Here is a 144,179-nt window from a genome sequence, read left to right as displayed (position 1 = left end):
TAACTTAAAAATTAACGATCCAAAAATGCGTAACAAGATGCACTATTTCTATCTAAAACTTGAAATCTATTTTTTTCTCGTCCATACATCTTGATGTCGAGATGATTAATTTAAGAATATTTGAGAATCTAAACAACCTCTTCTAGTGAAATTTTTGAGGTAAGCTCCGATTTGATTGTTTAGAACCTAGGCTCTATATAAACTTTTCCCTTTAATAAATAACAATCTACTTTTCCGTAAATTTCCGTTCTTTTTTATTATCAATAGTAAACTCCCTCCCCCGTCTTTCTTTTTTTTTCCCCCTTACCCCAGTAACAAGGTAAAACTACTAATGCCTTTCATTATGATTCGAATTTGTCACAAAGAACTTCCTGAAAAATTGAACCACACAAAAAAAGGCTGTATCGTTTTAGTTCCATCAGAAATTTCCCAAAAGTTTGATATGTATCACTGCCAATTTTACCCAAAATTCAGCTTGCAATCATAAACACAGGCTGCGAATATTGAAACACCATGAAAGAGGAAATCAAAAATTCGTACGAGAGAGAGAGAGAGAGAGTGAAACCCTAAGATTTGAGTACTTGTCATTTTGCTGGCAACTATTGAGACCCGAGCACTTCAGATCCCTGTTCCGGCCTCTTGTGAACTTACCTATTAGTCCTCAAAACTCCTATTATAGTCCTCAAACCGATTGTTGTTGGACTAGTTAAATTAATGTGGTTGCCCAAGCTGGACAAAAGATTCAATGAACTGCGAAACCAAATCAATGTTTTTAACAAATTGCAGAAAGATAACCACATGAAATGTGACGAGAAATTCTTGTAGTAAATAAGGCATTTCCAATACCTGCTAGCCATTAGGCCTTTCCTTCAGCTGTTTTGGTGGTTGAAACCAGTGGCTTCACAATAAGACGAGGCTTTGTGTTGACAAGGGTGTGAGGGAGTACAGAAACTGCAGCCACTATCGATCCACTGGGGATTCCTGGAATGGGAAGTACCTCAACAAACACAACCATCTGTAAAAGAAAAAACAACCAAAAAAAATAACAGAACAATAAGTTAAGTACAGACCGAGCACTTGGGCCTTTTTATGTATTAAACAGTACAAAAATAAAGATAACACAAATAAGGAAAAAGTGGAGAAAAATTAGATCACTATTTTAAAGCCAAGGGCAGCCAATTATGTTGCTATTAGCAGCTAATGGTTACAGGCAATGCCCATTAAGAAGAATGTCTCTGTCTCCTTAATTGCGCCATACTGTATCTTGAGGGGAAATCCAATGGGTACAACCTAAATCAAGGACAATTTATTCGTGTCCACATGCACATTGCATAAATCATCTCACAAAGCACACACTAATAGCTATATTGTTATTTGATATCTACGAAAGAAATGACATGTAAGACACAATTCTAATAGTGAAGTTTGAACTCCGAACTCTTGATAGTACATAAAGCATACCAAAAAATATAAATGAATAGCTAGGTTATGATTATTTACCACCTTTGGAAATTTCAGATCCACAACGGAATCTGGTGCAACATCTTTAACAGCCCCAGCCACAACACGGAAGCACTGATCTCGATCCAATACAGGCAATTCACTTTTATCTTTCTCGACTTCTTTTTTACCCTTCAGCTTCTTGTCTTCAATTCCTCTTCGATTAAAGGCAACTGCAAACTGGCCTATCAAGAAAGAATTATTAGCACAGAATGGAACCTACGAAAGCAATAACAGTGTCCCCAACCCCTATCCAGCATGCTAGTTTAATTTGATAACATCATCACATCCCCAAAAGCCTCTTTCTCTCCCAGACCTGTCCAAGAAACACCTTTCATGTCAACCACTAACCCTACAAAACGTTCTTATCAAACTCACCACATCCCCAAAAGCCTCTTTCTCTCCCAGATCCGTCCAAGAAACACCTTTCATATCGGTCACTAACCCCACAAAGAGTCCTTAGGAGTTCTAATGTAAGGATCTCAACAGCAAAGTTCAATAAAACTTGTATTTCAGAACAAGATGTGTTGCTTCATTTACATGAGATATGACAACTTGCTACTGCACAGGAGTTTCTAGAAATGAAAAGCAATGTACATCCAAGGAAACAATGGCCCTGTTTGCATGCGCGTATAAGTGCCTAAAAAGCAGGCTGACACACAGGCTGTTTACTGTTGAAACTTGATGCTATAAAAGCAGTGGTCAGCAGAATTTTGTGCACACAAAGGCACAGAACTACAACGGTGCCATATTCTAGAAGTGGCATTTTGCCTTCATAGCTGATAAACCTGCCTTATTGGCCCCATCAAACAGGCCTATAACAAAGAAAGCCAATATGCATAAGAATAATAAGTACATTTATTGGGCTATGTATCCCACCTTCAGACTACAAGATGCAAAGCAGAGAAAATTTATAAAAGAACCAATAACAGTGTCCACATTTCAATATATATATACATATATATATATATATATATATATATATATATAAGAACAATATATCTGATCTAAGAAATAAAGCAAATTTGCATAAGAAACGCTAGTGATAACTAACAAATAGACAAAGGACAGAGATGAACCTTCAAAGGTCTCTCAGGCTGATCTTGTGAATTGCTTAAGAATCGTTGAACAAGCTTTGATACAACAGCATGCATGTTTTTCTCACTCAACATACATGTCTCTTGAATAGGAAGAATTCGGTGACACCAGCTGAAACAAAGAAAATATGTTGAACATTCAAAGTAGGCATCGAACATCCTTGCTCATAGAAAAAACAAGAAGGATTGGGAATCCTTGTATATAGGGAACATTACATATAATCATCAAACTGCCCCTTATCGCTGAAATAAATTTTGAATACATATAAAGAATAAAGAAAATCCAAAAGAGTAAACAGGATCTGCAAATGCAACAACAAACAATCCAAATATCAGTAGGGTCTACCCTTTTCTAACTCAAGACAGTGACTAACAACTTTTTGCTTTTGAATGTTAACAGTGACTAACAATCAAAAAGGGAGAACAAGTGATTAGAGAACTGTACAGCAGTGAACGATATGAGACAAATTACATTGACAGAAATGGTCAAATTCAATGTTATGAGATTTAATTCGGGGGAAGTCTTTGGGTATACTTAAAGACGTTCAAAAAATTAAATAACATAAGGATAAAATTAGAAGTAATTATAAATTTTAAAGCAAATTATTACTAAAGCAAAATTCCTTCTCATGAAGTTGAATTTCAAAAAAAATTAGACCTTTTTTGCCGTTGGAAATATTTTTATTTCAATTATTGTTCCCTCCTATGGCCATATGCATGGTCTTCCTTCCCCCTTTCACATGCTTGCCCCATGCTCTCCAGAGTATCTATAGTACAAAAGTATTTTCCTCTCTTAATTGGGTACCCATAGGGCCGATTACACCAAGTTATTGAATTTTCCACTCTTAAATAAGGTATCCATTTCGCCGGTTACATGACACAATAATTCCGTATGTTTCCCCATACAAGTTATATTTTAAAGAAGTCTACCAAAATTTTGAAAGTTTCATTATATTATTTGTTTTGCTTTGGTTGGGTCGTCAAATCCAAAGACTTAGGCATTTCGCTCGAAGTGAAGCAAATCTGATAACACTGATGGAAATACAACAGTAAAGATGAAACAAAGGTCGCATAGAAAAGCATACAAGGAAAATAATCTTGCCACAAGTAGAAGACATGACTCCAAATTTACAGCTCCCACTCTTTATTAGATATAAGGGGGTGAAAGGATGACACTAGAAACAAGATGTTTCAATGGAAAATGCAATAGCACCAACCATTAGATTAAGCAGCCTAGTTAGAGTAAGGCGGACAATAAACTCTAAACAGGCTGATGATAATAGAAGAAGACTAAGGAAAATCCCTGCAGCTAAAGACCTGATGAACGACTACAACACGTGGCTTCCATGTGGCTATCGGTTAGCAAGAGAATACTTAATATCTGAGCATGAGGTGACCAAAAACCTACCATCTAAGTCAAATAGTTTGCATTAGATTAAATGGAGAACCCCATTCTTTTACTAATTGTGAGAATTGTACAAGTGATCTGATCATAGTATATATATTTATACTTTTCTGAGACAAATTCATAATTCCAATGGTAAAGTATATAAAACAATGGGAAGAATGCAGTGTACAGTTGAATGAGGCATAAAAAGATACTTAGAATCATGGTGCTGGTTGTTTTGGGGCATGTGAGTCACTTGATTCCAAAATATAAAAAAGCATATAGGACAAAGTTGAGAAAAATGGGCAATATTGGTAAGGGGCCTTGATTATTGTCATGAATTTCCTTTCATAAAAAAAGATGAACTGACAAAGTTGAGAAAAATGTGCAATATTTGGAAAGGGGCCTTGATCATTGTCATGAATTTCCTTTTATAAAAATAAATAAACTTCCGACAAATATAGAAAAATAGCATAAATAGGTGTTACAGGACTAGATGCTACCTTAAACAGGACATGGTCAATGAAAACAGTATGTTGGGTGATCTAGATTCAAGCCTGGAAGTGTGATTTCAAGGAATGATGTCAAAAAGGAAAAAGTCCAAAGTTTGTTGGGACCTTCTGAGTCAAAACATGAATAAGAGATCTCAAAATAATGCACAAAACACATGCTACTAATAAGTAAACTAGAGAAATGCTTCATCCAAAACGCACTAGGGACTGTTCATAGCCCTACATGTGGTTTCAGTATGTGACCATATTTGGCTTCAGCAAGTCCATCAAGGGAGAGTGATTGGGAAGAGTGCTAATGAGGAACTCAAAGATTTTGGAGTGGAAATGCATTGGAGAAGCATTCCATAAGTAAACTGATCAAGAAAAGAAAAAAAGAATTGTATTTCACGCATATGCACACACACGTACACACACACACAAACAAACTCAAGTTATCATATTGATGGTTTAGAGTAGACATCACAAAAGAGAAAAAGTTATTCAGTTATATGAAAGAGAGAGGGAGGGCATGCATGTGCCTCCATTCACATGAACGCAAATTACCGTGGTGAACTCAGGTCCCCAGATTCTAGCGAGTTGAATATCTTTTGTAAGATGCTGTCAGGTAGAGAACTTCCATTTTTTGGGAAGGCAAAGAGAAGCAACCCACTCTTATTCAATTTCACCAGAGAGAGAATGGAGCTTCTTTTCACAATTGTTTCAGTCTTATCTGATGATGAAATGCTGCCACTCGGAAGTGTACCTATTTTCAGAAAGAAATAAGTAAAGGACGTCTATAAGTAGCTACACAAAAGGACAAGAATCTCAATATCATGCTTTACGAATAAGTTTTACCATTTTTATGAATTTGTTTTTAGAGAATAACCACGTTTATGATTTTATCAATAAGTAATAGGTAATTTATGAGCATCAAAAGGAACAAATCAAAATGCAAACAAAAAGACAAGACATTCTATTTAAAACACAAGCTCCAACCATCTGCCCTAAGTTACCTTCAGACTTTGAGCCGTCTTCACTCCCAAGATCTTCTGTAGCTAATTGTTCCGAAGTATCAGATAGCTTCCTTTTCTTAATTCCATTCATGGCCACATTTGCTACATTGGGTGCTACTCTTTCAACATCATCCTCACCAAACAATCCAGAAAACTGCACAAAAGTATGAAGTTTTGGTAAACACTAAAATGAATGATTTACTGCAAAACACTCCGCACAAATTCGGGATGATGAGAAACTTCAAAACGTTCTGCTCAACAGATTTTTATCAAGCAAAAAAGTAAAGTCAGAAAAGAAAAAATTCAAACTAGATGCGATGAATATTTTGTTTGATTATTTGCTAGGCTTGATCTCCCAATTGCCTTTTGTATATCTCCTGCCTGTAAAATATACAGGGTTGTGCTGACATATATCAATTATTAACGAACTAGATCAATTGAGAAGGCCTCCAGTTGGAGATAGATATTACTGGACAATGGACACAGGTGAAAATTAATCACAAGAACTAAACCGACAAGCATCCATGGCTGCGATATCAACAAAATAAAAAAGGTATTTAGAAGAAGAAGATATGCAAAGTATAGAAGCAAGAAAAAAGGTGAGTGCAGATACAGCAAGGAACTATATTTTCAGAGAAATTAATGTTATTGAATGTCAGAAAGACAGAATATTAGAAATGGTATGTCGAATCTCAGATAAGTAGAATTATTCAGAAAAAGGTTCCAATGAGTAGGAAATTGAAATTTGGAACTGATTATGTGCATGATTTTGCCATTTTATGCCCAAATGATTCCTCCCAGATCCAATCTTGCAAGAACTATCACTAGCAAGGACAGGTCAATACAGAAGCAGTCTATAACATAGAAGAAGACAATTAACAAATAAAAAAGAAAACAATAAGAAGAAGAATTAATGCAATAGACTCATAAGAGTAACAGAAAGAGAACCCTTGTGGAAAATGACTGGAAAGGTAACGACTTTGACATGGATAGATTCAAAAGGAACTGAAACCTATCGAACTATTGTTTTATAAGGATCTGATCTGACTCACCATAATGCAAAGCCACAAAGTACATTTAAATGCCAATGACCCATATCTACACCCACAAATCTCAAAATATATCTCAATGTAATAATAGTTGTGCAACAGAACACTAATGGAAAAAAATAAAAAATAAGAAGATGCAAGAAAAACCTTTTCAAGAATGGCAATGGCTTCTTTTGTTGCACTCTTCTCTCTTTCTGACAAAAGACAACTCAACTCCATTATTACAAAATCTCTCACAAAGATGTTTACCAAGTGGCAGTTAAGTATCAGTTAGCAAACATGCTCACAAATTCTCATACGACAGAAAGACAACAAAGGTCTCAACAAGCTCTGAACATTTTAAGTCCTTGCAACTAGGGCCAAACTCATACATTGCTTTGGATATTTTTACAGCAAAGTCTAGAGCAATTAGTTTCACATAATAGCAACAAATAAGAAGTGCAAGAGATGTCCTGGTTCATTTTTGAAGGAAACAAGAATTCCATTGATCTTCATATTTGCCTTTAAAGTGTGAGCTAAAAACATCAAGTCATGCTTATGTTTTTTCCATGCAATAAACAAAAAATAAGTTCTAAACTATCTGCCAGGCTAAGCTCCAGAACCCGCATTCCAAGCATTGAGAAAGTCCTTGCAAATTTCTGGAAATAAAACTTTGTCCACACTTTCTTAATCCTAAAAATGTCATCTGAACAAAACTCAGCCATAGTATTATGATACAGAGTCGGTTATCAAACCTTTGATGATTCAAATTGAATCAGAAAGTTACAACTAAGATGTTGAATGCAAACAAGAAATTATTCCGGTTGCAAAAATTTTACTGAAAAATAAGGAATCGTGTTTCAAACTGCACTCTAACTATTCTTAAACCATAAATGGACAAAATTTGGCGAAAATCCAATGCAACTAAATGCGAAAGCAATTGCATCAAAGGCATCAATGGAAACAATGGAGATAACCAAAACTAGACTATACTTATAGGGCAGGTGATGAGGAAACCGGAGTGAGGACTCTCCAAAAGTGCAGAAGGAGCATTGTAGTCAAAACGACGCAGATTTATCACAGAGAAGTGTTGATCCCAAGGGGTAAGCTCTTGCTTTTCTTCTTCTTTCTCGTCTATTACCGCTTTATCCTGATTTCCCTCCAAAATTTCCTCCATTTCAGAACTATGCACCTGAAACCAGAGGAAATGGCCAGATTCCTGGGGAAGTTTATGAAACCCTAAACAATTTTATGAGATCATGAAACCACTTTCTGGACATGCGACCATGAAATTACAGAATATCGCGTAACCCTATAATTTCAATTAGCTTAGAGATCATTACAGAGGACCGAGAAACCCAAGTTCATTTCAGTGGAATCAACAAACCTTGCAAATTCATGAATTGCGCAGAGGTCAGTTCGTTCCGCTTGCGCTCTACTCCAGAGTAGTAACTATGGACTATGAAGCGGGTTGAACAGCGCCACATTAATCGGTCACTATTATCAGCTCTTTTGAACGTCGATGTTACACGAGGACGGTGGAGGAGTGTATTTTGATGGAATTTGAGCTGGAGGATGGGCCAGCAACCGAAAGTTGACTAGGAATGGCTAATGAAGCTGTTTATATAGGTTCGTACGTCAACCGGTATTATACAGGACTTTCTATACTTCCTCTAGAGTATAAAATTTTTGTATTTTCCATTATCCTATAAAATTTTTGTATTTTCCATTATCCAATCGTTCATTCTGAATGGTCACGACTCTACATTATTTTATTTTGAATTTTGTTTCTACAAAGCATTTTGGCACCAAATTTTGGACCTCCACTCCTCTCCCATCCAAAAAATAAAAACAATATTCCCAATAAAATAAAATTACCAAAATATCTCTGAAAGTTTCAAAGGTATTATAGTCATTGTATTTTATCGAAAATATCAATCAAAATTCCTTGAGAAATTGGCAATCTTTCTATTTTTAATTCTTTTTAAAGATCAAGAATTTTGTTTTGGAAATCTCTTGTTGATCTGGATGAACTAATTTTAGAGGCATGAATGTAGAGGCGCACTATTCGTAGGTTAAATGGGAGTATAGTCCCTATGTTCCTTGTATTCAAGAGTGGGCTACATAGTCATCTTTGGTGGAATTTGATAATCTCCTTGATTGCTTGTCAATAGCTGAATTTTTTATTTCAGAAAGTGATGGAGATGATCGCATTGCACTCGAGAGCTATGCATGAAATCCTTTCTAGAAAATTACTTTAATAAGGAGTGTTAAAATTATTAAAGTGTATTTTCTAGAAATCATATTAATTTTTATTTTATTTTATTTTGAGTGATGTAAGGAGGTTGTGTTTATAATTTTGTATAATAGATAATTGTGGAACTAATAGGTGGTTAGTAGTTTTTTTTTTAAGTGGATAGTTATTGCAGTAAATATAGTTGTAAAAACCTCTATTTAAATAAAGGTGTCTGATGGAAAAATTAAGTTACATGTATCAAGTTTGTAATGTTTTTGTTTACCCAATTTTTCAACTTTGAATGAAATTTTTTTTCTTTCACGGCATCTGGATTGTTTCTTTTCTATTTTTTTTTGTGGTGAGGCTTAGGCTAGTGGTACATTGTTGCACTAATTGAAAAACGAATTATTCCATGGCATCCGTCTTTCACTACACTCGTCCCATTTCTCATATTGGTACCGCGATGGTTTCCACTCATTTCGGCTACTTGCATATTACAAATGCTTATCTTGTTCCCTCAAATCACAAAGAACTTATTATCTGTTTATCAGTTAACTAAGAATGAAAGACAATTTATGCATTTGATTATGATCTGTTTTCAGGCCTTGTTTATGGCTAATTCCTTGAATGTTGAATTGAATCGTGTACCCAAGTTAATTTGGCGCTGTAGCGCTCGGGACATTTGACGTTTTGTGCCTAATATCGAAAACTGCTTTTACGAAGTAATTGCTTCATTTTGTTAAGAATAAGTTGTCTCACTTTGTGTATTGGATGTCAATTAGGAAAGCATTATTCCATTTTGAATAATGAATAAGAGTTATTTTCTTTCACAATTGGGGCATTTTGATGTTTAGAGTCTTGCGTATGTGTCTTCTTTACTAGGAGGCCCTCATGTTAGTTTTATGGACAATGTTTTTATGAGTCGGCGAGACTCAACTTTTTAAATGAGTCAGCTATCTGAAATTTATTTTATACATGGATTTTTATGGACAAGGTTTTTATGAGTCTGCCGACTCAACTACTTAAATGAGTCCTCCATCTGAAATTTATTTTAGACATGGATTTTAGATTCAAAATTTTAAAAAATGAAAATCTCAACCATGATGAGTAGGACCCTGAAAAAAATGAATTTTAAAAACAAAAATGAAACATTTTTTACATAATTTGTACACTGTTGATTTTAAAATTTTTTGGGGTTACTATTTTCTAACTTCCCTCTCCAAGATGGATATGATATGTTCAGTGGATGCTATGGTAGAAGTGCGTCCCCTGAGGCATGCACTACTTTTCCTGGTTTTATCGATGACTGTAGTCGTTTTACATGGACATTGTTTTGAAGCAAAAAGCTATGTTTAAACCATTTTCATGCTTCAGAGGAAAATTTCTTGATAAATCTATCTAGGTTTTACAAAGTAATGGTGGTCGTAAATACATCCCCAAAACTTTTGCAGCATGTCTTCAAGAATAGAACAAGACACAAAAAATCAATTTTCTCATCCATATATTCCTCAACAGACTAGGGCCTCAACAGATTAGGGCGGTTGAGCCAATGCACAAAGATATTACGGAGTTATCTTTCTGTGCATACATCTGATAGTATGGTAATGATAGATCTGGCATGTCGATTGGATCATGACGTGGTAAGTGGTAATACTTCAATCTTTTGGAAAGCTATCTTTCTGTGCAAACCTCCGGTGAACCGAAATGTGAGATGAAATATTGGAATGCAGACTTCCTTTTGGAACCACATATGGGTAGGGAATTATCCACTACAATATGATTTCCTTGATTTATTTGTTAAGGTGGATAATCCCAATGCCCTTTTATCATATATTTTTGAGAGAAGTGAGCAGGAGATAATTTGGAACATCATTCTCCCATACAATAGGATATCTGATGATCTCTTTGCCCAATTTAACTCTCTTTTAGAGGTGTTTGAATGAAGTCTATATTTCACCTTCAGCTGTAGATGAAGTAGTTTGGGATATTGAGATTGATGGGCAGTTCTCTGTCAAATCCATGTATAGACTACTCTTTCATAATAGGTGGCGATGGTCACTACCTCAAGTTGCTCAAGTTTAAAAATGATCAATCCCTCACAAAGTTCAGGTCTTTGTGTGGCTTGCAGCGCAAAATAAGATTTTAACTGTTGATTTTATGAAGAGAGGTAAAGTAATACCAAACATCTGTTTGATGTGCAAGAATGATGGTGAATCAGGTGCCTATTTATTTATACATTGCTCTTTTGTCTATCGTATTTGGTCTTGGTTTCTTTCACAGATGGATGTTTTTTTGGCTCTACCCCAATTTGCCTTGGGAGTTATTATCAATTTGGCATATCCAGTGTTACTTCAAACTGGGAAAGTTATTTGGCAAATTATTAGAAAAATGATTTTATAGGAGGTATGGAAAGAGATAAACATGAGAGCTTTTGTAGGGGTAAGTCAACCGTTTGAAATGGTTTTTAATAAGATTGTTCATTCTATATGGTTTTGGTTATCTGGTACCAAGGAGGGAGTGGGTATTGCCAAGTTGGATTTGAGGATAAACCTGCGTAACTTGTTTAAGATGGGCTTTACCAAATCCTGCCCAAAATGCAGAGGGACGTGACCTTTAGTGGGGGTTTTTAAATTGAACTTTGACGGCAGTTCACTAGGGAATCCAAGGTCAGCTGGCTTGGGCTTTATCAAACCCCTCCCAAAATCCAGATGGACGCCACTTTTAGTGGGGTTTTTTAAATTAAACTTTGACTGCAATTCGCTAGCGAATCCAAAGCCAGCTAGCTTTGGGGGGTAGTGAGAAATTCAGAAGGGGTGATTATGTTCTCTTACGGACCTCTCGAAGATGCTATAGTTAATTTTGCTGAGTTTTGTGCCTTTCTTTTTGGCATGAAGATCTTCCTATCTAAAAGTCTGGGAGATTGTATTGTGATGGAAGGAGATTATTTGGATGCCATTAGGTGGTGCAGTAGAGAGCAAAAGGTTCCATGGGCGTTGATGCAAGTATTCTTACAAGTAATGGATTTGTCTTTCACGATCAACTCTTCTTTTGTACATATCTATATGGAAGCAAATGGGGTAGCAGATTCTCTTGCTCGGGGTGGCTCTTCCTTGATGTAATCTCGTTTAATTAGTATTGAAATAAAATCTAGATAACTTCTCGTTAAAAAAAAAATTGTGAGAGTTAGCTCAAGTAATGAATGTTTACTGTAAGGTATCTCAAACTTTGTGGACAAAAGAGTGGATGAAACCTTTTTATGTATCAGCACCACAATTTACTTAACTATTGGTTTTAAGCCACATCTGGACAAAACAATATTATCTTTAAAATAATATTTGTTAAGTTTCATTTCTACCATAGGTATCTCTCCCCGCTGAATTCCCCGCCCCAGGCATGAGACATCATTGGTTATGATGTAATTCAAAAGACGGAGGTTAATTACGCTGGGGTTATGTGGATGTCACAACAAAACGTGAGCCACACCGGTTTTGGCTATTTTTGAGGTCATTTTGGGAATGTATATTGGAGGTTTGTTTCAAAGTCACCTTCATTTCGCATTCAGTATACACACATCATAAATAAATAAATATATAAATAAATAAAGAGAAAGAAAGAAAAAAGAAAAGAAAAGAAAAGAAGAGGAGACCGCCTTTGTGTGTGATTTTTTTTTTCGGAAAAAACGACTCTGTAAAGTGCCATTTTTCTTTTATGGAACTAAAAAGGATACTGACATAAACACGTATGACAACAAAACATGCAGTAACTTTCAATGGAAGGAAATAGTTTCAATTCACAATGTAAGTAATCAACAAATAAATTCACAATGTAAGTAATCAACAAATAAATTGATATTAACTCCTTATTGCTACTCAAAGGGAAATAACTTTCATTGCAAATTAACAAAATTAACAAAGGGGAATACTTTTAAGGAAATTCTTTCAGAATTTTTTAAGTTATTTGAAAAAGGATGTAATATATAACATTCCATTTTTTTCAAGAATAAAGTTTTTGTAATATATTGAAATCATGCCTTTTGATTTTTTTTTTATATTTTGATTATTTTTAACGGAAAACATTTTGATAGGGCTGTATCCCTGTCTAAATAAATAGAGCCTCACCTAAAAACTCACTGAAAATTGTAGTTTGGCATCGAAAAACCTTTAAATCAATTATCTTGGCCCTTACCATTATGGTTGGGAACAAAAAAAAAGACTTCAAGCCTTAAAAATAGTGTATATTATAATAAATTATCTAAATTATCCATTTCACCCTAAAGATAAGTGTTCATCGGTATGCAGGATCTATATATATTTTTTAGCTTCAAATTTTATTATCAGTATTGAAAATTGATTTCAAAGCCATTGTGGAGATTTTTTATGCCCAAAGTGCTTTTAAAAATATTATATTATTTATATACAAAAATATATTTTGCATAAATATTTTTAAAATATATATTATATAGTATTTTTTGGTATACATTATTTTATAGATATAAAATAATATAACGAATAATTTTTCTGGATATGATCGAATCTGGATTTAGATATGGACCCCATGTATACTTTTTGATTTGGATGCAGATGAGAATAGCTTGGATCCGATCGGGTCCAGATCCAAATTTGGATCTCAAGTATACTTTTTGGATCCCATGTATACTTTTTGGATCCAAATCCGGATACCGAGGGATCCAGGCCCATTCTGACCCATTCTTAGCCCTAAACTCGTGGATATTAAAAAATTATAAAAAAAATCTCAAAAACTAAGAAAACTATTTGTAATTTTTTTTATGTGTTCTATCATTTTGACAAACATTGGAAAGTATGAAAATTAAAAAATACCCCGATCAAAATGTATTTTTTCTCTACTTTTTTGCCACATTTAGATGCGTTTTGTTTAATACTTTAGATATGTTTTCTTATTTTTTATATATTATATATTTTTTTATTTTTATGTTTTAACAATTTTTTGTCGCTACAGTTGTCAGCCTACTCGGGCCGAGTTCTCAACCCGAATAGTGGTTTAATACACTGCCTTTCTCTCCCCAAGTGTTTATCACTTAATCTACCAAAATTCCGTAACCGTTCATAGATTTGCTTCTTACGATCCTGTTTGGTACACAACCATGCTTCAATTCCTCCCATGAGGAATAAAAATGTTGTTGGTCATCTTTGGATGTACAAGGTTAAAGTCGAATCTGATGACACTACAGTTCCTTTAGGGCCTGTTTGATAACACGCCCTTAATGAGCTATAGTGCCCTTAATGAGCTATAGTGTAATCAGATATGGCCAACTTAGTTACTAAAGCATATGCCCAAGTCTTTGGCTTTGATTATGATGAGACATTCGGTCATCTTATTAAGATGTCCACTATTTAATTTATTAATGTTAAAACTTTTTTCCATGAATGGCCTTTATAACAAATGAATCACTCACGCCTTTCTCCATGGAACTTCAAAGAAGTATATATGATACAGCTAGAGGGTTTCAATATTCTAATTTCCCGCATTATCAAGGCTCCCCATGGGTTTCAATATTCTAATTTCCCGCATTATCAAGGCTCCCCATGGGTTTCAATATTCTAATTTCCCGCATTATCAAGGCTCCCATATGTTTAAGTTGCTCTCCAAAATTCCGAAACAGGGTTACGAAATTTCACAAAATTTCCAATCTCAATTTTTTTTTTTTTTTTGGGTAACTCAGTGATTCCGAAACAGGGTTACAAAATTTCCAATCTCTTTTTTTTTTTTTTTTTTGGGTAATTCAGTGGGGAAGAGAGGCCCTTACTCATTTTTTTTCAAATAGTTTAGGAATTATTTTTTTTAAAAGTATTTTGTGGGTGGTGTCACTAGGAATGAAAACCATGACACGGTGACTAAGGTATGAGGGTGCTACCACCACAACGCCAACCCCTTTCCCAATCTCATTCTTTTTTCAAATTTCCTAAATTAGGTATTGTTGGATAATCCCAATTTCAATTGGATTCACTGTGAATTTTTATTTTTATTTTTATTTTTCAAACAGATGCACAGTAAGCTTCAGTAGGAGCATGTAATCTTTTGTACTACCTTCTTCATAATTGAACCTGTTGCAGACTTATGGTCAAGTTAGGCAAGTCCATTATTTATTAGTCCAACTCTAAAGACCATGACCACCCCCATGTGAGGAGGGGCCTTCGACACCGACCAATAAGGAATCGAGGTCTTCTACAAAATAACATTCTTCTACACAGTCAATCAATTGCACTTTGAAGTTTAAACCTCAACAATATGGAAAAACTAAGTTTCCTTCAAGTATTTGAAGTTCTAAACATAGTTAATGCATAATATGATTAGGCAAAAATGTATAATTTTGAAGACACTTAACTTGCGGATCCTCCAAACAATAAATATTTTTAAATGCTAATAATTATGCAATCACAAGTGAACAACTACTTTTCCCTTAACATGAAAACAAGCATGATCTCAAGTCCCCAAACCAAGACTTTGACCACATGCACCGGTTATGTTGGTTATTTAATGGGAGGAAAACGTTTATATAAGGGTGAGGCCTTAAACAATCAAATTAAAGCGCACCTCAAATATTCACTAGAAGAGATTGTTTCGATGCCCAAAATTCCTCAAATCTAGCATCTCGACCTCAAGATATATCGACATGAGAAAAAATAGATTTAAAGTCTTGAAAATAGTACATCTTATAATGTATTATCTGGACCATTAATTTTCAAGATTTCCAAATGTTCATAGATTTGTTCAATCTGCACTATTTTTGAGGCATTGAGTTTTATAATTAGAGATGAAAATTAATTTTGTGTCCATCACAAAGATTTCCAGTACTGAAACGACATCTTTCGACACTATTTGAATGTGCGCTTTACTTTGATTGTTTAGGGCCTCGGCCATCGACAAACATTCAAAAGGCCAAAAAACTTGGGTTTTAGATCTTGTGGCATGCTCTTGTGGGAACATATATTGCATCTACTTCCTTGGGCAAAAGGAGTATATTTGAATCTATTTTAGAATCAACACACGTGTATTTTCGAAAGAGAATTTAGATTTTGAAATTTTGGAACCCTTAGGTCTCTCTGTCCAAAATTTAGATAATCTTTATCTAATCTTAGTGTGTTATTTTGCATGTACAACGCGTATGAATTTTTTTTTTATATAAACTTTGTTTGACATTGGTTGCTAGGTCCAGAAGGTTACATCCAAAAAAATAGAGGTCCTAAAAATACCCCAAAGTCAAATTTTGCTTGATGGATAGCAACTTAATCTAAAATATATCAAAGGAGATCGCCAATAGCAAAGATCATACATTAAAGCTCACATGGGTTGTCTCTATTCTCTAACACCGAAAATGATTATAGAAAAAATTCTACAAAATAGAAACAAGGGTAGAGGAAGAAAATGAGGCAAAAATTATTGCAACAAACAATTATTGGTAAGAGTTTATGAAATAGTTTCATTCAACCGATAATTTTATATTAAAAAAATAATAATATTTTATTATTTTTCTCTCTCAATTGGAAGCCAAGTCATGTGATTGGAGGCATGCTCCCCCACCAACTCTTTGGGATCATATCGCACTTTAGCAGGTGATATCTTTCGTCATATGAAATTAGGTTAATATATGCATTTTAAATAATATAAAAATGAAGGGCGTACAAAACTAACTGAATTTTATATGACATTACAATGTGTTAAATAACCTAACCAAACATAACCACTCATGAACTTTCTAAGTGAATTGTCGATTTTTTAACCCAGGTAAGCGCCTTTTCTAATAAATTGTTTTAGAAAAATATCAATAAAGGAAAAAGTTTATATAGAGTCGAGGCTCTAAACAATCAAATTAGAGAGCCCACCTCAAAAATTCACCAAAAGAGGTTGTTTTGATGCTCAAATATTTTCAAATTGACCATCTCGATATCAAGATGCATGAACATGAGAAAAAAAAGAATTCAAATTTTAAAAATAGTGCATCTTGTAACGTATTTTTTTACCATCAATTTTCAAGTTTTTATAAATATGCTCAATTTACCCTATTTTTAAACTTTAAATTTTATAATTAAAGATAACAACTATATTTTAAGGCTATCACAAATATTTCCAGTATTAAAACTATATTTCTCTACGCTATTTTAAGATGGGCTCTAATTTGATTGTTTAGCCCCGGCTCTGTATAAACCACACCCATCAATAAAATAGTCAACTACCTCAGATGCAATTTCTACGAGGCTTAAACCTTATAAAAACTAAGTAAAGCTTTACCTTGAATCCTTGTGTTTTTTTTTTTGGATATGTGCTTTGAATCCTTATTTACAAAGCACTTTGAGCATCGAGAATCTCCATGATGGATCTAAGATCAATTTCGAACATTGACTATAAAATCTGAAGCTCAAAAAGGTCCTCATCTTGTGGACATGTGAACACTTATTTTAAAAGCAAAATGGCTTGTGTAGATGATATATAATATAAACTATTTTTAAGATTTAAAACTCCTAAATTTTTTTTACAACTATGGTGGTCAAGGTTGAGAAAATCTATTTGAAGGTCCTTTGACACCATGAAGACAATTTTTTGGGAGTTTTGAGGTGATGTTGTACGTATTTTGATAGGGCTACATCCTTTTAAAAAAAATTTCCAAAAATGAATGATGCGGTAAATCCCCTGAATTCTACATCATAATTGCTCAAACCAAATGATATAATTCTCTCGATTCATAAAATATGTTAGCCAATTAACCAAAATGCTCTTACTTTTTCTAGGTTTCGGACTTTTTCAATTAAAAACTTATTTTATATTTTGAACTCTGGATAGGAAGCTTGGGGGATTTAGATCAGCTAGCTCAATTGACTTGACCGGGTTAAATTAATAGAGACACATTGCTTGTTCATGGTCGCAAACTCAAAAGAAACATCATACAAAAGGTTTTAATAAAAAAATTGTAGGTGTTCTTAAATGAAAAATCTCTCAAAAGTAACGACTTTATTATTAAAATTATGATTTAATTAACCACCTCCTTTTATTTTAATTTTACTGATTAACCACCGCGAAGCCAAGATTCATTCTCTCTCTCCATTTGAGTGCGATATTCTCTCTCTCTAGATTCACTCCCTCCTTTGGAGTGCGATACTCTCTCCCACCTGGCCCCGCATGGGAGGGACCACGTTAACAAGTTGGTGTTGAGTGCTCACGTAAAATACTTTTTGCATTGGAATGGAAGAAGGCAAAGCAGAATGCATTTGGTGGAGAAGAGAGATGATTGGACAGCACCACCTCTATTTTTTCAAAAGTTTTCGAGGGCGATGTGACGCGTGGCTTCTTGAAGCCTCTCTTTAGAGCGACACGAAGTTCACCAATCTCTTTGCTCTCTCTCTCTACAAGAGGGAATGAAATGTTAAGTCAAGCTCTCCTCTCTCTCCTCTCTCTCTCTCTCTCACACAAATAAATTAGATTACAAAAAGTAGCAGGGCAATGACCCATAGGGCATATAACAATCGAAAAATTATGGATACCTTCTAATATTTTTCATATCACACTCAATTACTCGATTACTGTTTTTCTTACTTTTATCCCTAGTATAAAAAAATCAATTCATTGAAAACTAAATTACCTTCCTCGCCCACTATCAATTTCTCTCTCTCCGCCCAATATCAATCTTTCTTCGCTTCATCTCTCTCCCCCCGTCCGATATCAATTTCCCTCTCTCTCTCTCTCTAAATATAAAAGTACGGACCGGCACAAAATGTGCCTAAGAGTATGTTAAAAAAATGTGCCTCATTTATACTTTTGTGCTAAACGGTATTTTTCATTATTTTTACCATGGTCAGGCAATAAATGAACGGGATAAAAAAAATTGGTAAAAAAATGCAGTCGGACAAAAATTGTTTCAAACTAGAAAGAAAGAGGGGGACATTTAAAAATATCAGTAGGAGAGAGTGAGAGAATTAAAAAGTAATTTATTCGTTAACGTATTAACTTTTCAACTGGGGTAAAAATAAAAAAAAACAATAATTAAGTTAAAAATGTGATATAAAAAGTATTAAAAGGCTGACCGTCTATAAAGTACATTCCAACTACATCGTGGTATCAATTTCTAACACTTTCAATTAACGCTTTCAAAATGTAACTCTTCAATTTATTGAAAAAAAGGTAGGAGCTTATCTTTTTCATTGAATTACCAAAAATAAAATAAAAAATAAAATTCCAAAAGGTATAATAAATTTTCCTATAATAATCACTGACAAGTTAATTTTTTTTTTATTTTAAAAAAATGGTATGATAAGGCTATAGAACTATCAAAATAAATAAAGCCTCATCTCATAATTCATTGGAAATTGCAATCCAACCATTGAAAAACCTCTAGATCGATCATTTTAGCTTGAAAAAGGTTTTGTTATTTTTTGTCAAAATTTCTAACCAGACATTTAAAAACCCATAATTGTGTTTTGAATAGCCTGCCCATTGCATCGAATTAGATCGGCTGAATCATAAAAATTTACATAAAAATATCAAGAGATAATATGAGGGTGATCTAGGGGAGAACCAAATAGCACATCCACCAAATCCAATCCATCAGTAATTTTTCAATCCGGATTACAGGGTTTTAAAACTCTGCTTCGTAAGAGTAGATGTTATCTTCTTATGGAAGGGGCGAAGCGAACATATAATCAGTTGTAACCGAACAGGTTAGCGTAGGTGTGCTGCTCTGTTAGAGCTGCAACTCAAATGTTGCACCAACGATGAAGGGATTGTCTACAAAGGCACCATTTACTTTTGGGTGTGGTTTCTATAAGGTTGCAACTTTAAATAAGCTAATTAAGTCGTACCTCCAAATTGTATCGTAACATATAATTTTGTTAAAAAAATTTATTAGGATTATCTCAAAACCTATTGTCATATCTAATTAGAAAATTTTAAATTCCAAACATGATTAAAATCAAATAGATCTATAAACATATGAAAATCTTGAAAATTGACGGTCTAAATAATGTGTTGCAAGATGTACTATTTATGAGACAAAAACATTTTTTTTTTCATATCCATATATATCGGTATCGAGATGATCAATTAGAGGTTTTTCCAATATTAAAACAACATTTTCGATAGATTTTTGAGGTGCATATGTAACTCAAAATCTGTTTTTTTTTTTTCATATCCGTACATCTCGATGATCAATTAGAGGTTTTTTCAACATTAAAACAACATTATTCGATAGATTTTTGTTGTGCATCTGAATTAAAATGTACAATTACAGATGCATCTCAAAATTCTAGTGAAAAATGTTGTTTTAATGTTGGAAAAACTTCTAATTGATCATCTCGACATCGAGATCTATGGATATGAAAAAAAGACACTTTTGTCACATAAATAGTGCATCTTGCAACACATTATTGAGATTGTCAATTTTCAAGATTTTTATATGTTTATAGATCTACTTGATTTTAACATTTTTTGGAGTTTAAAATTTTATAATTATATATGAAAATAGATTTTGAGATAATCCTAATAATTTTTTTCACCAAAATTATATGTTATGATACAATTTGGAGGTGTGCCTTAATTGGATTGTTTAAGGTTGCAACCTTATAGAAATCACATCCATATATATATAAAAGATGGGTTTTGTGAGGCTCCTCGACTTGGTGGTTTGGTGTATACCTTAAAATTCTTAATATTTTTGGACACTTAGATTCACTTATCATATAGTGTAGTAACTTTTTGTCTAGAGGTAATTTGTCAAAGAGTAAACTAAAAATTCTTAATAAAAACAAAGTCATTTATTAACAATGGTGAACAATGACATCACCGACATGATGTATAACATCACTCACAATATACATTAATTATCTTTTAACTATTAATATAATATCACTATTTGCTTATAGAAATATTCATTGTATCATTCTAAATAACAAAAAATACCTTTATTTGAAAAATTTTGTATTAGGTATACACCAGCAAGATTATTAACTTTTTAGTAAAAAGAAGTTACAATTCTTATTCAAATAAAACAATTCTAACCTATGAATTTAAAATCTAAGGGCCGGCATTAATTTCACCTCCTTGTATGGACTTCTTGAATTCTTTTCCTTTTTGAAATTGGAAATTTTAATGTCATGAACATAAATGAACCTTTCAATCTGAATGAGCATTTCTGCAGGATACGTACATGTACTTTACTAGTGTAATCCCGAGGCCTCACGTTAAGTACACTTTCCAATTTCCACGTAAAGCTCTCCTCCGTTTCACACTTGAAAGTTTCATGATCACTCCTTAACTTCCTACTCAGTCCACTAATTAGTGCCCAGACCGGCCCACTCCACTTTGATTAATTAAGACCGTTGCCGACCATGTACCAGTCTTCCCACACATGTACAACCAGTCCTGCACGTGTCAGTTCCGAGAGAAAAGAGACACGCGTCCGGTGATGAGGCAACCAGAGACTCCACATGACACCTGGCACGCGACCTGGGAATGCGGTCTTCCCGCCAAGTCATCGGGAAACAAGCCGGGCCACCACCACGCCGAACTTTGGACCATCAGGATATCGCCACGTGGCAGACTCTCCAAATTCCCACCACATCCTCACACTATCGGCCCGAATCTAAGATAAGCTTATTTCGCACTGGATTGGTTGACCTTTCCACTTGGCATTCTCCTATTGGTCCTCTGTATTCATGCACCTTCCCGCCCTGCAGTGGCGCGAAGGGAGAAGAGGGAGGTTTCTAGAGAGAGAGAGCAGACTGGGAGATGGTGTGAGTTTGGAGAGAGAAAGTAGAGTGAGAGACGCAAAGCTGGAAACTGGAGAGAGAGATAATGGGAGCGATGCAGAGAGAGGGAGGGGTGGTAGAGAGAGAGAGAGAGAGAAAGAGTTGCTGGCATGGAGTGAGAAAATGGTAGTGAGAGGGAGTGAGACGGGGTAGAGATACGAGAAGAGAGAGAAATAGTGGAGTGAGAGAGAGAGAGAGAGTGGAATACAGTCACTGTTGTACATGTGTGCCTGCTTTTAAGTATGAAGAGACATTGAAAGAGACAGAGAGAGGTTAGGGGAAGCAGGAGACAAGCATGTGGTCTGGGCTTCCTTTAAGAAGGTACAGAGGGAGTTGTAGAGAGAGAAAGAGAGGGAATTAATGGCAGAAACAGGGATGACAAGGAAACAAGCTGTCTCTGTGGATTGTGGTGTGGGCTTTCTCTAAAGTGCTGGGAAAGCTCCAAGAGTCTTTTCAGGGGAGGCCATTGCTATTCCTTTTTGGGGGTCACGATTCAGAAGAGGTTGACATGCAAGGGGGCAGTACTTTAATGGCGGTTTCTGCTTAGTGGTCGAGATTCAAAACAGGTTGCTTTTTTCTGTTACTTTTGGTATATGCCGTATATACTCCGAAGTTGAGCGGGTGGAGCAGAGAACCTCTGCTGTGTGCTGGAATAAACCTTACATTTCTCCTGTAGATTCATTGGCTAGAAAACCCCCATTTCCAGCTCATTTACTCCATTGCTTGTTGTAGAGAGAGAAAGGTATATTACAGGGAATTTCAAGTGGGTTTTGGGGCTTGGAATTCATATTCGAATACCAGAAGAGAGAGAGAGAGAGAGAGAGAGAGAGAGAGAGAGAGAGAGAGAGAGAGAGAGAGAGAGAGAGTCTCCATGTGGGTTCTTAGCGATTGAAGCTTTTGTGACCGGGAAACTTCAATTACAATGGGTTTTCATCGCCATTTGAACCAGGAAACCCACCTAACCTGATTCATTCATGCTTTTGAATTTAGAGAAGAAGAGATTTCTGGAGAATTAGGCTTCTTCACACTTCATAATGTCAATTACTTTACTGTGGGTTGTCTCACCCACTGAACATCCCAATAATCTAGGGTTTTCTAATTCAATTCAAGAGACAGGGCAAGTTTCATGGACTACAAAGACACTGTTAAAAAACGCAAGTCTTGGTTTCGATAAAAGGCTTCGACAAAAAAAGAATGGGTTCTCTGTTTATGCAAGCATGGTTGCTAGTCCACCTAAAGAAGCCGCCTTGTCATCAGAGAGAAAGGTCTATGATGTGGTGCTCAAGCAGGCTGCTCTAGTGAGAGAGCAGGTGAGATCAAAATCAGTGCTCGTTGTAAGGCCAGAAATGGTGGCTCATGGTAGTTTACAAGTGCTCAATGAAGCTTATGATAGATGTGGAGAAGTGTGTGCAGAATATGCAAAGACCTTTTACCTGGGTTAGCCTTCTTATCTTTTTTGTTTTGTTTTGTTTTTGTTTTTTTTTTGGTAATAACTTTTCGGAGTTTTCTTAATTATTGAATTGTTTTTCTTTTTTTTTTAAAAAAAAATATAGAAATTTGTTGATGGGAGGTAAAATTGTCGTAATAATTTTGTAAAATTAGTGTTATGGGTGGTGAATTTGGGGTCATATCTTGCTTGTTAAATTTGGGGTCATATCTTGCATTTCAGCTTGAGCCACATAATCCGAGTTCTACATTACTACTTGTTGGATCTTATGATTTAAGGATCAAATAAAGAAAAGGAGCTTTTGATTTCCCTACTTAGTGGTTTTCTGGTTATGTATATGTGAGTTTAAATTTTGGATTTTTCTCTTCTATCCATTTTCCATGTCTCGTTCGTTTATATTTGTTCTAGAAATGGGGATTATAAAGTGACTGAATTGCTGAAGCTTGAGTTGGTACTTCAGATTTGCATCTCAACGGATGGCACCTTGAAATTACGGTAATTTTGACTCAGTTGTTTATCTTTGCAGGCACTTTACTCATGACCCCTGAGAGGCGAAGAGCTATCTGGGCTATCTATGGTAATTACTTGAATCAGTTTATCTCAAAATCTAATTTGTAAGGCATCCTTTGGATTTTGCTTTCATCTAAAATGTGGGAAGAGAGTTAAAGAATGTGACAGACCAAAATGCCTCCTTTAAAATATTTTGCTCTGTTCAACACCAGGTTTCGGGAATCAATTTTGCAATTTTTGCTTAGGAGGATAAACTCTTTGTGGGCTTTGCCTTTATGTTCCTCTTTGCCTCAGGTGTAACATCACTACCTCATATTGTAGGATCCAAAACAAACGCACTAAGAGATCCCTTAGACTTTTGAATATAATTATTATTTTCCTTGAGCATTTCAGGTATTTTGGTGGAGAACTGAAAGAATTTCCTCAAGGAAATTTTGATCGAGAAGTAAAAGAATTTACCTAAGGAATCAGTGTCCTGTGATATATTTCTTGCTTATTCAACCCACTGTCAGATCCTTGTGGCTGTTGGTCTGAGCTCACAGTAGACCTTGGAACCTGTGGCAATGTAAATTGTTGCCTTACTAAAAGATCCGGGGGACCAGTTTCTTATTTATTTTTTCCCCTCCTTTTCTTCTGCCAAATAAAGCCTGAATGGCCAAATCCAGTAATTCAGGGAACATCTTTTGTATAGCTTGGAGTTCATCCGATTTTCCAAAAAATTATTCCAGAAAATAAATGAATGGATTAATCCTCATCTTTTAACATTACCTTGTTACTAGCCAATTGGCAGATTCTTGTATGTAACTTATTTAAATGGTGTCCTGTTTTCATCTTCTTTCATATAAGAGAGTCAACTTGTTGCTTTAAGAAGATTCTGTTTGTTTATTCTATCATGCAACTGATCTCCAATGTTGACCGAAGTATTATAGCCATGTCTCTCCCGTGATGTTGGATTTGTTGTTATCTGCTTTGAATGAAAAATAAAAGGATGTCATCCGCTATGAAAAATAGTGTGCCTTCTATAGCATTAATACATATATTTATTCATTGTTGACCTTGATGTTTACGCTGCCATAGCAGGAACTACGGTCTCTGCCATTGGAATCTAGCTTTAGTTTTGATGATGAACACTATTTTAGATACCCATATATCATAAGATGATGGACACTATTTTAGATACCCACATATCATACGGTCATCCGTCATTTTTGGCCTCTTTTTACAGGTAGTTATGAAAGTTTATTTTGTCATTTACTTCTTTAATATAGCATTGAAGTGTCATTGAAGTCATTGTGATGTCTTTTCCATGTTTCTATATACTTGGCTTCATCTGAATTATGATTTTCCTTACATTGTATTGAATAGTTCTATCCTCGAAACATTCATGTGTTAGTAATGCTTATCATAGGCTTTTGCAGAATGTGCACTAACTTTGGCTATGAACCCCTGGAGATTTGCTAGTGCTAAAATAATCTCATATTAGGATGTCCAAATTAATAGCATGTTTATAATTTCATATTGGCAAATATGCACACAGACATGAATATGTTCAAAATTATAATCTCTTACAAAGAAGAATGCTCCTTACGTGACCAAAATATCATTCTGCTGAAAACTAAATTAACCAAAATAAGTGCAAACTACAATAATTTGAGTGAGAAATTCTTCATGGCACTTTAAATTGATTGCTATAAAATTTCCAGAAATATGTTAGCTTTTTTAGATTAACTCTACTGGACTTAGCCTTTTCCGAAATCAGGACTTTTTTTATTCTCGACAATGCTGATTATGACAACCATCCTAAACGAAATTTGTAGAGACTATGTGAATAGGAGTGCAATTAAGTTGACTAAGATTATTTCTCTCTTGTGTTGAAGGCTAAGTCAGGAATATATTGTAATAAAAGCAACACGTATAGAAAATATCTCGTATCTTTATCATTCTTTAAGGATCAAAAGGACTTTTCATTGTTAATGGTATAGATACTGATATTTATTTTCTTCTTTTTCAAATTTGTTGTCCCCTTGGTGTCCAACAGTGGTTTCTTGATTTATTCTTATCTATTTGCACTTCTAATTATGGCAGGTTTTTGATTGATCATTTAAGCCTTTCCCTACTTTATCAAGCTTCTAATTATGGATTAGTATTTTTCTAGAAAACATTCTTGCTGTTTCCTGTCTTCCCGTGCTAGTGATAGTTGATAAAATCTACAAAAAAAAGCTCATGCCAACTCGGACTAGTATGATATATAAACCTTGTTGCATCTGGGCCAGTATATATGCACAAAAAAATGAAATTACCTCTTTTATTGTTGGATCCGTTCACTAGCACTTTTTTCTATACTAAGGTCTCTGTATCAAGGATTGACCTGATTTTCTTATTGTAAGATCTTTATTACTATCTTCTATCAGACCCTGAATGTCAGTGATTGAGTTTTTGCTTCTTGTTTTTTTGAGCTCTGATTTGACTAGTAGTTTGTTTTGGAGAGAGAGAGAGAGAGAGAGAGAGAGAGAGAGAGAGAGAGAGAGAGAGAGAGAGAGAGAGATTCTGATCTGAAACACTAACCTAGTTTATTAGGCTTTTCTCCAGATTTGGTTCTAATCATTTATTAATTATAGAGGGGACTGTGCTTAGTTTATGAACCTCTAGGTAGGAAGTCATGTGGGCATGTGGGATACGTGTATAGACCATTTCTCCATGCTGCCCAACCACCTCAACCATGTGGTATCCCTTACCCAATTGGATCTCGACACTTGGGAAAAACCCCCTACCCCCAGATATGTATTCCTCCCAGTTTATGTGATCCCCTAATAGGTAGGAAATATTCTCTGAAAAAAATTGGTATGTATACTCAATTAGTTTATGGAAAGTATGGTCCACTGGGGCCATAACTATGTAATGAAATGATGGATGGTGATGCAGAGAATATGGGATCCACTAGAACAGGTCATGATCCGATGATGATCTGACTCTTTACCACTGTCCACTCTCCGTTTTATTGGTCAGTGAGGACCACAGTGGTCTATGTTTTTCCATCGCCTGTTGGAATTGATTCTCGGAATATATAAAAAAGTCATCTGCTTGATGTGTCTGGGTAATAAAAAGAAGGTTCCTTCTTTAAATACCTGAAGTCCTGAAGTAAATCTTGATTTTGTTTAAGATCCAGTATTTCCTGTGTAAATTCGCATCTGAAGCTGATTTTAATGTTTTCCAGGACTATGCTTCCCTGTTAATGTTTGAGGGAGTGGATTTTGGGTTATAATGAGTTTATAAGTCAAGTTTTGAGCTGTAATTCCTCTGATAGGATGGGTCAAACTAATTCCAAGTGGAGTATTCTTTCCTGAAAATCTTCTGTATTTGAAGTTCATATGATGATCAATTGAATGCTTAATGTGAAACCCACATGGTTTCTATGAAGAATTTGCCCTTTCTGAGGGAAGCTTATAACATTGTAACAAATGCTGCACTGGGATTCTAAAAGACCTTTTACACCGGTCCTCTCTCTCTCTCTCTCTCTAATTTAGATTTTTACAGTCACAGATATGTTACTACCCCTATTTCAATTGGGCTGCATGACCAAATGAAAGAAACTTGCGTTTGGAATCTTGATGGTGACTTTCACCCAAAAAAGAATCTTGATGATGACTGTAAATATAATCTTGGCCGGAACTAGGTTCATTGCTCACTATATCAGAGAAGCAAAGAGCTCTCTAGGCGATCATAGGTGGGCCACCAAGATCATGAATTGATAAATATCCATGCTATGATTTATTCAATCATGATATCTTGCATGATTCATGCATTATTCACAACTCATGGTTCTAACACCTCTCTCTCTCTCTCTCTCCCCCTCTGGTGGCGAGCTGGGTTACACAGGATTTTTTCCGATGTTTAATTTTGGATTTTATGAGTTTTAATTATGCTTTTCTTCTGAAATTTCTAATCTTCTGATATTCAACCTTGTCTACAGTTTGGTGTAGAAGAACCGATGAGCTTGTAGATGGCCCAAATGCTTCCCATATAACACCTTCAGCTTTAGATAGATGGGAGATGAGGTTGCATGATCTCTTTCATGGCCGCCCTTATGATATGTTAGATGCAGCAGTATCTGATACTGTATCCAAGTTCCCTGTAGATATACAGGTGCATATCGTTTCTTTGTCTTTTAATACAGAAGGACAGGGATTAAGAGGTTTTTGAAATTTTGTTGAGATATCATATTTTTTAATAAAATTTCCTGTAATATTAAGAACCCAAAATGAATATATAATCTTAACAGGCTACTTTTGCAATTGTTTTTAATTTTTTTCTACACCATCCATTTATATCTCAATTTCCTAGAAAACTCACAGAAATAGCTTAAGGTTCTCCCTTAATTTTCCTAAAAAGCATTTTCCTTGAAATTTAAAAAAAAAATATAATGAAAAGCAATGCAACCATGCATGCCATGTAGGATGTACATACAATACTTATCTACATAAGCATATTTTCAACATTTACACAAAAGAAAAAGATATATTCCACATGTACTAGATAAAAGCTATTGTTCCGTTTTTTTCCAGCCATTTAAAGACATGATAGAAGGAATGAGGATGGACCTCAGGAAGTCAAGATATGCGAACTTTGATGAGCTCTATCTCTACTGTTACTATGTGGCTGGAACTGTTGGTTTGATGAGTGTGCCTGTTATGGGCATTGCATCCGACTCCTGTACAAAAACAGAGAACGTGTATAATGCAGCCTTGGCCTTGGGGATCGCGAATCAGCTCACTAACATCCTTAGGGACATCGGAGAAGAGTGAGTTAGAACAATTTCATTCAAACTATCTTGTTTGTTATTTTGTTGGGTTATTCATAAGAATTGAGGAGAGATTATACTGTGACCAATATGATGTTCGTAATTATACATCATATGACTGGTCGTTGGTAAGTCAAACAGTGATGGAGGGAGAGTGGGGTCCCACCCAAACATGTCATTAGTTCAGTTGTATGTCAATCGCGGTCCGAACATTGATTGCATGTTGATGACCCCTCTGACAATCTTGTTACCATGATCTAATATTGACTGGTTTGTCTAAAGGGGAAGCATATCGAATGAAGTATGTTATATGGTACTCCAAAAGGAATCCACTGTCCATTTTTTATTACCGATTTCGGAGACGAATTTTAGTGGGGCCCACAAGGACCTTCACCAATCTCCACTGTTCATCACTGGGAGTGCATAATGGATGCCCCTTGGTGTACTGTACTGCTATTCCATAATCCATTGGATCATGGTATGAACCATATGGTCCCGCAAAGAGGTATCCGTAGTCTGTTCTTAGTACCTAGGTGGAATGAGTGAGAGGGCTCCTTTAGAAAGAGTCTCTGCTTTAGTGCTTTCTGATATCATGAATTTGAGAATTGATTCCTTGTACACCATACACCATGGGACTATGGTACGCTTTCTCTTGGTAAAATTCCCCTGTGCTTTAAAGAATGTTATTTGTAGGAGTATGGTACATCGCCGTCTGACGATCGGTGGTAATAGGGTAAGTGGGACCCAACAAAACAATCGATGGCCAAAATGGGTGTCTCACTCACCCTCTCTCCATCACCATCCATCATTCGACATGCATGCGGTAATAACCCAAATGGGTATACTTTTTATCCTCAGGACCATAATACACGTTCCCTTTCTCAGGATCATAATACAGCATCCCTCTTCTTATATCGTAGAGAGAGAGAGAGAACGAGTATATCATAAACTAAAATTTGGGGAAATTTTTGAGTTTCAGTGCCAGGCGGGGGAGAATTTACCTACCACAGGACGAGCTTAAGCAGGCCGGGCTTTCGGAGGAGGACGTGTTTGCGGGGAAGGTGACAGAGAGGTGGAGGGAATTTATGAGATGGCAGATCAAGAGGGCAAGAATGTACTTTGATGAAGCCGAGAAGGGCGTGCCCGAGCTCAACCCAGAGAGCAGATGGCCGGTATCAAATTTTGGCTCTCATTTCTTTTCAATTTTTATGTTGAGAGAGATTCTTTTTTCAACGGTAAAGCATGCCATAATCCTCATAACTATGGAAAATCAATACTCACGAGGTTCATCATCCTCCAAAGCAATAGCAATAGCAATGATTGGGTGGCAATGGAAAGAGTTGGTGGAATGTACTCTTTACTGCATCACTGATGGAGATGACCCTTGGGAGTATGGATTTAGCATTTGGTCAAGAGGGACTCACGAAAGATACCCGAGAGTACTTAAGTCGGAAAAAAGATATGAACTCTGCGGTGTTAATTGTCAAACCAATAAGGTAAAAGGTTAGCTTTTTATTTAAGTCCAAAAAAACCTTCAAATTAATTGTCTCGATCTCAACAATTATCTCGATTTCAACAATTATGGATTTAAAATAAATAAATTTTAACCCTTAAAAATAGTGTATCTAATAAAATATTATTTAGACTTTCATTTTCAAATATTTGTTAATACACTCGATTTCCATCGTTATTAGAGCTTGAAATTTTATAATAAGGGTGGAACAGAAGAAATACTTTTTTAGCTGTCAAAAAGGTTTCTAACAATATCACGGCATTTTTCAGGGCGGTTTTTAGGTGTGGCTTTACTTTTCTTTTAGCATAAAACCACTATATTAGGACACCCAGGATTGTTGTTCCAAAGTAATTAAATAAGGAAAATGTGAAAATAAGGCCTAGGCCTTATGAATGCATTTCAAATCTAACCGAAAATTGTAGTTTTGGAGTCGAAAACTTTCAAATCGATCATCTCTTGACCAATATGAATATGAAAAAATTAGGTTTTTCAAGCCTTAAGATATATATATATATATATAAAATAAAGCATTGATCTAATGCAGCGGTTGTATTATAGTATAAGGCAACGACACTTCTAGAAAACCATGTTTCTGGTATTTGTATGACTTTAAATTTTGCACACTCTCTCTTCACTTCAATAATCAATTCCAAAAAAAAAAAAAAATTCAATTTGAACCTTAGATATGGTCAAAACAAGTCCCTTCCAAAAATGAATCTAGATCATTCATTTTGTGAATTTCAAGATCTTAGCTTTTATAAATTCAAAATAATTTTTTTCTTTTTTAACATTGTTCATTTAATGACAATAAAGCCATTCAAAAAAATTAGAAATGAAAAAATCCTTTTAAGGTCTAGATTTAAGCATCTCACCAAAATGAACGGCTTATATTAATTGGGTTAAAAAAAATACTTTCTAGGTTGTGTTTTCAATTTTTTTTTTTTTTTGATTGTTCATCAGAATGAAAAGAGTGAATATTCAAAAATTGGATCAAACAAATTACCATAAGATGGTTTTTTAAGGTTGTTGCATCATATTATTATACAACGGTTGCATGAAATCATTGTTCAATAGAATATATATATATATATATATATATAGAGTAATGATGTTATAGGACCCTCTCCCACCAATGTGTGTAGGACCTCAAAGGATCACCATTAAATTTAACACGAATCTCTAAAAAAGTTATCACATGAGTGTGTGATTGGATTTTTTTAGAAATTTGTTCCAAATTTAATGATAATCTTTTAGGGTCCTACCTACACACATGGGTGTGGGAGGGTCATTACTCCCCCCTCTCTCTCTCTCTCTCTCTCTCTGTATATATATAAATTGAATAGTGTTTTGAGGTGAGCTTTTAATTTTTTCATAATACTTGGCCTTGTTTTGAGGTGAGCTTTTAATTTTTTCATAATACTTGGCCTTATAGAGATCACATACCTTTAAAAAAAGTAATTATCGCAAATATACCTATCGTTTAGCTTAATTGAAAAAAAACCTCAACTTTCAAAACCTCATCTACACCCTCTTTTTTCATTTTTGGGTTTTTTTTTTATAAAAATATCCTTTACGGTAGTCGTTTTACCGTAATTCATATTAAGTTTTACGGTAATTAAAATACCGTAATATCTTGAAGTAGTGTTACAGTAATTAAAATACCGTAATAACTTGAAGTAGTTAAGTATGGTAATCGATAATATTTTCTTTACGATATTTTTTTTACCATAATGTTTTCATTTTATACAGTACTTTAACTACCGTAATGTTTAATTCATTTTATACGGCACTTTTAATCTCACTTACTCTTTTTCCTTTAACTTGCCCCCTACATCTCTCTCAATCCTCCCAACAAGCCATCTCTATCCTTTTCAACTCTTATGCCCGTCTTTATCTCTATTTCATCTCTATCTGCCTTAAACTTTCTCTTTTTCTCTTTGCCCTACTTTTTTATTAAATCTCTCTCTCACACGTAAAACCCCTATCTCTCTCTCACACGTAAAACCCCTATCTCTCTCAAGTTTTATCTCTCTCCTCCCCCTCACACGTAAAACCCCTATCTCTCTCAAGTTTTATCTCTCTCTCATCCCCCTCGTTGGTCCAGAAGGAAGCCATATACGGTAGAAAGAATGCCAAAGCCATACATGGTGCCTAATTACGGTATAAAGAATGCCGTAAAGAAAGAGAGAGAGATGAGACTTGGAAGAGAGGGGTTTTACGTGTGTGAGATATTTGTGAGAGAAAAGTGGCGTGGAGAGAAAGAAAGAAAGAAGGTTTAGGGTGGATGTAGATGAAATAGAGATAAGGACGGGAGGGAGAGTTGAAAGGCGTAGAGATGGTTTGTTGGGGGGATTGAGAGAGATAGAGGGGAAAGTTGAAAGAAAGAGGGGTACATGGGATTAAAAGTGCCGAATAAAATGAGTTAAACATTACGGTAGTTAAAGTATCGTATAAAATGGAAACATTATGGTAGAAAGAATGCCGTAAAGAAAATGTTATATATTACGGTTCTTAAAGTACTTTAATAGTGCTTCAAGTTATTTCAGTATTTTAATTACCATATTACTACTTCAAGTTATTACGGAATTTTAATTATTTTAAAATTTAATATAAATTACGATAAAACGACTTATGTGAAGGTCATTTTCGTTTAATATAAATTACGGTAAAATGACTTTCGTGAAGTTCATTTTCGTCTAAGAAAACTCGAAAATGAAAAAAAAGGGTGTAGGTGTGGTTTTTGAAAGATGGGTTTTTTTTTTTTCAATTAAGTTAAAATATAGGTATATTTGCGATAATTATCCATTAAAAAAAGTACTTATCAAAGAAAGCTTGTATAAGGTGTGACCTCAAAAAATTAAAGTAAGGTGCACTTTTAAATCTTGCGAAACGACACATTTTTTTGTGTAGAAAACCCTTATATTGACTTGAATATATTTCTACCCTTAATTATGAATTTTAAAGCTCTAAAGATGATGTAGATCAAGCAGATTTTTAAATGCTTATTATTATTTTTAAAAGAGACCGTTAAGACAATGTGTCACAATATGTGTTATTTTTAGGGAAAAATTTATATAGAGCGGAGGCTCTAAACAATCAAATTTGAGTCTCTCTCAAAAATTTCAGAGGTTGTCTTGATGCCCAAATATCTTTAAATTGATCATCTCGACATCAAGATGCATGGACATGAGAAAAAAATGGATTTCAAGTTTGAAAATAATATATGTTATTATTCATTTTTATAAATCTGTCGATGAGGCTCTAGTTTGATGGTTTAGAGCCTTACAAACTGGACCCTTAGTTTTAGGACAAGAAATCATTTATATCCACCAACATATTTGAAGGTGAGATGATGAATTGGAAAGAGAGAGAATGGAGATGATTAATGAGAGAGAGAGTGTCCAGATGATCAATTGGAAGAGAGAGAAAGAGAGGAAGGAGTTAGTGCTAACTGTATTGTGTGTTTTGGGATTATAGGTTTGGGCAGCATTGTTGATATACCGTCAGATTCTGGATGAGATTCAGGCCAACGACTACGATGTGTTTTCAAAGAGAGCCTATGTCAACAAGGCCAAGAAGCTGCTCTCTTTGCCCGTTTCTTACACTAGATCCATTCTTAAAACCTCCGCCTTGGCCCCTATAAAATACAAACAAATCCGATTGTAAATCTTTCACCGGGCTCTTCATGAAAAAAAAAAGATACATTATTTTATGTTTATCAACGATTAGGTTATTCAATGCCTAAGCGTTCTCCTTGTAATGTTCTTGTAGCTTGTAAAATTAATATGTTAATGGAAATGCAATTGATTAAGGGTGTGGTTTTAATAAGGTTGCAACCTTAAACCATAAGGCACCCTCAAATTTTATCATGACATATAATTTTGATGTAAAATATTCTTAAGATTATCTCAAAATCTATTTTCAAATCTAATTATAAAATTTTAAACTCCAAAAATGATAAAAATCAAGTAGATTTATAAATGTGTCAAAATCTTGAAAATGGACGGTTTAGATAATGTGCTATAAGATGCATTATTTTCAGGATTCGAAATCTTTTTTTTTTTTCATAGTCATATATCTATCATCTTGTGTCAAGATGATTCGAGGGTTTTTTAAAATTAAAAGAACTTTTACGAGGGCTTTTCAAAATGAAAAGAACCTTTACCGATGGATTTTTTAAGTCCATATGTAGTTCTACATTTAAAAAGTTCTCCCATTAATTAATATGAAGGTTCCTGTGTATATTGTAAGTTGAATAGATTAATGGAATGTGCAATTAATTAATTAATATGAAGACTTACGCAGCACTAGGAATGGGCTGACACAGCACTAGGAATGGTAAAGGTGATAGCAACACATTAGAAATGGGGTTAGGTCAAGGTGATAGCACCTAAGGTGACTCAACTATCGACTTCAGTTTCAGCTTCCATTCTTACTGAGATAGAAAGTAGGCATTTACTCGCCCAAAAAAAAGGCTCACACCACTCTCCCATGTTCCTCCTTTTCACTCTCTTTTTCCATCCACTTAATATTATTTCTAGGCAGTCAAATGTTATGAATGATTGTTTTTCACGAAAGATAAAATTTAATACTTCTAAAAAGTGATTGAAAAAATGTTGATTTGGATAGGAATCGTCCTTTTGGGTGCTTTGGAAAAGTTTCTCTGTCACGGTATTCAAAAATTGGAAAAGTAACTGATACAGCAGCCGGTTCAACTAGCTTAACTGGCCAGATCTTGGCAAGTCAAAACAATTAAGTGAAAAATTGAATTAAAATTTAGTGAAAAAATGAATTTTAAGAAATCGATTTGTGTTTAAAAGTATTTTTGAAATTTTATAAAAGAATGAGAAAAATGTAAAAATAAGTAGGGCCAAAACGCTTTCCAAACTGCCAAATATGAATTATAAATTATCCTTGTATCTGTTTTTCTGTAAATGTTTGATTGTCTTCGATTGCTGATAACTTTGAAAAGAATCATGACGAGTCCCTTGCAAAGAAAGCCCAGGTTTTTATTTTTTGAAGCCCCTTTAAAGCTTCTGAATTCTTTTTCACTGCATTTAACAATCCAACACTCCTTCAAAATATTGGGCAAAGGCAACCACAATGAATCAATCTTTGCAGTGCTCGCTCTCTCTCTCTCTCTGAAAGCCTCAAAACTTCTGCATCTCTCTCTAAAAGCCTCAAAAGTTATGCTTCTTTCTCTCTATAAAAGCCTCAAAAGATTTGCATCTTTCTCCCTTTTAAAGCTTCAAAAGTTCGGCATCTCAGTCGAGCATACCCACTAGTCCTGAAAAAATTGAAGGCACCTGCTTCTTCCTTTTGGTCCAGGCTTCGGGCGAGCTCGATCCGCATTTGGAGAGATCGGGACCTTCTTTCTCTATGGGAAGGGATTCATCTCCCATTTCAGCCATCATTCTGGTGCCGAAGCTAAAATCTTCACCTCACATAATTATCGCCACTACGTGGTATGGCTGCAAGATGAAAGCGTCAAGGGATAATAGCTAGTGAAACCACATATAACATAGAGAGATGTAAAATGATAAAACAAGTCATAATGGGTAAAGTAAATTCTGAAAATCTACTCATCAAAGCAATGCAGATTATAGAGGGAGAAAGAAGTCCTGTAAAACCATCAAGCAAATTTTAATTGGGGCAACTGCATACTAAAAACTCAAAGAGAGCGAGAGAGAGAGAGGCCACACCTTTCGTCTCCCTGTTGGGTGGTGATCAGGCACCAACATCTTCATCTCCTTTGCGCCATGGTCACTTCCTCTTCCCGGCAAAATCCGGCCCTCCAAACATATGCAACCCGACGCCTTCAGAAACAGGAGAATGTAGGAAGCTCGCTGCTATGCTTCTCTTCCTTGAAACCAGTGCGTCTGCTGGCGACGGTGGAGGTGGCAGCGGTGCCGGTGTCTTGGCTGAGAGGTGAGAGAGAGCCGCATGAAGAAAAGGCAGGGGTGAGGGAGAGAGCGTATTACAGAAAGGGCCAGGTGGGAGAGAGAGCATTATATGCCTGGAACAATGTCCATCAAATTTTTAGGGATTATAGTTTTTGTTATTATTGTTCTATCGAATTTTTTTTTGTTATTATCACGGTGTTCATGTCAAAACTGAAATTTTAAAAAGTATTTTCGGTTGATGAATAATAAAAAATTTTAAATTTTTAAAGAACTAAAACATGTTTTCTCTCTCTTTGTGACGTATTTTCTCTACATTCTCTAAACTCTCTTTGTGACGTATTTTCTCTACATTCTCTGAAGTCATAGTTATCCGATAAAATCAAATGGAAACAACTAGTTTGAGCTCCTAAATTTAGGAAAAATCTTAAGGATTACTAGAATAAAAGATTAGGAAAAATATTGTTGCGTATTCTCTCTACGTCGTTTACGTCATGCTTATCCGATAAAATAAGGGTAACAACTAGTTTGAGCCCCTAAATTTTTAAAAAATCTTAGTGATTATGAACTTACCCAAAAAACGATGAGAGTTTAAAAAAAAAAAAAAAAACCATTTTACCTATGTAATGTTAAAAGAGAAGTAAAGAGAAAAAAAATTTCGGTTATTGACGAATGGTCATTATTCAAAAACCGAAATTGGCCCGCTTTGACATAAAAAAACGAACACAATGATAACATCAGAAACTATTCGGTAGAACCGTAATAACATGTAATTTTTTCAAAATAGTAATATCCACTAGAATTTTTAGGGATTTAGATATATCTTACTAGGATGTGAGTGAAATTTTAGGGATTTGGATATGTCTTAGTAGGATGTGAGCTTCCCAAACATGTCTATGAACTTTTAAAATTAAAATCATATTAGATTTTATAATATCCTGGAATATTTGATTGCTATCAAACATATCCTTATTCTTAGAGATTTTATATAGTATTTTTAAATACCCTGCCAACCACCGAGATCAATCAAAACCGAATCGACCATAGTTCCGATTTGACCAGCCGGTTCCGAGTTGGACCACAGAGTTTGCAAACCACCGAAATTAGTCGAAATTGAATCGGCCACGGTTCCGATTTGACCAGCCGGTTCCGAGTTGCACCACTGAGTTTGCAAACACTACTCTCTCTCTCTCAAACCAACGAAAATTCCTCTCTCTATGATCACAACTCGCTCAAAGGCATGCATGGCATAAATAGGTAACGCCCCCAAAGATAGAGGCCCCTCAGAAATCTTAGAAAGACACAAATATCACGAATAGTTCTACTAGTTGGGTTACCATTGCATCTCACAAATATAAATAGAGTAGTTGAGTGAATGGAGCTGCCTACGGTTAGAGAGACAAGTTCACACGAGAGAACGAGGTTGTTGAACATGATTTTCTTGTTTGGTAGTCGCTTTCAATTGCCTCCGGATGATTTTTTGTTTTCTCGTGTTTAGAGCGGCGGGAAAACTCGAATTAGAACGGTTAATCGGGCATGAAGTTCGAAGCGATTCAATTGGCCTAACCAGTAAATCGGTCAGTTTGACAAGTAAGTCTTATGCAATAAAAAAAATTGTTAAAAAAAAATTACAAAAATATAAAAAAATCCAATAAAATAGTTTTATTTATTTTAAAAAATCTATTGGTATTTTTACAGATATGAGAGGGTGAGAAACATCGACTCACCATATTTAAGCTCAATCCATTTACTAAAAAGAAGATAAAACCAAAGCACAATATTCGTTATGAAAAAGTGGGACCTAAGTGTAAAATATAAAATATATGATAGTATTTTTAAAATTTGAAAATAAAAAAGATTTTTTGTTAATTAGAACATTATATTATACACATAGGTAAAATTGAATAGCTTATAAATTAGAGGGAAAATATCTTATTAAGGGCAAGTTTGATATGTATGAAAATATTTTTGTGAAAGTATTTTGACATGAAAGAACTCTAATAATTTATTAGATGTGGAAATTTTTTTATATTAATTAACTGTCATTTGATATGAAAAAATGAAATACTCTCATAAAAATATTTTCACGTATACCAATTCCTTAAGTAGATGATTACATTGGTTAGCCTCCCCCATTTTAGGGGCCTTAACTGTTTCACGGCAAACCTCGTAGGTCTATCTTCTGGGCTCTGGTGAAGGAGCACATAGAATTTTTTTTTTAAAAAAAGAGAAATATAGAGAGAACACTTTTTTTTTAACATGATTAGTTCGGGTTGTATATCTCATGAGTCCCTAAATCTAATTTTCACAAACTGGAAACAAATTTTTTTTTAAATTGCGAGGCAATCTACAAATTTTGGATCATGCAAATCCTCAAGGCTTAGGCGTAACTCTATTTTTTTCTCTTATTAAAAAAATTATTTTCTTGGGATATTTTTTTAAATTGGTGTTCACAATCTTTCTTTAATTTTCTAAGACGATTGTGTATCCTAAATTTAGAAAAATTTTAAGAGACCATTTATCTTTTATAAAAAAAAATCACAATCATTTCTACTCATTAGACGTCAAAGTGGATGGTTTGGAGTAAGCTAGGAAGGCCGAAATTGTTTTTTTTTTTACCTTTATATCTACTTAAAATCACCCATTTTAAATTTTAAAAACAAAAATGATTATAACTTCAATGTACCGAAGATAAATGATCTCTTTGAAATCAATCCCTTCTTATGTTGTGCCACACACATTATATTTGTCCATTATCAACTCACAATCACATTCACTCTTTCAGGAACTAAGAACCAAAATAGGCGCAAAAACAAGCAACAAAAGCCAAATTAAGTTAACCAAGCCGAAAAGATTAACTTTATAAACCTGAAACGTTACCCCCACCAAACCTCCAAATGACAAAAAGAACTAAAAAATAAAAATACGCCTCACTTTCTTGATAGAGTTTTTTTTTTTTAATGTTTTTTAATCAAAGTACACATTGGAGATCCTCTATTTAATATTTTATCTATATCTTCTGATTTAATTTCAAATACCCAACAAATACAGATGATTTAGATATACTTAAAAAATCGTGATCCCCACCTTCTAGAAGGACCGAAATTGTCTTCACAAAAATGCAAGGGTGATGCCGTCATTTTAATTTTATTTATTTATTTATTTTTTCATTCCAAAAAATGGGTCCCTATCTTCGTATCCAAATATTTTCGGAGGCGTTACTGCCGCCTATTTATCCGTGACGTGATCGCGCCGTCTATAAAACCCTAGCCGGGTGGGCCCAAACCTTTCTTCCTCCTATGAAGAGAGCACTTTCCCGGTCAAATTACCGGGCTCATTCTCACTTCACGATGAAAAATCCGGGCGAAATAGTGCCGGACTCGCACACTTTCCGTCGATACGTGGCCCATCTACTCTTCATCTTAGCCATTGTTTTCCCCTGCGTCATACTCTTTCGTATTGTTCATCCGTTAGATGCCCTGCCTCGGCTCGCTGGAAACTCTTCTGAAAATTTCGAGGGCTCACTGGAGAATCAACGGATTGCGGTGATTCAGGAGAGCGATGATTCGACTGCTTTATGGGTATTTTTCTATTTTCTTTTTTTTTTGAGGTTTTTTATTTACTGATAGGTGCTTTAGGGTTTTGGTTTGTGAAATCTTTTGGATTTATAATGTGCTGCATTGTCAGGGTTTTCGATTTATTCATTGGAATTATGTGTTTTTGATGGTGTTTTTTTTTTTTTTGGTGAACTTGGGGAATTTCTTATTTTATTTGCCGAGAAAAGTTATGGTAATGATGTGACGTTTTGACTGGGAGAATATTTTGAGGGAATTTAATATTTGGTTTTACAGCTTTTTCTGTAATGTGATTTTATGTTGGTATGGATATTTACTGGTTTGTATTTTGTTTTTTGTCTCAAACATAATTTTTCGTGAGCTGTTCCTCAATTATTATTGCTGAATTTATAAAAGAATTTTACCATTTCTTGGAATTTTTTTAATAAATTATTGATTTCTTGAATTCACTTCTCTAGTGGGTTGAGTTCGAATTCAGAGAAAGAGAAAGAGCTAATAATAAATTATCACTTTCTTCAATTCACTTGTTTAGTGAATTGAGTTTGAATTTGAGAGAGCTAACAATTTATTAGCTTTGCATGCAAAAACAAACTGATTGTGTTGTCTATACTCTATAATATATTGAATGTATACACCCAAAAAATATAGGGTGCGTTTTGTATAGAGCCTAGGCTCTAAACGATCAAATTAGAGCCTACCTTCAAATAGTGTAAGAAGTGTTGTTTCAACACTGGAAATCTTTGTGATAGCCTTAAAATATACTTTCATCGTTACTTATAAAGTTTAAATCTTCAAAAATTGTGTAGATCGACATATCTATGAAAATCTTGAAAATTGACGGTTCAAAAATGCATTACAAAATACACTATTTCCAAAGCTTGAAATCCATTTTTTTCTCATGTCCATGCATCTTGATGTTGAGATGATCAATTTGAGAATATTTGGGCATCAAAACAATCTCTTCTAGTGAAAGTTTCGAGGTAGGCTCTAATGTGAATGTTTAGAGCCTCGTCTCTATATAAACTTTTTCCAAAAATATATAGTTTACTAGACTGATGAAACAGTTCCCCTTGCTGAAGGAGCAAAATTGTAGTTGAATACGCAACAATTTGTGCAAAATCTTAGTTTGAATATGCTATATTTTGCCCACTAAAGTTCTTGTTAACTCAAGGTTAGTTTTATTGAGTTAATTTTATATCCAAAAAAACTTATGACAATTTTTTATGGTTTAGTTTATATTTTGATGAAATTTCTTATAATTTGCATTTTGGAAGTGTTTGGTTTGATTATTTTGTGGGTGGTGACTTGTATGCCCCTTATGCAGGAAACTGAGGATAATAAGTTGGATGCTGTTTTGAAGAAAGCTGCAATGGTGAATAAAACAGTTATATTAACCACTTTGAATGAAGCATGGGCAGCCCCAAATTCAGTTATCGACCTGTTTCTTGAAAGCTTTCGATGGGGTGAACGAATAAGACAACTTTTAGACCATTTAGTGATTGTTTGTTTGGACCAAAAGGCATTTGCTAGATGCTCATCTATACATAACCACTGTTATGCTCTGAGCACTGAAGGTGTTGATTTTTCCGGCGAAAAGTACTTCATGACTCCTGACTATCTGAAAATGATGTGGAGGAGAATAGATTTTCTAAGAACTGTGCTCGAAATGGGTTATAACTTCATTTTTACGGTAATATTCGTTGATAGTTCTTCATTTTTATGCATTTGATTATGAAATAATTAAATAAGTTCTAATAGTTTGTTTGATATTCTTTGCAGGATGCTGATATCATGTGGTTTCGAAATCCTTTTCCTTATTTTTACCAGGACACAGATTTTCAGATAGCATGTGATCACTTTTTGGGCAATCCTAGTGATTTAGCCAACAGACCCAATGGGGGGTTTAATTATGTTGTTTCCAATAATCGAACCATAGAATTTTACAAGTTTTGGTACTCATCAAGACAGAGGTATCCAGGATTCCATGACCAAGATGTGCTTAATGTTATTAAATATGATCCAGCAATCGAAGTAATCGGTCTAAAAATTAGATTCCTAAGTACTGCTTACTTTGGTGGGTTTTGTGAACCAAGCAAGGATTTAAATGTCGTTTGTACGATGCATGCAAATTGTTGCTATGGTCTAGGTAACAAACTTCATGATTTAAGAATTATTCTTGAAGACTGGAGAAAATTTATGGCGTTGCCCATAGAGGAGAAAAGATTACGGCAGTTATCTTGGAGGGCTCCACAAAATTGCAGGTATATAAGGAGTTTGGTAATTTTTCTCTCTCTTTTATAAAATATTATTGAAAGCATTTAGTCTTTTAAAATTTTATTTATTCATATTTAGCCATTGAAACACATCACTAATGATTGGTGAATGTTGCATTGTTTTTCTGATGCATTGAACTTCAGTTATATCCTTGATATGGTTTGAGCATCCAATTGATTCTATGCTTAAGTATTTGAATAAGCACCTTACCTATTTATTGAGGCACATTCATAAAGAAATGAACCGAGGTTGCATGCCATTATAATTTTAATAAGGAAAAGTATTTTGTAAAGTCACATCTTTATCCAGCTGCCCCTCAAATCTTGTAAAATGCAGTCTTGACACCAAAAAAATTGCAAGGCTATCATCCCCACCTCAACATTCATGGGGAAGGATTTCAAGCCCTAAAAATGATCTACCACCCTTTTTGAACTATCTATTTCAAGTGTTCACAGTTTCACTAGATCTGCACCATAGTTCGTTCTTCAAATGCTACAATCAAGAGTGGAAATTGATTTGTAGCTATCACAAGTTTCTCTGCCGAGTCTAGTTTTCCCTGCGGGGCTTTTATCTTTGGCCTTCCCAAATTTTGTAAAGCCACGGCCTTAGCAAAACTTCATCCTATTAGTAATTCGCTTAAAAAATAAAGAAGTCTGAACTGTAACATCATTAGTGGTTAGGTCATACTTTGTCAATGGATGACTCATCTTACGTGTTTTCTTTTTTTTTTGAGAATGGTGGCTGATCTTGCATGTTGAAGTTTCTAATATCCTCTGTTACTATAAATATTCACGGGTAGTCCATTTTTGAATCCTTTTTTCTTTTTTCGTCCCCTTCAAATTGAGGCTTGTAAACATTGGTTTTCTGTGTTACTTTGTAACTGTTAAGGATTTGGGAGCATCATAGGCTATATTCTAGCATAAATGATGGGACAATATATTTATGAGTAGAAATATTATGATGGATTATAATTTAAGTTTTGTTGATGTGGTACATTCCACACGTGTTAGTGATTTCATTGAGAAGCTGCCTTAATATATGAAGCTAGGATGTGGTTTTCACGTTGGACTATCACACATTTTTTATTTTAGAAATGCATGTAATTAGACTTAACTTTCGGTGCAAGCAGGCATAATTTAGATGTAAAATTGGGTGGCTGAGGATATGTCATCAATTGGGCGCAAGTCCAAAGTAAAATTTGTCGAATGCTGTGACAGTTACATATGTTGGATTTCACATCCAATGGCTAGGAGTCATTGGGACCTCCTTGCACCAACAGTGAATGATCTTATAGTATACAATCCCTTATTATTTTAGGTTATTCCTTGTTGTTTGCATGGTTGTGACCTACTTTAATGATGTCTTATTAGCCTCCCTACTTAAAAGGTGAAAGCTACACATCCAGTTGCAGTTCTGTTAGAGGCAGATAAAATAATGTGAAAATCTGAACATCATCTATATCTTTCATATTTGTGCTCATAAAATCTATGCCTTTGTTCTTTTGCTTTTCATCTTAGCTCTCTTGACTCTCTGGCAAACCTATGAAGATTGAGTTATATCACTGGCCATAGTGTAGATTCACTGATACATTTAGCTAATACTATTTCATTTCACTTGTTGCAGTATTTCATCTGCTCGTCATTAAGGTTTTCTCCTGTACGAGCTGTCTAGGAGAGCATAAGTTGTGGGCATTTAACTTGTACAGATGTGCTTTTCATAAGCCAAAAGTTCGTAATTTTAAGGGCTCAAGGAGGTAAAGATTTTGTTTTTCCCCAAAGGATGTTTCAGAATAGCTCATTTAAAATTTCAGAATAGCTCATTCAAAATGCACAGATCTAATGATTGTTTGTCTAAATAGAAATGGCCATAGTTTGAAATAGGCTATTGTTGTACTTGCTCAAGTTCTTACGGCTTCCTGTGTTACTGTATTCACTGAAATATGATCTTCTATAGGTACGGATATCGGAATCCTTTATTAGACCTTGATAAGTTGTCTTAGTGTGCTCTCTATCTATTTGGTCAGAAGGTTGGTCAGCATCCAACTTATCAGGCATGACCCCCTTTTCAATTAGTTATTTGACAAACTTCATGCCTTGAATATGTGAAAAATCACAAAAGCTCACTTGTTTTGGTGATGTTTGGCTCCTTTGTGTGACATCTTTTATTGCGTAGAAATGCCAAATGGGCATTTGGAGTGCGAAACGGACATTAATAGTCCCATAAAAAATTGGATCTTAAGGTGTTAATGTGTTGGTTTTTTTAATTTTATATGTTCGGCCTTAGGTTTCAGGTTCAGGCCTCATCGGTTTTACTTATGGGTATTTAATAACTTAATATATTTATATATCTATTTCTTATTTTATTATTAGAAATTTTTTGATTCTCTAAATAACAGCTATACAGATCTCATTTCTGATTTTAAGGGTTTTGTATCAGATGTCTTAGAAGCATGTCTGCAACAGACACCTCTTTCAATGCCTAGGTGACATATGTGACAACTCTTACTCCCTGTGTCTAGGGACTTGGCTGAGTCAACTAGGACTTGGCAACTTGCTGAGCCGAGTAGTAGTGTACAAATTTGGTAAAGAAAGAAATAAAATAAATCCACCACCACCACCATCACCATCACCATCACCATCACCACCACGATCACCACCACCACCACCATCATCATCATCATTCGAGCCTTATCCCAACTATTTGGGGTCAGCTACATGAATTTTGTTCTGCCATTCCGCTCTATCAAAGCCATACCCTCAGTCAGATCATAAGTAACCATATCTCTTCTCACTACTTCCACCCATGTATTTTGGGCATGGGCATTCCCATTGCCCTTATAGGGCTCTCTACTTGAACCAAATTGGCCCTCCTAGCCATGGTTTTCTAGGTTGATATTGTACATGGCCAGCTCCCTAAGTCTACTTTCCTTCATTTTTGTCACCTATTGGAGCTACCCTTAAGTTCTTTTGGATGTATTCATTCTGAATCCAATCATTTCTTGTCTTGCCACTCATCTACCTTAATATCCTCATCTCAGCTACACTCATTTTGTGGATATGTTGTTTCTGCCTACATTCTGTCCCATAAAGCGTGGTTGGTCTTACAACCGTTCTATAGAATTTCTCTTTAAGTTTTATTGGTATGCGATGGTCACATAAGACTCGGGAAGTACATGTCCATTTTGTCTACCCAACTTTAATTCTATGCAAGATTTCTTCCTCAAACTCTCTGTTCTCATATAGATTATCAACCGAGGATATAGAAAATAATTTCTTTCAAGTTCTTCTTGGCTATCAATTTTAACTATTTCCTCTTTTGTACTCCTATAACCATTGAACTTGCATTCCATATATTCTATCTTTGTCGGGCTAATTTTAGAACCTTTAGATTTTAGAGCATTCCTCCAAAGTTTTAACTTTGTATTGGCACCATCTCTAGTCTCATCAATCAAAAGACTAGTTAACTTGACCATAAACGTTGCCCCCTAATGTAGGCTACTATGACTGAAAACTTCCTTGTTTCTCTAGTAGTTGTCCTCGCACTAGTTGGTGCTCTTTTGTGCATATCTATCACCATGTTAATATATCCTCTAGAGACCCCTTTCTTTTCCAACACCCACCAAATTGAAATAAATCTATAAAAATGTACCTCTTTAGCAAGTCAATGTATAAATATGTTCCTGTTTCCTATATAAATTTAATGATTTTGATGATGATGATTTATGAATTGTTTTTATCATTTGCTCTATTTTTATAGTTGGGCCGTTTGAAATTTTCTGAATTATTTCCAGCTATTAAATTTCTTGTTCATCTTTTATTTTTATTTTTAATTATTTTTGAATTTTAGTGCTCGTCTTTGAACATCTTAAGTTTAATAATTTTAATTCTTAAAACGTGACGGTTAAAGGGTGCAGTTTGCATACGGATGCATCTGTAGGTGTAGAGGTAAGGTGCACCTTCAAATTTTATCATGGTATGTAATTTTGATGTAAAATGTTCTTAGGATTATCTCAAAATCTATTTTTATATCTAATTATAAAATTTTAAATTTCAAAATGTTAACATCAAGTAGATCTATAAACATATGAAAATCTTGAAAATGGACGGTGTAGATAATATGTTGTAAAATGCACTATTTCTGAGACTTAAAATCTTTTTATTTTTCATAGTCATACATCTCTATGTCGAGATGATCAATCAAAGGGTTTTTCAACATGAAAACTACCTTTTCTAATGGATTTTGAGGGGCATCCGTAGATCTACATTATAAGGTAGCATCCTTGTATAAACTTTTTCATAGTGTTAAAAAGGCTCCCTCTTATGTCAAAATTCTCCAGCTTAATATTCTAAAGGTCCACTTAAAAAGTTCGGTTGGCAATGATCGCAACTCAACGTCCTTTACTGAACTAACTCCAACCCCACCTATCCAGAAAAACAAAAGAAAAAAGAGAGTTCTGCTAAAATTTTAATCAGTGAGATGATTGTGATACCTTGCTAAGAAGTAGCATAATTGTGATGCTTTTCTTATAGAATAGAGTTTTATTGACATTACGACCTTTTAATTTTGGTATTTCAGGGTCGCATGGGCTAAAATGTGAAGCTGTCCATCTAGATGTCAGTATGGAATCCATCAAACAACAATATTTCAGTACTGTAAAGCCTGACCAAAGAACCAGGCTTCACCAACTCATGTGCCCCACTTATGCACCACTGTAAAGAAAATATCGTGGTTTTAGGTAGACACATTTTTGTCGATGCTGGCAATTTCTTGACATATTTTGATCTTTTCTTTGTTTCGAAAGCAAAGCTGTTCAAAATTTTATTCAGTTGATATGGAATGTGCTGAAAGCTATTCCTCTTCTCCTGTAAATAGTTTGATCATTTTGACTCAGCATTTTGGGTTCTCTCTTGTGAAATGGAATGTTCTGAACGCTATTGCTCACGATCGGACTTTGCAATCCCATATTTATTTTGTTTTTTATATCAAAACTCTGGAATATGGAACTAGTTGGAGTTCAACATGAACTTAAGTTGCTGCTACAAATGCTTGAAACCCTTTCACAAAACCGCTGAACATGGCAGTTCTAAACGGACGATTCTACATGACGGACATGAAGTTGTGGGAAGCACCTGTGTCAAGAATGCTATTGTTCAGCACGTATTCCAAGATCTTTCATGATAATACGTGCAGCAGTGGAGGCAGGTGTGGTCTTTACCATTTTTTTTTTTGTCGGCACTTAAGCGAAAGAAGAAATTTGTGATCATCTTGTTGTCGGCATTGGCAATTGAATGATTTAGCATCAAATTATCATTAAGTATATCTTTCATGATCGCATTATCGAAGAGTATTTACCTTCTTTAATATAAGGAGGTCCCATCACCCCTAGTTATTAGCTTTAGAATTTGGCCGATATGCCGCAACGTTTGAAAATTTTCTTTTTAGATTTTGAACCCCTTGTGTGACATTGTATCAAAAGTAAATAGATTTATTTTATATTTTTAATTATTTAAATAGTTATTACTATCTCACACTCTCTTTTAAGTGAGTGAAAAACCAAAATGACATCTAGAGAGAGAACGAGAGAGAGAGTCGACTTATCAAGCGATTGAAGATCAAGTGATGGTTTGATTGGGCTGCAGCGTTATCAAATAACTTCGCTAGTCATTAGAAATCACAATTCAAGCATGGGAATATCTTTACATTGATCTTCTAACATTATAGCATTATAGTTGGGAAAAAAAAAGAAGGATTTCAAGCTCTAAAAAAAATGAATATGGTAACAAATTATCTAGATCAACTATTTCTCCCTACAAAATGTTCACCAATCCATCATATTTGTGCTATTTTTTGAGTTTATTGTTGGTGTGGGAAATTGATTTTAGAGCCATTATGAAAATTTCCGTTGTTAAAAATACTTTCCGGATGAAAATTTGAGGCAGCTTTTATTTTATTTTTATGAAGCCTAGGCCTTGTAAAAACTTCATCTTTAATACGAAATTGTCTTTCCCCCAACCAATTTGACTTCATCCTTACTACGAAATTGTCTTTCCCCCCAACCGATTTAGTTTGAATTGCGAATCAAGATTTCAAAACTATCAATAAAAGAATAATAAGTTTCATATATCTACGAAATTGTATTTCCCCCGACCAATTTAGTTTGAATTGTGAATCAAGATTTCAAAACTATCAATAAAAGAATAATAAGTTTCACATATCAACATGCACCTTTCAGTAGGTCTTCTTGAGACAATAAATTTAAATAATTAGAAGCTATTTTAACGGGTTATATTTTACCTAAACCTAGAAATTACATCTAGACTTTGCTATATGATTACGAAAGACTAGAGATTCACCAGAAAATGTTTAACTCTATATTTCTGGAAGCATTTTTCCATCTAATTGAAGTCTGATATATGAATCTTGGTAAATTTTAGTAAATTTTACCTTGGCTGTCTACCTAACTTTTTAGTTAGACATGGACGGGGTTAAAAGAAAAATTAAAGTGATCACCCTTCTTAAACCTCAAATATATGTAAATAATTTATTCAAATTTTGATTTATGTAATGTAATAAAGATTTGATTTACAAAAAATAGATTAATCGGAATTATCCAAGTCCACATTGTCCACTACCTGCCTTGTTTTAGCTCGAGAAATAAATAAAGGAAAGTTGTTTAGCTCGAGAAATAAATAAAGGAAAGTTGTTTCAGTCTGGCTGAACAGCATTTCTACAATATGTGGTCCCAAGGTATAAAGATGATGCAAATTGGTGGTCCATCTAAAAACAAATGAAACTAATGGTCCAAATGTTTTTTTAATAAAATTCTTATTTTTAATTTTTAATTTTTTCATACTTATGTTCTCAATGTTAGAGATTACGTATTCTTAAAAATTAAGTCTAAAAATCCATCTACAAAGTAAGCGGTGACTCATTTCTACATGGAGTCACAAAAACAGTCTCGAGAAATGTGGTTTCAATACTGGAAATCTTTGTGATAGCCTTAAAATATAAGAGGTGACTCTAAGCAATCAAGTTAGAGCATACCTTTAAATAGTGTTGAGAAATGTGGTTTCAATACTGGAAATCTTTGTGATAGCCTTAACATATATTTTCATCTTTATAAAGTTTACAGCTTCAAAATAGTTTTGTGATAGCCTTAAAATATATTTTCATCTTTATTTATAAAGTTTACAACTTCAAAAATAGTGTAGATTGATAGATCTATGAAAACTTGAAAATCTTGAAAATTGACGGTCCAAAAATGCATTGCAAAATATACTATTTTCAAAGTTGAAATTATTTTTTTCTCATGTCCATGCATCTTGATGTCCAGATGATCAATTTGAAGTCTAGTGAAATTTTTGTGATAGGCTCCAATTTGATTGTTTAGAGCCTCGGCTCTATATAAACTTTTCCCAAATAGGAAAAGTTTATATATAGCTGAGGCTCTAAAGAATCAAATTAGAGCCTACCTCAAAAATTTCACTGGAAGAGGTTGTTTTAATGCTCAAATATCCTCAAATTGATCATCTCAACAACAAGATGCATGGGCATAAGAAAAAAATGGATTTCAAGTATTTTAAATAGTGTATTTTGTAACACATTTTTGGACCGTCAATTTTCAAATTGTCATAGATATGTCGATCTACACTATTTTTGTAGCTTTAACATTTATAAATAAAGATGAAAATATATTTTAAGGCTATCACAAAGATTTCTAGTATTAAAACTACACTTCTCGACATTATTTGAAGGTAGGCTCTAATTTGATTGTTTAGAGCCTAGGCTCTGTACAAACCGCAGCCAATAAAATAAAATAAAATAAAAACTAAAGGGTGTGGTTTGTATAATGGTCTATAAGGCTGAGGCTCTAAACAATCAAAGTAAGGTGCCGCGTGTTGAAAGATACTATTTTAATATTGGAAATCTTTATTGTGGTCTGAAATTTTATTTTCATATCTAATTATAAATTTTAAAACTTCAAAAAGAGTGAAGATCGAGCATATCGGTAAACATTTGATGATCTTGGAAATTGACCATCCACAAAATGCATTACAAGATGCACCCGCCTAGGTGGTAAAAAAGGCATTCCCCTTGGCGGGTGCCCAGCCGCCCAACCTTGAGCATAGGCAGCTGCCTAAGGCCTACGTTCCACCTAGGGGTGGAAATGATCATCGTTGGGTATTTTTAGGTTGTTTTATAAAAATAAGAGGGAAAATGGTGAGGTTTAGTTTCATTTCAAACCTAAACCTTTTTAGAAACCATTTTAGAGAGACCTCTAAAAAAACTTAGAATTTTGTGATTTCTATGGGGAGAGAAACTTAACTTTATGTGTTTTTTTTATATTTATTTCATTTTCTTGATGATGAATCGATGTCTTGCTAAGTTGCTATCTTGGATTATGGACTAAAATATATATGTCAATATTTTTTATTTTTTATACAAAATTTGACTTTAAAACAACGTTTTCATTCTACTGGGTTGCTTGGACCCGCGGCCGCCTAGGCGCCACCCGACATTTTTGGGAACACCGCTTTAGGGTTTCACCTCAACGTTTTATAAAGTATTTCCAAAACTAAAATAGAGGCTTATGGGATGGGTATCTAGAGGGGACCCAAAAAACATTACATAAGCTTTAAAAATAAAAAATAAAAAAATTATATATATATATATAAAAGAGGGGTTTTAGAGGGACCTAGGCCGGAGCCTATATGACCTCAAAACCCATTTGATCCCGATTGGTTCCCATCTGGATGGAAAATCCAAATTAGATATTTCCTTGAGTTTTAAAATACAGTTTATGGGGATAGAGCCATCTATGTAAAGTGTGGATGCTTAATACCTCCCTATGTTGAAAACTTGAAAAAATTTGCTTTACTAGTAAGCATTGTACATGAAAGCAAGGCATTCCTTGGCAACCAACGCACCGCGGTCGTACAATTAGAGAACCATTGATGGTTATGATTTAAAAGAAAAAAAAAAAGTTCTAAAAATATCAATCATTCATATTCAAGAGTTTTAATTGTTTTACAAGTCCCCAGGATATATAGTACATTGAAGTTTTAAATTTAGTAATTAAGAATATAAACAAACTTCAGAGGTTTTCATAACTACATCTTCTAAGAGAATGTAGAGGTGCACTTTATTTTGACTTTTCTTTATGGGTTGGTCAACGTAGACCATTTATTTCATCGATCAAGCTCAGACCATTTATATAAGGTTGCAACCTTAAAATATACTTGCGCAACAAAAGTCCATCTGAAAAATATTGTTTTAATATTGAAAAACCCGTTTTAATATTGAAAAACCCTCTAATTGATCATTTCGATATAGAGATTAATAAATATTAATGAATATAAAAAAAAAATTTAAATTTCAAAAAGAGTACATCTTGCAATATATTATCTTGACCGCCTATTTTCAAGATTTTCATATGTTTATGAATCTACTTGATTTTAACCATTTTTGGAGTTTAAAATTTTTATAATTAGATATGAAAATAGATTTTTAGATAATCCTAAAACCAATTTTCACCAAAATTATATGTTATGATAAAATTTAGACGTACACCTTAATTGGATTGTTTAAGGTTGCAACCTTGTAGAAACCACACCCTTTAATATATAAATAAGATATTACATAATATATATTATATTATTAATAGTGAATAGTGGGTGCACATGTGAAAATAAAAGCCGAAAAATGTTTTCCCACCTTAAGAGGTGAGGTTTTGTTTTACCATGAATTAGACCACGTTAAATTATTATTTTTTGATGAAATTTGACCAGCTAAAATTTCTACCGTGGGATTTATTTGCATGTGTATTACGCATCAAACAAAAGTATAAAATACAATTTTCATGTGAAATACAATTTTCATGTGAAAATGTTTTCCAAAAAATATTTGCACTGAACCATACGTGCCTTTAAGAATTACCACAAGATAATAATTACTTTTAATTACTTTGAAAAATGAGCATAAGAAGCATTAAAATCCATTAAGTATATTACAAGAAAAATATAATTATCTGGCAAGGCAAATTACAATATCCCTGAGTCTCCTGAATATGCATATGATTATCAACAAAATAATGCACAATTCTTCAGGGGATTGAGTTTAGCACATCTAAGGACCTCCATTTCACAACGAAATTGGCAAATCAACTCCTGCATAAAAATAATTTCTAAACAAGTTTAAGGACAATTTATACAGATTGCAATAATAGGAAAAAAGAAAGAAGGATTTCTAGCTAGCCATACCTCAGACAATGCTTCTCAACGGATTGATTTTCCACTTCATATCACCAAGCAATGGATGACTCCACTCCAATATGAGGAACACAATATATCACACAGCATCATCCATGTCAAAGTCATCCATTAACTCAACACTGACACTGAAAGAGATTGGTCGGTGTATTGTATGTGACAATGTGTTTGCTTAAGCAAATTATGTTGATCTCCTTCCCCTTGGGTGTGTACATGTTCATGCCGTCTTTGTAGATGTTTCTAAAAGCTTACGGCTTACAAGGACTCCCTCATTCCAGACTTCAACCCATCTATTAAAATCAAAGGCATGTATAATTATTGTTTAATATCAAAGGGCATTTAATGCCTTAAGACTCATAGTATATAACCTAACAGGCCATGGAAGTGAGCATGATATGATAAATGGATGGAAAATATATTGCACGTGTTATGTGCGGTGTTTGGCACACGTGCCAGCCATCCCTTATTTGTTGTCATCAACAGACAGTGGTAATGAGTATATGGTCTGCTTTCTAAGTCCATTACTGTAACAGAAACTACTCTCCATCATCTGTTGATAGGAATGGATTTACATGCCTAAATACACGATGTGTGCTACATGGACCCTAGCTAGAGCCAATGCGCAGCAAGAAAAATCCAATGCCAAGGTGAAATATAATCAATAACATATGCAATCGAGAAATTCCAAACATGAGTGTTTAACTCCCAAGTATGTATGTAACGTGAAATAACCACTAACATATGAAACGAGAAATTCCACTCATGAGTGTTTTAACTCCCAAGTATGTATGTTTGAAATTCAAAACCTTGGATTTATACAAGTTCCATGAACTTGGTTTCTGCCAAGTAATCATTACCGACTGAAGTTTCCACAATAATGTTAGGAGTCATCATGGATCTGTTTTTCTCAAAGAACAGATCCAACACAAGAAGATGTAGTGTCTGAAGAACAGTCTCATTCACTAAATACCAGGTTATGGATGGGGTCATTAATATAAGATAATCAAAATAAACATCATCTATACACTCTTAGGATGTACCAAAAAGAGTTACTTTTTTTTTTAATTTGGTAACCACATTAAATACAAGTTAGAACATGAAATACTTTAATATTTCATTCTTTTTAAAAAATAACTACCATGAAATGTTCTTCTTAAAATACATCTTTCATATTATAATTTTTTGTTTCAAATAGTTCGCCATATCTCTCATTTGTTGCCAGTGCATTGCACAGGATTGAATGCTAGTACACCAATATAATATACTGACCAAGCCACCCACAACATCTACACAATGCTTATTGCTAGCAATTCCCTCAACTCATGTAAGTCACAAGAAGCACAGAATTTGCTACGTGACATAAAATAACACATCATAGCCATTGTAAATACATTCTAACCCTAGAGTTTCAAAGAGAGGGTGAAACATAATTAGTCCCTAAATGATTATCTGGATGATGGCAAGAAAATTTACCATGATATATTTCACTCACAAAAAAGACCAAAGAGCCATGAGCATTACATAACCAGAGTGGAAGCAAGTTTTAGAAAAGCACGTGTGCTGATATTGATGAAAAAGGAGAAATGATGAAAAAGGAGAAATGATGAAATTGTTGGCTGTGGATATACATAATTAAGCTAAGTCTCGATATGCCACAATAAAACTGACGTTAATATCTCATGATTAGCATGGGTTATATGACCTTGTCAGTTTTTGTCTGGATATATGTATAAGTGATGCTAGTAAATCACTAGTTTTTGAGGAAATGAAGACAAAGGACCTGTAGACCCATGACCACATAATTATCATTGGGCATGAGACTGTTTACCTTTAATATATGAAGATCACAATCACCCCTAGCCATCAGATGTGAAATATGGCGGCCAATGGTATTCAAGAAAAACTTTTTTGGACTTTGAGCCTAATCATTAGCACCACCCCAGTTGTCCAATTTCAAATCTAATGGCTAAGGGTATGTTTGACCTTTTTGTAAAAAAGGTAAATGGTATTCTTTTGTACTTTTCTTTCCTTATTAAGTATATCACACCTGGAAACAGTACTTAATAATTTCCCAAATGGCTTCATATGGATCCAAATAACTGTGTGATTCTAAAAGCCGAGAGATACACTTGTTTACAATTATCCAGATTCCAGATTTCAGTTGTGAATAAGCACCTTGTTCCATCAGCTTCAATATAAAGACACTGGCCATGCCGCCAACCATCCTGAAAATGGCCAAAAAATACATATCCATCTTTTGAATAGAATCTCCCTTCACCGTTGGCCTTGCCCTTCCAAAAGTTTGCAAACCAGCGGTCTCCAGTATGGAAGTAAAACCAACCCTGTGAAGATTGGAAATTGAGATGAACAGTAAATTGTGTTTTGCCATTCATATAGAACCGAATAGTCGACCTCAAATAGTTGGGAAAAGGCTATGATGATGATTCATAAATATTAATATGTGACAAATTTAGTTACTAATACAAAAAATAGAAGTCAATAACAAAATTCAATAATCAATACCAAACATATTTTATAGCATGGTGCAATTCCTCATGAAACTAGGAGGGCAACCATAACAGAAGAGTTAAAGATTCCTCACAATTAGAACTTTAAAAGAAAAATGTTGATTGTAGAAATTATTAATTTTGTGTCCCACAAACGTGCCATGCATGAGCTTATACCGGGTACCTCCACAGATGCACATATCTCAGGCTTACTTTCTAGCTGCCCAACACTGTACAAGCATAATATTTGATATTTCATCTAAGGTTATGCATGTTATATGTTAAGGCAGATTTATGAATTCTTGGATCTGAAAAAGGCATACCTTGCCATGAATAAGGTCCTCTCTCCAAGATCCCTGGAACATATCTCCATTACTGTAGTAAAATGTCCCCAAACCTGACCTCTTACCCTGGCGCCACATGCCATCATAGAAGCTTCCATCTGTGAGAGTTAGACGGCCCTGAACAACTAAATTTATAAGATGAAAGCAGCTACCCACAATAGTTTTCAGAAAAAAACTTTCGATGTGAAAAGTAAAGGATTCAAGAGAGAAAATAAACAAACAACTTAACTCATGCTATTCATTGTATACGTAGTTCTCGCAATAAAATCAGTATGAACTTAATGAGTACCTTTCCTTCAGGAAGCCCGCCTTGGCAGCGGCCCTTATATACTCCTCTTCGATATGGCATCTCCATTACAGGATTCCACTTTCTGGGGCTGTCTCTTTCAGCTTCCTGAAAAAGAATTGTTTACAGCTGGAACTTCAAAGTCAAACTGCATCTTGCCAATATCATGGCTTAAGACCAAGGATACTACGAAACTATCATGGGAATACTAATGAAATTTGAACCAGGGTCCAATGCATGTTCAGAAGAAATGAACTTACCAACATGGATGCTGCACGGGTAGAAAGCAGTCCTTGCTTCTTAGACCCATTGTCAGTTTTACCCACAAGAAGTGTGGATGCTGCATTGTAAATATCCTTTACAACTTCAAAACTTGCATCAGTTAATGCATCAAAAGAAGGCCCATCATGCATGACTTCTCCATTCTTATCATCCAATTTTTTTTCTTCTGCTAACTGTGGAATGCAAGAGCTCAGGTGATCATCTTTGGACACCTGAGAGTGTTTTACACCAACTGGAAGGTTATAAGAATTAAACTCATCCATCCTAGGAGTAGCTTGTATAGTTGCTGCTCGCTCTTTTGCCCACTCTTGCGCAATTAAGGAGACTGGCACCTCATTCCAGCCAGCCAATGATTCCCTATGAAAGGAATGCTCTCCTGATGAAAAGACCAGGAGCAAGATGAAGAAAATTAGTTCATCAATCATTTGACAAAAGATAAGCCTTAAGCCTGCAACAAGAGAAAAAGCATAAATTCAATCTGCCATGAAATCATAGATCTACTAAGCCAAAGGTAGTGTTGTTAATCATGAGCTCCAACTCTGTTTAGAGGGGCAATAAACAGGACATAAAAGTCCAAAACCTAGTGCGAGAGAGGAGGTTTCACAAATACCTTCTGAGAGATAATCAGAAGAATAGGCAACAGACTCAGAAAATGTCTCTGAAAAGCCAACTTCGGTCCTTCCATCTCCATGATTAAATTTGCTTTCACAAAAAGAGTCGAGGATTATTAGGGCCAGAGTTTCGAAGTTTCCTCTTTTCATTTCCCAAATAGACAGAATTAAGTGTGAATCAAGTATGCAATAACAGACCTGGAGGCACTATTTTCTTCATGATTTCTGCTAAATTGTGTTCCATCACTGTCATCTGCATGTTCTATGGGATTCTGAACATTTGATGCATGAGTGGTCCCTACATCTGATGGGCATGATTCCTTCTTTGAAGAACGTGAACTTTTGAGGGATTGCTCTGATGGAAGCTCATCAGATTTTGAATCACGATCTCTCCCCAGAAATGAGAAAACAAATGGAAAATGCCGAGCAAGCCCAGAAAAGAAACTCCTCTTCTGGGCAACTTTTTGTTTGTTATAGCTGACAATCACACACATAACCATAATCATTAGAAATAATGTGAAATAATTATATATCGCAGAAAAAACTTATAAAGTTCAATAGTGTTCTTTATATTGTATAAAGAACTCACTTTTTTTGGCATATGTTTGTATTTGTATGCATCTTATAGTGCAATTTTTTATGTTTAGTTTTTTTTTTTTTTTTTTTTGGGGGGGGGGGAGGGGGGGTGGGTGGTTGGTTGGAGTGCAACTTGGATCTATGGTATAATATGGTTTTCCCTTTAGTGTAAACTTTGAATATTCTACAGTAATCACCACCTCTTTCTTATTTCTTAATCACCACGAGACAGGGCATCAAGCTGTTTCTGTTAAGCGGACAAGCAAAAAAAACAAAAAAAGAAATGGACTACATAAGTCAATGGGGACACATGAAGCATTGCATATGATATTCATAGCAGAAGTCAGAACTTACTCAATTGCAATAATCGTTGTTAATACCAGATGTTGCTCGAGATCGGGCTCCATAATGTTGGAACAAATGACTTTTCCATTGAACTGTGTAGCTTGACGAAAAACATTAATGAAAACGTTAAGGTCGCTCTTCTCCATGAATTCAGAACTTGTAATGGTGCAGATGACCGTGCCATTTGAGTCCTGTGAATCAGAACTAGTGCAATTATAGATTAACATGCAACTAAACAAGGGCTAGACTAGCTTGATTAAAAAACAAAGAAATAGGCAAAAGAAAAAATGCTTATCATATTTGGCAAAAAAGATGTGTGATGAAATCAACCGATGACATAGTGCAACCGAAAGGTTGCATGTAATGTACTCATGCTTCATGAGCTCACTCACACAGATAAACATGGAAATGGAGTGGAGGTCTAAAAAATTCAAACACGCTTCAAGAGATTATTTGCAGTGTCAGCTCTCCTACCTAGGGCACCAATACCCCTGAAGCATGAAGATGCTTGCAGGGGAACTACGAACATATGGAGCACTCCTTTTTGATATGCACTTGCAACGGCAAGTTTACCTATATGCCACAAGAACACAAGCTGGAATGTCTTTGATGCTACCTAAAAAGACAATCAATAACTGCGAAAGTTGAATTCCACTTTGAAAGATAAAAAAATAATTGATTATTTTGGCAGTTAAGCTGATTTTTATGTAGGACAAGGTCCAAACCCTCCATCAAATAGATCAGGTGTCATGCCATAGGGCCAAAGGCAGAGACAACTTTTACTTTCAAGCACAGGAAACAATCTTAAGGCATACACTACTTATAGACAAATTTATTCTAGGACTAAAATAACCAATTTAGATAAATATATCTCAATTGGTACCTCACATAGGAAAGAACACAAAATCTGGTAAGTAATTATGAGTTCTTTTCATTAAATAGTTCATTATTTTTGAGCTGAGAGGTACTTGGTCGGACTCCTACATCTTTAAGGGAATTTATAATGCATCCAACTTGCAGGGTGCCAAGTCTACTTGGAAATCCCTTTGTGTGATAAACCATTCATGGCATAAGTTTCTAGAGAACCATAGTTTGCAGCAAATAAATAAATATAAAAAAAATAAGGAAGATATTTTACCTTCGGAATACCTCCAATGAAAAAAGGGCAATCAAATACAGCTCGTAAAGTTGAAGATTTAATGCTATAACCAGCTCCAAATCCAACTTTTCCTTCTCCATAGTCATTCAAAATCTGTACATTAAATTAAATCTTAATAAGAGAATGTTGTAGCAAAACATGTAATGTAATGATGTAAAACATTACTTCGAGAAACGATATGATTTGGTAGAAGTCAACATTCAAACAGTTTTTTCTTTTCTTTGTTTTTCTTTTTTCATATAGGCAACATTCTGACTGGTATGTTGATGAAAGTCATAAATGAGAAAGTCAAGAATAAATATCACAAAGCAATGTAACCTAGTCCTTCACGGACACAGGTCTTCAAATGGTTATTTTATCAACAGAGGGGCCATAAACATGTTTCTGCACATACATGCACAAACACATAAAATACATGCAAAAAGGGACAAAAGGGATAATCAAGGAATACAATAGATGACACATAACCATAAGAAAATGAATATGGATTAGAATATGGCTTTCTGCAAAGAGAACGGAACTTGCAAGGATCACCAAGAATCACAATTTCCTGAAGCTTAATATTTTAGCTGGATAAAATATGCCTTTCTTGGTGACACTTCCCATTACGTGACTAAGTGTTTCTACATAATGCAGCCAACTTGGCAACACTTCCCAAGATAAAATATGCCACTTAGGTTCCCATCAGAAGAGTTGACATGGGTGCTGCTAACTTGACAACTACTTACGTGACAATGTGTGAAAGAATGTGTCACCTAAAACACCATCTATTTTACCTTCAGACACATGAGCTCTAAATGCGATACAGAAAATTTTGGGGAAATAGTGAGAAACAGTTTAGCAGATGAGACTGTTTTGTTATGACCAAGATGGATATGAGGGTGTGAAATGCTCAGAAAAAATAAAACAGCGTACCTATATAAAATGGCAGACGAGCCATCTTTTAACAAAGCAGTAATGAAAATGCAACTTTATATTTGTCATTTTTCACACCATACAATGGAAATGGACATCTCATTTCACAAATTCTGAGATTTCCTTTATCTATTATTATATATTAAGCGAGAAGAGGGCCCTTCAAATTTTCGCGACTAGTGTTCTTTTTTCTTCCTCTTTTATCCTTTTATTTTTAAGTATTTCCTGCTTTGTCCTAAGTTATTTTATTTGATGACCCATTCTCTCTTATCTAATATGATAACTCCCTCTAATTTTAAGATTACTCTCTTTCTTTCTCATCTTTCTTACTTTTGGAGATATATCCTTAGCTTTCTCTTTCTCAAGATTCTTTGAGAAATTATGTAATATTAATTATTTTCTACTTGAGAATGCCAAAATCCAGAAAAATAATTTACCACAAATACTTATATGGGTAAAGGCAAAAAAAAAAACATAATTCCTTCTCTGGCTTTTGTAATACTTACATATTAGTAGTTAGTATATTTACAAATACAAATAAAATAAATAAATTTATGTTAGTAAATGGTATAAATGTAAATAAAAAAAGGGACAAACAGAATAATAATTAACCATAAATGCAAATTGCAGAAATACAATAACCTCAAAAATAGTTACTTTAATAGAAATCATCATCATCATCTAAGATTTATCCCAACTATTTGGGGTTGGCTAATTACTTTCATAGAAATGATTACCTCAAAATGCAAGCTACATTAATAAATAAAAATAATTCATCATAATCATCATCATATCCAAGCCTTATCCCACTGATTTGGGGTAGATCACATGAATCATGTTCCTCCATTCTTCTCTATCAATGGCCATAACCTCAATACAACCAAAAGTAAGCATATTTTTTCTCACTATTTCCTTAGGTTCAAGATTCATGATAAGATGTGGCAAAGTTTTACGCTAGCTGCCTATCTAACACAAACCCACATCCTTTACTCAGGCTTGAGACAGGTTAAGGGAAAGTTTAAGGTCCTCACCCCTATAAGACCATAATAAATAAAAAATAATGAAAATTAGTCAATACCAAAAACAAGAAAAACAAAAACTCAATAATATAGTTACCTCAATTTACAAGATACATTAATAAATAAAAATAATTAAAAATAGTAAATAAAAAAAAAACTTCATTTTTCTTTTTTCATTTCTATTTTTCTCTTTCTCCTTTTCATTTTCTATCTGTACTTTTTTACGATTTTCAAAATACAATTCTAAATTGGAAAAAGCAAAATTCTCAGAGAGAAGTCTTTGCTACCATGAAATGAAGAAAAATAAGTAATACAAACATTATTATCAATTTTATTTGCAATAGATACATCATTATTATGGGTTATTTGTTATATGTATCATGTGACATGGTTTTGTATTTTCACTCTCTAATTTTTATAAAAATATGTACTTATAAGTAAATAATATATTTACTAATATAACTGAAGATAATTTGAATTATATCTAAAAATAATATAACTGAAAATACAAAATATAAAAAAATATAATTAACAAAAAATGCAAGTTATTATTATATACAAAGAAAAGTTAATACTTATATTAGTAAGCACAAAAAATAAAAATTAATATACTTACTAATATAATTGAAGATAATTTGAATTATATCTAAAAGTAATATAAATGAAAATTTAAAAATATAAAAAAATATAATTCTCAAAAAATGCAAGTTATTATTATATACAAAGAAAACGTTAAAACTTATATCGGTTAGTACAAAAAATAAAAAGATATATCTCTTCGCACTACTTCCATCCGAATAATATAATCAAAATTTTTTTAGAAAAATAATTACCTCACAATGCAGTTAGAAATAGAATTACAGATATGTTTTGAAGTTTATGTAGTATGGTTTTACATTCCCATTTTTTCTAATATTTACTTATTATTTAAGTAAATATTATTTACTAATATAATTACTAATTTTAGAGTAGGTTAGAAAATAATATAATTGAAAACATAAGAAAATAATAATTATTTAATAGAAGCCCACATGTGAAGATAGATTCATCAAAAACTCTCTTCTATAGACCCTTTCCATAAAGGAATTTTATGCCTTTTTGAAAATTTTATTTTTAGATTGAAATTTTATTTTAATCATTAATATTTAATACACGTGCAATGCACATGCATATCACTAGTATGTATAATGTATAGCATGTAAATAATTGTGATATCTATTGCAGTATTAATTTTGAGCAATGTTAACTCTCTTTCTTCACATGTCTCTCATTCTATTTTAACAAAATTAGATTTTCTTTTTTAATTTGTGTTTGGTTCATTAGATTTTATTCTTATTACTTTTTCTATTAGATGAAATTTCTAAGATTCTGTGCAACACACGGCCTGTATCCTAGTCATTTTAATAGGACTCTAACCGTGTGGTTTCGAGTACCATCATGGAAGTATTGAATAAATGCACCACAGACCAACGCTCTCTACCCTTGTCATAGAAGAAATAAGGGATGGATGAAGAAAATGAATATCTCAGACAAAATTGGCCCTGCAATAAATTTCTTTTTGATCATTTTTTTTGACAAAGTTGGCACTGCAATAAATTATCCTTCTAGATATAAAATATGATACCATATTCCTGGGATATTCAGAGTATGCTCAGTCATTAAGATTCATGGTAGTTATCCGTGGTTTGATATGGAATACAGTTAAATCACACACCCCTTCAAGTGCATTCTACCACCAGTTTCATCAAACTTGTGCTCCAAGGAAGTGGTAAATTATAACAGGCGGGATTCTAATTTCGAGGAGCTTTCAGGTATGATTACAATCGGGATAGTTCATGGGTTTGCATACCCATCTCCCATTCTTTTACTGCTCCTTCAGGTCTGAATTCTTGGTTAGTGTTCTTACTTCTTATCCTTTTTGTACTTCATTTTCTAGGCCTATATGCTAGAAGATACCTCTTGTTACCATTTTAAGGAAATAAAAGAACATGTCACCTCAAACAATATGTGATAGTTGTGAATTTCTGTTACAAACTGATATTAATAACATCTTTTTTTACAATGAGGAAGATAAAAAGGAAATACTTTTACTCAAAAAAAGGGTATCAAGCATTCAATAAGCCAGTAGGAACTAGGAAGTGATAACAGAGAATAAAGAGTTCTCCAATTTAGGTTCTACAAGTGATTAAAAGATGTGAAAAAACTCACTTCCAAAGCTTCTAAAAATCCCACCTCCTTCATTTTAGCCTTTGGTGTCTCCAAAAGTTTGCTATGCACATCCTGAAATTTCCAGGCTATAAGTATGTTTGCAAATCACTTAAGGGCAAGTTTTTACAAGGAAGAGCAGCCTGCCAAAGCCCCCCCCCCCTTCCACAAAAGTGGAAGCCACCCCTTCCATCATTTAGCATGGAAGGGGCGGCTTCCACAATTAAAGTTGTTTTTGAAAGCAGTGTGGAAGGCTGCCCTTCCACACTTGAGCTTCAACTCCCGCGTAACCAATGTGGGAGTATACAGTTGGCAGAACTGGGATCTTCCACTTCCCAAAAGCTCCGCCAGTCCAACACACCCTAAATCACAAGGGTGCTGTTCTAAAGATTTCAAGAAAGTGAACTTACTGACACAAGAACAGAAACAGCATTTACAGCCAATAAGACAGCATTATTTGCACTTCTTACTGCCTCAGTCAGTGTTACAGCATCCTTTTCAAGCAAAGCATTGGTTTCCACCACTGCAGATCTAAAGAACTTGTTATTTGAAGAAGCAGAAGCGTTTTTCACAATTAAAATGATGGACAATACGGCATTTATCAATTTTATTGCATAAAATATTAATTAATTATACCAAACAAAAAATAGTGATTATGTACAATATTCATTATCACAGGAGAGGGGGGAGGGGGGGAGGGGGGGAGGGGGGGGGAAGAGGGACATTGTGAGTGTTGATATTCCATTTTAAAATTAATCACCAATATTGATTAACACAGAGAGGGGGGATGAGGGAGACGTTGACTGTTGATATTCCTTTTTTTTCCCCCTCATAAAGATATTCAATTTTTTTATAACACCAAATCGACGCTCTTACCAATACAAAAGTTGCTCTGGTTGCGAAGCTTCTTTACCAACTCCTCTATCTGTAGTGCAACACATTCAAATAAGCACCTAAACATCATTGATAGTGCCACTATACTTTCTTAGAAGTAATGCCAGTATACCATTGTCCTCTCCAAATATCAAGAAGAGAAGAATGACAAAACCACGGCTTTCACCAGTATGGAATGTAAGCATAATCAAAAGTCTGTAATTGGTGTAGCCATCAAGCAAAGATTGTATATTCCAAAATGCAGGTTTTCTTGACAGTTGCAAAATGTAGGTGTTCTTTTTCAGAAAATGTGTCTCTATACAAATAAATTAAATAGAAAAAATCCATAAGAAACAAATTAGCAGTACCTCATACTGGCGCTTTTGTCCTTCAAAGCTGAAAGGCTTCACCACAATACACACAGCTAGCCCATCAGATGACCTGACGGCACTAATAAGCTCTGTTATTATGTGATGATCTGAGCCATATCCTGCATTAGCCACCTAATGCATAGAACAAATAAGATATCTAACCGAATATTACTTTTGCAAAGAATCAAAGAAACTTTCATAACATCTATTTCCAATTATTGCGAATGAATGCAGCTTCCCCAAGAAGTAAAGAGAGACTATTATCCACGTGAAATTTTCATTTACTGTCTTTGTCTATTTTATCCAAGTTAAATAAAAAAAGATTTTCGTAAGAATAAGGCCCATAACCATCATAAACTAGATTAAAATCTGGGAAACTAAATAGTTATGTAACTAAGAAGCCAAGGAAAGGAATCTACAAACAAGGATAAGGGCCCTGTGATTGCAATGCTTCAAGCTTACATCCTCCACAAGGCTTTGCACCAAATCTGTATATAAAATAAAAAGAATGTGAGCTTTCTCCATATATTTGATTGGATGAATGAAAGTGTAGTGTTCTTCATGCCCACAGTTGCTACTGAAAAGATTTACGCAAATGAGATCTAGCAAAACAGACACCAAGATGAAATTTTTTTTCAGCATCCACATGTAGCCACTGTGATCAGTTGTCTTCATGTCCTTTTTAGCCAAACTGTAACATTTCATGACCAGCAGATCCAATAAATTAACTGAATCCTTTTTATGGTCAGCGAAGCAGATCAAAAGTTTAAAGGAGCTCCTGTAGTAATAGCAAAAATTTAGCAATATCTTTTCTTGATTGTTGTAGAGGTTTATTTCACCTAGATACCGACATTTTCCTTAAAGAAATTAAGGTATACATTTTCTTCTAACTTTTTTTTTACAGGAGCTTAAGGCATGAGCTTAGAGAGGTCCATATTCATAATCAATAAGTAATTTGCAAGAACCCCAATGGTAAAACATAAGTAGAGAGGTCCATACTCATAATCAATAAGTAATCCAATTTAGGACTATTTACTCGGCATATTTATTTGGATTTCACTCCCTGTTTCATCTAATCCCAAAAGCCCAAATTTACTCTTTCTGAATTTAATATTACTGCCATTTACAGGAAACATAGAACTTTCAGCACATCAAATTAAAATATTCAAATGCAAAAATCAAAAGCAAAAAAATTGACCTTTCCCAGTAGTCTTCTGTAGTAAGTGAAACTTTTTTGAATCTGCCGCATTTACAGTCCTGCAACATACTTGCAGGTGTTAACAAATCCACATGTTTAACCCATAAACCTTACCTGCCATTATACATCCATGAATTTTGTGGAGACAAACTTTCTAACCAAATGATTTATAGTAAACACCTTGATCTGTGCTAAACTATCTAATCCAATGGACAAAGGATCTCAACAGTAATTTCTCATAAATGTTTATGTAACTACACAAGAAGATAAAGAAAAACCATAACTATTTTCAAATTGTGAAAAAATTTTTGTTCATTTAACTTATCCAATACATTTCAATGGGACATTTTCTTTTTTAACTAAGAAAAAAACTACACACCAACACTTGGTTTTCATGCAGTAAGTTGCCAAAAGATGAAAATCACTATAATGCAACGTACCAGATAAAGTTAAATATTAATACCTCTCAACTAAGGACCTATATTGGCCAGTGGCCTGAAAATTAACCGCATGAGAATCAAATAGAGGCTCCTCCCAAATCAGTTTCCATCTTTTTGAATCATAATTAACAATTGTCTAACAACTTCACTATAAGCCATCTACTTTCATGTTAATTTCCTTTATAAGTTTATTACACCAGTTCTCACCACTCTTGATAAACATGTATCCATAATTCTAAAAAATGACTTTGAACAAGTGAGGAATCCACGTTTACAGAAATAAACATAGAAATCAAGACAAGAAGTACACTAACAATTTATAAACCCTAGTTTCATCCAACTCAAACTTGAAACAAAGATAAAAGGCTAAAAGCATGGAAACCAACAGTAAGAACACATGCTGACGCAGCCAAGGAAAAAATCACATACCAGAACCTCGCCAATGGAGAAATCAAGGGCGAATTCAAGCAAAAATTAAGAAAAGCATCCTTTCTGCTTCCAATTCCCACCACATCGACTTGGCCTCCATTTTGTCCCAATTCCAGTTCTTCATGGCCAGTTTTTCTATAGCTACAAAAAGAGAATCTTGAGAAGTTTCCACCATTAGACAATCCCCAATCAATTCTCAGAGGAGTTGAAACCCTATCATTTTTCCCTATAGATAGTTTGTTGCAAAAGAATTGAGAGTGGAAACAGAGCTTGGAAGGAGAACAATGGAGAAAAAGGGCAGGAGAGAGATTCGATAGTGGGTTTGGAGAGAGAAGCTCCATGGAATTGGAATTGGAATTGGTTTCAGGGTTTTGACGCCATTAATGGGATTTCTAGGGTTTTGGAGTTCTGGACCGCTATCAGCTTGGGAACAGCGGAGTGAAAATCATCTGAGTGAGCACTTATCACATGGCGGGACGAAAAAGCAAGAAAAATGAATCCAAATTGCACGTGGAAGGGTTATGAAAATTCGCACGACTTTTTTGCATTTGAAGGCGCGTATTCTGCTCCCGCGGACGTATACTGTATACATACTCTATCGTGCTGTTAATCCCAAATTTTAGAAACTACCTAAAGGTCTATATTTAAAAGAAAAATATAAATTTTAAATTTTTTAATACTTAGGTCTCACCATTCAAAACTTAAACAATTTCTGCTTAGTCGAGGAATTATTTTTTTCAAGAGCATAGATGGTTCAATTTCAATTTGAAGTTGTTTGTTTCATCAAGCGTTCGCTGGAAAAGGAATGACCGTGACATAGAGCAAATGGTAAACTTGCTCCCTTAGATAGAACACCGAGTCAAGAAATTGCTGGTGGATTTTATCTACTTGCATGGAAATGTATGGAGGATATCATTATCATCATTATCCATGTGTTATCTCAACTATTTGAGGTCAACTATATGAATTATGTTCTATTATTCCATTATGTCAAGGGTTATACCTTTAGAGTATAGGTTACCATATTTCTTCCCACTACTTCCATCCATGTCGTTTGTCCTTTTAAAGCATTTCATTTGAATCAAATGGGCACTTCTAACTAATGTTGTTCTAGGTCAACACTGCAAATGGCCAAATCACCTAAGTCTATTTTCCATTATCTTATTGCCTATTGAAGCCACCTCCTAAGTTCCCTCAGTGGTATCCGTTTTAAATTTTATCATTTTTTGCCACTCATCCATCTCAACTACACTCACCTATTACTTATTGACCACCTAACATTTCGTCTTATATAGCATGACTTGTCTTATAGCCCTCTTATGAAACTTTCCTTTCAGTTTCATTGTTATGTAGTGATCACTTAAGACTCGGGAAGTACATCTTCATTTTGTGTATCCAATTTTAATTCTATACATGACATCTTCCTCAATCTCTACATTATCACAGATTATCAACCCAAGATATCAAACTGAGTTTCTTTAGGTACTTCTTTATAATCAATCTTAATTAATTCCTCGTTTTTACTCTTTTTATTACTAAACTTACATTCTATAGATTTTATCTTAGTCCAACTAATTGTAAAATATTTAGATTTTAGAGCATCACTCAAAAGTTTTAACTTTGTGTTGGCGACTCTAGTCTCTTCAATCAAAACTGTGTCATTCGCAAATAATATATACCACAATACGTCATGTGGATGATCAGTTAACTCGCCTATAATTAAAACAAAGAGAAAGGAACTCAACACTAACCCGTGATGTACGCCACCTGTCATTGAAAATTCCCTTGTCCTCACACTAGTTAGTACCCTATAATAAATATCTCTCACAACTTCAATATATCCTCTAAAGATACATTTTTCTTCCACCACATACCAAATTAACTATCTAGATACCTATTATATGTTTTCTCTAAATCAAATAAGGACCATGCATAGGTGTTTGATCTTATCCCTAAACTTTTCAATTAATTTCTTAAGTAGAAAAATAGTTATAATTATTGACCATCCTAGCATAAAACCAAACTAATTTTTTAGAAATATAATGAGGATATTAATAATAAAAAAATAATAACATATAATACTCTTATTGGGCAAAACTTAAAAACTTTAAATTATTGTATCGAATAAATGTTTAAATTTAATAAAAGCACATAATAAAAGTGTTAAAAATAAAAATAAAAGTTATTCAAAAATATGATTTAAAATAATTTTAAATTTATACTTTAAGAATAAAATAATTGCTACGTTTTAGTTGAAAGATAATATCATTTTTTTATTGATTTAAATATTTGTGATAACAAAATATGCTAAAAAATGTATAAATAATATTTAAATTTATAAAATATTAAAAATGTGAATTTATTTAAATTATATAAATAAATAAAATATGGTTTCCCATAACCTTTTTCTACAAGAAAGGCAACATAATTTTTCTGAAGAACTTTGTATTGGTTATAATTTGAAATGGATAATAAACTATTTTCAACGCATTAAAATTTCATACAAAACTTCCTTTGGCTTTTGTAAATTACATGACAGAATTTTGTGTGTGGTTTCAGGTTGGTAATTTTGTTAAAAAAAATACTTATTTCAATATTTCTTAAAGATACAAAAAAATGCATCATCAACGAAATTTAAATGCTTTAAATTTTAAAACAAATAACATAGAAGATATGAAAACCTATTTTTTATTGTAAAATTATACTTAAAAGGGAAAATCATAAAAAAAAGAAAAAAAAGTAATACAAAAATAGATATAATTCATCAAATTACTCATAAGAGATGAATTATTCAGTATTAACCAGCGTTTTAAAAAACGTCGAGTCCAACCGGACTCGCCCGGTTCGACTCGGAATTCGCGAAAAAGGACCAAATCGGTTGAAAAATCGGAAATCGTTCAGTTCTAGATAGAACCGGACGATTCCGTACAGTGACTCGCCGATTCACTGTACGGAATCGGTGAGTCCGAACAGTGAATCGGCGAGTCCGTACGGTTTTTTTTTTTTTTGTTTGTAATCCATGATAGATTTTTTTGTAATACTTGATCGATTTTTTTTGTAATCCATGATCGAATTGTTTTTGTTTTTTTGTAATCCATGATCGAATTTTTTGGTTTTTTGTAACCCATAATAGAATTTTTTGTAATCCATGATCGAAATGTTTGTTTTCTTTTCTTGTAATCCATGATCGCTTTTTTTGTTTTTTTTTTTTTTTTTGTAACCCATGATAGAATTTTTTGTAATTCATGATCGAATGTTTTGTAATACATGATCGAAATGTTTGTTTTTTTTTTGTAATCCATGATCGAAATGTTTGTTTTTTTTTTTGTAATCTATGATTGAATTTTTTGTTTTTTGCTTTTTATGTAACCCATGATAGAGTTTTTTGTAATCCATGATTGAATTTTTTGTAATCCATGATCGAACTGTTTTTTTCTTTTTTTGTAATCCACGATTGAATTTTTTGTTTTTTTTTGTAATCCATGATCGAATTTTATGTAATCCATGATCGAATTTTATGTAATCCATGATTGAATTTTTTGAAAATTTGTGATTTTTTTTTTTTAATCCATGATCGAATTTTTTTTTGTAATCCATGATAGAATTTTTTGAAAATTTGTGATTTTTTTTTTAATCCATGATCGATTTTTTTGAAAATTTGTTATTTTTTTTTAATCCATATTATTCAAAGAGAAAATGAGAGAGATGATGATTCTGAGGCCACCCTATCCTAGCCATATTGTTCACATATCGAGTCCCAACAGCAACAGTGTAGGGATGAGCATGAAATACTGTAAATTAAATGCTGAATGGCGGTTCATGCAGGGAAAGAACATATCAATATTCGCATATTCATTCAAAAACATGAAAATTCTTAATGGAGTACCCTCATTTTTTATTGAATTCCTAAAAAAAAATATTTATAATGAATTTTAATAATTTTTTCGAATTTTTTTTAAGCTTTATTGTGACCGATTCACCCGATTCCCGATCCGGATCGCCGATTCGCCGATCCGGATCGGTTTTTTGGAAGCCCGATCCGGGTCACCGATCCGTTTTTTAAACCATTGGTATTAACTATTCGATAATCATGTATCTTTTCATTAGTATTTTGCAATTAAATAAAAAAGATATGAGTAGAAGGTTAAATAGTTCATCTCTCATAGCTATTTGGATAAATTTTCCGTAATATAATTAGCTAAAAAACTAATTTTAAAGTATAAATTTTATACATAAACTGATTAACTTTTGAAAACTTAAAGAAAATGAAGATACCTATGTATTTGTAGTCAAGATATTGTTATAGCCCCTAAAAGTTTCTTATTTCATGGTAAGCCCACCTTTTATCCTTGTCAATCCGTACTAAGAAATTTATAAATAGTTCTTTCCACTCCTATCAAATGTCCCTGCCATCTAGGGGTGGGAACGGGTCCACCCGGACCCGGACTCGGACCCGATGGATTATAAATAGAAAATTAAAAAATTAGCTAAAAATTTAAAAAATTACCTAAAAATGCATAACCAAAAAGTATTAAAATTTTCAAGAATATATAAATAGCTAAAAAAAAGATTGGGGCAATAATTCATCAATTTTCTCATTTTAAGACTAATAAGAAGATTTTCAAAAAAAAAGTAAAAAGTAAATATAAAATAATATATTAATATATGTATTAGTATATAACGTATATATTTTATATAAAAATTTTAAAAGTACATATATAACCTTAAAAGAGTATATATATTTATATATAAGGGTTGGGCCAAGAAAAGAATAGTGCTGAAAGAAGATAAAAGAGTATGTATATATGTATATATCATTATATTGACCTTCATAATTTATAGAGTAATGATCCTATGAGACCCTCTCACTCCCATGAGTGTAGGACCTTAAAGGATCACCGTTAAATTTGACACAGATCTCTAAAAAGTTAAGTCCCACACTCATGTGATAACTTTTCTAGAGATCAATGCCAAATTTAATGGCGATCCTTTGGAGTTCTACACACATGGGTGTGGGAGGTTTCATAGGATCATTACTCTAATTTATATATTAAAACTATTATATAATATTTTAAAATAACAGGGTTGGGTCTAGGGCAGGTCCACCTAGACCTTGGACATGACCCAATTTACTATTTGGACCTGGACCCAACCCGTCGGGTCCAAATCTTGGACTCATAGCCAGACCAAGCAGGGTCGGATAGTCGAGTCTCAGTGCGTATTTAGGAAAACATTACTACCATTCTTTCTTTACTTTAATCCAAATAAATTCCATAAACGAATTGTCAAATGACCCCATGTACTTTCTCCCTTCCCTCTCTATTTCTTAGGTTATTCTTATTTTACAAAATACAATGTTGAGTTTATAAGCTTAAAAAAATAAGAAATAAATAAGGAAGAGAGAAAAAGGATATAAGTGTCGTTTGAAAATTAGTTTAAGGCACTTAATGAAGATTAAAAAAAAAAAAAAAGAAAAAAAGAAGAAGAAGAAGGAAGAAGAAGGATGGTAAAGAATCTATAAGGGTTTTATGATATATATATATATATATATATATATATATATATATATATATATATATATATATATATATGACCCTTCTCCACCCATGTGTGTAGGACTCCAAAAGATCACCACTAAATTTGGCACGTATCTATAGAAAAGTCAAATCCCACACTCATGTGATAACTTTTCTAAAGATCCGCGTCAACTTTAATGGTGATCCTTAAGGGTCCTATCCATTTTTAGAAATAATTAGCAATTTTCGAAGACGTCAGTGGGAATGGAAACGTAGACCAGTAACTAGGGCTCAAGTGGTAGACCAGTAACTAGGGCTCAAATGATACTACCACTACGACCTCAACCCATTCCCATTAACACATATAAAAAAAAATTAGCTATGTAACTTCGGAAAAATTAATCCAAAAACCATAAAAAAAGAGGCAAAAAAGAGAGCATGGAATATCAAACTTCAAACAATAAAGCAAATATAGACATACTATTCATTGATTCAACAAAAGTGTAAATCATATTATAAGGTACAAGGATCCGAGTTATTATAGTGAAAAAGCATATGAATATCAAACACGAAACAACAATACAAATTCATGCTTACTCTTCTTTCTTTCTTTTTTGTCTTTTTTGACATTTTGCCTACTCTTTTTTATTCAAAAGATGTAAAATCAAATCATATTATAAGATTTTAGGATCCAAGGGACATGCTAAAGGAAAAATAAAATATAACATATAACTTGAACATGAAAACAAATTAATAACCTACACTTACTTCATTCAGCAAAGATATAGTCAAATTGTATGTTGGTAGATGAGAACAAAGCGTAGAACGTTAATTAATAAAGCAAAATCGTGTTTTTCAAGTACTTCACAATGATTTCCCTTGTTCATTTAGATCGAGTTGCGTTAGTAGGGATATAATGCATTGGAAAACCCACCAAAAATCAACAAAAGTACAGAACTGTGCAATTGAGGCAAGAGGGGCTGGAGCAAAGGAGGACATGGAGAAGTAGAGAGAGAAAGTGGAGTAGAGAAAGAATAGGCTTAATCAAGGTAGTGGGTTATCACATATGACGTCTTGAGTTCCATTTCTATCATGAGAAAGAAATCAGAGCCCATTGAACTGCCCAAAAAAAGCGGAGTAGAGACATAAAGATAGAATATTTTTTTGTTGTTTTTTGCTTTAGTACTCATTATTTTAAAATTTGAACCCCATTGAACTATCCCAAAAAAAGTGGAGTAGAGACAGAAAGATAGAGGAGTTTCTGTTATTTTTTTTGTTTAGAAAATACTACTCATTATTTTAAAATTTTAAAACATAATGCTTTAAAAAGTGTTGTATTTTTCCTTATTTGTAGAGAAAGAAGACTATTAAACAAAGAAACTTATGTATTATTTCATGAATTTTTGAAATCCACAATGAATATCCTCCTACGAAAATAGACCCTTCATTTAATTCCCATGTTTCAAAAACCCGGATTGGTGGGGCAGATTGTTTATCTACGTATCTGTGTCAATAGCTAGATCAGCAATTCAGATTGGGTAAAGATCAGTCCACATCAATGATTTAGAAAAATATTTAAAATTAAATAAAAAATTAAAATAAAAGTTTATGAGATTGCAATATAACGTAGACTTAAGAAAGTATTCAATAAGCTTTTATATATATATATGAAAGTGTGAGTTTTAGAGGGAACCAATTAGAAACTTATACCATCCCAAAGTCAATTCAATCGTGACTGATTCTCATTTGGACCTATCGAACCACCAATCATTCGGGTTTAAAAAACTAGTTCCATAATTTGCATTGAGATCGAAGTGGTAGATCCGTTTAGAACGAAAAGAAATGCTTTTTCTCATTTGCAATTAAGAATTCCAATATTGGTCATTGCATGTTTTTCTTATGAGGAACATTCCACTTGCTTTTTTTTTTTCTTTTATAGTTTCAGTCCTGAAACTTGCAAATATAGGTCATAGAGTGGCCTAGTTGAAATATACGTCACAGACGGGGCTACTTGGAGATCTGTGTGGCACGTGAAGAGATAAAAGGCGCGTCTCTCTCTCTCTCTCTCTCTCACAAGAAGTATATGCACACGTGAAGAGGAAAATCCAAAAGAGTTTGAAAACTTTTCAGGAAATGAGCCCCAACACCACAACTCTCTCTCTCTCTCTCTCTCGCCAGCAAGTGTTGTTAGCTAATCTACAACAATTACTGATGGTTTCTAGGAATCCAAAATCGTTGAGAGCCACTGTCATTGTCCCGTTCGTTGGTTTTTGGAATGAAAGAAAAAATAAAGATGAGATTGGTGGTCGTTCAGGTGGAGTTTTGAGAGTGAAAAGGAGGAGTTTTTGGTTGGAGGCAAAAGGGTGGTATTGAGAGAGTTTACAAGTTTGGGGAACAGATGCGGTCTATATTTACAGGGAAGAACGACCTCGGTGGGTAGTTGTAGAGAGAGAGAGAGGTTCTATCTTCTCGTGTGTGGAGTGAGAGACGGGGGGGGGGAGGCGAGGTGAGCTTTTTATATGAGAGAGAGAGAGAGAGAGAGAGAGATTCTTCACGTGGTCCATGGGGACCTGCGAAGGAACCGTCATAATTAGGGTTTCCTTGGATTTAGTTCGATAGAATATAGTGACAAATACATGCATTTATTTACACAGAAAACGCAGTGTCACGCAATTGTACGTTCAAATTCTCTCTCATTTGTAAAAAACTCACACACACCAGCTTTTCATTCAAAAACCTACATCAACTTCAGTGCAATAAGTAAATCTCTCTCCCTCGCTCTCTATTCAAAAACTTAAAATGAGTTTCGTTGCAATAAGTATATACTCTTTCTTTTTCCCTCTTTTGTTTTTTAACCAACTATATACTAGAGTCTGTTGTCTGCTTTTTCACCAAGAAATTCAATGATTCCATGAGCCTGTTTATATTCTCTGTGCTTTGGATTGTTCCTTATGTGATGATTTCCAAAAAGCAGTTGGTCTCAAGCCTTTAAATAAAAACACAAAAAGCAATTGGTCTCATACCATGGTACTTTTTTAACCTACTAGCCATAAGAAGTTTACAAAATCATTTCTTGCATCTTTCAAAAAGGTTTTTTTGCATCTCAAGCCTCATTTGCCAACATCAATTGAATTTTAGGGGCGTTTGGGTGGCTCATGAATTTATCCATTCGATTTCTAAAGATCAATGCCACCAAATGAGTACAAATGAATAAGTAAGGCCTTAACTCCCCCCTTTTATTATCAACCATATATATATATATATATATGGACACAGTTTCTATGTAGAAATGAGTCACCCCTTAAAAATCTATTCTTGAGATGGATTTTTTGGACCTAATTTTTAAGGACCTATGTAATCTCTAACATAGAGACCATGAATATGAAAAAACAAATAAATTTTGAAAATATAAAATAATAATTCTATTAAAAACACATTTGGACCATTACTTTCGATTGTTTTTAGATAAACCACTTATTTACATCCATCTTTAAGATGGATGCTTTATACCTCGTGGACCGAATATGTAGAAATCCGCCCCACTCCGCATGAAACTATACATATATATATACATGTTTGGTTCTTGTGGAGATGGACTTCTAGAATAAAATGTTGCCCCAACACTTGTGATCTCTTTTTGTTCTTTCAGTAAGCTGCATTCCCATGGGATATCTCTCATGCTCCAAGGACTTGAAGAATTTACATTTTTCGCGAAGTTTCTATGCCGATTTATGACATGTTGCTTCAATTGAAACCAATTCAAGCTCGATCTTTGGCCGATATCTCTTCAACATTCAAAGATGTTGTTATTTTTGTGTTCTTATTTTGTGCTCACAAGTTGCCCGAATATTGTTGTTAGGATCCCAATATCATTTATCATGTAATAAAAAATTTAACTCTTAGATGGTTCTCTTGCTTAGAGCGTCATTAATTGACAGATATTTTTCATTGCATACATGAGTTAAAGCAGTAAATTGATATTAGAGAAAATTTTATTTGATTTGGAGCATCAGAAGGCCCTTTATCGTGATTTCTGAAATATTTGGCATTTATAGTAACTATGATTGTATCTTAGTGACATGGTTAACATTGGTTGATTATGTTGCATTACTCTCCCCCAATTTCATGCACCTATTTTCAGATCAAAATAACACTGATTTTCATTTACTGAAAACTCATGGATTGATATGATTGTTGTTTGTGCTTCATACATGAAAGGCCTCATCTATGTTATAGGAAGTTTTTACATCTCTCCTCTCCCTATAAAACCCCTCCTTGTTTTGCAAAACATATATGTGTGGTGTTCTTATCGAAATTTGCAAGATTCATAGTTATCTTCGACAAAGGTTTCGGGTCCCAATCCACTAATTATGGTGGACTGCCCTAAATTTAGCAATGACTTATGATAATGATGCTAAGATACGAATGTAGAGAGGATAGAGAAAGTGAGGATTCAGCAAAAAATGGACAGGGAATCATTGCCACTCGGAGCAAAAGAGAGAAGATGACGACGACACAATAGTCAGCGGCGTAAATATGACAGCTAAGATGAAGCAGCTACGCGTCTTAAGATTCCTTTTATGGAAGAAAAATCACCATTAATTGCAGACTCTCTCTCTCTCTTGTGCTCGCTCGCTTGCTTATCACCATTGAGTTCATCAGCAATCTCTTCAAATTTACTGAGAGATAATTAGCGCGGTAATTTCAATTGCATAGTCATCCACACAAACTCTAGCAATGTGTTCAACAAAAGAAGCATATGCATCTTCCCTAACCAAGGGCAAAAGTTGCAGTGTCTGAGTTGGTGAATCGAGAAATTTATCTCAAGAGGCATGTTGGGGTAAAATTTGTTATGTAAAAAACGATTTAAAAGAAAGATCGAGATATTACGGTAAATATAAAGAGGAAGTTGTGTCAAATGGCAGAGAAAATGTATCCATTGGTCTTAAATGAGTCGCAATTTAATAAGAAAACTATTTACTTTTAATGTAAGGAGGTCACAAATATTATTGACTATTAGATGTAAAATTAGGTAGTTGGGAATGTGATTGGGCACAAAATCCAAAATAAAATTTCTCAAATATTATAACACAATTTAATTTGTCAATTTTGATAATCCCTTTAAATACAAAAACCTTAGATTAGCGTGTTTTTGGCATTCTAAATGAACTTCAAGGATTCAAACCTTGCTCCCCCTCACTCAAGCAAACTTCAAAGATTCGAACCATTGACCTCCTTCACCAAATCCATATAGCTACCAACTGTTCCCAAGCCTAATGCACCACATAGAAGGCGCTTAGTTACTAGCTAGTTATGGCATGTGCTTATGTGAACATTAGATCTTACATGGTAAAAAACCAAGTTTCTCATGTGGCTCCAATTTCAAATGGTTTAAAAGTGGAAATAAAGTTATGCATGAGTTTGCACAATTTTTTACATGGAAAGGTTACAGGCTGTTCTCTTTTTACCCTATCATTGTCTTTCCCTTCTAAAATATTAAAAAAGAAAGTACAAAGAGAAAAAAAAAAAAGAGAGAAAGAGAGAGTTATGAGCGTACAAATTGAAGATAGCAAGGCTTGATAAAGAGATTGAGTGAATGATTTCACACTAAAAACAAACGTCGATAGAGAGAGATTCCACCCAAAACAAAAAAAAGGAAAATGGTTTGATTGGGCTGCATCTCCATCTCATAACTCATCTAAAATTGCAATTCAATAAACCTTTTCCATCAATCATTTTGGCTTAACCACTATGGTTGTAAAAAAATAAATAAGACTTCAAGCTCTAAAAATAGTGTATATTGTAACAAATCATCTAGATCGTCCATGTTGCAATAAAAATAAGTGTTAATAGATCATCAAGATTTGTACCATTTTTTTACTTTCAAATTTTATTTTCAGCATTGGAAATCGATTTTGGAGCCATCATGGAGATTTCCATTGTTGAAAATGCTTCCTGGACGAGGATTTAAGGTGATGGTTTATTTTGTTAACATAAAGCCTAAAGCCTAGGCCTTATAGAAACCTCATAAATATATATATATATATATATATATATATATATATATATATATATATATATATATATATAACAAAAAGCTTTATTTACCAACAAAGAAGAAAACAAGATCTTATTCAACTCCTCCAAACAAACACATAGAAAAAAACACCAGGCTTATAACACTAACCAGTAAAGAGATATCACACTTATGCTGTTTATGCTAATGGACTGAACCAAAAACAAATGAAACCTTGACACTGACCCAAACCAAACAATTCCTTGACTCTTAATAGATCCCTAAACATGGTTCCAATTTTCTCTCACTCCCAACTTCTCTCCCCTAAACATGCCTGGCTTCACTTCAGCTTCCAAGGAGGCCATGTTAAGGCCATCTGAAATTGCACTCTGAAAGCTTGTGGCCACCCCTCCAATTCCCAGAAAATCTCTTGTTAATATGTCTCCAGCCAAAGTGAGGTGCAAATCAGCTTGGACTGTTTGCTCTAAGGTGGAGAAATTGGGCTCACTGTAAGCCCCAATACCACTGTCTTGTTCATCATTGCCCATGGCATAACCCCCGCCAAAGTTAGCGGGAGGCGTCATCAGTCCCCCCGAAATGCCACCAAATATAGAAGAAGAACCATTAGTGAAAGATTCAATGAGCTCAAGGAGGTGGGACTGGTTGTTCTCTAGTTGTTCCCCGAGCCCCTCGCTTCCACCGCTAAGATTAGAGACCTTTTGAAGCCCCTGACCTCCACCATTGAAATTGGGGACCTTTTGAATCCCCTCGTTCCCACCACCAAAATTAAGGACCTTCTGAAACCCCTCGGCTGCACTGCTGAAATTAGCGGCACTTTGAATCCCCTCGCTTCCAGGGCTGAAATTAGCGACTTTTTGAAATCCATCTTTTCCACTGCTATAATTAGTGACCTTTTGAATTGCCTCGCTTCCACTGCTAAAATCAGTGAACTTTTGAATCATCGTCTCGCTCCCACTGCTTAAATTAGCAACAGTCTGAATCCCACTGCTTCCACTGATAAAATTAGCATTCTTTGGGGGAAAACTGACACCAATTCGACTACTTGTTCCCCCCATTTCTTCCGCCTTTTGGAGTAGAGAAGTTGCAGACATGTGAGGGAACAAACTCTCTCCAAGAATCCTTTGACTAAGAAGTGAAGAAACACTAGAACCTAGAGGATCACTCATGAAATTAGATGAGAACATTGAGCTCACATCACTTTGTGTAGTGTAGTTGAAGCTATCACTAGTATAATAACCATTACTAGGGCCATTGGAGAAGATGGAGGGAACAAACATATTAATGGAGGATGGAGAAGTATTGTTTTGGGGGAATTGAAGAAACCCATTTGAAGAATTGGAAGGAGACCTATTTTGGAGGAGCCCATTGTTTTGGGAGTTTTCATTGAAAGAAGTTTGGATAGTTGAAGAGGGGAAGAATGCTTGATTTGAAGGTGAAATCAAGCTTTCAAATGATTGTGGGGCTCCATTTCTTCCAAGACCTTGGATTTGAGGGTTGTTTCCTCCATTAGGGTTTTGATCCAAGAGAGAAGAAATTGAAGAGCCAACATTGGATAAGCCTAAGCCAAGGCTGTTATATAGGTTGCTTCCGGTGGTGTTTAATGCTATGGGGACCTTGGAAGTCTCTTGAGCCAATGCATCACAAAATGCCCTGTGTGATAGGAAGCAGTCACGCCTGCTAAAACAAAAGGAAAAATATCATTAGTACCATTCTAAATATAAGAGAGAGAGAGAGAGAGAGAGATAGGGGCCTCAAACCTAAGGAAAATAAGACATGAATAAACCCAACACCAAAAAAAGAAAGGGAAACATGAATACTGTTAAGGCCTAGTATGGTTTTATTAAGCTCGGCAGGTGAGGCACAAATCCTTTTGCAATCCCAATGGAATCTTATATGTTAAAATCACAATAAAAAATCAATTGAAAGAATGGATAAGCTCATTAAACAACCTCAATCCAGTGGTCAACACAAAACACACATTCCCCACCGGAACTAGTGGCATTTCCTTATGAGAACTTGAAATCCCAATGGAATCTTTTGTCCATTAATACACATCCCAATGCATAGTGGAAAAATATGCATGAGACTCTGAAACAGTGGACGCACAGAACAGAATGCATGACAAGGTGGGGCGACTGCAAGTACTGGGCATGGTCATGTCCAGCCATCGACAACGGAACAAACCAATGGTTCTGGTTACATGGCAACACGTGAATAAGAGAAAAGCGGTGGTTTCGAGGCACTGTAAATCTGTGTATGCATAATGTAACATGCGTGACTATCTAGAGAGAGAGAGAAAGAGAGAGAGAGAGAGAGAACAGTTTCAGAGCACCTGCATGTGAGAACTCTTTCACCATATTCACTTACACGTGCATTTAAAAAGGCCTCCTAACCTCCATGTTCAAGATCCACAGAGCTTGAAAAAAGAAAAAAGGAATTTTTTTTTTTTTGTAATTCCTTCTCCTTGCTAAGCAAACAAAAAATACAAGTACTTGAATCCCCAATTTATTTCTATTTATTTTGTTTTCTGGTCAATAAAAGACACCAAAGCAATTGTCTAAATTATATTTTATGTTTTGTTTAAGATAACTGATCAACTTTTTCCTTAAATGTCTTTTTTATTTGGCTTTTTGTGTTTGGAAATCCATGTTTCCTCCTGCCAAGAAAAACCCAAATCTCTTTTCAATCACAAAATATCTGTTATTATGTTTGGGGAGGCAAGTATCTTCCATCACATGAAAAAAACCCTACAAGAAAAAAGACACTTTGTTTGTTGTTATTATTTTGGATTGAATGCCAACAAAAAACATTTGCATGGACAAATTCCTTCTGCAACTTAAGGGGGTTCCAAACTTTTGAAAGAAGCAAAATCCATCTTCTTTTTATCTTATTATAACTAAATCCTTGACCTTTTGGTTTTATCATGAGAGAGTGAGAGAAAGAGCCAAAAAACACTAATCTAGTAGACACAGAGCCAAAAAGACCATTCTAGGGGGGGGAGAGAGACCAACAAAGTATGGAGAGAGACCAACAAAGTATAGAGAGAGAGAACAATCAAAGTCTCTGATGTTCTTTACCTAGAGAGAGAGAGAGAACAATCAAAGTCTCTGATGCTCTTTACCTAGAGAGGGAGAGAACAATCAAAGTCTCTGATGCTCTTTACCTAGAGAGAGAGAGAGAGAGCAATCAAAGTCTCTGATGCTCTTTATTATAGAGAGAGAGAGAAATCAAAGCTCTGGTGTTCTTTACCTTGAGAAGATGGTTCCACAATCACATTTGTACTCCCTTGTACCACAGGTCTTTGTATGGGCTTTCCAGTCAGAGAGAACTGCATATTTTTTGGAGCACTTTTCACACTTGAACTTCTTCTCCCCATGCTTTCTGCAATAGTGTTTCTTGATCCCTGTGAGGTCACCGAGGGCCCTGGAATCGTCATGGTGAACACAGGTGGGCTCAGGACATGGGTAAACCTTCTTCCTTGCTTCCTTTGTTGATTTCGCCTTCAATTTCCATGGAAGGTTATGGCCTCTTCTATGAAGCTGCAAATTTTGTTCTCTTTGAAAACCTTTTTCACATACCTCACATACAAACCTGTTTGTTGCCAACAGCTCTTCAGGTGACAGTCGAATTACTTCAGCATTAGGATCTGTAAAAGTAATTGACGTTAGAGAGAGAGAGAGAGAGAGGAGAAACAGGAAAAAACCAACATCATATTTTTGAGAGAGGCTACCATTTTAGCTTGTTACTGCATGAGAGAGAAAATTCAGACAAGCATGGCAAGAGAGACAGAATTCATAAGAATGAGAGAGAAAATTAACAACACGGGTAGAGAGAGAAAGGGATGCTTATATAAATGGGGGCTTTGATAAAGCAACTTGCATGGAGTTCCAGGACGATTTCTCTTCCTCTTTTGTGCAGGGTTGTTTCCAGCTGAAGATGATGAGTTTGCAGATGAAGTATTGAGATGATTTTTTGAGGCCAAGGAGCTTTGGTCTTCTTCAAAGCAACCCAAAAGAGGTGAGCCAGCCGCCATTGCTTAAGACCTTAAAACTACTCTCTCTCTCTCTTCACTCTGGTTTTTTGAGACTAGTTTTTACTCCCTCAAAATGAAGAAATTTTAAGGAAAACAATGGCGCTCTTCTGCCCTAAGGAGCTCCAATGAACTGAATTTATAATGGAAATTCACCAAGAGAATCTCTGTAACATCCTATTCTTAAGAGCCTAAGCTCTATCTCTTTGCCCTAAAAATAACATAAACACCATAATGACTCAACCATAGAGATACATAATTAGGGTTTTGAGTTAATGAGACTGTCAGCACCGTTAATGAAAGAGGAAAGGGGGGAGGTACCTGGGCACCCAAGAGAGAGAAACCCTTAAAAACCCTAGAGATTTGCTGACCCATGACCCCATGATTCTTACAAGTGTGCAATTTCCTGCCAAATTTTGAAATGAATTGAAATCCAATTAAAGAGAAACCAAAACCCAAATTGCAATTTTGCTCCTCTCTCCTAATTTCTCTCTCTATGATTCACCTGTTTCTCTCTCTTCTCTCTCACACTATGCCTCCTGGCACTGTGTAAAGTTTTTCCCTGAATTTGCTCCCCCTTTTCCACCACTATAACATAGAAAACTATATATATATATATATATATATATATATATATATATATGTGTGTGTGTGTGTTCTAATTGCTCATGCTCATCTCACACAGGCTGTAGTGTCTTTATGTGGCTATGGGTGAGGGCCACCGACCCTTAAGACTTACCTTATCGCTCTTACTCTCTCTCTACCCAAGGCTTACCTTCACTCTGAATCTCTATACATCGCTTTCTCTCCCTGGCTCTCCAACTCTCTCTACAAATCGTATCTTTCTTACCCACATCAAGACAAAGCAGGTTTCGTCATATACTGGAAATAATGTTAGTCCAAATGCTATATTTAACAATTGAACCTCACCTTTTTGATACTCTTTTCTCTTCTCAGTCCACATTTAAAAGTGGGGTGGGTCAAGTGCAAGGCACTGAGAACACCTGCCCAAGCCATTGGCAAATGGCTTGGAATGGGAGGGGGTGAATCCATGGGAGTGCTTATCCTCTCCGATTCTCCTTCTCGGTAAAGATTAATAAGTAACTCGACCAGAAATAGAGAGAGAGAGAGAGTTACTTTGAGAGGAGAGAGAGAGTTACTTTGAGATAGATAGAGAGACGAGGTACTTATGGTTTGATGCATAGTTATCATTGAGCAATCTGGGATTACTGCACAGTAATTGCAGAGGTGACTCCTAAAAATGAGAGAGAGAGGAGTTTATGGTTTGATGGGTGGTTATTACTGAGCACTTCGGGATTACTGCACAGTAATTGTGCAGAGGTGACTTGTGCAAATAAGAGAGAGAGAGTTTCGTTTTCATCGGAGATTATCTTTTAGGACATAGGATTCAGTTACAGTAAAAGTTAGAGGGAATTCATGCAAAAGAGGCGTTAAAAATAATTGACACAAACACGGTTGGAAATATCATCAGGACACGGTTTCTATGCAGCCAGCCCCGCATATCTAGAAATTCGTGCTCGGCAATAAATACATTTTTTAAATATAATTTGATTTTAATTTTTAGAAAATATATAATTTTTAAGATAGAGATTATGAATATGGAAAAACAATAATAACTTTAAAACTAAAAATATTTGGACTCCTTAGTTATACTTGTCCCAGATAGACCACCTATTTTGCGCCCATGCTTTATGCCTCTGGACCGTATATTATAGAAATGCGGTTCAGCCCACATAAAACAATTTTCCATATCCGAAATATTAAAAACCACATGAAACAATTTTTCATATCAGAAATATTAAAAACTATGTATTCGCATTGCACAATCTCTCTCTACCCAACAAAGAGTAAGTGTGTGTTAGAGAAATTTCTACGTAGAAAAGTTTCCTAAGGTCCATTGCTGGTGAAGCATTACGCAATCTCAAAGTGGTAGGTGCATGTCCAAAAGACAATTACCAAAATAAGCCCATGTTTTAAAGGTTTCGTACCATCCAACGGTCATGGATTCTTACTAGGCAAAGCTTGTAGGCACTATTTCTTGAACATCTTCCTTAAAGTATTTTGAGCCATGTAATTTTTTATGGTACCCATCTCAACAAAATGCACGTCTTTTAAAAAATTGATGTATTTAGTTATCACATGATTATCGAGTGTTGACACATCAAGGTTGCACTTTGATTGACACTTTAGAAACCTAAATACTTCTGTTTATTATTTTTTCTTGATATTTTATTATAAAAGTGTTTAATACTACCTAAATTCTTGCGTCCCTCTTTTTAAATGGTGTGCAAATATATCATGTCTAAAAAGAATAGTGTTCATATAGCATAATAACATATCAGAATTCTTGTAGTTGTTCCCAAAGGGTTGGAAAAAAGCTCTGATGATGATAAAAATAATGTTTCAAACATTCGCATCCATTTTAGACATTGAAATATATCTGTGTGTGTGTCGTTTTTGTTCCAACGAAATAGTGCTATTAGTTTCTTAAATCCAGGTAGCCATTTAAGATATTAAAAGGTCATCCTTGAGAAACTAGATTCACTATGGGGAAGTTTGCAATGCAGACCCTTGTTTGAAATATTCAATGATTAGAAATTATGGCTTTCTTGATGTCCATTTCAGAATAAAGACAAGGCTCTTCTCATATTTCAAGTAAACAACCAACAATATTCTATAGGTGTTATTGAATGGCACTTTTGCAAAAGGAGGCTGTCAATTTCTTTGTCGAAAATAGGAGGCACGGTGAAACTCTTCAACAATTTGAAATTGTGACATTCCTAAGCAGTTCATAATTCATATGCGGACATATTCTAAGCAAAATTACTGACAGATGGAGCAAAAAGTTCATTGGAGAAAAAGCTGATATTTGATCTTTCTTTACTCTATAGCACCCATATATAGTGCAAGAGAGCATTATTTTTTTCATCAGAAATCCAAGTAACCTTCATCTAAATTTTGCAACTTTTTTAGACCTTGCAATTAGCGCAATAACACTTGGAGATATTGCATGAGTAACCTTGTTTTGAAAATAACCTCATGTGACTAATGGATTATCTGAATTGCCCATAAACAATTTGTTGATTTTTTGAATTTCCTTTCAAAAGCATCTCGATGGATCTTCTAGAGAGAGTTCCCTAAAAAGAAAAAAACCATAGATAGAAAAGCATAATCCAGCTGGCAAAACGGTCGACAAACGGATAAGACCATGCAGCGCTTTTTCCGATGATACATGTACACGGCTCACCCTCAAATCCATTTAGTGAAGAGGTAACCAAAACAATGTATGCAGTCATGAGAGTTGCCACCTAATATCTCAATGTCATCAATCTTAAACAGAGAAAATTGAGGAAGAATCGTTTGAGCCTGCCCCCATTTCCGAAACCCCTCTGAATATCATTTGCAAGAATAGTTTGTGCAAGGCAATGCATCATCTGATAGATCTTAACGAACTATTAATCCCACAGTGATGCAGCTTTCCGTAGTACACCCTATAACTTGACTTTGGATTTGGCTTGGCTCAGTAAGACTTTTACATTGTACTGTTTCAGTTTCTTTTTTTTGTTTTTGTTTTGCTTGATTTATATTTGGCAAGTTATATAAACTTATTTGGTTCAAAGGTTTTTCCTTCCTTTATAACTGGATTGTAGGTTGTATTTCACATTCAGAATCTTAGCATAAAGCCTTGAAGATTTTTTCAGAAGGTTTTCAGACACAAAGAGAAAGGTGGCAGATCAAGTATATATATCAAATTAAAATAAAAAATTATGATAATTATACAAGGAAATTTGATTACATGTGGGTGTGTGTAGTTTTTTCCGGGTAGGCTGCCTCAGAGCCATAATCTCAAAATTTCAAGATGCGGCTTCTTATTGAGGTAAAAGTTTGAATCCCTTTCGATCAATTTATTTTGACTCGGTTTTGGTTGCATATAAAAAATAGTAGATAGCCAACAAATGCATTAAAGCATTATTTCATAATCATAATTCATAATGTCAGCCATTGTGAAAAGAAGAATTCATTGTTATGGCATGCACTTATAGTAGTTGGAGGTTACTTTTATAAAATTTCTCAAAAGTCCCAATTAATATTAGATGGTTTATTTTTATTTCACTTAAGTACCTCCATAAAAAATAGTTTCAATAATATGTAAACTATTCTTGTTCAGGGTTGGAACCCTAACATATAGTGGCATTTCAGTAATTTCACCCACTACGTACAAATAAGGTTCTCAAATCATTTTGTGGTACTCTTTAAGTAAATCAAAATGCTAAAATATCCTTGCTTGTTCAGATTTCCTAACTTTGAATGAGAGCAATTTAGAAATTTTTGAGGATATTTTTTGAGGGGTTACTTTAGTGAAATAAAATTTAAGAAATAAACCCTCTAATGTTATTTTGAGTGTTTTAAAACCTTTAATAATTTTGCTAGGAGTTATGACCCCATGATATTTTCCATATTTAAATTGGAGAATATGTAATGTCGAGTTACCCACATATAAGATTTATATGAATATTATTTCTTATCATTCGAAATGAGTCGATGGCTAGGATAGCTTTAGTCACAATATCACAATTTAGCCTCTAACCATCCAATCCTCACTATATGACTCAGACCATTTTATTTTTATTTTTTATTTTTTAAATCATTTGGACATAGACTATCAAATATGATCACTTATAATTGGGGAACATCTAATACAAACAAGAAAGGAATATGTTTGAGAAAAATAAATGATCAAAATAGCCATGTAACTTTCAGGCATATTTTAGTTATCTTAGTTTATCAATAGTAATGTTCCCTATTCTTTTAGATGCACGTCTACATATCCCAAATTTCATGACAAGATGATTTATAGAAAATAAAAAATAAAAGTGTGGTAGGCATGATATTCTGATTGAAGCTATCCCAATCATTTGTTTAAATCAGTTGGATTACGAATGATAGCCACATATGGGGTGGCGCCACATATAAAGGTTTCCTTTTAAATTAATGATGATTGTGTAACAGCTCACTGTAAAAAATAAAAGATGGCAAAAAAAATAATAATTGTCAGAGTAGCAGCAGCTATAAAAGATTAAAAACATCATTTCTTGTATGTTTTACCTCTTTTACATTATTTTCCTTTCTTGAATTTCGTTTTTCCTTTCTTTCCATTTTCCTCTTTTACATTTTCCCATAACAACCCACTCCCAAACATATATCAAATTTTTTATGAGGTCCACATAGTGTATGTATAGTTAGAAACATAGTTATCAGGACCAGAATGGTTAGCATGGGCAGTCCGTTCCAAAAAAAAAATTGGGTGATAAAAAAAGCAGTCAAAAGATTTGCTTTTGGCCAAAAAAAAAACCAAAAAAAGAACGACTCTAGCTGGAGATTTTTTTGTAACATATTTTATATTTTTGAACTATTAATCTTATTTTATCTTTATTTTTAACAATTTTGATCCAACTGGTTCAACCATCATTTAAGCTAATTTTATTTAGATTAAACCCTTCACTAGTTCAATGGCCTGTCTGATCCTAATAACATGAGATACTAATTATTCGAAATAATACACTATTTTTAACCAAGTTTTTTGCTTAGTCAAAAGGGAAAAGATTTCCTCTTATTGCGATTAAAGTCTATGTTTCATGTTCAACTCGGGATCAATTTGACCCGATGAATCTCAGATCATTTTTATTCACCTCTAGCAATGGATTTAAAAAAGAAATGAAACTAAAAAAAAAAACCTCTCGTATAATCTTTTTGAACGGTAACTATATCTCCTAAGTTAACTCTCAATCAATGTTATCAGGATGGGATCGGTCATCGAACCAATAAGTAATTTGGTTAAGTCAAAACCCAACTCCCGATTGAATTGGCTTGACTAGATTTTGAGAAAAAAAAGAATAACAGTTTACAATATGTAATATATTAGAAAAGAATTGTCCAACTTTGTTTGATATATTAAACCCGTTGAAACCAGCAAGTCAGACCATCCAAGATCGGTCAAAAACTAGTTTTGACCAGTTTTTACCTTGGACTAGATTGGCCAAGGCACCAGTCAATAGTCAGACAGGTCGGACTGCTAGTTTGGTCTGTTCATGATAACTACGCTCTCAACTATCCATTTGATGAACGATGAAATCTAAGAATTATATTATAAAACTATTTACCTATGATATAAATCACAATCATCCTTAGCCGTAAGTTGTGAATCCTGATAGTTTGGAGTTTGTGGCTAAGTTTGAAATTTTTCTACGTTCCTCAGCATGTTCAGTGGTACGACCCTTGCATTTCACATCCAATAGTCAAGGATAATTGTAACGTCCTTGTCCTTGCACTAAGGAAATTGCATTCTATAGTTTTCCTTAAACCTAAGATTTCAAGAACTAGCCATTTTTATGTTAAATTATCCACAAGATGAATCGAATAGATTTAAAATAGGGAAAGTATAGAATGAGACAATTTACCTTTGAAACAACGCGTTCACATTAATCTTGACCATGGGATGCGAAATTGAGTGGATGCAATTATTCCATTGGCCAAGCTCAAACTTTAAAAGAAAGTTTCTCGAACTTTTTGTCACATCCAAGCTATCAAATTTCACATCAAATGGTTGTAAGGAATTGTGACTACCTTGTATCAAAGGTAAATGGGCTCATTGTATACAGTCCCTTTAAAATATTTCAAACTAACAAATCTATCGAACATTAGCTTTGCCTCATAAAACAGAAATGGTACGTTTTGTAACAAATTATCTGGATCATCTATTTTTAAGATTTTCAAATATTTATAAATATGTTTGATCTATACTATTATTGGGATTTTAAATTTCATAACGAGGGGAGAATAACTTTAAGCCATCGTAAGATTTCCGATAATTTAAAAGTTTGACAATATAAGAACATAAGGAGGGCGCCTTATACAACCCTCACCCTATTTTTTGTCACGAATAATTTTTGTCTCTTAGGTGATGTAAACAACCCTTAGGCCCATGTCCAGTGCCGGCAGTCACAAGGCAAAGCGATTCTTAGAGGGGTTCTATCACAAGCTACAGCCCAAGTTCGCCTTTCTCAAAATCATAAAAACTTGATTAAACATATATATATATATATATATATTTTTTTTTTTTTTTTTTTGACAAATAGTAATAACTTTATTGCCGGAGAAAAACAATTACCAAAGATTTACAGAGTCACTCTCAACCGAACAACATGGACCCACTTACTTGATATAACATCTTAGTTGCATATTGGGGAATGCTTGTGTCAAAGTCCAAGATAGTCTCTCGTCCCTTTGAAAATATGACTCCATAAAAGTCTAGCTTGTGCTTTCTATTTGTGTATTACCTCTATTTTCCTTACCGTTAAATGGGAACAACCCATATAATTATGGGATTGTACATTATGAAAATATTTATTTTCAGTATAAAAAAGTCAAAATTATTTTTAACTATTCGATGTGAAATTTAATAAACATCTTAAAAAAATATTTCTGAACTGTGCGGCCCCGTCATCAATCACCTTATTTCAAATCTAGCAGTAAATAATGATTGTGTCCTCCTTATTTCAAAAATAAATAGCCCGAATTTATAGAGTCTGGTAGTCCATTGCGACGACGTGGCGCAGCATAGAAAAAACACGGAGACTTTTTTATATGAGAATTTCCAGATCGTGTGTAGGTACCTGAGCTCCATTTTATGAATTTGGAGCCCAAAAGATGTTCCAAATCAATTCGCCCTCAAATATTTTTCACCTCAATTATTCTCTTTATAATCTTAACTATCTAAATTTTTTTAAATATATACTGTTAACATTGCATAGATGGTTAAAGAGATACATCACAAAATGTCCCCAAGGGGAGTGAAAACAAAGAAAAACAAAAAACAAAAACAGGGGTCAGAGTCTCATAGTTTAGTCTGAACCATCTAATCAAATCTAGGGATTTAAAAACTCCAAAAAAAATTTTGAGAATTGTTCTTTATGCGAAGATTTTTTTGATACCCATAAGTAATTTTTTGAGTGCCCATCAATGTGCAAAAACTAGTCTTGAGCGACCACTTAATACCTGTCAAAAGAAAATATAATGCATGAATGGCGTGATGGCTTCCTCGTATTTAAGATACCAAGAGATTTGCTGCTCCTGCAGGAGCATACTTTCCATTTGCTCCCTCGGGAAAATCTCAATCTAGTAACTACTTAATATCCCAAATTTTGGGGATGTTACTGCTTAAGCGTAGGGGATGAATATGTGAAAAGAAATTTTCTTGTCAGAACTAGGTGTTCAAAAACTCAAAATTCAATTTTGTTTGTTGAAAACAATAATCTAGTTATGCTTAATGGGATCCTAAGAATTAACAAGAAAAAAAAAATCCTCTAGACTATCTCTTTTATCCGAGGGAGTTAATGTACTCCCAAGGGAGCATACTATACGTTCTTTTGAAGAATCCAAGGTTGAAATCTACCAAATGGGCACGGGTTGAACTCTAGCTAGCCAAGTCCCAACTGTCAACAAAAAGGTAGGCTGAAAAGATTCAGGTCACCCCGACCCATACGGGACCCAATTAGGTCCAAGTTAGATTTGGACATGGTTGCCCATTAGTCAATTGGCCCTGACAGGACTAAGTCGGATCTAGATTGTACATGAACTAAAGGGATTGTCTACAAAGAGACCATGTATATTTTGTACATGGAGATCACAATCATTTAGGTGGTTGTAAGAGTGTCATTGAATAGACTCAGTTTCAAAAAATAAATTCTCTGACTTCATGACTTACCCCAAGCAATCAAATTTGACATCCAATGAGTTAAAATGATTGTGACTTCCATGTACAAAAGATAAATGAACTATTTGTAGACAATCCCTAAAAAAAAATATAAAATATATTCTATATGTTTTAGGTTGAGGCGATGCTAATCAGGACCTAATCCGACACAATATGCTTCAAGATAGACATAGACCTAGACATGATCTACCAGGTCCACTAACCAATCCAGATCCTTACCTGGCCGGATCAATTACGACCCTACGGAAAACGGCCCTTTACCCTAGCCCATGATGGGATCAAACATGGCCAGCTAAAATTAAAGAATGCATAAACCCAAGTCTCAACACATCCTGTAAATGAAGAAAGTAAAAAAAATGAAGAAAGTAAAAAAATATTTTATATGCCTTTTTTAAGAGTGCATCTAGTATTTTAATTTTATTTTTTTCTATATATTGAATTGAGGTCAAATTTTAGATGCCCATACGTCCCACCGTAATGTAGCTATAAAATATAAAAATAATATTTAAATAAATAAAATGATCAAAATACACCTAATTTCCCTATATTTAATCAATACTAAATTTACTATTGGAAATTTCCAACAATTCCGCTGTATTTAATAATATAAAATTTACTTTCTACTCTAAATTTCAGTACACTTTCGAATTGAGGCTGGGATTTCTACACACTAGGAATAGTGAGGCCATTTATTAGCTAAAGATTCGAAATGAAGCCAAAAGATTATATGCTACCATGGGTGCATGTCCTCGATTCACTTCTTGAGGCAAATCTTGTATGTGGATATTTTTAGGATCCCAACCTCCTCAGCCTAGCGAAACTCAAATAAATAAATAATAAAATAAAATAAAAAGAAAAAGTTTATAAAATAAATAAATAAATAAAATTTATATAAGGTTGCAATTTTATACCATAGAAGTAAAGTGCACTTCAAAAATCTAGTAGAAAATAATATTCCAAAATTGAAAAACCATCCGATTGATAATCTCAACTTTGAGAAATATGAATATAAAGAAAAAAAAAAATTTCAAGTCCTACAAAAAACACATTTTGTAACATATTATCTATACGGTCGATTTACAAGATTTTATAAATGTCTATAGATATGCTTGATCTTCACCGGTTTTAGATTTTCAATTTCATAGTTAAAGTTGAATATGGATTTTCAAGCCATTGTAAGGTTTTCTTGATGAATTGCATCCTCCGTCAAAATTTAAAGGTGCACCTTACATACTCGACGTGCGCACTGCGCACAAACAAAATTGTTTTCAAATCTGCCACTTTCCACAAGTCTGCCACTTTAGGCACGTGCGTCATTGTGTATCCATATATTTTCTTCTTATTTGTTTTGTTTTGAAGGGTAGGGTATAAGGTCATCATCATCAAAGCCTTTCCCAACTATTTGGGGTGACCTATATGAGCTCTAGTCCTGTTCTATCAAAGGCTATACTTTAATAAGGCAATAAGACCACATATCTTTGCTCACTACTTCTGATTATATTTTTTGGGCCTATCCCTTATCTTTTTTAGCCTTCCACTTAAATCAGCTCACACATCCTACAAGGTATTATATGGATCGGTGATACATATGGTCAGCATACCTAAGTTTACTTTCTCTCGTCTTATTACCTATTGAAGCCATACTTAAGTTCTCCCAGATGTATTCCTTTCGAATTGTATCCCTTCTTATTTTGCTACTCATCCATATCAACATCATCATTTCAGCTCCACTCATCATATGGGTAATGTATTTGTTGATCTCCCAACATTCTATCCCATAAAGCAAAGCTGATTTGATAGCTGTTGTACAGAACTTCTCCCTCAGCTTCATTGGTATGCGGAAATCATACAAAACACCGGTTGCATATCTCCACCTAGCCCACCCAACTCTAATCTTACGTGCGACATCTTTTTCAATTTCTTCATTTTCCTAGGTCGAGACCCAAGATATCAAAATTGCACTCTTTTCGGTGTTTCTTGGTAATCAATCTTAACTACTTCATCGTCTCTACTCCTATTATTATTAAACTTACATTTCATATAGTTTGTCTTAGTCCTACTAATTTTAAAACTTTTAGACTCTAGAGCATCCCTCCAAAATTCTAACTTTATGTTAACGTTGCTTCGGGTCTCATCAATCAAAACTACATCATTCACGAAGAGCATACACCATGGTACCTCATCTTGTAGGTACCTAGTTAAGTCGTCCATAACTAAGACAAAGAGACATGAGCTCAACACTGATTCTTTATATAGACTTATTATCACTAAAAACTCAATCGTCTATCCATTAGTTGTTTACATACTAGTTAGTGCTCCCTCGTACATATCACTCATCAAATCGATATAGTATCTGAAGACTCTTTTTTTTTTTCACCTGCCAAATTAAATCTCGAGGTATTTTACATATCTCGATATTGATAAAAACCATGTGGAGGTCTTTTCCCATTACCTTAAACTTCTCAATCAGTTGCCTAAATAGAAAAATCGCTTAAATTATTGACCTCCCTGGCATACTCTCTGGCATAAAACCTAAGTGGTTTTTCGATACACTTGTTTCATGCCTTAGTCATTGCTCAATTACTCTCTTCTACAACTTCATAGTGTGGCTCAATGTTTAATTCTTTGATAGTTCGCACAAATTCGATAAATCCTGAATCTACAAGTTAGATATTCTAATAGTTTTAATTAATGTTCAAGACTGAGCCAAGTCCAGCCAAGGTGAGTTTAAGGGGACAACTCGCTCCTATTAAAGAATAAAAACCAAATGCCAGTAATTTTGTTTAAAATATTTAAATATTATAAAGAAATTTGATTGTATATGGTTCTTATGATGATTTGGGATCACATCTTTTTTTATTATTTTTTAGGCCATTTTTTACCTGTATAGGACTCAGCCTGGTTACTTGGCTCCTCGGGCAAGGGCCGAGCCCAAGGCCCAAGAGTTTATAAACATTGGCTGTAATGGATGCCAAGACAAATGTTGAGATTCTTTGATAGATGGAAGAGGTTCCTCATGAGCAAATGAAAAAATTCTGGAAATAAGGAGACCAATTCTCATGGATTATGCTTGAAGCATGCTATTGTTTTGTAGAAGCAAAATTTACAGGAAACCAACGTACTTGGAGGATTTTTCAGACCTTTTAGAATCGTCTCAAGATTATTTAAGAAAAAGGAATAAAATCAGGTACTTGAACACTTCGGTTGCCCTTTAGAAAACTCATGTTTGACCCTGACATGGCTTTTCATATAGTTCTGGAATGTATTATTACTATTATTATTAGTAATTTAGCTGCTGCTCTTCTTCTTCTTCTTCTACATCTTCGTCTTCAAATATGACACATCCCAAAATTTGAGGTCCTAAGAATATTAATAATCACAGTTTTGATCGGGGGACCAAATCTATGTAGTGCTCTTACTGAAGTGTATATTCCTTTCTATTATTTCTTTACAGGGGATATGAACCGGAGCGAGATGTGGGGAGACACCAATGAAGGGACAGAGGAGAGAGAGAGATAGAGAGCCCCCCTATAACAACAGATAGAAAGAGAAGACTTCATATTTGAATTAATGAGTGATTTCTTGTTTTATAGGAGAAGAGCTCAATTTTGTGCTTGCTAGACAAGTCAAGGTAATTCAATCCATCTCAAAGGAGAACTAGACATTTTGAAGAAGAGAATACATGGCATCATCGCTCAATGTGTTTTCATTCTAACGCGCTTTTCTTGTCCTTTAGGTTTCAGAATACCCATTAAAATGCATACCATCATTGAGTATAAATAGTTGAAAAAATATATACTATTAAATTGTTGAAAGTTTAGGCGTACTTCAGAAATATCGCAAGTTTTTATCACCTTTAGCATAGAAACCAATTGGGCCCATTAGAGATATAACGGCCTCTATTTTCACGTAAGGATTGTATACTATTTCTCAATCATTTTAAGCCATTATGTATAAAACCCAAATGATTGAAGTGGGTCAATATTTGAAAAATTTTATTTCGAACTTTATGCCCAATTAATAATACATTTTTTATCATCTAATTTCACATCCCACGGTTAAAAATGATTTTGACATGTTTGTATCAAAAGTAAATGGTCTCATTGTATACATTTCCTTTTGGATGATGGCCATTCTTTAGTCTTCTCATAAATTTTAATTATCAAAACAGAGTAGGCCCATTAGCAATATAGCAATAGGCCCATTAGTAATATAGCAACCGATGGTGACCAATGCTCTACATCGGTTTTGAGAGAAGTTGCTCAATCTTTGAAAGTTAGCTTAAAAGAAACAAAGCTCACCTACCATATAAGAATGGTGCTTGTGTGTGTATGAGAGACTGATTCAAGTGGCTGCACCATTTCTACACAAGAGAGAACCTTGAAAATCTATTTTTTTTTATAGCTTTTATAAGCAAATAATAAATATCTAATTCTGCACCGCTCATTTAAAATGAATCGATATCAAGATTATCAACCGAATTCAAAACAGGGCAGACCGCCAATGCCACCAGAAGACCATGGGATACCAATACATTGGTACAAAACAAGGAATCAGTTCCATTCTTGAGGTGCAGCCTCCATTTCATGAAATGCAAACAATGATTCATTTCTCCTCAAAATCTTCACTTCAATTCGAAGCGAAGTCTTGCATTCTTCAACTGATTGTGGGCAAGAAACGCCCACTCTAATGCACATATTTCTTTGCTTCCTCAGAGGGAGCCCCCTTTCTCTCACATCAGATTACAGCTCCAGATTGAGGCAGTGAAAATTACACAGAATGAGCTGTGTAAATTGTACCTGCTCATGTTATCTCGAGCTAAATAATTTCATATATAATTACATGGCCTTCTATATATAATCACATTACCTTCTACCCCAATAGAATCGCAGATAAAATTTCTCCCATCGTTTTCTGAGGCATGTCGTTTTCATTATCAATCTCCATACCAGATTCAAGAACTGCCCTATCCAAGACCAGCTTGCGTTTGGCAATCTCATACACATTCTCATCCACGGTGCCTTTAGTTACCAGCCTGTAAGAAATTCAAAAGGGAAACTAAATGAGCCTCAAGTAATTTTTGAGAGAGAACTCGACTTCGGATAACAGCTGACCTGTATATGGTGACGGGTTTTGTTTGGCCTATGCGGTGGCATCGGTCCTCAGCTTGACGGTCCACTTGAGGGTTAAAATCCATGTCATGTATGATCACTGTGTCTGCCCCTGTCAAGTTGAGGCCCTGCCCTCCAGCTCGAGTTGAAAGAAGACATGCAAAGATGGATGGGTCGTTGTTGAATGTGTCCACGATGGTCTGCCTTTCTGTCACCTGTGTGCTGCCATTTCAGCAAAAAACTTGAGAGAGAGCAAAAATGCTTAAATAGAGAGAGAGATAAAAAGGCTTAAATATTGAGGCAGAGGAGAGGCATGGGTATTTTGGGGGCAGAGAGCGAGGGGAGCTTAGAGTTCTTTGGGGGAAAGAGAGTGTGCGGTTATGCCTTGTGTGGTAGCTCTTTAGGTAGCAAGTTTAGAGAGAGAGAGAGAGAGAACCTGCCATCAAGACGGCTGTAAGTTACACCTATGACGTCCAATGCCCACTCCAGAATATCAAGCATAGAAGTCCATTGGCTAAAAATCAGGACTCGATGCCCTTGTTTTTTTAGAGAAGGGACCATATCTGCCAAGGCCTGAGATAGGAATAATTAATCACTTGGTATCAATAGTTTAAAAAACAATCCAACAATGTGCACCTTTTACATAAAAGGACACCCAGAAAATAATCATCAGATCTAAAAGAAAACCCAAAAAAAATATCACTCGGTCCTCTCTCTCTCTCTCTCTCTCTCTCTCTCTCTCTCTCTCTCTTGTATAGTAATTACCTCACTACTCCCGAAGAATCAGGCACAAATGCTGACATACAATCAAAAGCATTAAAATACATACCTGGCATTTTGCAGAGGACAAAACATGTCGGTTTTCAAGTGCTCCCAGTGTCCCCATGCCCCCATATAAAACTAAAAGCTGCCACACACAATACTGTAAGTTAAAATATTACTTAAAATAAAGTATCTCAAAATCTTTAAAAAACAGAAACAGGTTTTTATCCTTATTTTTCTTTCAATTACATTAGAGCTGGGGAGAGCAAACCATCAAGGGTCAGATTAGTTCTCCCCAAAGTAATTTACAGAAGAAGTTGTGCAAATTCTTTTCCACACGTATGGATAACTTCCTTTTCATGGCCAACAACAATTATTTCCTGAGAAAATCAAAGTGCTCATTGGACAAGGCCAACCCGGATCTCACTAAAGAAGCCCAACCCTCTAGCCTTGGCCACCATTATTCATTCCCTTACTTGGGATCATGAAATGTGATTGAATGAATTTGTCAGAACAAAAAGTCCACACCAATGTATTCAAAGGCAAAGTTTTATTCAAGCCAAAAATAAAGAAATTTTAATGAATAAAAGAAGATAAATGGAACAATAGAGGCAATCAGCAAAACAAGAGATGGCACACTGGTCCAAAATTTTATAGTAGTTCCCTCCCCCCCCCCCCTCTTTCTCTTCTTTTCCCGCCTCCCCCTCCCCGTTGATCTCTCCCCGACTTTTTTACCAGTTTCCAAGTGTACGAACTGGCTGTGTTAGTCACAGTTTTGTAAAGTGGTCATACACATGTAAGCTGCATATCAGTAACACGATTGAATACAATATCCGTTACAGATTTAATACAGCATAGTTAATTTTATCAAAAGATGAAACAACAAAAAAGATTTAAAACAGAGAGGTCATTTTTTGGTTACAGAAGTGCCAACAGAGATAACTGAAATACCTCGAGAAATAAGTAGCATAAGGCTTGTTAGCATATGAGAAATAGCATCTCAACAAATATGTAGATTGAACAATATAAAAGAACATCTAAGCAACTATTTATTTGAATAATTTGCAAAAGTAGAATGAAATATGCAAACAAAGTATTAAATAAATAAATAAAACCAAACAACTTGACTATTTAGACAAAAAAAAAACGTAGTCTGAAACTAGCAAATGACAAAAGTAGTACACTGGAGAGTAAAAGTAGTACACTGGAGAGTAAATGAAAGGACGATCTGTCAAAAATGAAATTGAAAGGAGAATGGAGCTAAGGAACTTAACCCTATGAAGGGCAAAATCATTGTAACTCTTGAGCTCATCGATTACCCTCTCCAGGGTGCAATCAAAGCCAAAAGTACCCCTTGGATGCAACATTTTGGCCAGGCGAACAACATCACCATCATTGTAGATGCGCCTGACCAATAATGGATGATTGGCAATCTGCAAGAACAATAAAACATCTCAAGCTTGGTAGACAAGAAATTGCAATTTAGGAAAAGGATATAGTAACAGACCAATGCAACACCTTACGAAACTGCATAAAATAATTTGAAATTTGACGCCTTGGAAGAAAACCAAAAACACTATCAACAAAAAGCTCTGAATTCTTCATCATCCGAGCTTGAGAGGCCGCACGGTATTCATCAATTGCTTCTTTATATGCTACAGCATGTTGCGTCTCCATGGATAAGTACTCTACCTGTAGAAAATTTTATAAACGAAGACTTTCAGAGGAAAGAGCATACAAAGAAGGTAGAAACTAAAGGTCGATATAAACTTATGAAGATTCTAAGAAATTTCAACATGACCAAACAACAGAAATTTACCCGTTGGATCTTAGGAACCAACTGCTGCATTACATCTGACTTTAGACGCCTTAAAACCAAAGGCGCCAAAATGGACTTTATGCGGGCAATCAGGTCTTTATCTTCAGGATTCAACAACTTCTTCAGATCTACATCTCCAGTTTCAAAAATATCAGGCATCATGAACTCCAATAATGACCATAACTCCTGTAAAAGGCATTTCAATTCATTAAATCCAAAATTCACGGTATGGCTAAGCAAGAAAACTGCTATTCATGAGGATGTCAGATTTAATAGTCTGATTTATTTTTCAATATATCACGGCCTAGATTCAAATCACAAAACCTAAAAGTCAAGACTCATTCACTCAACCATGTTGTGCACTGGAGAAGAATTGAAGTGCCCGCCATACAATACTTACTATGTGTCAAGCCGTAGAAATATTGAGAGAAAATGTAAAATGCATTCCACTGAACCTTAAGTGAGGGATTAACTCCCTTATAGAGTAGTCAAAACACCGAATACCGCCGTTAGTAAATAATAGAACTATAGCACCATTTGATTTCCAGGCCAAATTACCATTTGGTTGATTGCAATTTAACCTCAAGGGGCCTTTGATTTTCAGTTTTGAAATGAGAGTACAGCACCATTTGATTTCCAGGCCAAATTGCCATTTTGGTTGACTGCAATTTGACCTCAAGGGGCGTCTGATTTTCAAAATTGAAATGATTCTCAATTGCAATTGGGCCACGAAATTGAACTTTTTTTAGAATAAGTTGTTTTGCAAAAAAATAATCTCTCTTTGCAAAAAATCCATTCTCCCTGCAATTAAATCCTTTCCAATCTCCCTCCAATCCAATCCAATCCCTCCCTCCCTCCCTACCTCCCTCCCCATCACCACCATCACCATTGCCGCTGTCACTATCACCGCAGCACCACCATCACTATCAAGCCACCACTACACCACGCGCTCTACCACCAGCACATTGCCACCACCATCAACACCACCACTATCACACTAACACATTAAGATATTGCAATTCAAATTGAAACAATCTTTTTTGAGAGAACTAAGATTAAAACAACCAATCACCATCAGACAGCAAATAATAATAGATCAAATTGCTATTTAGTAGATTACAATGAGAAAGAAAAAAAAGAAAGTTGAGACCAAACATACCTAACAAGACAATTTTTTTCAGAATAAAGTTAAAATAATGATAAAATCCCTTTTGAGGCATTCTACAGAATGAATAGTATTTTACCGCCCTGCCTCAAGCTCAATATATAAGGCTGTCAAGAGATCTATGCCCTTATGTACACATGTAATTCTCAAGAGTCGCACTACACCTTAATGTATAAACTAATCATTATCATTTATTGCTCCAAGGGTATTTGATTTTCATGACTTGAACCCATATTGAGGACAATCACGGTTTAGTTTTGCTTTGAAGAGAAACGCATCTCTTATCAATTATTTTATTTTATAAGCAAAACAAATAATGGAACTGGAATCATTCAGATCAAACCAAAACTGTAAGTCTAATAAGACCTCACCCTGTCAACTTCTGGGCTTTTTGGGGTCAAATATTGAATTCATACATATATTTATGATATGAAAGAATTCAGACATTTAGCGGATTTTAGAAGTATCAGTTTTTGCATTAAGGTTTTCACATGTGACATTACAAGTGCAATGTACGACATAGGCATGTTGACTAGCCAGTCCCAATAGGCGGCAGAAAATGTCTATTCTGTTTTTGTTTTGCTTTTTCTTTTCTTTTTTTCCTTTGATTTTATAGGCTTTAGGGGCCTATTTGGTGTCTCATTGAATTTTCAAAGGGGGCTTTAGGAGTCTATTTGGTCTCAATTGAATTTTTAAAGGCTCTAGGGGTCTATTTGGTTTCATTGAATTTTCAAAGGGGTAAAATGGGAAAAACAACATTAAGGTGTTATATTAAAAAGAGAATAAGATAAAGAGAGGGTTATGTCATCCTCTCTCTCTCTCTCTCTCTCTCTCTCTCTCTCTCTCTCTCTCTCAAGCCACCACCGACGAGTTTGAGCATAGTTAGCAAGTAAGGGACTATCAATAATTCAGCTCACCATAAAATTGGAAATAAATCGTTTCTATTTTAAAAATTTGGACGAAAAAATCAGGTAAAAAATAAGGATCGGCAAAAATATTTCATGTAAAGTTATCGCAAATATATCGAACGAGGCTCAACAAATCAGAGTCAAAAAATTGGTGAAGTTTAAAAATATTAGAAATTTTGAAATACACCTATTTAGTAGGTACCAAAAAAAATACACCATATGGATATACCATATTATAACTACGGTTTGGTTAACACTGGTATAGTGAGTTGGAAGCATCCGGATGTTATAACTATGGTATGGTGAGTTGGAAGCATCCGGAGATATTATAACTACGGTATGGTGGTTGGTGACCAATTACTTCAAAGTTCAAACAGCAGCAAGAAGCATCTGAAGTTCTGGACATTCATAGCACGCAGAGAGGAAGAAGAATAAAACCCCAATTAGAGCAGCACACAGAGAGGAAGAAGAATAAAACCCCAATTGGAGCAGCACGCAGAGAGGGAGAACCAGAGAAGCAACACATACAGAGAGAGAAGCAGCATGCACAGAGGGAGCAGCACACACGGAGGAATTAAGGGTTTGGGTAAATGAAAAAACCTGTTTGGGGCTTGAGTGAGAGAAGGAAGCAGCACACACAGAGGAACTATGGGTTTGGGGATATGAAAAAACCCATTTGGGGATTGAGTGAGAGAGAGAAAAGCAGCACCCACATAGGAAGTAGCAGCATGCACAGGTTTGGGCATATGAAAAAACCCCTAATCTGGTTTTTTTTTTAAAGCTTAGTTTTTAAGCTTTTGTATTTGTAATCTGGAATTCTGGAGGCTCTTTGAACCCTAATTTGCATTGAATTTTTGGTGGAATTTTGTCAAGCGAAAATTTGGGAATTTTTTATTTAATGGTTTTCATGCTTGTTTATTCTAATTTGATTCTAATTTGTGATAATCATGATGGTTTGAGCCCTAATTTATAATAATCTGGATGGTTTGAGCCCTAATTTATGATAATCTGGATGGTTTTATGCCATAAACAATATTTCCATAATAATAAATCTGCATCTATTTTAGATTTTTTTTTTTTTAAATGATATTTTTTTAGAAAGTATGAAAATAATAGTATACAAATCAGGAAAAAAAAAATTTATCTTTCAAAAAAAAATTACAAGAAAAAAAAAGGATACAATTTTTTTGGTCCAGTTCAATTCGTTATTCTTAAAATCGCGTTTTAAATGTTTTTCTGAAAAAAACCGTGTTTTTTTGCCGAACTTCTCAAAAAAGCGCCGTTTTAAACATTTTCCATAAAAACGCTGATTTTTTGAAAAAAAATGCGTTTTAAATGCCGATTTGCTAACTATGGTTTAGAGCAAGACTCTGGCGACATTCCAGTGACACTCTCATGAGATTTTGTCCTTTACACCAGGTGAGTCTTTCTTTGTAATTTAATAATTACCAAGTAAAAATTAAAGTCTCAACTTTATTCCTCGTTGAGTTTTAAGGAAAGTCAAGATTCCAGTGGGATTATGCCATATTTCATTCTTTTTATGTTAAATATTATGTTTTCGATGAGAATTCTGATGTATTCTTTTTTTGTTTTTACTTTTTTGAATTTCAGTTAGGAAAATGCAAGAAACAGAAAATGAATAAAATAGGGAAAAAAAAAGCCAGAAACAAAAAAAGAAAATTTCAAAAAACAGAGAATGAATTTTCTGTTCCATAGGAATGGATCTTGAGACATTGCATTATTTTCCATAAGATCATAGAATGAAAATTTATTTTTGAAAATGCAAAAAAGAAAAACAGAAAATGCAAAAAAACAGAATGAGTTATTGTATTGTTTGTTAATGAGTAGCTAATTAATGCTTGATGAGTTATTTTTGTTTCTAATATTTTGTCAATTTTTCTTTTTCAAAATTTCCTATTTTTGCATAATTTTCTCTATTTTTTCACAATTTTTCTTTATTTTAATATCATCATCATCATAGCCTTTTCCTAATTAATTGGGGACTGCTATATGAATTTTGGTCCACCATTCTGCTCTATTAAAGACCATACCCTTAGTGAGGCCATAAGTCCCCATATGTTTTCAGACTACTTCCAACCACGTCCTTTTGGGCCTTTCCCTTGCCCTTTTCAGTCCTCCCACTTGAACTAACTCGCATCTCCTAACAGGTGTTGTACTTGGTCGACGCACATATAGCCCAGTCCAGCCCACCTAAATCTACTCCCTCTCATCTTGTCGCCTATTGGTGCAACACCTAAATTCTCTTAAATAGATTCATTTTAAATTCTATCCCTTCTTGTCTTGCCATTCATCCATCTCAACATCTTCATCTCCGCTACAATCATTCTATGGGTATATTGTTTTTGTCCACCCCACATTCCGCCCTATAGAGCAAAGTTGGTCTCACAGCTGTCCCATAGAACTTGTCCTTCAGCTTCATTGGTAAGCGATGATCACATAAAATTCCAGTTGCACATCCAGCTCTCATTCTGTGTGCGACATCTTCCTTAATCTCTCCAGTTTCTTGGATTATCGACCCAAGATATCGAAAGTGCAGTCTTTTTTGTATTTCATGGCCATCAATCTTAACTACTTCCTAGTCTCTACTCCTATTATTACTAAACTTGAATTCTATATACTCTATCTTCATCCAACTAATTTAAAACTTTTGGATTCTAAGGCATCCCTCCAAAGTACTAACTTTGTATTGATGCCGTTTTGGGTCTCATCAATCAAAACGATGTCATCAGCGAACAAGATGCACCAAAGTACCTCATCCTGTAGGTGCCTTATTTTAATATAGTTTTATTAATTATGTAATTTCTTAGACCAATCAGGCCGGTGAACCAGTCCGGTTCAGCCAATTTAACTGAACCGGTGCCCTCAACGGTTCAGTCACCGATCTGGTCCTACCAACATTAGTTTAGAGATAATTGATATTAGGATGAGGTTTCAATGTCTTTATGAATATGGGCACTCTTGTTCCTCACATGTAACAAACAGATTTGAGCTGAAGCAATAAGAAGTTCCAGTATAAAGTCTACCATCATTTCTGGTTTTCCTCAATTTTCAGTGTGGCCCATTTAAGTATGGGCCTCTAACTAGGATAGGAGACCAAATTATCCCACATGCCAATCAGAGGATCCGGCATTCAACATACATTATCAAAGTATACAGTAGACATGATGATCAACATTCACCCCATAACTATGGTATCATCTCAATTGTCGTTCTATAGGACAGAAACTGGTACCACAGTTATCTATAGTATATCCAAAGAATACTTCTCAATGTATCCTAAAACCCCAGCCCCCACCAAAATCAAACCGGTACTCATGCGAACATCAGTTAGAAGAGAGAAAAATCCAATAATTTGTGCAAATTCCCCAGGTTGATGAGAGTTTTCCAAGTAAGATGGCATCCCACATCCTATGCACTAACTCTTACTAAAGATTTAAAAAAAAAAGAAAGTCATCGAAGTAAACAGTGAACCACCTAATCCCTCAGAGATTTATATAACTAATAGTAATAAGTATATAACAAAATACAAAATATACATAAAGATCATTTGAAACGGCATCTGATGTACTACTCAGCATCGAAGTCTAGACTGTTTTCTATTCTGCTATGTGATAGAAACACATATCACAGCAGCATTTTTTTTTTTTTTTTTTGCATAAAATATACCGTTATAGATTCTACACAAAACTATCCTAATCCTAGTTTTAAACAAAAACAGAAGATAGCAAAATAATATAAAAGAGAATTCTCACGTACATGCAAATCATTTTGAAGGGGTGTCCCTGTCAGCATCAGACGTTGGTTTGCCTTTTGTGCAACAGACATTAAGTTTTTTCTCCTATAGCTATTTCTGTCCTTTAAAACATGGGCTTCGTCCATGACCACACAGCTCCACCGCCAACGCTTTAGCACTTTGCGGTCATCCTTTTGCTGCACACTGCAAGGAGAAAGGAAAATTACAAGAGACTGCTCACGAAGTCCTTTACCTTTTCACATGATTAGAATAATCACCATTTTCAATGGCAATCAGGGGCTCCCTTGTTGAATAAATGGGAAGAGTTAGAGTGCAATGAAACTCACTCCTAGTGGGTGTTTACTTGCTGTTGAACAATTAATGTTTCTAAATGACAAACAAATGTGTAATGAGTAAAACATATGGAAGTAAATACCTATGCCTTTCAAAAAGTGAATAACACACTAAGAGCACATCAAATGGTGGCCGCCGATGAGCCTTGGCAAGGGAACTCAACTCTTTAGAATAGGCTGCACGTCCAGCCCCATGGAATTGAATGACAGTAAAAGATGGGCACCACTTTTTAAGTTCTCTCTCCCAGTTCTCCAAAACAGACGCCGGGCAAACAATCAAGTGAGGACCAGGATCATCTTCCAAGTGCTTCAAGAGAGTTAAATAGGTGATTGCCTACAAGTAGGAAACCCAATTCTTCAATTCACTATGATAATAAGAAAGCAGTCCATAATATCTAAGTATAGGGAAGGCCCATGAAAGCACCATACCTGAATAGTTTTACCAAGTCCCATCTCATCAGCCAGAATGGCTGCAAATAGACAAATTTGAATCCAGATGGTTACCAAATACACATTTTACATCAGGTTTATTTGAAAGCTATATATGACCAATACATTCTATAATTAGATTAAATATGATTGGAAAAGAGTAGAACCAATCTTTTAATATATTAAACGTATCTTTTTTTTTTTCTGGAGGAAAGAAAATCACCAATGTCCGGTCAAATATAAATATATATACAAGCTTTTCGAAAGTTCTATTAAATAATTAAAAAGGTTGTCAAAGGATCCACAAACAGAATTTCAGAATATGTATAAACTCAATCACTGATTCATCAGCATCAGACACGACGCTCAGTTTGCAAAGTTGCCACTACACACTGAAGTACCATGAGACAATGGAAATAATAAAGAACTAAGACATGCTTTTCAACAATTCTATGCATCTACAACATAACTTTTTTGTGAGCTTACATACACTTCTAGAATATCAGAATGACCATACCCGTTTTAGTATCAATGCATCATATCTTTGCACATTTTTCTCCATTTCAATTACAAATCATGCTAAAGAAGTTCAGGGCTTTGTAGAACTACGGATATTTGAGTTATCAAGTTGTGGCATGTCTGATGAGACTTATAATTGGTCAAAAGACAAATGTGACCTCTTCTCGCAAAAGTGTAAAGCCTAAGTAACTACTCCAAGGGATATGTTTTTGAAACCCATACATCGCAAGATGTTCCTTCCACAAGTACATCAATCCAAAGGTGAAAGGTGAATAAGAGGCATAGTAGCTGGACACATGGCATGCCCAGATAGCACAAGACATGGAGGTCCATTAATGCAGTGTGTTTCTTTGTTTTTTTTTTTTGGCAATGCATAGTATAGACCACAGGATAACAACGGGAGGCTCATATGTGAACTTCCTAATACCTATAGAGCTTGGGCATTTTCGACAAATACACAACTTCTCAACACGTGTTCAGTTAATTTCGAATCTAAGCTTTAAAATTCAAAGATGGTAAGGGCCCTAACCATTTCAGCAGTAATGTAATAGGACAACACAATTTATAGGTGAAATTAAAGATAAAAATGGTCATCATTTTGAAATTAATTGTAAAAATATATGAAATCCAATGTCATAATAGCACTCAGGATATTTTAATCCAATTACAAGCACAGTAACAAGAACGTAGGTGATGGTTAACAAAAAAAATGCATACCATCTTTCCCAGAACCTTGAAAGGACAAGTGAAACACTCAGTAACATGTCAAAATATGCAGTAATTTCAAGAAAGAGAAAAGGTAAATACCTCCACCAATTTTCTTTCTATACAATAGAAGAAGAAAGTTCACACCAACAATCTGGTATGGCTTCAAAATTGGCTGAACATCAGACTCCTCACTCGCACAAGCGGCATCAATATCTTCCTACATGACAAGCCAAACGTGTTCACAATAGAAATAACAAATCAATACTTCATTGTCGAAGTTGGAAGCATGACTAGGTAGCTCATTGAACAAATTACTGATTTCGAAAGTTCAGCAAATAAGAGTAAAACTATGTCCACAGGATCTGATTTTACGAATCCTAAACAACCTGAACAACTTCGAAAGTCCAAAGCTAGGTTATTACCATTTATTCATATATTTCAGGTTTTCATTTGGATCAAAGATAGCAATTATGAAAAAAAAAAGGGTACAAGAATGCAAACATCCAAAAGAGACCAAGTACCAAGGAGACCAAGAACCTAAGTTTTCACTATGCATGCTACGTGGAACGATTTCTTCGCAATTACTATCAACGTTCAAAAAGGCGGAGGCAGCCACCTAGGCACCAAGGTGGCATGGGCACCAGACGCAGAGGCGGCCCTAAGGGAAGGGTTTGGGGTGGGGGCCATAAGTTGTTTTGTGTGCGTCTGTTTGTGAATGTGTGTGTATGTGTTTAGGGTGTGTGTGCATGCGCACGTATTTGTGTGTGTGTGGTCTCGCATGAAATTCTTAAAGATCATCCACTTTTTTTCTTTTTGTTCTTTTGGATATGTATCTGTGAGAGAGAGGTCTTGAATCTTGATCACTTGGAGGATATGGGGAGAGAGAGAGGGAGAGTCTATGAGAGACAGGGACCTCGCATCGAACACTTGGAGGCCATTTTCCTCTTTTTTTCTTCGGACATGTAAAGACGGAGCATATGGATCCATGTGTATCTTTGTGTGTGTACGTGTGTGAGAGAGAGTGTGCACATCAAACACTTGGAGTCCATCTTCTTCTTCTTCTTCTCATATGTAAAGAGATCACATGGACCCAAGAGAGAGAGAAAGAGACAAGGGCAATCCCAGGCCTTGTTTTTGTTCGGGTGGATATGAATTTCCTTTATTTAAAAAATTTAAGGGATGGAACTAGGTGGGTGCCCAGACTGCCTAGGCACGAGCCTTAGGCATTCCCGCTCAGACCCCACCACCTAGGTGGCAAGGCAGCCGAATTTTCGTTCATTAACTACCATCTAGCTTCACAACTAAGGAGAACTCACCAGAAAGTCCAAAAATTTACCACAGATATTATCCTCAACATGGAGAAACAAGGCAACACCAACTCATAAAGTAGCAATTTTATCAGGATAGATAGTAAAAAAAACTGCAGTTTCTGGGCTTGTTCTAATAAAGAAATCTGTAAACAAGATAGAGAGAATAATGAATTTAAAGTGTTTCTATGCTCAGTGGAAATACGGTTACATTTCAGAAATTAGCCATGCCCCATGTAACATAATATAAAATGGTAACAACAGTAATTATTGATTAACAATAATAATAATAAGTGACTAATTAATTAAAAAAAAAAAATACATACTTGTTTGACGATTTTAGCAGAAGCAGCATCAACTTCTGAATAAGCCTCACATGATACAGGAGAACCTGAACTGCTCCCATAGAGCTCCTTTCTCAAAGAAGCCGAAATCCTATCACATTTTTGCAAAGCATTTCCCACCACATCATCTTCATCAACTGGCTCTGCGTACTCAGTATCACTCTGAATTTCCCAAATTTCATCCTCTTCTTCTAAGGCCTTCTGATTCTTCTTCTCTGGAACAACTTCCTCATCACTCTCATCTTCGATGACAAAACGTCGAGTCCTAGTTACATGTGGCCTTCCCTTTGTTGGTTGACAATCTTCATCCTCTAAATCATTTGCAGGTGAAGAAGGTTCACGATCACTACCTTTTGCCCTAGCCCTTATACCTGGGGCTTTTTTTGGTTTTGTTGGTTCATAATCGTCGTCTTCTAACTCAATTGCAGGTGAAGAAGGTTCTAGGTTCAATTTTTTTGTCCTAGCCCTTCCGAGGACATTTTTTGGTTCATAATCATCGTCGTCTGAATCACTTGTAGGTGAAGAAGATTCAGAGTCCATGTTCTTTGCTCTAGACTTAATTCCTGTGGTTTTTCCCACGACTGACTCGAAATCATCATCATCATCCTCTGAATCAAGTACATGGACTGGTTCAGGGTCGTTTCTTTTTGACCTAAATGCGAAGGATTCAATAGCGGGAAAAGCTTTTCCATTCTTGTAATGATCCTTTTCAGGGCGCTTCAGAATCTTTGAAAGCTTAAACGACCGGCCCTCCCATTCTTCATCTGATAGTTCATCAAAAACACGCTTCATTCTGATGAAGTAATGGAGATCAAAAGCCTGCAAATGGACCAACCCTCAAAGACTGTGCCGTAAAAAGAACATCAACTTCCATTAGAGCATACATGTAAAAAACCACCGTAGAACAAAAGAAGCAAATTCATCAAAAGGACTGCAGCTAACAGTTCAGCCAGAGAACTGTCAAATTAGTAGAGAGAGAGCAAAAATGGCAGGAAAACTAGAGAAAGAAACACAGAGAAGATAAGACATAGAGAAATGCATACAATTAGCGAGAGAAAGTAAGATGGAGAATCCGGAAGCGGCGAAATAGGGCGTAAAATTAGGGCTTTTCATGAGAATTTTAGAGAAAGAAAGGGAGCGTAAGACAGAGAGAACTCCCGCTAAAAGCAGTCGTAGATATTAAAGCCGTTAAGAGGTGTGGGGGTGGGTGGGTTATTTAGCTACTTGCGTCGTTAGCAAATACCCCAAGGACACGGTTTGTATGCGGCCAGCCAGGCCCGGCAATAAAATATATTTTTTAAATATAATTTGATGGAAATTCTGAATATGAAAAAAATAAAAAATAAAAAATAATAAATATATTAAAAAAACATTAATCCATTAGATGGCCTATCTATTTGCATCCATTTTTTATATGCATGCTTTATACCTCTAGACCCCTTAGTGTAGAAACGAGGTCCAACCCCCATGAAACAATTTTCCATACAGGGAAACTTCAAATGAAGTCAAGAAAGCTACAACAGCTACAACCCTTATTTTTAAGGTGAAATGGATGGTCTAGATAATTTGCTACAATATACACAATTTTTTGAACTTAAAATCCTAATTTTTTTTTACAAAACTAATACGTTAAAGCCGAGATTATTGATGTAAAAGTTTTCCAATACTTGAATTATAGTTTTTGATGAATTATGAGATGAGGCTTTGCTTATTTTAATCGGAGCCCTGTCAAACCATTTTCCAAAGTTAAAATCGTAAACTTTATTCAGGATGCAACTCAGTAAAGGTGCTTTGAAAAAAGAAGTAGAAAAGCTTCGTATCCAAATTTGTTCCACCTGTGATTGTAAAATTTATTGCTTAGAGATATTGTGAAATTTGGAATGCCTCAAAAGAAGGGTCTAAATAATAGTGTTATAATATATTATTTTAAAGCTTAAAATTATATATTTTTTTCAAAACCATAATAGTCAAAGTTGAGATGATCAATTTGAAAGTTTTTCACTATTGGATCTATAATAATTCAATAAGTTTTGAGGCACAAGTTTATTTTTTCCATAAAACCTTAACCTTATTTAATTTTTCTTTTTATTAAACAACATTATAATATTTTATATTGAGATATTTTAATACCCCTTAAAATTAGTGCTATTAAAGATAATTTTTTAATTTTATTGTATCTTTTTTTTTCTGTTCTTTTTATTATTATTACTTTATTCCTAAAATCCCACCATTTTGGATCTTCAAGATCCAATTTTAGATGCTGAAGACTCAAAGTCAAGCCCTCTTCCTCTATTTGTCTTATTCAAAAAATTGTCACAACTTCAAATCTCCAATATCCAAATTTGCATTTTACTTTTGTTCAGATCTCCAATATCCAAAATTACATTTTACTTTTATTCTTGATCCGAAGTCACATTTATCTTTATAAATGAGTACATGACTTCGGATATTCAAAATCGAAAAAATCAAATGTAACTTGAAAGAAGAAGACTCTAACCCACATGTGAGTTGTATATGGGAGCTTTGACTGCATATCTTCAAAATTTCAAGTTACAACGACTTGTCACTTCTGATCTTAAATATCCAAGTGGCAATCTGGATTAGCCAAAAAAAATAGTGATATGTCTGTAAAATATAAAAACAGGAGAAAATTCTTTAATAATGCTATTATGGTGTATAATAGCATAAATTTCTCTTTAATGTTCTATACATTCTTTAACATAATCGAAATACACAATCACGAGCTAAAATAGATGGAGAGCTTTGCATCGATCATTATATATGTGCTATAGATCTAAGGCCAAAATGTCTTATCAATGATTTAGAACGTGTTTCATATCCTAAATCTATAAAAAAAATTAGGGTGGACTCCTGACCCAGGGACATAGGTAGATTTTTCTTTCAATTTGAGAAGTATAGTCCTAAAATGTTTTGCCAAAATCCAAATATCAAATTTCATCATAAACTTCCACCCAATTTTAAGTCATAGCAATGGCTATCTTGTAGTGACCATCATCTCTATTTTAATATATCTTTATTTTATTTTACATATTAAAAAGACTGGCAGGTTTGGACAACACGTGGCATTCAAGAAATTACTACAAGGTTTGGATATTGGTTCGGATAAAAATATGGTACCCATATCTATTTTATGATAGGTGCATCTACAACTATCAAGTGATTGTGTTCCCTCACGTACATTCTATTTCGATAGAAAAACTTGTATAGAATTCTTAGAAAATAAAAAATTTAATTTTTTTGTACCAAGAGTATTCATTTGTGACCAAGAGTAGATTTCTAAATAACAGATCACGAAAATACTTCTCAATTTTTTTATAGAGTAGGTTTACAGTAGGAAAAGTGTTTGGTGAGTCAGCTGACTCACACTATTCTTGTATGGTCTCCCTACAAATTATATCCATGTATTTTCGATCCAAAATTTTAGAGTTCAATAATCTCAACCATGACGATGACCTAAATTTAGATTTTTTTCAAATAATATAAATGTTATTTTACCATTCGTTGTAACTTTTAATGGATGCAATATTTTTTTATATCCTTCTTATGGATGTTAGATAGACAAGAGACTCATGGTAATAGGTGAGTCGGCTGACTCACCAAAACTGTGTCCTTTATAGTATGCTCTCACATATGTTATACAAAATTTCCAACCCAAACAACTATGGCATTATTGCTACGTGGTAAAAATGCCAATAATTAATATACAATTTTTACAAACTGACCAATATCTTTAAAGGAAAAATAATTGAGCCCTTTATTTATTTAATAAAATACATCACTCCTTAAAAAGGAGCATCTAATAAAAAACACTTTACGTTATAGAATGAAAAATAATATCCAATTTAGTAAAATTTAAATTAATAGGATTTCCGAATACTTATTTAAAAGCTATAGATATATATAAGGTAAAATATCTTCCAAATTATTAATCATATTCCAAATAATTTTGTTCTACCAATATAGTTTTAAAAAGTCAAATTTTAAAAATCTATAAATAAATATAAATGAGTTTATTTCGACAATTACATTATTAATGCAAAACGAGTATAATTTATAATGCAAAACAGGCAGAAATATACTTTTAAAATATATTTATAATAATTTTTTAAAATCATAAAAAGAGGCAACATGGTCACTCACAATTTTATTATCAACCCAACACTTTAGATAATCAAATTAGAAGTTACAGGCAATAAATTTAAAAAGTGAGCACCAAAGGATTGTCATCAATAAAAAGTTAACTTTGAATTCTAATTAGGACACGGTTTCCATGCAGCCAGCCCGCATATTGTAGAAATGTGAGCTTGACAATAAATATATTTTCCAATTATAATTTCATCTTAATTTTTAGAGAATATATATTTTTTAACATGGAGATCATGAATATGAAAATAATAATAATTGAAAACTAAAAATAATAATTATATTTAAAAAACATTTGGACCATTAGTTATACTTGTTTGTAGATGGACCACCTATTTGCATCCAGCTCTAAGATGGATGCTTTATACCTCTAGACTGCATGCTTTAGAAATACGATCCAACCCATATGAAACAATTTTCATTCAAATAAACCGTATACTTTTATAATATCAACGTACTAATTGAGAAATATAATATTATTTTTTAGTTTAAAAATTATTTGTGACTCACAATACACATTTAACTAAAAATTGAATCTAAAATAGTTCATTATTAGTATTTTTTTAAAAAATAGGGCAGTATTATAATTTGAAATTTTATAATCAAGTTTCATATATTAATTAAAAGAAAAAATTGCTCTGCCCGTCGGGGGACGCATTTGTGCCCCTCCGAGGCACAAAACATCCATTACAAAGATGGATACATATGGTAGGCGGTCCCTCTAAAAAAATTGGAACTAACGGTCCAAATTTTTTCTTAATAAAATTAGTACTTTTAATTTTCTTTACATAATCATGATCTCCTATTATATATTCCTTAAAAATTGGATAAAAAAATTCCATATCAAAAATGGATTTCTAAAAGGAGACTCATTCCTACATATGGTATCATATAAACCATGTCCTAATTAAAAATAGTCAAAATCATTTGAAAATCATAAATGTTATTACTTAAAATTAAAATAAGACATTAGTCCTATTGCACTTTGAAAATAAATACATATTGGAACTTTTGTATCGATAAAAATACTAATTTCACCTTGAGTATTTCAAATTTAATAAAACTATGAAATTAAAAATTTATTTTTTAAAACAATTATTATTCATAGAAACTTATTTTATGTAAGTAACATTATTAACATTATTACTTGTGAATAAATAATTTTTTCCCATTTTCGTTATAAAAAAATTGGATATTATATTAAACCACAGTCAAGGGTAGGGCACACGTCTTTCTTTTGATGAAATATCTAATGAAAGTAAGATATGATAAATAGCCTCCTTACTTTAGGTGATTTAACAGAAGATGGTTACATTCCCATTAGAAAAAGAGGGAGGAAATTTGCAATAACCCTTGACCCTCCAAGGAAAATACTACATATCCTTTAGAGCGAAAAAAAAAAATTGATCTGGACTTTCCCTGGATAAAATGTGCGGGTAGAAATCTATATTGCAAATTTGCAATAACCTTTTTAATTGTGTTATCGAGATTGGGTTAAAGAGGTCATTCTGGTTGGACTGTTTGCAAATGAGCATAGAGAAAAACTCACAGCTACGTGTTTTTCTTTTTTCTTTCCAACTTTTATCACTATGATACATGTCAAAAATTAGCTTCAAGTAAAAATAAATAAATACATAAAGAAATAAAAAGCTTCACGCTACTGGTATCTTTGGCTCTCCCAGATTTACAAAGGCCTCTGCTCGGATCATGCGCAACGCCACCGTATGCCATGACACGAGATGATTCAAGAATGTCATCACGTATTTTTCTCTGTCATCCTGTTCAAACATTCTCAGATTTAAAACATGACTTGCATGAACTCTTTCTTTCTATTTTTCTTTTGGGTAGTTCAATAACTCTAAGTTGGGAATAGTGATGCAACTGTCAATACCTTAACCAATTAATTCCAAGCCCAAAAGTCTTAAACACGTCTATAGGCGAAGTGCTACAGTATTTCGCCCTGTCACGGACATACTGCTTAAAATCCGTCACGGACCTACGGGAGCTATGGCAGTGCCCCCATATTTTTTATGTCAAATTTATGTGAAAAAAATCGCGTCAAGGACTCGCTATGTCCGTGACGGACCGCCACGAACATGCTAGGTCCATGACAGTGTTTAATTCACGCCATCCGAAAAAATCGGACGGCGTTGAGCCTATGGGCGAAAATACTGCTCATTTTCGCCCATAGGTATTTTGTAGTATCTTCCATATATATATATATATATATAAATTGAGATTAGGAATGCAAAATGCATTCAATCTAAAATATTAGAGAGTTCAAATACTCCCACAAATTATCACGGAGAGAGAGAGAGACTCGATCATTCCAACAGATTCTGGGCTGCATCATGTGCCACAAGAGAGAGGAAGAGTGGGGTGTGGGATGAAAAAAGAGCGACGAAAGTGAAACTCAGTCATTCCAACATATTAGGGCTGCATCATGTGCCCCAGGAACATGGGAGAGAGGAACGGCGGGGTGGGAGGTAAAAAAAGAATGATTTAGAGTTTAGTCACTACCACCAGAGTTTGGATGGTTTAATGCGAATTTCATTATAAAGGGTCGTTTGAATGTTCAGGGGCAGTTTTCAGCAAGGAAAAAGGGAGGCCAGAAACTAAAAATGAAATTCCCATCCAGGTGGGCTGCCCACAGGTAAAGTATTCTCGAAGAACTAGTTTTCCCGGAAAAGAAAAAACTTAATGATTCACACCAGCTTTTATCATATACAAGGTCTTTCTTGTCATTTAGTTCACTCAATTAAAAAACAGTAAACATGACTGTCACCATTATCGATCATTCAGAACTTTCTTGCAGGTGGGATGGAGGAGTTAATTTGATACGAAGAAAAGAAAGAAAACCAATGTCAGCAACAAAGTATAAAATAAAACAAATGGTTATATTTCCATGAATAAGCTACAAAATATCGTAGGAAAACTGACGGATAGTTCTCTCATACCTTGTAATCCAAGTAGTATGCATGCTGCACCATTCGCCACATCAAAGTAAAATATCAGCACATATGCTACAAAAATCCAACAATAATAATAATAATATTACCTCCCACATATCAAGACCGATGATGGGCTGCAAGAATGAAGAAATTACAATGTCAAGAGCATAACTGACTCAATAATAGATGTAAAAAGCTACAAAAAAAGGGCCCACATTTAATTTAAACGATAAGGAGAAAGCGACTTTAAAGTATCAACTTACTATTTCACCCCCAACAAGTGGATTTACAGCATTAGAAGTTTTCATCACAGCAAACTTCTTTTCCTTGGTTTTTACTGAGATAAGAAAAGGGTGCAAGTCAATATGAGAACAAAGTAAATATTCAATATTTTATTAGTAAAATTACAGAATTTACCAAATGTCGGTGAGCAAATATCCATCCTCTAAAAAAAGGAGGCTACTTCTAAACTATAATAGAAACCAAGGTATTCATTGGATGATACAATTAACTAACAAATTTGGTAAGAAAGAAATTAGGTAATCAGACAGCAATGCAAGAAGAATAAGAATGTGGAATTGTGGATGAGAGAGAAATTATGTGATTAGTAATGCAATGGTAGAAACACTGGGTGAGAGAAACTTATGGCTCCACTCACAAACAAGCCACACCCAGCCCGAGCCAAAAAGCGAAAGGGCTGCTTCTACAAATTCATCTCTAAATTTTTCTAGTGAGCCGAAATCCTTCTCAATTTGTTGAAGAACACCTCCCCAAGGTGACTTGCCACCATCTGGCTGCATGGACTCCCAGAAGAAGTCGTGGTTCCAAAGCTGAAAGAAACGCATCCGTTTATAAGTGCGATCAGACTGTAAGAAATTGTTTATGATCGGTTTTCACATAAGAAATGCATTTTGAAAATGCAACTGCATAAAATTCATTTTGAAAATGCACTTTGAAAACACAAATGTTTGTAGTGTATGACAAGAGCTTATATGTTATCAGAACAACAGAACTTCAGAGACGTGTTTATATTTCTCGAACAATATTTTTCTATAGTACATTACTCTCATAGTGAAACAATTTTAAATTTTACTCCGGTGATTAAGATGCTTATTCATTGTGTGCATGTCATTGCACATAACTGTGACTTGTTGAGCAATCCGATTTGAATACATTCTTAGATAAGAGCACATACTAGGTTAGTTTCTCTACTTTTCACTTTATGAAATAAGTTGAAGCATATATAAAACAAACCATCACATGAAGTGGCTTCAAATAGCAGTTTTAGCACTCAATATCACTATGCACTTAGGTTGACACGCACCACATACAAAGTAGAGGAACCCCGATTATGAGCTGACCTTACTCAATTATTAGCTGTCCTTCCCTCTTTCTTGTGCCAGCAAAAGAAGACTAGATCACTCCAGCAACCTCTACACTCTAAACCTTTCTTGATCAGCTTGGCATTATAAAGAACTTAGCGAACCTTGATTTTGTTATCTACAATATCTGCCCCCTAATCAAGATCAACAACAAAGATTCTAGGCTGAGGAGCTTCAATGTTGGAACTGATTGCTAATGAGCGGGCATAATCGTGTTTTGACCCCTGGATTGGCTTCTGAGTTGCTACCAGCCTAAGACCTTCTGGAATGTAAACCTCCATCTACAGAATAGACTTAACAGACGAATGATCATGAACTACTACAACGAAATGCTAATGGTGACAGTTACTGAATGGCCCTAATGGCAATTCAATCCCAGTATTAGCTTCTGAGACTTGTTATCAGCCCTCTACTTTGCACAATAACAATAACCCTTTCATCCTCTTTCAACCTATATCAAAAGCAGTTTTATTTTCCCTAGCCCTTACTAGCAGTTTTATTTTCCCTAGCCCTTACTAGCCTCATTCCATTTTGCACAATAACCCTTTCATCATCTTTCACCCTTTAGCAACAGCAGCTTCCCTTTACCCTAGCCCTTACTGGCCTCATCTTCATATCATCAAATGTTTTTATTAGTAAAAGTAATCTCCACTTGTCCAATTATTATCCTACTCACTGACATTACTGTTCCCATACGCATCTTTCCTCCAGGATGCCAAAGAAATGTTGCACAAAATAATCTACTACCAAAAAGAAGAAATAAGGGGAAAAAAGAGTCATCTTTGATAATCAATTTGTTACCGCAAAACAGCACGCCCTTGAGCCTCAAAAATTTCACTTTATGAAAGAAAGAGTACTACCCTATGTTATGGATTCTTAGGATTGTGTGCCATATTCGTGTCGTACACATATAGACACGCATACAGACATATAATCTTGTGGATTATGCTTCTTGTTCACTGACCATTGACCACATCATTAATATAGATTTCAATCTTCTATTTTGTTTTGAGTAGACACATCAATTTCAAAAACATGTAGCCGAGTCACTGAATACTGCCCTTATGGACTAGGGAATCTAATGCCCCTTACCTGCGTCTGACACTTACACAAGTATCCGTGGCAACATGGGTACTACCATGCAAGAAAGTGATTGAAGGCCTCCAACCAAAACCATGGAAAGGGTGAGGTTGATGACACAGTTTCTACACAAACTCAGGGTATAGGAGTGACTGACATTGTACTAGATTTCAAATATATAGAGTGTCAAATGAGAAGTTGATAATCTCAGGGAAAGTTGTTATAGACAATGCTAACAAAAGAAATGGAAGAAACAGTTCGCCTAAGATTGAGATGTCAGTTAGTGAATAACATGATGACATTTAAGTTGTTATATCGTTACTGATATTCCACATTAGTTGGTAAGACACCATGAGATAACACTCAATTAACAGATTAAAACCAGAGTAGTAGGATAAAAACAGAGCATCTCAAAAGTCGTTAATTTTGATCAAATTTGCTAGAACATATTAAAACTATGGAAATCTTAAATTGCACTTAACAGCAATCATGAGGGATGTAAGAGGGGATTCCAAACAATCCTTCACAAAGGTAGTACTTCAGTCGGTCTCAAGTTTCATTAAAATAAAGACAACACAAACTAGAACAGCATGTTTACCCATAAGAATCAATAAGAGATGCATTTGACCCTATAGAAGTGGAATTTTTTGAGGATTTAATTAAAGCTCATTCACAAATTGATAATGGATTGATCGTTTGAAACTTCCAATGCAAACAAAAACTCAACTATTTCGAGATATTCACCGGATAATAGAGCAAATTTGTGGATAAAAAATCACCGACTTTGTATATAATTCAAAGCTCACATGATGGATTTGAAGAGAAATGTTCAAAACTTCGTAGAAGGAAATTTTAAACATGATCCTCCATTTTGAAAAGTAAAAAGCTTTGAAAAATTGTAAAGATGTCAATACCATCAGGAACAGCCCAATATCAAAATGAAGATAAATTCAAGTACTGAATCCATAAAATCCAACTAAACATACACAAAACTGTCAGAATAGAAAAAGAGGTCTGCAGAGCATTCATCAAAAGAGAAAACTTAGTAACTGTCCGCCACAAAGAGAGAAAATTAATAAAAAATTGTCCCCCATTTAAATGAAAATCATCTAACAATTACAATGCCTGTCAATAGACCCATAGATAAGCACCACCACATAATTATCTGGACCAAAAGAAGATTCATTGGCACACCTGTGCAGCATTATTAAATTCAGGCATTGGGTTCCCATTGTTATAAGTAACTTTCACCAGCTCTTCCAAGGTATGGCCATATAGTGGACTGTTCTCGAGCTGCTTATTCAAGCCATCAACATATTCCTGATGGTGTTTCCCCCAATGCACTTCAAGAGTTCGTTGACTCATATAAGGTTCCAAAGCATCCTGGAAGTTGAGCAAACATAAGTGTTACCTTTGTAACTTACATTTATCCACCAATTAGCAACTAACACCTATCCAAAGTGTGCATTAGTGATATATTGATATTGGAGTAGAAATCATAATCAAGAGAAAATTTATCAGGAGGTAAAGGTCGTCGTAATCAAATGTACTGTGGTACTACTCCTATTCAAATGGACTATGGTACTACTCCTAGTCCATTTGGGTCATCACGATCCAATTAATTATACGATGGACTGTGATGGAGAGAGACCACAAATGATGGACAGTGATGACCCAGAAAACTACGCATATCTCATAGTCCATTGCATTATCCTATATTATAAGCAAGTCATTTGAAAATAAGATGATCTTGATCCTTCCCCCACCCCAACAAAGAGAATACATCATAGTTAGAACTTCACATTAGACTCAGATCTGTGGCTTACCAGTTTATAAGGAGGAGTTTTGCGACCATAGAAAGCCAAAACTCGTGAATCTCGCAGGGACTGCTTGTATCTCTGTGATAACATCAAAAGAAATCATCGACGATTACAAATACCTAGAGTGGTGTTCACCTTAAATTTGTGCAGTTTATCAAAACCCTACCACATAAGCAAGTAAAGCAAGAAATATTGATCGCCAACATTTCAGAAAAAAAGGGAAAGAAAGAAATATTGAACAGCTGGTTAGTTTTATTTACCAGATAAACTCTCCTAATTATTCTTGTCTTGCTCCAAGGATAAGGACCTTTGCCATGGCTATTTCCAATGTTTTTATTTGTTTATTGAAGGAAAAGGCAAAGACAGATGGGATTCATATAAGAATATAATCAACCAATAGGGTAATTATTGGACTGAGTTCGTGCATTAGCAGGACCAACACTAGCAGCATAGGTAGATTTAGGTGCCTAATAGTCCTAATTACAATTAGTAATTAAATCTATTTGGTTATTTCATTTCATACATTTTTTTTAAGTCCAATTTCCATCAACAGATGATTTAAGCAAGGAGAGATTGCACAGACAATATGAATTTTCTGAAGTTGGTTTCAGCCAACATGCACTGATGCATTGACTTCATTCACTTCACAACAGTAGTGATAAACTTGTATCTAATCCAAAACTACAAGTTTCGCATCAACAAATGATAAGCTGAACTTAAGTTCATAAAATGCAAACTTATTGTATAATCCTTGAAATCAGCCCTTCCAAACCTTTCACACACACAAAATTCACAAAGCCATGCTAGTCCAAAGAAGGCTACAAGCATGAAATGATGAAACCAGTGTTGTATGATGTAGAAAGAGAAGAAAACCTGTGACCCAACACCTTCGCTCCCAAATCACAAAATGACAGTAGGGCTCAAGAAGCAAAACACATTTCTTCTTCAGATTAATTGGTCCGCAAAGAAAAAGAAGCGGGAGAAAATCCTGGAGTAATAGACATAAATGCAAGTAAAACACAACAATGTTTATTTTAAAAGGGATGTCGAACTTCAAAATACTATGAATTACTGTCAAGGAACAGCCAAGGGCAAACAAGAAGCAATGATGCATAATTGGGTCTGGAGATTTCAGACAGGGAAATATGAAGACCACCAATCTTCAGTGCAAGTAAACCAGTGGTCAAAAACACGTATTGGGCTCAAAACTTCACACCTGCCCGAGCCAAGTAACTCGAGACCAAGCAGTAATTAATCAAGGAGAATATACTGATTTCTAATTTTTCCTCTTCAAGAGCCATCATGGGAAATGCTCTATAACAAGATACAAAAGAATTCCTCTACAGAGAATATTAAAAATGACAGAAATCCTAAATCCTGGCAAATGAGTTTTACTTGGTTTCTACAATAAGCATATGACTTGAACAAATTTCAACATTTATAGCAATTTTTCAAAATATGAACCACCGAAACATACCTTTTGAAACTTGGAAAGCTTTAATGGCCTACATATGGGATTCGAGATTACGCGAGGAGCGGACTGTGAATTGCTATGAAACCGAAGGTTTGGCAAAAGTAGTAATTGGGACGCCATAGCCATCATGCCTTCTTACAGTTCTACCTTCAACTACAACCCAAAAACAGGTCCGCTGAATCCATCTCTACGAGAAAACATACAACGGGGTCTCTTTCTCTCTCTATTAGTTGGGCTGCAATCCTATTACATTATCCAAAGAATAAAGAAGAAAACAAGTGAAAAAACATAACGAGTGTTGAACTATTGTACTCACCCTTGGACAGCAATATACTGGAGAGCAATGCGGAGCTTCATCAAATTGAAAAATCTCAGACGAGAGACAGAGAGAACACGGGAGTGAAGTGCAATTATTTCAGTGTAAAATGAAAATTTAGATAGAGAAAGACAGAGAGAGATTTAGGGTTTAAGCCTTCCCGCGCCCAGCTTCCAAAACAATTTCTAATGATAGAACGAAGGGAAATGGGAATTTACTATCTGTCTTTTGTGGTTGTTAGTAGATAAGGTTTTTCTCCCTTCTAACCCTCGAGACAGGGCTAGCAATCTCGTCGGGTAAATCTGACCCGGTCGGTATCCGAACATTGTACTGGGCGGGTTGGGTCCATGTCCATTTGAATGCGGGTTGGGTCCACGTCCATTTCACTTGGATCCGACTAGGGTACGGTGCCGGTCCATATAGGACCATACTGAGTCAAGTAGGGATCCATGACTACAAGCACATGAAAATCTTGAACATTCATAGTACAGATAATATGTTGTAAGATATCATATTTTTGGGACTATAAAATCTCTTTTTTTAACCATATTTATATATCTCAATGTCGATATAATCAATTAGATATTTTTCTAACATCAAAACATCATTTTTGGAAGTATTTTTGAAGTGCACCTCACTTCTACATTGTAAGATGTCAACCTTCTATAAACTTTTTTCTAAACTAATAAATATAAGAGTAATGATCCTATGAGACCTTCCTACACCCATGTGTGTAGGATTCCAAAAGATCACCATTAAATTTGACACAGATCTCTAAAAAAATCAAGTTTCAAACCCATGAGATAACTTTTATAGAGATCTGTGCTAAATTTAATGGTGATCCTTTGAGGTCCTACACACATGGGTGTGGGAGGGTCTCATAGGATCATTACTCTAAATATAAAGAGGGTTTTCCTAATGTGCGGTTTGTATAGAGCCGAGGCTCTAAACAATCAAATTAGAGCCCATCTTCAAATAGTGTCAAGAAATATGGTTTTAATATTAGAAATTTTGTAATAACCTTAAAATGTATTTTCATCTTTAATTATAAAATTTAAAACTTCAAAAATAGTGTAGATCGAGTAGATCTATGAAAAGTTGAAAATCTTGAAAATTGACAGTCAAAAAATACGATACAAGATGCACTATTTCCAAAACTTGACATCCATTTTTTTGTGTGTCCATGAATCTTGATGTCGAGATGATCAATTTGATGTTATTTGGGTATCAAAACAACCTCGTCTAAACTTTTTTCTTTCCTAATATAAGTTTATTTACTTTAATACAAGGAGGTCATAAATATTTAGCCATTGGATGTGTGAAATGACAAATTAAAGTATGTTACAAAATTCAAAAAAGTTTATTTTAAACGTTCTGCCTACACATCCCCCACCATTTGATTTTACCTAAGATGATTATTAATGATTGTGATGTGCCTATACCAAAAGTAAATAATCTTATTGTAGTATTAAATACATAATGAAAGATTTACATTTGAGTTCGGATCCAAAAATGACCTAGTGGGTCGGTCTGGGTCCTTACACAAAAACATGTCACATGTTTAAATTAATGAGTTTATGAATAGAGTTGGCAATAGGTCTGGTGGGCAGGGCTTGACTTTAAAAACTAGGGCCCGAGGCACAAGATTTGGCCGAAGGGTGGCAAAGATAGGGAACCCGGCCAATGTTTGGGCCTTGGTTGGTCTAGCCCTGGCCGAGGCTGTTGGCAGCCCTATCCATGAGCTCATGAGTACTAAGAATTAGACATCTTGGTTGAAGATTTCTTCAACATTGACTCAATTTTATTATTCTTATTATTTCGTTCTCCTAAAGCCTATAATTCTTTGTTCGATTATTGTGAAGAATTACATGGTTTTCTTCTTCTTGTATCAGTTATTATAGGAGTAAAAATTCTTATAATATCATTTGTTATTTTAGCTCTTTTTTTGGGTAATTCAGTGGGAAATATAGACTTTTACCAGTTTTTTAAATGGTTTGGTTTTCGAAGCTGTAAGTGGAAGTGACTAAGGTATGAGGCCCACTACCATGTTACTTTTTTTGATGAAATGTTTTGCTTATTTTTGCCTACCCTATTTGGATTCGGTTACATATCAGCATGGCTCAAAAAATATATGGTCGAACGCTTTATATAATTATATTTCCTCAAATTAAATATAATTATATTTCCTACAAGAAAAAAGTTTATATAAAGCCTACGCTTTACCATAAAAGATAACGCCACAAATCAAAATCTTGTTAAGAAATGGAATTTCAACACTAGAAAACTCTCAATTTTGATCATCTCAAACCCTATAATCATGGATATGTAAAAACATATTCCAAATGTCAAGAATAAGAAACATATTATCTAGACTATCTATCTTTATGTTCTCTCACATTTGCTAGTTCTATACAATTTTTAAAGTTCTAAATTTTATAATTTATAATGAAAATAACTTTTCAAACCATCATAAGAGATTGTTGGCCTTTTGAGGTGCGGCTCTACGATTTAGTGCAATGCTAAGGTATTACATTGGCCAAACCCTTTCCCCATATAATAGATAACAAATATGGCAGTAAGGCTCTTCTGTAGTACGTTAGAGATCATTGTCGATTGTGTAGTAATTAGAAGTTCATAATACTTAGGATTAGGTTTGGGTGAATTGGATGAGTTTCATCTTCGTGATAACACACACATCAGAGAACGCCCACACACACCAAATCTAGAGAGAAAACATTGATGTGTTACAAAAAAAAATACCGGAGTATAAAACCTAGACTTGTGTCCACGAAGCCGTCGTCCTATCTCTCAGTTCCCATGATCACCCCACTCATTCCGCCATGGTCCTATACATTGATTCCCATGTTCACGCAATACACCTTTTCTGACTTACAGGGAAGAAGATCACATTGTTATTCTCTCTATAGGACGTGCCTCTCATGACTCTCTCTCTCTTACGATCTCTATCAGCCTATCTTTCTTTCGCGGCCCTAATAGCCTCTTTTTCTCTCTCTAACATTATTGCTCATCACTCTAGATTTAGCCCAATTTGGGTGAACCACATAAATCGGTATGTACTTTTTGTTTTGTGGTTGTGTTGTGTTTGTTGGATTCTAATTCCATTTATTTTTTATTTTTTTTACATTTTATCATATTTATTGCACATATTATTATTATTGATAATCTGATTTGCTTCAAATTGACTCGCCCCTACTTGGTAAGTCGCTTTTAAAGTTTGGGATTGATGTAGTGACGAGCTCACCGCATCAAGTAGGGATTGGGGTTATTGCGTAATAAGATTGTTACCTTTTGTGCGACAAGGAACCTAACATCAGTTGTGAATGGCTAGTTATATTATTTCCAGACATAGAGTCTCAAAAAAAGTTCCCAAATGCTCAGTTTGACGTCTAACTGTTAGGGGTGATTATGATCGTTTTATACCAAAAATAAACAATTTTTTATTACTGTTTCTATGATGATCTTGGGATATTGTTTTCGGTCTAGTAGCCACTCATTGTATTTTTTTTACAAAGTTCAAGAATTAAATTGCAAACCTATAGTTTGACACATCAGCAGTCGTATCAAGACCGCACCAGCCAGTCTAACACGTTAAAGTGTTGACTAAGCCTCGGCCGGTTCTTTTCAAAATAAAAAGTTAATTTTATTGAAAACTAGTCAAAATCAATGTTTGATTTTGGAGGTTAGTCAAAACAATTGGTTTTAATTGTTATACTGCCTAAATAAGATAGAACAACAAATTCATTTTGTGATGTGATTCATAGTGTGAAATATTTTTCTCTCTAATCTTTTGATACATGATTTGACATACAATTGAATGGAGGTTGATTTGACCACGCCCCTAACTTGTTCAGCGTCGGTCTAATTTAGAGGTTGATTTGGCCACGCCCGTAACTTGTTCAATGCCAATCTAATGAAATGAACACTAGCACAATTTCATAACCTGGAGGTGACTAGACAAGGCCCTTAACTGGTTTGGTGAATCCAATTCGATTTACACTAGAACGCAACACCGTGACGAATGAACACATTGAGGGTATTACTCATATAGGAAAAGAAATGGAGATATCAAGGATGCAAAATCTTCCTTTGAAGTTACTTACATATTCCATCTCTTTGACAAAGGCCAAAACGGTGGATAAGTTCACTAAGTTGAGTGTAATGAATACAAAATTATTAACTTAAAGGCGAGACCTTGCCATTACTTGGTGGTCCACATATTGGTGATCCTTCACACTGGAAGATGGCTGGTTGTTGAGAGAAGGGGTTCTCTTCAAATTCGGGTGGGACGGATTGTGTGTGGCAAAATCTTTGGCCCATTCCCTAAGCTGAAATTTTCGTATCTTCCCAGTCCCAGTCTTTGGCAACTCCCCCAAAAACACCACCTTCTTTGGGAGCTTGTAACCTGCCATCTTGGTCCTGCAAAATGAAATGAGTTCTTCCTCTGAGAGATCTTTGGAGCCCTTTTTCAGGCTAACAAAAGCACAAGGGGATTCCCCCCAGTGATGATTTGGCATCGCCACGACGGCGACCTCGGCTATTTTGGGATGCCGATAGAGCACGGACTCCACCTCGACACTGCTGATGTTCTCGCCTCCGGAGATGATCACATCCTTGAGCCTGTCCTTGATCTCCACATAGCCATCAGGGTGGATGACAGCCATGTCACCCGTGTGGAACCATCCTCCCTTGAAGGCCTCAGTGGTGGCTTTGGGGTCCTTGAAGTACCCCTTCATGACACTGCTTCCACGCAAGATGATTTCACCCATGGTGTGCCCGTCGTGCCGCACACTCTGCATCGTCTCAGGGTTCACGACATCCGCATCTGCGAGGCTCAGGACACTGATCCCTTGTCTAGCCTTTATCTGTGAACGCTCCTTACTTGGCAGTCGGTCCCATTCCGAGAGCCATTCACAGACTAGTGCCGGGCCCGTGGCCTCCGTCATGCCATACGCATGGGTGATATGGAACCCCAGCCGCTCAATCTGATCGAGCAACGAAGCAGGCGGGGGAGCACCGCCGGTCAAGATCCTGACTGGTTTCTTGAGCCTGTGCTCATCGGCAGGGTTCAGCAAGAGATTGAAGATAATCGGAGCAGCACACATGTGCGTCACCCCATGCTCGGAGATGGCACGGTATATATCCGGAGCGGTAGTGTTGCGCATACAGACGTTTGTGCCACCGCGTGCGGCAATCCCCCAGGTGAAGGTCCAACCATTGCAGTGGAACATTGGCAGACTCCATAGATACACAGCCTCATTGCCAACCTCCCACTGGAGGAGAAGACTAAGGGTACTAAGATAGGCCCCTCTGTGACTGTACACCACACCCTTCGGTGCCGAGGTGGTCCCTGATGTGTAGTTCAGCGAAATCGGATCCCACTCATCAGCAACTGGTGGGGGCATGTAAGTCGGATCCCCGGCCTCAACCAATTGCTCGTACTCCACATGTTGGGGACGCATCGTAGACGGTTGGTCCGCATCATCAATGAAGATCACAGTAAGGGGGTAAGCAGAGTGGGAGCCAGATGAATCACCACAGAGGAGGTTCAGGGCAGCTTGTGCCAGGGCAAAAAACTGATAATCAACAAAGAGAAGCTTGGCACCGGAGAGGCGAAGTATGGTGGCCACCGTATTGGCGTCAAGGCGAATGTTGATCGTGTTCAAAACGGCTCCAGCCATGGGTACAGAAAAATGTAGCTCATACATGGCCGGAATGTTTGGGGCCAGCACAGATACCTGCATCAGTAAGAACAAATTGAATTAGATAAACAAAGATAGCCATTTACTTGTTAAACACCTGCATTACTGAGAACAATCTGAATTGGAAAATTTAATATTTGACTTTTTTTTTTACTTTAATAGCATTGCCTCTAAGACGCCAACTCATTCAAGTAGTCAAGGATTGACTCCTAAGTAAATATGGGTGTTTATTAATTAACACCTACATCAGCAAGATCAACTTGAATTAGAAAAATTATATAGGTTTTTATCAATCAATTTCTTTCAAGTAGTTGAGACTTGAACATTGAGTTTTGGAAATTATTTGGTGAGAGATTTAGGACTCGAAAGACATCTCAGATCGCAGAAAATCTGTTTCCGCATCACATCCATGAATTTGAAGCTTCAAAAACATAGAAGATCTGATTATCTTATGTTTTTTTTTGCATTCATAATTGTGGTGGGTGAGATAATCGACCAATAAAAATTAAGATCCAAAATTCATTCCCACTCGAGATGGATACTGGACGAATGGACTCACTGTAACAGATGCGTCCCCGGAAGCACCTAAACTAGTGTTATAGAAATTGCAAACCGTTAAAACGTTGACTCATGAACCCATGTTATAAAAACCTGAAGTCATTCTTTCTTTCGTTTTTTGACCAAAAAACTGAGTCATTCTTTTGTATTAAAATTGTTTTAATTCCAAACTAACTGGTTCAAAGTTGAACTTGAACCACAACTACTTTGACCCCTTTTTAACTTCAATTAACTTGTGCAAAGTTGAACAAAGACTAACTAGGAGTGAGAATTACTAAAATAAATGATGGAATCTAGGGTTTGTACGTACCCCAACCCAGCTTTTCAAATGGGCGTATATATTTTTTTCTTTTTCAAATATATTTATTAAAAACAAAAAAACAAAGTTTGAATAATTATATGCTCATGTGGGACTATATAGTAGGTTTACTCCCTCCGGTAGGTCCTTCATTAGGAGTATTTATAGAACCCTAATTAGGAGTATTTATAGGCCTCGGGGGAATGGAGTTTGGGCATTGGTGGATGGTTTCGAAGGTGGATGCCTCATCGTAGAGCACTATTCAAGAAAAAAAAAAAAAAAAGCTCTTAATTTTTGAGATTCAACTTCTTCAACCTAGCTACAAATATCCTAATATTACACAAATATTGTTCAATTTTTTACAGTTAGATCTAATTCTTAGATGGGTGAACTTTGTATAAGGTGTCAACCTTATATTATTGAAATATAGTGCACCTCTAACTATGCTGAAAATGCAATTTTGGCACTACAAAGTCTTGTGATGATAGGAAAAATTACTGCTATCCCCAATTATGAAATTTAAAGTTCCAAAAATAGCGATGATAAAGCAGATCTACGCAAAACTGAGAGAGCGAGAGAGTCTTCACTGAAGGCAACAATGGACGTTTTCGAAATTAACATGTGCCCAAAAACGAGAGAGAGAGAGAACATTGAAGTCAACAATGGAAGTTTACAAAATTGACGTGTGCCCAAAGCTGCTGTTCTGTCACTTCCTCTTTCTCTCTCATGTGCGTGTTTCCTTGGTTTGTGTTAAACTGGGGCAGAGCTTTTATGGGTCTGAGCAGTTATGCGTGTATCTTGTTTGGTTTGTGTTTGGTTGGAGTTTTTTCAACTCCCAAAAAACTGGAAATTTCAACCAATCACAAAGGAAACTCATTACTTCCACTTTCTCACTCCTCTTTTTTTCACTGAATCACTTTCTCATACCCCCTTCAAAATTAGTCCAATACCCATTAAACCCAAAGCCTAACAACGTAATTAACCTGCCTAAAACTCAATTAACGGCGCCGGAAACTTACAACATCGTTCTTCTCTATGTTGAAGTGTCGCAGGGATGATGCAAGGCGACGGCATCGCTCTCTGGTTTGCTCCCACGTGTACCTGACCCTCCCATAGACGATCGAAATCCTCTTAGAATAAACCGCCCCCGCCCTCTCTAAGAACGAAACAGGCGTTAGAGGTGCATGATTCGCCTGGTTTTTGCCGAGAATTTCCATTTTTTTTGGCCACAATATGGAAGTTTCAAAGAGAAAGTGAGATGAGGAAGACAATGGGGGTACACCGGGAGTTTAGCGAGAGAAAGTTGGGTTTGGGAGTTAGAGAGAGAAGAATGGGTTTGGTGGTCACAAGCTCGGGGCGACGGGTTTATATAGGGGCTTGATGAGAGACAAGGTGTTGCGTGTGGGGGCCAATATGGTAAATTTGCCTGGAACTTACAGGCGAAGTTGCAAGGCGCATGGCCTTGGAAATTCGAATGTGAATGAGGTCCTTTATGGCATGACCATACACGTTAGTATGGGGACCTGAACGACTGTCACTGCCCCTGCGAGCCCCCACAATTGTTCCAAGATTGATAGGGTATTTGGGGCAAAATGGTCATTTTCCAAGGGAGTGAGAATGGGGGGCAAAATAGTCTTTTGAAGAGGGGGTGGGTAGAAGGGTCAATTTACAGACCGACATAAGCATCCAATTTTGGGGGAGGGGGTATCATGGGTAAAATGGTCATTTTGAAAGGGTATGAGGATTCTTCTGGGGCCGGGAGGTTTGTAAGATGATCTGGTGAAGAGCGTGGTCGTACGGTGATTGTAGGTCAGAGGACCACATTACAAGGCTGATGGGACGGTTGGGGTCGAGGGTTATATGGCCATGGGTGGTGTGAGAATGTGCGTAAAATGGTATATTTGGTAGGGGTGGCACTCACCTCAATCCTTTTGTAGATATGTGCAAGAATGGTGTAAACGTTTAGAATATGGAAGAGGTAGTTTGAATGGAATTTAATGTCTTGTTGTTGCGGCTACTACTATTTTGAAAATCTCGATAAAATGGTTAATTTAAAAAAAAAAGTAATGATCTTATGCGGGTTTCTCATACCTAAATACGTAAGATTTTAAAAGATTATTATTAAATTTGGCACAAAACTCTTAAAAAGTCGAGTTTAAAAAGTATTGATCCGATGAGAGCTTTCCACATTCTGTGTAAGACTTCAAAAGATCATCATTATATTTGGTACAGATATCTTAAAAAGTCAAGTTTAAAAAAATCAACTCTCATATATATGAGATAATTTTTCTAGAGATCTGTATCAAATTTAATGGTGATTCTTTCGAATCTTGAGTGTAGAAAGGTCTCATAGGATCATTAGTCTTTAAAAAATAATTGGCACAGTAATAAAATAATCATTTTTTGGCATGGGGTAAGACATAGGGGCATAGTTTCGTCATATTAAGCACATGATTAATTTGGATATTTTTTTTATTTTTTTAAATTATTCAATTTTAGATTTTGTTTGGATTTGAGGGTATGGTTTTTACTCATACTGTTTGGCTCTTTTTCCAGCCTAATTAACATGGACTCGACCGAATTCCTCGGCCTCACAAGCAACCTGACTCCATAGTGAAGCCATGGAATATAACACTAGAAGGTTGCATGGGGATGGAAGGCAATGATGGATGATAAATAGTCTATCTTTTTTCGACTTTCAAAATTGAGAGAATTAATATAGCTTCAAGGCGATGATGGATGATAAATGCTGTCAAAATATTCAATTTCTTTTCTAAAAAATAGGGTTGCTGGGAAATTACACATGGCCAAATGAATCTTAAACTCTTGGATAAATTGCAATGTCAAGTTCAGATTTTTAAAATAGGGTAAAGTTTCTAGGAACTCAACTAAAAAATCAATTCAAATGAGGATTCAAAATTCTATTTTGATTTGGGGAAATTTGGTCGAAATTAGATGACAAATTACTTAGTTTACTCTTCAAACTACTATGGAAATTTGGTGGAAGTTTAAAACCCTCTCCGAACTCTTATGGAAATTCAGTGAAAGTTTAAAACCATAAACAAACAGAGGGGAGTAAATATCATGTACTTTGTTTTTTATTGAAACAAACGGCTGAGAGAGAACAAAGGGCAGTAAATATCATGTACTTTGTTTTTTATTGAAACAAACGGCTGAGAGAGAGAGAGAGAACAATTATGATTGGGTGGGTCAAATCATAATTATACAGGTCTAAAAAAGAGGTCATCCTCAAAATTTAGCATCAACTTAAAATTGCCATTGAGCTTGGTGACATTAATCTCTGATATATTTACTTATCTATAAATTCATCATCTTAATAATTCTAATCTCATATCTTAGTAAAAACTCAAATTATCATAATGTTTCCGGGCTGCCCATCCCTATCGGATTTTTGATAGTTTATAACGTTTAGGAGCTCCTTGCCCGATTTGCACCATATACCCGGAACCGGCTGGTTTTTTGATAGAACTGCCTAGTTCTGTCGAGGAACCAACTGATCCAACCCTTTTTTTTTTTTTTTTTTTTTAAAAAAATTATTTTATTCTTTTTTTTTTTTTGTTTATTGTTGCTTCACTCGACCGGATCGCCGATTTGAACAGTTTTCCCATATGAGCCATTCAGGTCACCGATCCTTTTTATTTTTTCCAGACACTGATATACTCAGTGTATAGTAACCAAAGCCCTAGTAAAAATTAAAAAAATTAAAAAATACAAAAAATAAAATAAAAGTAGTAAAAGTTAAATAAACACCTAAACAAACTTAAAAGTCCAAATAAGTTAAAAAGGAAAAAGGAAAAATAGATATAAAAGATTTTGATTTATAGTTGGAGACATTAAAAATAATCTATAAAAAGGAAAATATAAATATAGGGATTATGACGAAAAACATTCTCACCAATCGTTGTCAGAAAAATATCGAAATTATATATAAAAAATTTATACTACAATCCGATATGTATTTTTTACTGATATTAGGGCTTTCGTTTTTAAAATTTTTTATGTACCTAGTACATACAACTCGGGGCACCCCATCTATCTCATCCAAGTCCAGTAAGATCCCTATTGGAAAAATCGGGCGATTTAACCGCTAACTAGCCGGTTAGATTGGAACTGGTCACTGGCTGGTTCTAGTTTTGGGCGGTTTTGGTGATCGATCGGTATTTAAAAATATATATATATATATATAAATTCTCAAAAATAAGGAATTTAGTTTGTAATGCATTTTTTAATATTCTTTACATTGTGGTACAGATTAAAAAAAATTGATCTTTAATACTCATTTTAATTCAAAAATCGATTCGTTAAAATCCAGTTGTCATTAATTTTCAACTTTATTTGAATGAGTTTTGTTTTAATCATTCTTTATATGCTTTTCATAATTTAGTATATTTTTTTTGTATCTTTTTTACACTTATTTGACCGCTTGGGACTTGTTAGAGTGGTTGAATCGGCCGGTTTACCAATTAGGCCGATTCTACCACTTTCAGGCCCATATCTGGTTAACCATTTCAGTTTGATTTTGCAAACACTAAGTAAGACTGATATTTTACTTCGATATATGTACGAAATTATTCTCAATTTTATTGTTTATAAAAGGTTTTTCATATTGTTTTACATATGATTTGATTTTATATATTTGCTAATATTTAATTATTTAATAATAAATAATACATTGCTTTGATATTTCAAAGTCTCATTGATTAGTTCTAAATAGAACCTGTGTATTTTGATATAGTTTGTTCTAATTACTTAAAATTTCAATCATAATAAAATTACTTGAAACAAATTGTATTATTGGAAAATAATTATGTAAATTAATATCTCATCAATACAAGTAATTTTAATCAATATTGATTACAATATTAGCAAATCTAACCCAGTCTCTAAATCCAACTAATTCTCTCAAAAGTTATGGGAAAGAGAGAAAGTAGTCATCCATTCAAATCCTTATTTTCCTTAAAATTTCAAATCTTTTATTTCAAATTGACATTTTTTTTTTTAAACAATAAATACTTAATTTAAGTTTGGAAAAATATATCGTGGCATAAATTAGTAAAAAAAAGTAAAAAAAGGAATTGTGATTGAAAATTGAGAAATTGGGAAAAATATCGTAAATTAAAACTACAATGCATGAACTATTGCCCAATTATTTTTTACTGTATAAAAGCTTTTTTTTACACATGGATCTCTCTCTATTTATATATAAAAATGATCATATAGGACGCTCCTCCACCTATGTATAGGACCCCAATGGATCACTATTAAATTTGGCATGATCTATAGAAAAGTCAAGTCCCACACCTATGTGATAACATTTTTAGAGATTCGTGCCAACTTTAATGGTGATCATTTGGGATCCTACACACATGGGTCGGATTTCATCGCGCGGTCACGATTATCTGGTAGTATTTTATTTTTCATTTTTTTTTCTACAAATCATAATAGCCTGAAATTTGGAGGGTATTTACATCTTATTGAGACGCATCTAATAAAAATATAAAAAAAATTATCCGCGAAAAATAAATTGATTAAAATACCCCTGAAGCATTTCGAAGGCATTTTGGTCAATTATTTTCATGTAAAATATTTTTTTTATAATTTATAAGATTTTCGTATTTTTTATACTTTTTATGACTACTGGCTCTAAATTTCAGGCTATTCTGATTTATAGAAAAAAATAAAACATTATCGGACAATCTTGACTGCGCGATCAATTTTGGACGGTGATAGGGGTAGGCAAAATCACTATTCATTTTCACCTATAGGCGTTGCGTAGTGTTTTCATATATATATATATATATATAGCAATAATCCAATGTAACAGTTGTATCATAGTATAATGAAACGACACTTATAAAAAACCATATTTGTGGTATTTGTATGACCCCAAATTTTTCATACACACTCTTGTCATCTTAATAATCAATCACCCCCAAAAAAAAAGTTCAATTTGAACCCTAGATATGGTCAAAATGACTCCCATCCAAAAACAAATCTAGACCATTCATTTTGTGAATTTCAAGATCTTAACCATTATGAACTCAAAATCATTTTTTTCTTTTTTAACGTTGTTCATCTAGTGATAATAAAGCCATCCAAAAAAATCGGAAATGAAAAAATCCTTCTAAGGCCTAAATATAAGCATCTCACAAAAATGAACGGCCTATGTTAATTGGGCTAAAAAAATACTTTCTAGGTTGTGTTTTCAATTTTTTTCTTTTTTTGTGATTGTTTGTTAGAATGAAAAGAATGTATATTTCAAATTTTGGATGACCATAATATGGTTTTTTAAGGTTGTTGCAGCATATTACTATACAACGGTTGCATGGAATCCTTGGCCACATGCAACTGTTGTATAGTAATATGATGCAACAACCTTAAAAAACCATATTATAATCATTTTTTTTATCCAAATTTTGAAATATACATTCTTTTCATTCTAACGAACAATCACAAAAAAAAAGAAAAGAATTGAAAACACTACCTAGAAAGTATTTTTTTAGCCCAATTAACATAGGCCGTTCATTTTTGTGAGATGCTTATATCTAGGCCTTAGAAGGATTTTTTCATTTCCGATTTTTTTGGATAGCTTTATTATCACTAGATGAACAACGTTAAAAAAGAAAAAAATGATTTTGAGTTCATAATGGCTAAGATCTTGAAATTCACAAAATGAATGGTCTAGTTTTGTTTTTGGATGGGAGTCATTTTGACCATATCTAGGGTTCAAATTGAACTTTTTTTTGGGGGGTGATTGATTATTAAGATGACAAGAGTGTGTGTGTAAAATTTGAAGTCATACAAATATCACAAACATAGTTTTCTAGAAGTGCCGTTGCATTATAATATAATACAACCGTTGCATTGGTCATTGCTCTCTCTCTCTCTCTCTCTCTCTCTCTCTCTCTATATATATATATATATAGGTCGTCCATTTTCAAGATTTTCATATGTTTATATATCTCCTTGATTTTAACTGTTTATGGAGTTTAAAATTTTATAATTAGATATGAAAATAGATTTCAAGATAATCCTAAAAAAATTTTACAACAAAATTACATGTTATGATAAAATTTGGAGGTACGCTTTAATTGGATTGTTTAAGGTTGCAACCTTATAAAAACCGCACCCTTAAAAAAAAAAAGATACATAATTAGTAAATCCACCCTTTACAACTCTCTATTTCTTTAACCTTTGTAATTTGAAATATTGTGAAGTTTTTATATATATATATATATGGGTTTGTCTAGAGTTACCAACCCCTCAAAATACAAAGGTTCAAGTTAGAAGGGTTTGTGATGAGTGTATTTATCAAAACAATGATTAATTTTTTATTTAAAAATTATTTAAATAGGTAACTTTATCATTAAGCAATACTAAGATTGACATTTTCACAAAAATACAATGTCATTTTAAAAATTAGTGCCGTGGAACTTTATTTGTAGAGTATTATTGTCTTTTAGTTAAAATTTCAATTTTACCCCTTATAGAGATGATAAAAGAATCATTTGTCTTATATTAATATTTACAAAATTGCCTTACAAAAGTAACTTTTTTTAAAAAATAGACTACAAAATTAATAAATTCACTATTCACAACTCTTTCTATCTTGAACCTTTGTAATTTGAAGGGTTGTGAAGTTTATATTATCCCTATTAAATTTTCTTGAAATCCATATTAGGAATGCAAGATATTTGAAATCAAAAGAAATCTATAGATTTTCAATATCAAGGATTTTTTTCATGGATTCATCAAATCTCTTGTTGGATAAACTATACAAAATTTATGGATTACTTTCAATTACTTCCATGTCCATTGTTTGGTAACAAAATTTATACAATTTATCTCTCTAAAAATTTTATATACTTTATCTCTCTAAAACTCAAAATTTGGGATAGTGTATCTATACAAATTTTGAGATAGTTTCTCTCTCTAAATTTGATGTCTTGTTTTTCTAAAATTTAATATACTTTCTATTCAAAATTAAAAATTTGAAATTGTCTATCTAAAATTTTTGTGATAATTTGCTCTCTCTAAAATTTAATATAGTTTCTCTTTCTAAAATTTTAAGATACTCTCTCTCTAAAACTTAAAACGTGAGATAGTTTATTCTCTCTCTAAACATTTTTAAGTAGTTTCTCTCTCTAAAATATGATAGTTTTTCTCTTAAATTTTAAGACACTTTCTTTTTCTAAAAGCTAAACTTTGAGATAATTTCTATCTAAAATTTTTGTGATAGTTTCTTTTTCTAAAAAATTTTATGTACTTTATCTCTCTAAAATTTGATATAGTTACTCTCTTAAAATTTAATATGCTTCATGTCTCTAAAACTTCAAGTTTGAGATAGTGTCTCTTCTAAATTTTTGAAATTGTTTATCTCTTAAAAATTTGATATAGCTCTAAACTTTGATATACTTTCTCTCTCTAAAGTTTAAAATTTGAGATACTTTCTCTCTCTAAAACTTAAATTTTGATATAATTCTCTCTCTTAATTTTTTTTGAGATAGTTTCTCACTCTAAAAATTTCATGTACTTTCTCTATTTAAAGTTTGATACAGTTTATCTCTCTAAAACATAAATTTTACTATTGTTTCTCTCTCCAAAAATTTTGAGATAGTTTCTATCTCTAAATTTTTTTTATATAGTTTCTCTCTCTAAAATTTGATATAATTTATATTTCTAAAATTTTAATATATTTTCTCTTTCTAAAATTCAAAATTCGATATTGTTTCTCTCTAAAACTCAAAATTCAAGATATCTCTCTCTAAAAAACAAGATATTTCTCTCTCTAATTTTTTTTTTGCCGTTTCTCTTTCTAAAATTTATAATAGTTTCTCTCTAAAAGTTTTAGAATACTTTTCTCTCTAAAATTTTAAGAATACTTTATCTCTCTAAAATTTTAACATACTTTCTCTATCTAAAAGTTAAAATTTGAGATAGTTTTTCTCTCTAAAAATTTTGAGATAGTTTTTTTTTTAAAAAAATTTAAGTACTTTCTCTCTCTAAAATTTTCATACCTACCAAATACTCCTTACGTTTCGGGTCAGGGAGCCAATGAGTGAAATCCATGGGTCTTGGAAATGCAAAAAAACAAGTTTTCATGTGGAAATGAAATCATGAAAAAGTAGGACTTATTTTCATAATTTTAGTTTTCCATATTTTAAATATCCCAGTCATTAAACAATCCAAACAGTAGATTTTGACAATATCCAATATATTAAAAATTCATGCCTTAAAATCCATGAGATGTAACACCTCCGACCTAGCCATCATCCCTCACAACAAAAAGAAGAAAAAGGCATGCCCCTCTAAATATGAAGGAAAAAGTTTATATAACGTTGCAACTTTAAAAACACAAATGCACCTCAAAAATCTATCGGAAATGTTGTTTTAATGTTAAAAAAACACTCTAATCGATCATCTCAATATCGAGATGTATGAATATGAAAAAAAAAGTTTTTGGTCCCAGAAATAGTGCATCTTGTAACATATTATTTAGACCGTCAATTTTCAAGATTTTCATATATTTATAGATCGACTTAATTTTAATTTTTTTTTAAAATTTAACTTTTTTTTAGTGAAGTATGAAAATAGATTTTAAAATAATACTAAGAAATTTTTACAATAAAATTACATGTTATGAAAAAATTTTAAGGTGCGCGTTAATTGGATTGTTTAAGGTTGTAACCCCTATAGAAACTGCACCCAAATATAAATGCCTTTAAAGTAGGGAACTTTATTAAGTGTACCTTATGGATTAATTGTTTAACATAATTGTTTAACATTTTAGCCATATACTTGATATAAAAGGTATCATCAAAATACATTTGATCATGAGCTGGAACAGTTCAAAATAGGTAAAACATTAAATAATTGATGAATTAAATACATTTTGATTCAAGATAGAAGACAAGGTTGCATAGATAGTCTAATATTAGATACTAAGTGTTTAATAACTCAACATTTAAATTATTTAATTGACAATATTCATCCAATGATTCCAAAGTGGATTCCAAACTTTTGAAGGCAAAAAATTTCATGGATCCCAAAATCTCAAGTTGAAAAAATATCCCCTCAAAGTAATTTTCTTGCCTAAGGATAAATGTACAATGTGTTCCCATGGGAGCACCCAGGATAAATGTATAGTATGCTCCCATGGGAGTTCCCACTCTTACTTTAATTGTATAGGTACCTAACTGCTTTGGCATTATTGTACCCCATAGAGAACGGTACAAAAAGATGAGTGCAGAACAGGCGCTCACTATTGTCTCAACAAAAAGTAATTGCCACCAAAGGCCCCCTGGTCCCCAAGAAAAAAAAAATGCCACCAAGAAGTGACCTCACACCTTAATTGCACAATATTTTCATTTATCACTAAGCTAACACGTTTTACCATAATTAGGAAAAGTTGGTTCCTTAGGGCCCGTTTGGTTCATGGCGACGACCCGTAAAGTTGTTTGGATGCACTCCATGTTGGAATGGTGGCCAATCAATACTTTTTCTCCCCAAAAATTTATTTTTCAATAATGATATAAAAGTCATATCGTAGTATATGTGAAATTTATGTGGTTACCATAGACCATACCAGATACTTAGATCTACCTTTGAGCTTTAATATGATGTAGCACTGGAGGGAAAATCCAGTATCACTAGAGGGATAACCGAGTTATGTGTTTAGATTCTTTGTAAAAATTGTTTTCCCTATGTTATATATATACACGGTTTTTTTTTGATACAGTTTCCATGAGGCCAACCCACATATTGTAGAAATGCCGGCTTGGCATTATATATATACATATATATTTTTTTTTAAAAAATTATACTAATTTTTAAAGATTGTATAATATTTAACATGGAGATCATGAATATAAAAAAAATAAAAAATGAAAACTTGAAATAATAATTATATTCAGAAACATTTGAACCGTTAGTTACAATTGTTTTGAGATGGACCACCTACTTGCGTCCATCTTTAAGATGGATGTTTTATACCTCTGGACCACAAAATGTAGAAATGCGGTCTAGCTTGTATGAAACAATTTTCTTTATTTAATTCCTAAATTTTTTTTTATCAAAATGTAAGAATGCTTAAATAACATCATATTATGTGAGTCATTGGTAGACTAATGACATGATTAGCTCATTACATAGGACTAACAGTTCGATAACAACTCGTTAATTCTAATTTGCTGCACTGAAGGGAATTAAGACATGAGTTACACTTGAATCTCAACTCCTATAGACCCTGAATGTAAAAGTTACAAATAGCATATGTTCTCTATAAAAAGAGATTAACTCCTATAGAAATATGTGAGAGAAAAATATGAAAAATGATAAAAGACATGCAAAGTGAACGAAATTCATCAAAGGGGATCTCTCAAGGTTGCCTGCCATTGGATGACTCAGTCTATAGGATTTAATATGGAACCTTAAGTCTATTGTATGATTTAAAGACAAATCCAAATAAATTATCTATTGATTATTTATATATCTATTTAATTTTGGGTATTATTTATGGTGTTGTTTTTGTGTTGGGACTAACACTCCGAGGGTGGGAATCCCATTTTTTTGCAGAGACCTATTCCACATTTAAGCTTATTTTTGTGAAAATACCGATTCAAACAAAATAGGTAGAATTAACATTTCAAGGAGATTCAAAGAGAGCCACACGTCATAAAAACTCGTGCTAAATTATATTTCTCAGAGCAGGTTGAGGTCCGCCCAAAAGTAAAGGGCCTCATGCTCCTCGTGCTATTTCCTGGAAACCAAATGGGTTTTTAATGTTTTTGAGCAAACAACACTTTATCGAGCAAGTGCCCGAGCCACATGCATGAAATATTAGCAAATGCAACAAGCGATCACGGTTATCCAGATCGGATTGGATTGCTGAATGATACATTCTTTGGTCTAGTTTAAAATAAAATTTGATTTAGTAGAAAATCGATAAAAAACAGCATATGACCAATTTTGGCTTGTTGGGTCGTCCTATTTTGTTTGGTTCGACTAATAGGACCAAATTGATAAACTTCTCTTAATTTATTTCATATTTTTAAACTATTTTTTCTTTTTTTTAAATCTAAAACAACCGATTTAACCAGCTGGATTATATCCTTTATAGGTTTGCTAGTCGGTCCAATCCTGATAACCATGCATTAAATATTAAGCATTTGTATGGGCATAAACATGAGATATTTCTTCTCTGTTTTTTACTCATTTTTTCAGGTGGAAAACTCATATTTGCTTTACTTTAAGGGATACAAATATAGAAATAGGTATTACTTTTATGGATGGCTTTTAGCCATTTTTATGTATTCCTTATCTCAAAAATTTCTCCATCTCTCCTTGGAGGAATGCATGACATGTTGTATATGCTTATCACTAGTTATAACCATCTTAGGTTTGTTTTTTCATTTTCATGCGGAAAAGTACACTAAAATATTGGTCATTATCATCATTATTAGAGTTTTTTTTTTAATTAATTAGAGTCGGTTACACAAATTCTAGAGTTTTTTTTAATTAATTAGGGTCGATTATACAAATTATAGTATATTATTTTGTTTTTATAGAAAGCTATACTTTCAGTGAGGCCATAAATCTTTATATTTGTTTTTCACTACTTTCAACATATCTTTTTCGGCTTACCTATGTCTTTTTTTAGCATTCTACTAGAACTAACTCGTACATATCACCGGGTGGTAAAATAAGTTTGCGTAACACGTAGCCAATCCAATTAAATCTATTTTTTCTCGTCACATCACCTATTGATGTCACACCTAAAATGATAGTATAAAAAAAATAAGTTCAAAAGATTAGGATTTAGTAGTAGCCTACATAAATATTTACCTGAATTTATAAAAAGTAATAAAATAATGAAAATAATTGTGGCTCAAAATTATTGGTAATGACATTTGGGGTTGTGCAAAATGGGTACATGAGAATAATTGCTCCTCGAACGTAGTGACCACATTAGGATGTACCAAACCCTCTGTGGGTTCGTCAAAAGATGAGGATTTTGCTTTTTTTTTTTTCTTAAAAGTGAAAATCCTCGCTTTCTCTCTTTTCTATATTTGAAACTTTCAAGCAAAATCTCGCGGTCTCTCTCTCACACTCACACTCACACTCACACTCCAGTCAAATAAGGTACATGCAAAAGTCAGGTGGTCCTGGTAGCCCACTAAATTTCGATCCTTCATCTCTATCATTATGGGTGTAAAGTTGGGCAGTAATATTCGACCCCACTACATTCCATTCATCTTACTGTTCCCTCAGCCTTTTCAAATGTCTTTCATTCATCATCATCTTTTTAAAGTTTAATAAGGACACCAGGGCCTTATTGTTGAGATCAAAGGTTTAAAAAGCGGATCGATGATTCAGATCGAGCACCTCCAAAATCGATTCGGATCGACGAATCGGCGATCCGAATAAAAAATTAATTGAATTGGTCGGATTAAAGCTTCAAAAAAATTTGAAAAATTTATTAAAATTTATTATAAATGTTGTTTTTTAGGAATCCAATAAGAAATGAGGGTACTACATTATTAACTTTCAGTTTTTTCATCAATTTGTGAATATTGAGATGCTCTTTCCTTGTATAAACTTAAGTATTATGCCCAATATTAATTGGCCAGTAACTTCACATTTTTTTTCTTGAGGATGCCAAATAATAGGAACATTAGCCTTTTATAAAAAAATTTCAATAATAACAAAAGTTTTGGATGGTGCAATTGTATTTGGGTGGACCTTAGGTCCACCATCAATTGTTTTAAGGTTTTAGATGGAAAGTTGGTTTTGGCCACGTCACGAATGCCTTTTTCTTCTCTCCCCTTTCATACACCGCCTTTCCCTTTATCTCTCTCTATATCTCCTTCTCCTATCTACGCATTCAGTTAACCCACAAGTTGAGCATAGAGGAGAGTCTAAATATAAATAAGAGAGAGAGAGAGAATGGGACGAACCACCCCATAATGAGCTTAGTAGGATTATCCTGTGGTGTCCCATGGAGTACACTACTTTTGAAGATCCATAGTCATCAAAAGTAAGCGATCTCATTGTCTCAAAGAATAATCTTTTTAATAAAAATTGTGATATTTTATCTATTGTAAAATATTCTAAATGCTGTAAATTATTAAGAATAAATGTGATATTTCCGTTTTTAGTAAAATTGTGAGATTTCTTTCTACTGTTTTTGAATATTTAGACATTGTAAATTTTATATGCAAATGACTGCCTTATTGTTTGAAAACTGATATTTTTGCAATTGATTATAGCATCGTCTGTGAAATGTTTATTTGCGAATTGACATCCCATAAATTGTGATAATTCCGTATTCTTGAAATTCCATAAGAGTTTTTCTATACATATTAGATTGACAATTATGCTAAAATGTCTTTACGAACTGTTACCTTTTTAAATTTGAGCCCAAAATAGTTGATTGGTCATTTTGAAATGTTATTGAAATTGACTGTTATTAATGGTTTCAGTGAAATTCATATTAATAATTTTAGTGATATGTTGAATACATGATATTGCTGCTTTCGAATGTTTAAAGAGATTTAGAAATACTTTAAGTATGCAAGTGGACTCATTCGGTTCGTCGGTGAAGTATAAGTGGACATATCCAGTACGCCGGTAGGGATTAAGTGGACTCATCCAGTACGCCGGTGAAGTATAAGTGGACCTGCAGGGATTAAGTGGACCTATCTGGGATGCCGATAGGGATTAAGTGGACCCATCAGGACGCTGATGGGGTATATAGGTGACGTACTTGTGACGCTAGTAGGGTATTTTGTGAAATCTTTTGAATTATGCACTACCGTTAAAATGTTATACGCATTTCAATTATTCGAATTATACTTAATTATGCATTTTTGAAAGTGAACTGTTGATGCATTTCTGTTAATAGATCTCCTTTTTGAAAATATTGATATCTTTCATCCATGATTATTTTTAGGATTATGATGATCACTTACCAAGTAGTCAAACTCATCAAATTATGGTAAATATTTTTTCAGGATAACTGCGGTTTCATTTTGCATGCTCGTCAAGATTAACTCTGGAAGATATTGTAGTTGTGCTTAAACTTTTTTTGTTACTTTGTAAGAATTCGCCACTGTAAATTTATTCTATTAAGAGATGTATATATGTTTTGACTGTCACATCTCAAGAATATCAGTATTGTAAATTCTTGGGCCGTGACAACTATGTGATTTCCACTCAATGACAAATTGTTTCCCACAATTAAAAAAAAAAAGTTTATATGAGGTTGCAACCTTAAAATGTAGAATAAAAGATGCACTTCAAAAATCCATCGAAAAATATTGTTTTAGTGTTGAAAAACCCTTTTATTGATCATCATGACATTGAGATGTAAGAATATGAAAAAAAAAAGAAGAAAAATTTTGAGTCCCGAAAATAGTGTATCCTGCAATACATTATATAGACTGTCAATTTTCAAGATTTTCATATGTTTATAGATCTACTTGATTTTAATCATATTTGAAATTTTAAATCTTATAATTAGATATGAAAATAGATTTTCAGATAATCTTAATAATTTTTTACTCCAAAATTACATGTTAAGATAAAATTTGGAGGTGCACCTTAATTAGATTGTTTAGGTTGCAACCTTATACAAATCACACCCAAAATTAAATAATTGAACCACAATTTGCATTAAACATGATAATAATTTTTTTTATTTTCTTGCTATTTCTTAAAAATTTAAAATACATAAAAACCCAAAATAAGATCTAGTATTAAAAAATGATCCACATTTTTTAGACATTTTACAATGAAAGTCCAAAAATTTTGAATTATTTTTCCTATTTTACCTCAGTTTGGGAGTCTTACTTTCAAACCTCCCAAAACACAACAAATACAACCATTCTGGCATTTTGAAAAAACTAACTTTCCAACCGCCCTTAAATACAAACTCCGGGACCATCCATGGGAATAAAAAATATATAAAAAATCAAAACTTTTAGACTTTACCATAAAATTTCTTAGAACCACCTTTAATACCAAAAACTTATGTTAGGCTTGTAAAGAGTTTCTCTAAAATTTTAGCACCAGCAGTCCCCATTTTCCTAGAAGGAAAACCGTATCTTCCTTTTTCTATATTCTATCTTGAGGACAAAAAAACCCAACTTCCTTGTAGCTTCATCCTAGACAATTGAAGAAACAACCATGGAAAATGTGAAGACCAATACTTTTGAAAATAATAGAATTTTTTCACCAAGAACTAGACAGTTCCATCTGAATATTTCCAAGGTGTTGCTTGAGCGTGAATTGGGAAATTTTAATTGGACTTTCGTTTCATTATCAGAGTGGTTTCCAAGCAACCATCTCAGTTAATCACGCATGCATAAGTCTAGTCCAAGCATTGCTTTTCTTTTCCTGTTTTTTCCTTTGAAAGTTACAGGATTGAAGGAGTCTTGAGTTTGAATTTCATAGCCCATGTCTCGTCTCCCACAAACTTATTCGTGCCCCTCCCTTGTCTCTTGTCTCCCCAAGAACTTATTCGTACACCATAGACTTTGAGCTAGCCACACACACACAGAAGGGGCCATTTTTGATAGGTTAATTGGTAATTAGAAGGTAACCGGTGTTACGAAAAAGGGAACGTTAATTTGGAAGGTAGCTAAAGTTACAACATTTTGGGAGTCGTGTTTGAATTTTAATTTTTTTCTATAAATTCAAAGCACTTGAAATTTTAAAAATATGTTCATAAAGAATAGGTGAATCGTCGAAAAATATCAAAAAAAATATTGTAATGAAAAAATTGACCAAAATACCCCTCGTAAAATTATAGGGGTATTTTGATCGATATTAATTTTTAAAATTATTTTTTTATATTTTTATTAGGTGTGTCTTGATGATAAGAACACACGCCTAAAATTTCAAATGATTTGTATTTGTAAAAAAAAAAATTAAAATTCAAACACTTCTATACATCCGTGATCGTCAGATCAACAAATATTCAATAAGAGATATTAGGCTATTTTTTTTTGTACGCTCACTAACTCACATGATCATATTATATATATATATATATATATATATATGGCTTAGATTTTATAAGGAAAGACTCATTATTCTAGTGAGAGAAGGGAGACAAAAGTTTGATTACTTATAGAATGCACTCCCTCCATGGGTTTTCATGCATGTTCTTTATGTATAATTGGATCATGATTAGAAATTGGACAAATGCAATCTTTTCATTAACGTCACGCGTGTTCTCTGCATATAATTGGAAGAGGACATGTTTTATCGTCATGGTAAAGTATCTTTAAAGGGTGAAAAAAAGATTTCAATTAATATTATAAGTTTTATTTTGAATTTTCATTTCAATTAATGTCACTTCTTTGAGGTATTTCGATAATTTGGCTCACAAACAAGGGTATATTAGTCATTTGGATTGGGGCTATTTAGGTAGGTCAAATTATTAAAATATTTTTATTTGTTTAATTT

The 144,179-nt window shown here is 34.3% G+C and overlaps 8 protein-coding genes and 1 long non-coding RNA gene across 60 annotated transcripts; 3 read left to right on the top strand and 6 right to left on the bottom strand.

Annotated features, from left to right (window-relative positions):
* Nucleotides 1-379: 379 nt before the first annotated feature.
* LOC18445378 (uncharacterized) lies at nt 380-8,113 on the bottom strand. 11 transcript variants are annotated; one of them, XR_016041065.1, is made up of 9 exons: nt 7,904-8,112; nt 7,510-7,735; nt 6,685-6,731; nt 5,489-5,642; nt 5,040-5,238; nt 2,580-2,709; nt 1,504-1,685; nt 847-1,015; nt 380-750 (listed from the first exon to the last, which is right to left on the bottom strand). XR_016041065.1 is itself a non-coding variant. In XM_020674401.2 (9 exons), exons 2-8 carry the CDS (start codon nt 7,691-7,693, stop codon nt 857-859), a joined length of 1,050 nt encoding a protein of 349 aa, XP_020530060.1. In that variant the 5' UTR covers nt 7,694-7,735; nt 7,904-8,113; the 3' UTR covers nt 380-750; nt 847-856. The 11 variants fall into 11 exon arrangements, 6 of the variants coding, with proteins under 6 accessions (XP_020530060.1, XP_011627490.1, XP_088703338.1 ...); XR_016041066.1 differs by having other exon boundaries at nt 1,504-2,315; nt 7,510-7,708; XR_016041064.1 differs by having other exon boundaries at nt 7,510-7,708.
* Nucleotides 8,114-22,146: 14,033 nt separating this feature from the next.
* On the top strand, nt 22,147-33,604 carry LOC18445377 (phytoene synthase 2, chloroplastic). Of its 2 annotated transcripts, none has more exons than XM_011629187.3 (6): nt 22,147-22,962; nt 23,499-23,549; nt 27,453-27,625; nt 28,045-28,280; nt 29,260-29,452; nt 33,271-33,604. In XM_011629187.3, the coding sequence occupies exons 1-6, from the start codon at nt 22,560-22,562 to the stop codon at nt 33,457-33,459; spliced, it is 1,245 nt and encodes a 414-aa protein (XP_011627489.1). In that variant the 5' UTR covers nt 22,147-22,559; the 3' UTR covers nt 33,460-33,604. The 2 variants fall into 2 exon arrangements, with proteins under 2 accessions (XP_011627489.1, XP_088703334.1); XM_088847208.1 differs by having other exon boundaries at nt 29,260-29,776.
* A 5,269-nt stretch (nt 33,605-38,873) lies between these two features.
* Nucleotides 38,874-46,483, top strand: LOC18445376 (Nucleotide-diphospho-sugar transferase family protein). Its single transcript, XM_011629272.3, has 5 exons — nt 38,874-39,274; nt 40,593-40,958; nt 41,048-41,529; nt 43,166-43,295; nt 46,118-46,483. Exons 1-4 carry the CDS (start codon nt 38,993-38,995, stop codon nt 43,185-43,187), a joined length of 1,152 nt encoding a protein of 383 aa, XP_011627574.2. The 5' UTR covers nt 38,874-38,992; the 3' UTR covers nt 43,188-43,295; nt 46,118-46,483.
* A 4,991-nt stretch (nt 46,484-51,474) lies between these two features.
* On the bottom strand, nt 51,475-65,805 carry ARC3 (GTP binding protein). 27 transcript variants are annotated; one of them, XM_088847196.1, is made up of 18 exons: nt 65,371-65,805; nt 64,502-64,560; nt 63,727-63,791; nt 63,301-63,435; nt 62,936-62,984; nt 62,470-62,582; nt 62,063-62,134; nt 57,900-58,013; nt 57,236-57,377; nt 56,771-56,952; nt 56,039-56,317; nt 55,840-55,931; nt 55,208-55,605; nt 54,951-55,055; nt 54,641-54,778; nt 53,986-54,152; nt 51,802-52,100; nt 51,475-51,708 (listed from the first exon to the last, which is right to left on the bottom strand). In XM_088847196.1, the coding sequence occupies exons 10-17, from the start codon at nt 56,905-56,907 to the stop codon at nt 52,028-52,030; spliced, it is 1,389 nt and encodes a 462-aa protein (XP_088703322.1). In that variant the 5' UTR covers nt 56,908-56,952; nt 57,236-57,377; nt 57,900-58,013; nt 62,063-62,134; nt 62,470-62,582; nt 62,936-62,984; nt 63,301-63,435; nt 63,727-63,791; nt 64,502-64,560; nt 65,371-65,805; the 3' UTR covers nt 51,475-51,708; nt 51,802-52,027. The 27 variants fall into 26 exon arrangements, with proteins under 27 accessions (XP_088703319.1, XP_088703321.1, XP_088703326.1 ...); XM_088847193.1 differs by having other exon boundaries at nt 56,771-56,965; nt 63,723-63,791; XM_088847195.1 differs by having other exon boundaries at nt 63,723-63,791.
* Nucleotides 65,806-76,985: 11,180 nt separating this feature from the next.
* Nucleotides 76,986-81,574, bottom strand: LOC18445374 (protein indeterminate-domain 4, chloroplastic). 7 transcript variants are annotated; one of them, XM_020674410.2, is made up of 4 exons: nt 80,803-81,574; nt 80,502-80,569; nt 80,173-80,423; nt 76,986-78,600 (listed from the first exon to the last, which is right to left on the bottom strand). In XM_020674410.2, exons 1-4 carry the CDS (start codon nt 80,954-80,956, stop codon nt 77,184-77,186), a joined length of 1,890 nt encoding a protein of 629 aa, XP_020530069.1. In that variant the 5' UTR covers nt 80,957-81,574; the 3' UTR covers nt 76,986-77,183. The 7 variants fall into 7 exon arrangements, with proteins under 7 accessions (XP_020530069.1, XP_088703305.1, XP_088703303.1 ...); XM_088847179.1 differs by having other exon boundaries at nt 76,986-78,597; XM_088847177.1 differs by having other exon boundaries at nt 80,173-80,569; nt 80,803-81,359; nt 81,459-81,574.
* LOC148780313 (uncharacterized) lies at nt 79,914-93,462 on the top strand. Of its 3 annotated transcripts, none has more exons than XR_016041062.1 (3): nt 79,914-80,370; nt 80,842-80,940; nt 83,600-83,835. It is a non-coding gene; the product is annotated as an uncharacterized LOC148780313 (long non-coding RNA). The 3 variants fall into 3 exon arrangements; XR_016041061.1 differs by lacking the exon at nt 83,600-83,835 and adding an exon at nt 93,202-93,462 and having other exon boundaries at nt 80,003-80,370; XR_016041060.1 differs by lacking the exon at nt 83,600-83,835 and having other exon boundaries at nt 79,926-80,370; nt 80,842-81,126.
* Nucleotides 93,463-94,122: 660 nt separating this feature from the next.
* Nucleotides 94,123-108,112, bottom strand: ETL1 (SNF2 domain-containing protein / helicase domain-containing protein). 2 transcript variants are annotated; one of them, XM_011629186.3, is made up of 13 exons: nt 107,970-108,112; nt 106,909-107,745; nt 105,375-105,492; nt 104,049-104,089; nt 103,703-103,953; nt 103,290-103,470; nt 97,440-97,625; nt 97,139-97,312; nt 96,895-97,053; nt 95,688-95,765; nt 95,295-95,431; nt 94,862-95,080; nt 94,123-94,782 (listed from the first exon to the last, which is right to left on the bottom strand). In XM_011629186.3, the coding sequence occupies exons 2-13, from the start codon at nt 107,716-107,718 to the stop codon at nt 94,620-94,622; spliced, it is 2,517 nt and encodes an 838-aa protein (XP_011627488.1). In that variant the 5' UTR covers nt 107,719-107,745; nt 107,970-108,112; the 3' UTR covers nt 94,123-94,619. The 2 variants fall into 2 exon arrangements, with proteins under 2 accessions (XP_011627488.1, XP_006855574.1); XM_006855512.4 differs by having other exon boundaries at nt 106,909-108,112.
* Nucleotides 108,113-112,626: 4,514 nt separating this feature from the next.
* FSD3 (Fe superoxide dismutase 3) lies at nt 112,627-123,079 on the bottom strand. 6 transcript variants are annotated; one of them, XM_088847175.1, is made up of 9 exons: nt 122,874-123,079; nt 119,801-120,040; nt 118,330-118,401; nt 117,698-117,886; nt 114,700-114,871; nt 114,305-114,378; nt 114,149-114,175; nt 114,048-114,071; nt 112,627-112,868 (listed from the first exon to the last, which is right to left on the bottom strand). In XM_088847175.1, the coding sequence occupies exons 2-9, from the start codon at nt 119,924-119,926 to the stop codon at nt 112,743-112,745; spliced, it is 810 nt and encodes a 269-aa protein (XP_088703301.1). In that variant the 5' UTR covers nt 119,927-120,040; nt 122,874-123,079; the 3' UTR covers nt 112,627-112,742. The 6 variants fall into 6 exon arrangements, with proteins under 6 accessions (XP_088703301.1, XP_020530028.1, XP_011627486.1 ...); XM_020674369.2 differs by lacking the exon at nt 122,874-123,079 and adding an exon at nt 120,114-120,311; XM_011629184.3 differs by lacking the exon at nt 122,874-123,079 and adding an exon at nt 120,114-120,311 and having other exon boundaries at nt 119,801-120,032.
* Nucleotides 123,080-124,193: 1,114 nt separating this feature from the next.
* On the bottom strand, nt 124,194-128,248 carry LOC18445371 (trans-cinnamate:CoA ligase, peroxisomal). The gene is made up of 2 exons (XM_006855510.4): nt 127,709-128,248; nt 124,194-125,869 (listed from the first exon to the last, which is right to left on the bottom strand). Exons 1-2 carry the CDS (start codon nt 127,904-127,906, stop codon nt 124,313-124,315), a joined length of 1,755 nt encoding a protein of 584 aa, XP_006855572.1. The 5' UTR covers nt 127,907-128,248; the 3' UTR covers nt 124,194-124,312.
* Between the last annotated feature and the right edge of the window lie 15,931 nt (nt 128,249-144,179).

This window comes from Amborella trichopoda, chromosome 9 (assembly GCF_054954075.1).
Source record: "Amborella trichopoda isolate Santa Cruz 75 chromosome 9, AtrichopodaSantaCruz75HAP2 v2.0, whole genome shotgun sequence".
Lineage (NCBI taxonomy): Eukaryota > Viridiplantae > Streptophyta > Magnoliopsida > Amborellales > Amborellaceae > Amborella > Amborella trichopoda.
The sequence above is the reverse complement of the archived record's forward strand: the minus strand, read 5'-3'. Positions and strand labels throughout refer to the sequence as shown.

Coding starts and splice junctions, on each gene's coding strand:
- LOC18445378 (XM_020674401.2), bottom strand. CDS start 7,693: ATGGAGGAAATTTTGGAGGGAAATCAGGATAAAGCGGTAATAGACGAG. Junction 6,732..7,509: donor CCTCATCACCTGCCCTATAA/GTATAGTCTAGT, acceptor GTCTTTTGTCAG/AAAGAGAGAAGAGTGCAACA. Junction 1,681..2,579: donor AGCCTGAGAGACCTTTGAAG/GTTCATCTCTGT, acceptor TTGATAGGCCAG/TTTGCAGTTGCCTTTAATCG.
- LOC18445377 (XM_088847208.1), top strand. CDS start 22,560: ATGTCAATTACTTTACTGTGGGTTGTCTCACCCACTGAACATCCCAAT. Junction 27,626..28,044: donor AGTTCCCTGTAGATATACAG/GTGCATATCGTT, acceptor GTTTTTTTCCAG/CCATTTAAAGACATGATAGA. Junction 28,281..29,259: donor CTTAGGGACATCGGAGAAGA/GTGAGTTAGAAC, acceptor TTTGAGTTTCAG/TGCCAGGCGGGGGAGAATTT.
- LOC18445376 (XM_011629272.3), top strand. CDS start 38,993: ATGAAGAGAGCACTTTCCCGGTCAAATTACCGGGCTCATTCTCACTTC. Junction 39,275..40,592: donor ATGATTCGACTGCTTTATGG/GTATTTTTCTAT, acceptor CCCCTTATGCAG/GAAACTGAGGATAATAAGTT. Junction 41,530..43,165: donor AGGGCTCCACAAAATTGCAG/GTATATAAGGAG, acceptor CACTTGTTGCAG/TATTTCATCTGCTCGTCATT.
- ARC3 (XM_020674355.2), bottom strand. CDS start 65,711: ATGGAGCTTCTCTCTCCAAACCCACTATCGAATCTCTCTCCTGCCCTT. Junction 64,561..65,370: donor TCTCCATTGGCGAGGTTCTG/GTATGTGATTTT, acceptor AGTATGTTGCAG/GACTGTAAATGCGGCAGATT. Junction 63,792..64,501: donor ACAGAAGACTACTGGGAAAG/GTCAATTTTTTT, acceptor TTTTATATACAG/ATTTGGTGCAAAGCCTTGTG.
- LOC18445374 (XM_088847177.1), bottom strand. CDS start 80,956: ATGGCGGCTGGCTCACCTCTTTTGGGTTGCTTTGAAGAAGACCAAAGC. Junction 80,570..80,802: donor AAATCGTCCTGGAACTCCAT/GCAAGTTGCTTT, acceptor TTACTTTTACAG/ATCCTAATGCTGAAGTAATT. Junction 78,601..80,172: donor TGTGGAACCATCTTCTCAAG/GTAAAGAACACC, acceptor CTTTTGTTTTAG/CAGGCGTGACTGCTTCCTAT.
- ETL1 (XM_006855512.4), bottom strand. CDS start 107,718: ATGAAGCGTGTTTTTGATGAACTATCAGATGAAGAATGGGAGGGCCGG. Junction 103,954..104,048: donor GACTTGGTAAAACTATTCAG/GTATGGTGCTTT, acceptor TCCTACTTGTAG/GCAATCACCTATTTAACTCT. Junction 95,766..96,894: donor ATGATTTTGCCCTTCATAGG/GTTAAGTTCCTT, acceptor TGTGTGTGGCAG/CTTTTAGTTTTATATGGGGG.
- FSD3 (XM_088847175.1), bottom strand. CDS start 119,926: ATGATGGCTATGGCGTCCCAATTACTACTTTTGCCAAACCTTCGGTTT. Junction 114,176..114,304: donor CACTTGTTGGGGGTGAAATA/GTAAGTTGATAC, acceptor TCATTCTTGCAG/CCCATCATCGGTCTTGATAT. Junction 112,869..114,047: donor CATACTACTTGGATTACAAG/GTATGAGAGAAC, acceptor ATGTTTGAACAG/GATGACAGAGAAAAATACGT.
- LOC18445371 (XM_006855510.4), bottom strand. CDS start 127,906: ATGGAAATTCTCGGCAAAAACCAGGCGAATCATGCACCTCTAACGCCT. Junction 125,870..127,708: donor ACATAGAGAAGAACGATGTT/GTAAGTTTCCGG, acceptor TTACTGATGCAG/GTATCTGTGCTGGCCCCAAA.